Genomic DNA, 111,722 nt, shown 5'->3' with positions numbered 1-111,722 from the left:
GCAGGGACCTCCGCGGGGTCCTGGCGAGCCCGGCCAAGGGGGTGCAGAGAAGGGGGGGCTCAGAGGCCTCCAGCCACAAGGGAATCCAGACCCCCTGCCCCTGTGTCACGGCACTGTGCCCCAGCCCCCTGGCTCTCGGGAAGACCTTGGCTTGCGGCCAGCAGTGGCCCTGCAGAGCGCAGCTATGTGGGGACCGAGGGAAGGCTGTCTGCCCAAAGACTGTCCCCGGGGCCTGGCTCAGACCGAGGTCGAGCTGCGGAGCTGCCACCGGGGCCCCAAAAGGCAAAGGGCCACGAGCCGGGCGGCCACTGGGCAAAATGCAGACCAGCACCCCAGGGGTTGCACCCCTGGGGGGTGGGGGGAAGCACCTCTGCTGTCCTGGGAGAGGGGTGCCAGCGCCGCGCCTGCGAGCCCGCTCACCGGCCCAAGGAGCTTGTGCCGGGTGAAGGCACAGGAGCGGCGCGAGGGGCCGGCTAGCAGCCCCCGCTGTGGGACGCCCTCCTGCGCCCTGCGCTGGGGCAGAGCCTTGCTCGGGCTGGGGCACCCCTGAGCCCGGGGGAGCGGCGCTCCCCGCCCGGGGGTGGCCACGAGCTCCTCGGCCCTCCTGGCAGGCCCTGCCCGGTGCTGGACCACGACCCCCCGCCGGGCCCGGGCTGGAGGCAGACCCGCCTGCAGCCCCCTCCTCCAGCCCCGCCCGAGGCAGGAGCCTGCTGTCCTGGGCCTGGCCCCTCCGCCCCCAGGAGCCCTGCCCCCGCCCGCCCCGACAGCCCGGGACTCCTGCCGGCAGCCGGGCCCTCCCTCTCGGGTTGGGGGGGACGGGGACCCCCGGGCCCCTGGCGCGCTGCACCCCGCCGGCTCCGGGGGCGCTTGCCCCGGGCACAGGCAGGGCTCGCCGGGCTCGGCTCGGCGGGGGGAGCTCCCTGCCCGGCCCAGCTCGGCCCGGCCCGGCCCGCACCCCGGGGCGGCAGCACCCCGCTCCGCGCTGGGCCGAGCTGCGGCGCGGCGGGGGGGGCCGGCGGCTCCTCCCGGCCTCCCTCCCCGCACTGCCGGCGGCCCGGGCCGGCCCTGCCCCTCGCCGTCCATCACGGAGCCGGGCCGGGCTCGGGAGCACGAATCGGAGAGCGGGGCTCAAGGCTGGGCGGAGCCGGGTCCGGCTCGCTCCTGCCCTGCCCTGCCCTGCCCTGCCTGCTCCGCGCCCAGCGCCTCTCCCCGGCGGCGGCCCCGGCCGGGCCCCGTGGAGCCGGGGCTGCCCCGGTTGAAGGCTCCAGACTGTGCTGTGGCCTCCCCTGAGGGCCCGCCTTGGTTCTCCTGGTCTGAGCCTGGCCTAGCCCTGGCTCCCTGTCCCAGCACAGCACCAAGCGCTGACAGAGCCGGGCAGGATCAGGGCACACCCGTGGCACTCTGGCCTCCCTGCTGCCCTGAGCCAGTGCTGGAGGCTGTGGTGGTGCTGCTAGGCTCACCTGGCTAAGGGCAGTGGAAAGCAGAAGCTCAGCCCCGTGCAGCAGGCAGTGCCCAGCTGCCCTGGGAGTGCTCTGGGCCCCACACACCCCACACCTGAGCTGCTCAGGCACACAGCACCCCCAGCCCTTGTGCCCCATGGGTGCATTGCTGACCCAACCCCGTACAGGCACAGCCCTGGCTCAGCTCTAGGCCTCTCGCCCTCTGCCCAGGTGGTGCAGCAGCCCCGGGGGTGCTGCAGGCTGTGTTGGTGGAGGCTGCCTGGGCTATGTGAAGGGGTTTGGGTGTGGGGGGTCTGTGTGTATGGCAGTGCGAAGGGGCATGGGTGCCTGTGTATGTTGGGGTGTGCGTGTGGGACTCACCCACAAGCTCACATACACACATGCTATGTGCCTGTCCCTACAAACACACTCTCTCTCTCTCTCTCTCCCTCCCTCATTGCATGGTCAAGGATACACACACCTCCCCTCCTAGCCCTGGGGTACCTGCGTGGTCCCACGGTCCAACGATGCAGTGGTGTACAGGGAAGCAGGGAAAGCTGTGGCAGGCAGCGACTTCTGGCGGGGCAGGCCCTTGCTGCCTTCCTGTTGAGTCCTGCTGGCTTCCCCTGGGTCCTACTTCCCCTGAATCCTGTCATCTTTGACAGGTAGCCAGAAGAAGATATATATGAATTTTTTTTTAAATGTAGGGACCCCACAGGCCAGATAGAATGGCCTGGCAGGCCGGATCCAACCCACAGGCCATATTTTGCCTGCATCTGGGCTAGGGTGTGGGGCTGATCTGGTGGACTTCCCAAAGCTGAGTCCAGCCTGGCTTTTCTGTATTCCTAAGGGGCTCCTAGGGGAGGGAAGCAGGGCAGCCTGGGGTGGGGGTGAGTGGTATGTGGCTGCTGAAGGGCTGCTCAGACCACTGGATGCCTCTGCTAAGCTGGCTGCTGCAGGTCTATGATGGGAAAAGGGGCAGGCCCCTGCAGACCAGGCACCAAGTGCCTTGCTCCCAAGTAGGGCCTGGGCCCAGCCAGCAAGCAGGGCGCTCTCAGCTCCAGCGAGCGCCCAGTCCTTCCTCTGCAGCTGGCATCTCCAGTGCCACAGCAAGGGCTGTCCCAGGAAGGAGCAGGGCCAGGATAGCAGCAGGGAAAGAGGATGCCCAGAGGCAGGGCCCTGTGCCCAGATGCCCCCACCCTGCATGCCTGCAGGGGCTCGTGCCATGGCTTCGGTTTCCTCCTGCTGCATCTGGAAGCAATTCCCCGTGCCGCTGGAATGTGCAGACGTTCTGCTTTGGCAGCCTCAGCCTGCACTCGCCTCCCAGGGAACACGCCGTCCCCAGAACAGGACGTGCCTGCCCTGCTCCGTCACTGCTGCTGAGCAGAGGCCAGTGCAGCCCGGGGCCAGGCCAGAGCAGTGCTGGAGCTGCAGGACCTGCAGTGACGATGGCAGGGCACCTTCCAGCTGGGCCGGGGCTCTCCCCACATGGACAGGGCAGGGTGGCGTGCTGCCCAGTGGGCTGCGGGTGGGGGGCTGGTAGGACGGCCTTGGCCCCAGAGGAGCTGGCAAAGCCTCAGAGCGGAGCTGTGCAGTTGACCAGGGCTCAGGCCCCCTGGCCCCGTGCTGGGGCTGTGTGCACAGCGGGGGGCCCCAACCCACAACAGTGCAGCTGCTGCCATGGCCCCATGTCCCAGCACAGCAGCACCCTCAGTTGCAATGTTAGCAGCCTTGCCACGTGCCACCCACCCATGCCCCCCCCCCCCCCCCCCCCCCCCCAGCCCTGGTTGGGACAGCGTGCTCTCGCAGTAGCAGCAGGACCCAGCTCCACACCCCATCCAGCCCCTGCACCCCACGGCTCCCCTGCCCCTCAGCCCCTCCAGGAAACACATCGGACCTGGTGCATCTGCCTCGGCCCCGGGCACGGCGCTCACTTCCTCAGAGCCTGGGGCCGCAGGGCCCCAGTGTGGGCGAGGACAGGGGGAACCCAGTCTCTCGGGTGCTGCGTGCCCCCAGCCCCAACCTCCTGGCCCTGGCCCTGGCCCTGGCCCTGGCCCTGGCCCTGGCCCTGGCCCTGCAAGGGGGGGCTCCGGTCCCTGCACGGGGCGCCCTCGGGAGCTCCAGAGGGCACGGGGGACCCCACTACTCCGACGGGTGCTGCCAGGGTCGGGGGCAGAGCGGTGGGGCAGGAGAAGGCGGGTTGGGGGTGCAGCCCCGACATGGCTCGGGCCGGGGGAGGCCGTGGCTCAGGGGAGCAGAGCCCGTTGCCCGCGGATCAGCCCCCCGCCCCCCCGGCCCCGCCGCGCCCCGGCCCGTCCTTGCCTGGTGCCGGTGTCGGTCCCGCGTGGGCGCAGCGCGGCCCGGTCCGGCCCGGCCCGGCCCGAGCGCGGCGGCTGCGGGCGAGTCCCGCGGGGCGCGGGGCGCGGCGCGGGGCGCGCTGTCAACAGGTTGCACAAGCGGGGCGGCGGGGCCAGGAGATTCCTGAGCGGCCGAGTCAGCGCCGCCCCGCGCCAGGCCCCGCAACCGCCCGCCCGCCCCGCCCCGCAACCGGCCCCGCTCCCGCCGCCGCCGCCGCCGCACTCCCGGACCCGCGCAGCGGGGCGGCCACTGCCCGGGGCCCGTCGGCTGCCGGGCTGGGAGGGCGCCGCGGGGCGGAGCCGCGTGGGCGGGGGGACGGGCCCTGCCCTGCCCTGCCCTGCCCTGCCCGCCCCGCGCCTCTGCCTGCAGCCGCCCGCACCTGCCCCGGGGCCGCTGCGTGCCCGTGGCTGCTGCCAGCGGGGCTGTGTCGGGGCGCTCCCTCCTCCGGCAGCACCCCCGCTCTGCTTACACGCCGCTGGCCCCCGCGCCTCATCATGGCACCTGTCCGGGTGCCTCCGTGCTCTCCCCAAGGCAATGCCCCCGCCGCAAGGCCACGTTGGCACGAGCCGTGCAGTCCCAGGTCTCTGGCCTGCGGGTCTGTGCCTGGCCCGACTGCATGGCATCCACGGAGAGGCGGCATGGCAGCAGCTTGAAACCCAAGAGCCCTTTCCTTGGTACGCTCCTACAGCACAGCGGTCAGCCGCAGACACACGAGTGGAAGCCAAGCTGCAGCTGGGGCCAGTCCAGGCCCCGTCCCCCTCCCCCTCCCCCTCCCCATCGACTGGTGACGGTGGGATCAGGCGCACTCGGTAGCTCAAAGCAGCAGGAAAATTCTGCAGACACGTGCTTGGGTTCACGAGGAAGGTCAGAGGTTGCCCCAACCCCTGGGCACATGTCCTGCCCTGTCCCCCTGCCTTCTCCGCATCCGCTTCACTTCGGTCCGCGGGAAGATCAGGAGCACAGCCGAAGCGAAGTAGCTGCAGGCCGCAGCGTGGAGCTCCTTTGGCTTCTAAAGACATGCTTAAAAATAGCCAGGCTGCTGAGAGCTCAGACCCGACCTTCTGCAGGTCTCCCAGCATCTGGGAAATCATCCAGGTGGTTCAGGAGAGCCCACGCTAGGCAGCACGCAGGCCCGAGCCAGTGTGTCTCAGGGATGCCCATGCATCTCGTCTTGGCTAGGCCAGGCTGAGCTCAGCTTTGCACTTGCCCGTGACACCCAGCGACAGGGCTCCCTCCATGTCTTCCCTCTCTGTGCAGCAGTTTGGCTACAAGCACCTTACGGAGTCACCACAGTCTTCCCGTCTCCCTCTGGCTGCCTTCGTGGCACAGCTCAGCAGCGCTCCCCTGCCCCCGCAGCAGGTCTCGGTTCCTCGGCCCCAGGAGCTCAGGGCAATGCAAACTGATGGCAGGACACCAGGGGTTTGCTCATAGTTTCATAGTTTCCAGAGTCGGAAGGGACCTGAACAGATCAGCAAGTCCGACCCCCTGCCCTGGGAAGCAACGAGTGGTGGGATCATATCACCCCAGCCAGATCTCTACCCGGCCTCCTCCTGAAGACTCCCAAGCTAGGGGAGAGCACCACCTCCCCTGGGAGCCCATTGCAGAGCCTGGCAGCCCTAACCGTGAAGTAATGCCTCCTGTTATCAAGCCTGAACCTGCTCTCAGTCAATCTGTGGCCGTTATTCCTTGTTAGCCGAGGTGGTGCCCAGAGGAGCAGAGCCTCACCTATTTTCTGCTGGTCCCCGCTGGTGAGTTTATAGACGGCCACCAAGTCCCCTCTCAGCCTTCTCTTGTGGAGGCTGAACAGGTTCAGCCCTTTAGTCTATGTTCATAGGGCCTGACCCGCTGCCCCCTGACCATGCAAGTAGCCCCCTCTGCACCCTCTCCATGATGGCCACATCCCTCCTGAAGTGCGGCGCCCAGAACTGGACACAGTACTTCAGCCGCGGCCTGGCCAGTGCCGCATAGAGGGGGAGAATCACCTCCTTGGACCTGCTTGTGGTGCATCTTACTGACCGCTTCCTCGCACTGGCAGCTCTTGTCCATCCTGGAGTCAGCAATGACTCCAAGATCCCCTTCAGCCACTGTGCTGTTGAGAAGGGAGTTCCCCAGCCTGCAGGTGTGTTGCCGGTTCCTCCTCCCAAGGTGCAGCACCCTGCACTTGTCTGCGGTGAACTCCATCCTATTCTCATCCACCACCTCTGCAACCTGCCTGGATCTAGGGGGCTGCAGGGGGCGAGGGCAGGGCATGTGCCCAGGGCTTGGGGCAACCTCTGACCTTCCTCGTGAACCGAAGCACGTGTCTGCAGAATTTTCCTGCTGCTTTGAGCTACCGAGTGCACACGGTCCCCCAGCGTGCAGCCAAGTGTCAAGCACGCAGACCCCAGGCCAGCTGGACGGTGTGGCTTGGCTTGGGGCTTTCCACCTGCCCCAGTTCACCCTGTGCTGGGCAAGGTACGCTTGCTGCTCAAGCCCCTTCAGGAAGCAGCCACGAGCCATCCAGACCCTGCACAAACCACATGCACACGCATGCACACACTGGTGGCGGGTGGCATGTGCAGCTGGGGGAGCTTAGAGGCGGGAGCGGAGCTGCCTGGGCAGTTAGGGCGGACAGGACAGAGCAGGGGGTGCGGAGGGCTCTCCCCTCCCTGGCAGCGCAGGCGGGCGGCCCGGCCTGGCTCCCGGTGCATTCGTCTGCATGCAGCACACGCTATTGTTGCCATCTGACAGCCCTGGCGGAGTGGCCTTTGTGATTCAGCGGTGTGTTTATCCCAGTCAGTGGCCCGGCCCAGCGTGGGTTTCCATGGAAAACTTCCATCAAAAACAAGGAGGAAAGGAGCTGCAGCAAGAGTGACTCAGCCGCGACTGGAAGATTCTGCGGGCAGACGGGGGAAGGGCAGGAGCGGGGCCTGCGGGCCTGCGTCTCCGGGCCTTGCCCCGCTCAGATGGGACAGGGCACTGCTGCGATGCCCACGGCACGACCCTGTGTGCCCCCACCCTGCCCTGCACCTTCCCCAGTGGAGGACGTGCGGCCTGCTGTGTGTCAGGTGCGCACACAGTCCTGGCCTGGATGGCGTAAGGAACTGTGAAAGACACGGCCCAGCTCCTTGCATTGCAGGATGCTCCCTGGAGCCCGTGCTGCTGCTGCCTGCCGAGGGGAAGGAGAAGAGTGAGAGCCCCAAACCGCAGTGAGTGCGGCCCCAGGCCCAGCATCCGCTCAGACCCCCGAACTGCCCCTGCTCAGCCCCCAACTCCCGCAGCGACGGGGGTGACGGGGCAGCACTAGGCCAGGCCAGGTACGGCGCAGCAGGGGCAGCTGGAGATCGGGATGGAGCCATGCAGCCGGACTGTGGGCCGCAGATGCCAGGCTGGGGCTGGCAGGCGAGCAGGGCGCAGGCTGGAGAAATCAGAGGCCGGCACGCTTAGGAGATGGCTGGGCTGGCCCTCAGAGAGCCTGCCGCTGCCCTTGCAGCTGCGCCGCCTCCTGCAGCCGCTGGCAGCTCTGGCTGCTGGGGGGAGACAGCCGGAGCCCTTCGAGCAGGCTGGGCTCGGCACGGCCGTGCAGACGCAGGACAGCAGCACTTCTCCCTGCAAGCGGCCTTCCAGCCCTCCTGCCCCCTGCCCCGAGGGAAGAGCTGTCACCGCTGCCTGCTCTTCCCTGCCAGCTGGGCCAGGCGCCGTCCCTGCTGCCCCGGTCCCGGAGGTGTTGCCCAGCCCCTGTCCCCTGTGCGAGAAATGCTGACCTGAACCCAGGGCCACGGGGCAGCCGGCAGTCACAGGCCTCAGCGCTGGTGTGGGTACACGGGTGGGAGCAGCTGCCACGGCCCACTCCATCCTTCCCTTTACCACCGAGTCGGGAGAGACAGGCCGGTGGCATCCAGGAGAGCCCCCGCAGGACAGGCCTCGCTCCCCGGGGTGGTGCAGCTCCCCCTGGCCTCGGCCTTGCTCTGTGCGAGCCCCCACACGGGGCTGGAGTCCAGCAGCAAACACGAGGCATGAGTGGAAGCAGCTCAACGCCAGCGAGACCCCCCCGCCCCCAGCTCTGCAGGGAGCAGGATTGGCGCTGGGGTCCTGCACCTGGCACGGGGGGGCAGGGGGAGCCGGGCACCTGGGCCCCAGGCTTCCTATCTGAGCCCCGCTTTGGCTGTCGGACCAGGCACTTCCTTCCTCCAGGCCGCAGGGCACGACCCCAGCTTTCTGCCAAGTCCCTAGCACGGGGCACAGGGCCAGGTTTGGAAAGCAGCAGGCGCTGCTGGAGTCTGTAGAGGCTCCTAATCCCCATGGACGCAGCACCGGGAGGCCCCCAAAACCCCAGCAGGCTTGAGCCACTTTACAGACCTGGCCAGGGACTCTCCTGAGCGGAGACGGGTGCCACGAGGCCGAGACAGGTGCCAACGAAACCCGGACTCAGGCCCTGCCAGGGCTCAAGGCAGAACCGCTCTGGTGCTTTCTGCAGCACCCGCTCCGCTCTGCCCGGGCCGCGCAGGACATGGGCACGTCCTGCGGAAGGCCAGGGCTGGAGGAAGGAGACGAAGCCCCTGCGGGTGCTTGGAGAGCACAGCACGGACAGGACGGGGTTGTGATGCTGCAGCGAATCCTCCGCGATACACGGAGAGGGCGACAGCCCCCAGCCCTCGCCCCGGGAGTTCATCCACTTGCTCAGCCCTTGGGAGTCGCTGCAGACAAGCGCGGCCTCAGCGTGGGGCGAATCGTGGCTTCGAGCTAGTTTAGCGGCAGACGAATCGTCCTCGTGCTTCCGCCCCGTCTTCATTAAAAGCAGCGCAGGTGGGACGTGCAACGAGGCAGGGCCTCTGTCCTGCGGCACCCCGGGCCAGACCTCCCCTCCAGCGCAGGCGGCCGGGGCCGAGCGCGGAGCCGCTGCTTCCCCCCGTGTCTGCAGATGCCCCCTCCGATGGCGCAGGGGGCAGAGGCTGAGCCAGGACCAGCTGCAGCCGCGTCCCCCACCCCGGCCCGGCCCACCGCTGCCGCCTCCGCCCCACGGGCCGAGCCGGGCTCGCACCGCCCGGCACAGACCGGCAGGTCCTGCGGCCACAGCCCCCAGGGCTGCGCTGGATGCCGCTTGCCTTGGGGCCGGGGCCGGGCTCGCACAGGCAAGGCGCAGACCCGAGCTGGCGGCACGTCGGTTTATTGCGCGCGGTCAGGGCAGGAAGCGCTGCAGGAAGCGGCGGTAGGCTTCGCGCTGCGGCGCGGCGGCGGGGACGAAGTGTCCGCCCGGGTGCTCCAGCACGACGGGCGCCACGAAGCAGGCGGCCAGCTCGGCGCTGCGGGCGGGCGGGATGACGGCGTCGGCCTGGCCCACCACGTGCAGGCTGGGCACTGCCAGCGGCTCGGCGTAGAAGCGGGCGTGCGCGGGCGCGCGGCTGCGGAAGCCGGCCACCAGCAGGGCGAAGCGCGGCGCGAAGCGCGCGTGCCCGCGCTGCCCCAGGGCGCACAGCATGGCGCCCAGCGCCGCGCCCTGGCTGAAGCCCAGCACGCCGTCGAACGGGCCCCGCTCCGCCACGGCCGCCGCCACGGCCGCCAGCGACGCCTCCAGCCCCGCCGCGTCGCCCGCCGCCGCCGCGTCGAAGGTGCCGGCCGCCGGGTCCGACAGCCACCAGGCGCGCCCCGCCGCCGCCGCCTCCTCTGCTGCCTCCGCGGGGCCTGCGGGCGGGGGGGAGGGGGTCAGCACGGGGGGGCGGGACCCAAAACAGGGAGCCCCCCCCCCCACGTGGCCTCCCCCCGAGGGGTGCCGCACCGGGGTCGTCACCGGGCACGCTCAGGACGTGGGGCGCGCTGACGGGCACGAGCTCGGCCAGGCCGCGCAGCGCCTTGCGCAGGGCCCCGGTGCGCACGTGGAAGCTGCGCGCGTCCTGCCGGTAACCATGGAGACACAGGACCCGCAGCGGCGGCGCCGGCGGCACCGCCGCCTGCCCACCGGACATGTCCCACGCTGGCGCCGGAAGTCCTCGGCCCACCCGGAAATCCGCCCGCCCCGTCCGGAAGCCGCCGTGCCCCGAGCGCCCAACGCGGCGGCGCGCTAGGAAGGAGCCTGATTGGTCGGCACTCGGGGCCAGCCTGTCTGTCACAGCAGCCGCTGAACCAATGGGGGTGGGGGTGGGGGTGGGGCCCGGCCAGGAGCAGCGGCGCGGAGTGGCCGCCAGGGGGCGCAGGTGCACGTGGGGGTGTACAAGGTTGGTGCAGGAGGCTGGAGATGCACATGTGGGGGTGCACAAGGCTGGGGGCACACGCATGGGTGCACATGGGGATGCACAAGGTTGCTGGTGCACACGTAGGTGCACAAGGCTGGGGGCACACACGTGGGTGCACATGGGGATGCACAAGGTTGCGGGTGCACACGTGGGCGCAGAGGCAGGCGCAGCCCAGCTTTGGGCCAGGAGCTGTGGGTGGTCGCGAGGGGAGGCCCCCTGCCCCCCTGGGCACAGCTGCAGGGAGGGGGGAGCAGGCCGCGCGGGGACGTCCGGGCAGTGGAGACAAGCAGAGCGGAGGCAGCGGGTTGAGGGTTTATTTCCGGGGTGCAGCAGACAGTGGGGCGCTGCATGCCCAGAAGCAGGGCCCAGGGCAGAGCCAGGCACCTGGCCAGGCCTCCGTGCAGCCGGGATTGCAAGCCACACGCCGTGTGTCTCCACCACCCTGCAGCGCGTGGGGGCAAAGGCCAGTGACCCACGGCGCGGGTCCAGCATTTCCTCCGTCCATCCCACCACCAAAGGTGCCAGCACAACGGCCTGGGGGGCAGAGGGCAGGACCAGCCCTAGACAACACCGTCCTGCCCGGGGAAGGGCCAGGCGCCAAGGGCCGGAGCTGCCTGCCCCGCACACGCCTGCCTCCCCTGGGCACAGACCGAGGGCAGCAGTCACTCCACCGGGCTGGCAACCTGGCCCTTTTCACCAGCGCTCGCGTCAGGAGAGTTTGTCCCTGGGCACTTGGGTCCTGGCTGCTGCTCCGTGGGTGGGGGCCTGCCAGCAGCGCCTGGGGCCTCGGGACGTGGTGCTGGCGATGGCGATGTGTCTGGGCAGCGGCAGTCACGGCACGGCTCTTTCACGCCAGGCGGCCCAGCCTCCTGCTTCTGCGGCCAGAAAAGGGAGCGATCAGAGAAGTGCTGCTCTCCCTCCCATCACCCCTGCTCACGGCCACGGCCCTGCCACCACCACCCCTTGGGCCCAGCGGGGAGCTCTCCGCCCCCTCGCCCCTCACCGGGGTGTCGGGCTGGACTGATCTGTGCCGGGCCTCCCCTTTCACCCCCGGGGAGATGACCCCAATAAATGCTCGTGCGTTGCCCTCCAGCGAACCCGCCACGGGCAGCGACACGGCCCTTTGTGCGGCTGTTGCTTCTCAGCCCGCAGACAAGCGGAGCAGCTGCCACTTGGTAGCGGCGCACAGACACGAGCTCAGGGAGGCGCCGGCGCCTGCTCCGGGCCCTGCGTCTCGGTGGGCGCAGCAACAGGGATCGGAGATCGCCGCTTCTCACCGCCACTCCTGCCCTTGAACCGCCGCTGCCCAGAGCGTCCTTGAGACGCCCGCTCCTGCCACGGGGCTTGGCAGGGAGGGGGTGAGGCGACTCGGGACCACCCTGAAATGCTGCAGACAGGGATGCCCCGTCCTGTGGGCAAGAGGAGAGCAGCGCTCCCCCCACGGGACACCCTGGCTGGCCGCGGGCTCTGGGCCGGCAGCAGGGCCAGCCCGGGGCAGGGCACCCTGCTCTCCATCACGCGCACGCACTGGCGAGAGCCACTGGATGGTGCTGTCAGCACGCGGCAGCACGGCACGGCTGGGGCGACCTCCTCCCAGCAGCGACACTCAGCGCATGGAGAAGCAGAAACCAAATGCACATCGAGGTCATGACACCTGGGTCCTGGCTCTGCCACAGCCTCCTCCAGCCCCGGGGAGCTCATGGGCAGGGCCCTGCCCCAGACACCAAGCCCCTGGCAGGGAGGCTGGTGCCCCTGAGGGTCGGGGCGAGCTCTGCTCAGTGCTTGTCCCTCCGCTCTCCCAACTCCCCCCACCTCTGGGGAAGGTCCCGGAGCCGGGGGTCTACACTCCTTACCTGCGCTGGCCGGCGGGGACCCCGCTGGGGCTGGTGACTGGCGTGATTGGGAGTCCAGGCTCCCAGGGACTGGTTGGCGTAGAAATCCATGGGGTAGGTCTGCTGCCACTCGATCTCCTTCAGCGCCACGGCAGCCTGGGGGGCAACGAAACGCAGGCTCGGGTGGCGCACGGCACAGGGGCAGCCCGCCTAGCAGGAGGCCCCGCGGGCTCCGGGCAGGAAGGACACCCACCCCGCGCACGCATTCGGGGCCCCTCTACACACTACACGTCACGCTCAACTGGCTAACTGCAGGTAACTTCCACCAACTGCACGTGCAATGTAACAATGACACCATGAAAAGGTCTGCTCAGCTCGAGTCGGAGCTGGCGGACGTGCAGGAACTTTACAGCTGGTTGTTACCAGGGGCCTTAGGGACGTCACTTCAGGGGTGCAGGGAAGCACACGCCGGCGGCAGCTCCTGCTAGTGCCCCAGTGCTCCCGCAGCCCCTTCCCAAACACCGGTCGCCTGCTCGGGCCGGCACAGTGCGGGGATGCTCGGGCGCGCTGAGCTCGTTCAGCTGAACCCCTTCCACAGCCAGGACGGCGTCTGCGCCTCATTTGGCCAGGACAGCAGAGCTGTGGGGTCCCCCTTGCTTGGCAAAGCAACCAGGGCCAAGGGCAGGATAGTCGCCTTACCTCGTAGGGCGTCAGCAGCGGCTTGCTGAAGGCCTCTCCCCAGTCGATGGAGAGCCGGGGACAGGCCACCTGCACCCACCTGCAAGGGAGGCACAGGGCAGTGGGCGATCCCAGCACAGGGTCCGTCTCCCCCTCCGCCCCTGGCAGCAGCAGTGGAGCTGTGCCGTGAGCCTCCCAACCCCGGGGTTGGCTGGGATCCCTGCAAGCGCTCCCCCAATGCCCCGCGGTCTGTCCTAGGCAGGGCCCCAAGTACCCCGAGGGCCACCCAACAGGGCAGGGAGGGGTGCAGGGACGCTGGAGACTCCTCCCTGCCGGCTCCGTGTCGGTGCTGCCCTCGTGGCTGGCTCGGGAGAGCGGTGGGGGGTGCAGGTAGATGTAAGGAGCCTGGACACCACCCAGACCACGCGGCAAAGCAGGGGCCTGCCCCAGCCCTGGCGCCCGAGGCGAGGCCCTGCCTGCCCCAGCCCGGGGCCAGCAGCTAAGTGGAGGAAACGTGCGGAAGAGGCTGCCGGCAGCTGCTGCGCTCGTTCCCGTGGCCCCATCACAAGGAATCTGCTCCTCTCTCCATCATGCTTAGCCGAGCCCAGCCAAGCGCGAGCGGCCCCAGCGCTGGGCAGCATGAATATTTCAGAGGCCAGGGCCACGCAGGCGGGGCCGGGAGGAGCCGACCTCCCAAGGACAGCCCGGCGCAGCCCCGTGCCGCCCACCTCCAGCAGCAGGGAGGGGCGCAAGGCGCAGCACAGGCCTGGGGGCCTTTACTCTGCTCCGAGCATCACCCAGCAGGGAAGCCCCCGGGGCAGGGATCCTCAGAGCCGCCCCCGGGCTGATGGGTTTTGCTCAGGATCTCTGAGGGACCGGGGTGGCCCCCAGGGGCCAGTGCCCCAGTGCCAGCAGGCTGGTACTGCCAGGAGCTGCAGGCCTGTGCTGGGCCCAGGCTCCTGCACCGTGCTGTGCTCGGGCACCCTTGGGAGGCCATGCCCCACGTGCCCAGGAGACGCCAGCAGCCCCAGACTAGCTGCATGCTCCCCTGGGCCCTGGAGACACCAGGAGCAACCGAGCCGATGCCTGCATGGGGCACAAGGCACAGCCAAGGGCCCCGTCTCCCCTGCGCCCCTCCCTGCAGGCTGCTGGGCCCGGCGGCTGCGTCCAGGACGCGCGGCAGGGGGAGGGGAAGAGCACAGAAACCTTCCCTGACAGCAAGGCCGCGTGGCAGAGCTAAATTAAGCCCCTTCCCGAATCCCTGAAGGCCCCAGAGCAAGGGAGGAGGCAGGAGGCCTCTGGCAGAGGCAGCAGAGTGCCTGGCTCAGGGCTCCAGGCAGGGCGCAGGCGCTGCGGAGCTGCCCTTGGCCACGGCGGGGGGGGCGGGACCTGCCAGTGCCCGGGGACTGGGCAGAGATGCCCCCCTTGCACGAGGGAGGGCACAGCCGCCTCACCCCCTGGGGACAGCGGCCCCTCCCCGGGACCCTGCTGAAGGGCTGGGCAGAGGCTCCAGCCCCCAGAGCCAGAGCACTGCAGGGTGGTGGGGGGCGCTGCAGAGGCAGCTCGGGTGAGCTGGGCGCGGGGAGGGCAGGGCAGGGCAGCAGCCCGGGGCAGCTGTACTCACGCGTCCACGTCGGGGAAGAGCTGCAGCTTGCTGGGGAAGATCTCAGACAGCAGCACCCTGACGAAGGGCAGCCCCAGGGCCTGGAGACGCGCCTCCAAGTGCTGCAGCGTGGGGCAAAGGGACAGTCAGGGGAGCTGAAGCGGGGGGGGGACTACGACAGATGAGCTGACTCGGGACCATGTGCGATGGAGGGAACAGGCGAGAGCCCCTGAGGCAGGGCTGTGCCACGCTACAACCACCCGGGCAGGCACCGGGCCAGCCCCACTCCCTCCCCATGCCCATCTCCATAGCTCAGCGGGCACTGGCCCCTGCCCAGGTCGTCAAATGCCCCCTGCTTTGGGGAGGGGGGCACACAGCCACCTGGTCTCTAGGCTGTTTCAGGGCCCCCCAAAGCACAGGCCAGTCGCACCCCCCACAGCAGTGGGCAAAGCTGGCATTGCAGCCGCGCTCAGTGCCCCCCCCCCACCATGCAGCTCCGTGGCGCGTGCCCCCCCCACTGCGCCTAATGAAGTAATTACTGCTCAATGACAACAATCTGTTCTCATTAGCAGCAGCCTTCTCAGAGGCACGGGCAGCCGGAGGGACGGTCAGGGGCAGCGTCTGCCCAGGGAGATCCCACTCCTCCACCCTCGGAGCTGCGGCCGGGGCCCTGCCACGCCGGTCCTGACCCATCCCGCTAGGGCCGCAGCCCGGGGTCAGGACGGAGCAGAGCACCGCCGAGCCGGCACGGCCGCTGCACGGGCGCAGCAGGGCAGGCCGAACGGGAACAGGAACGGTGCCACCACGCTGCGCCCTGCGGGCCCGGCCCGAGGCCCCTGCCCACAGCTCTGCCAACGCCACCTGCATGGTAAGCATCCCCTGACCCTCCTCCCCCACCCCCAGGCCAGCACAGCTGTGCCCCCACAGCCTGCCACGGACGTGCTGTGCCCCCTCTGCCCCTAGCCCCCCCCGGCTATGCCAAGCCCCCTCCCTGGTATTCCCGCCCCCTCCCCTGGGAGCAGGCTGTGCACGGTGCCAGGCGCTGCCAAGCTGGGGGCGGTTCTGGGACTTGGACAAATGTTCTCCAGGGGCTGGAGCAACGCCCCCCTCCGCAGCCACAGCTTGGCCCGGGGGCGCGGCAGGGGGCAGAGCCCTGGGCGGGCTCCAGCACTGCAGCGGGGAAGGGGGGGTTCAGTCAGGACCAAGCGCCTCCAGGATGCAGCAGCAAAGAGGCCCGTGGAGCTGCCCGCCAGCTCCCTGCCACGGGGGGCACAGAGGGTGAGGGCCCCCATGTACCGGGGCTGCCACAGCCTTTGTCCCTGGCCCAAGCTGAGACGTGCTGCTGCAGAGCCCCAGCCCCAGCGCCAGGGCCTAGGCAGGCAGCACAGGACTGACCACGCTCGTCTCATTAAAACAAAAATAGAGAATTAATTGCAGGCGGCTGCCACGGGTCTGTGGGGCCAGCTGGCTCTCCCCAGCGAGGGGCACATTTAACGAGGCTCCGGCTCCCACTCATCTGCCGCTAATTGCCCTGCCATCGTGGCTCAGGGCCGCGCGCAGCCTGGCTGATAGCTGGGCAGGTCCTTGTTAGCGGTAGCTGAGGCCGGGGGAGCCGGCAGGGCTCACGGAGGATGCTGCGACCAGCTCTGGGGAGTGACGGGGGGCATGGCAGCAGCACAGGGTGCAGGTGAATGGGGACAGCAGCCCCCAGCCTCACATCTAATCCTGGTGGGCTCCAGCCGTGATGCCAGAGCGGGGCAGTCAGGGCAGGCGCAGCTCACTGCATCCAGGCATGGGAGGGACACCAGACTGACCTCAGAGACTGACAGGACACAGCCAAATCCGGGGCCCAGCCCGGAGCGAGGCAAGGGAGAGCACAGCAGAGGGGGCAGCCGTGGCGGGGTGGTACCTGCAGGACGTGGGTGGAGCCCTGGCGCCCGAGCGTGCCCAGGATCAGCCCCCAGGTGCGGGCCCGGGCGGCGGTGCTGATGGCCTCCTGGCGGGTGCGCTGCATGCGCTCGTGGGCGTAGTGCTCCCGGGAGAAGACCTTGCTGTAGGGGTCGTACCTGCAGGGAGACAGCGGTGGCTCAGGGGGGCTGAGCAGCAGGGCCAGCCCCCACCCCTCAGCGCAGACGTGCTCAGGGCCTGGCCCAGGCCACCGCACCTCCCTTGTTCTCCACGCTGCCCGGCGCCTGGGCTGAGGGAGGGCAGAAGCCAGGCCTGGCTCAGAGGGCGCCCGGCTGAGGGCTGTGGATGGGGACCCGTCCCGAGAGGACCTTGGCTACATCCCTCGGCAGCACCAGGCTGTCGTGTCAGGACAGTAGGGATGGGCCCGCAGGTTCGCGGCTCCTCGCATGCAGCGGGCGACACCGGCCCCACCAAGCCCACGAGGCCCCGAAGCCCAGCGCTGCTGCCAGCCAGCCCAGTAAGAGCTCCACATCCGCGCGCCTCCCGTGCCCTCGTGCCTCGCTCTGCAAGGCAGCTTGTGCAGCTGCAGCTTCTCCCTGCCTGGTCAAGGGCACCTTGCACCCCCTCCCCTTCAGCAGCCTCATTAGCACTAATTGGGGATGAGAGAGGGCTTTTCCCCAGTGCTCCCCACAGAGCAGCTGCCTGGCTTGTTGCCCCCGGGGGCAGGGGGAGGAGGTGGGGGGGGCAGCAGCAGCTGGCGAGGGCTGCGGGAGCAGGATGCAGGCGGCAGTGCCCCGGGCTCCGCCGGCAGCCAGGACCAGGGCAGGGCAGCGCAGCGTGCGGGCCGGCTCTCTTCCCGCCAACCCAGGGTGCCGGCTGGCCCCAGGCTCCCCCCGCTCCCTTCCCCCTCCCCCCCATTACGGAGGGATCTGTGATTTGTTGCTTTGTTTGACGAGGAGAATTTTAATCAAATCCCACTCGGGCTCCGCAGCTTCCCCAGCGCTATAAACCTGACGTGCGGCTCCCGCCGGTAACAAACGACCTACTAAGAAATTCAGATTTCGCCGAGCGGGCCCTGCCTCTCGCTCCTGATATTTCATCTGCTTTCAGCAGCCTCATCATCGCGTTTTATGGCCTCTGCCTGCAGCAGCCGGGAGTTTAATGGCTGCACCTCAAAGAGCTTTCACAGGTACTTGTCAAAATGTTTATATTCAGCCCGAGTAAATGGCTGGTGTTCATCTCCTCCAGCGCCTCCCCTCTGCCCCTCTCCAGGGCCTGCCCTCGCTCCCGCCTGCCGCGGCTCCGTGCTGAGAGCCCTCGAGAGCCAGCCTAGAGCGGCAGGTGGGCAGGCTGGGTCAGAGGCTCCCCGTGCACTGCCGCCCGGGCGCCGCAGAGGCTCGGGGAGCGACCTGCCCAAGGCTGCACGGGGAAGCTCCCTGCAGACGTGGCCCCCGTGTCCCGTGTAGTCTGGGCAGGGCTGGGGCAGGTGCTAGGCACAACCCCGCTCCAGGGAGGCCTCCAGATGGGCTGTCAACTGTGAGGTTTGCCACCCGCACAGCCGGCGGGCCAGGCGAGCACTGGGACCTCACCACGAGGCCCCTTCCCTCCATGCCACCCCGCCTGGCCCCGTACCTGTAGGCAGGGATCCCGGGGTTGGCGATCATGATGGACTCCAGGTGGAAGCGCCCGTCCCCCAGGTACCTGCAACAGGGAGAGAAGGAGCTCAGCAAAGAGCAGCACCTGCATGGCAAGACCCCAGAGCCGGGAGGTGCCCCTTTGGCCCCGGCGCTGCCCCCTCTGACCTATGCCACCCGCTCCGCGCCCTGCCCGGGGAGCGCTCCCTGCCGGACGAGCGGGGAGAGGGGCCCGTTCGTCATCCACGCGGGCATGCTCCTCCAGGCAGGCGCGTGGCCCCTTGGAGAGGCTCAATCGCGACGACTGGTTATAGACATTTCTGCTTCCATTTCTAATCGGATTTCAAGTCAGCAATTACATTTCAAAGCCTTTCATTCAGCTGCCCTAATGGAGTGAGGGCTCGGAAAATGAATTCAGACGTAAAACTTGACTAGATTTTTGCCTTTAATTGGAGAATGACATTTCGGGAGATCAAAGCTAATTTGTCTGCAAAAAAGTTGGCCCCAGAGATGGGGCCAAATAACAAAATAACAACTCGGGAAGGTGCGCGCGGGGTCGAGCAGGTACAGCGGCCACCCGCAGCCGCCAGGACCCGCCTGCCTGGCCCCGCGGCCCCTGGCCGCAGCGTCTCTCCAGAGCGCAGACAGGCAAGACGAGGACGGGGAAAGCTTGCGTCAAGTGTGCACAGACAGCAGCCCGAATACCCCCGCCCCACGCGCAGGAGGGCGAGAACCGCAAAGCCAACCGGCTGAAGCCCATAGAAGGAAAGTCCGCCAGCCCCATCTGGCTGGGGATCTCCCGGGGCCAGGGCCGGCGTGCTGGGGGGTCTGTCCATGCCAGCTCCGGGGCGTCCTGGTGCACGAGCAGCAGGAACGTGCCTCACCAGGAAAGCAAAGCCGACCGTGGCCCTGCTTGTCCCCCCGCCCTGGGCCAGGCAGGTGATGACCCCTCGAGCCCATGCAGCTTCCCAAGACGCGCCCACGCTGGCCCTTATTAAGGGAGACAACGCTGAAGAGCCGGGGTGAGCCCTGGCAGCACTGCCCACGCAGCTGCCAGCCTGCCGGGATGGTGGCGATTCCCTGGTCCCAGGACTCCAGGAGCTGGGGCTGCAGGAGCCCAAGACCTGCCAGGCTGCGAGGCAGCAATGGACACCTGGGGAAACCTTAGCCAGGAGCCCTGGGGGGCTTTGGGGACAGGACTGGCCACAAGGCGCACCTGACTCGTGTGAGCAGACCCCCACCGCCCCCAGGGTCACCAGTGCTGCGGCTCCAGCCCTGCTCTGGGACACGGACCTTGACCCAGGGCCACCCGCCAAGCGCAGACGTGCGGCCCCTGGGGCCCCTCCCCAAAGGCCTCAAAGGCGTCGTGAACCAGTCACCTCTTCCGCAGCCCCCCAGCTCTGCCCTGCCACCGGGGCGCCCGGAGGGTCAGGCGCCTCCCCGGAGCCGGCGCGGCTGTGGCGGCGCTGCCGGCCGATCCCCGGGGTGGGGCCGCTTTATTTATTTATTCTGCAGCGCACTGTATTCACAGTACATTAAGCATTTCCATTACCTAAAATAATTAGGTGATAGGAAGCGAAGTGCTCCCTCTAATTTGCTGTCCTTAAATAAAATTAATGTTTCTGTGATGTTGGGCCCTGGCCATCAGTCTTCTCCAATTATCTGCCCGCCCTTCCATCTATTATCTGTTCTGATATACGACTCAATTACTTCTCTTGCATGGCAAGTACCAGCCGCTCCGAGCCGTGCCCCAGCCCCCTGGCTCTGCCGGACCCCACCCACGGCCCCCCGAGCACGGGTGCCGCAGCCCCTGCCTCACAGTGCCACTCCGTGCAGCGTAACAGGAAGGAGCCTCTGCCCCAGCACCGGCCCTGAAGAGGCCTGGGCTGCACTTGGGTTGGCGAACGGCTGAGCCCGTGGCGCTCCTGCACCCCCGCCTGACTGGCAGCAGAGCTCCAGGCAGGGGCTGGGCACGAGGCCGAGTTGTGGGAAGGCCGGGAAAAGCCAAGCAAACCAGGGACACCTTCCCCAAGCGTGGGCGGGCACGTGCCCCTGGGTACTCACACGATGGCATCCATGTCCTGTGCCAGCCGGGGGGACGTGCAGCCCAGGATCTCACCCGGGGACAGCGGCTTGCACTGTGGGACGCAGACCTCGTAGTCCGGGCGCAGCTCCTGCGAGGCAGCCTGCGGGGAGACACAGCTGGGCTGAGACCAGGTGGGGGAGCGGGGGATGCAGGGAGGGAAAGGGGGAGCAGGGAAAGCCCTGGTCTGGGGCAGGGCAGACTGATGCCCGTGCCTGGAGACAAGCTCTACGGCGTGTGGCGAAGGAGCGTTATGCCCCACGGCCCTGCAACGCGGAGGTGTGGTGCCCGTCAGGCCCAAGCCTGGGCGAGAGAAGAGCAGCCTCCCGGGGCCAGGCCGCATGGGGCTGGGAGCTCTGCCCTGGCTGCGGCTGCACGCGAGCTCTCCTGCCGGCTGGCGCGGGACACCTGGTGTGAGGGAGCGCGTGCGAGCGCGATGCCGCAGCCGGCTCAGCCGACGCATCAATTAAAATACAAGAGCAAACGTTTAACGCTTCAATAACCCCGTGTTTAGACAGACATGGCTCAAGAGGCTCATTCATCTCTTCCGTCCTGCCAGGCGGCCATTCACAAGCAGCGTCTAATCCACAGGCAGCCCTGCCCGCGCCTGCCGGAGCCCTCCCCGGCCACTTCCAGCAGCACATCAAAATGCCAAGTGCTCGACTGCCTGCCCTGACATTTACCGCGCCAGCTCCCCCGGGAGCTGGGGGAGGGCAGCCACCGCGAAACACCGATCCCAGTTGTTATAAAATGCTCGAGCAGCACTGTGGCGGTGACGTGCCAGGGCGGAGGGGAGATGCCTCGTATGCCCGCGGGTGAGCCCCCGCAACTCCCCTGCCATGCACAGGCATGTGCCCCCAGCCACCCCCAAGCCCTTGCAATACACAGGGACGTGTGGCCCACAGGGACAGATGCACACACACACACACACACACACACACACACACACACAGAGGCATGGGCCTGCCCCAGCTGCTCAGACGCACACGGGGCCAAGGCAGCTGCATCCCCTGTGACCGTGCCCCCCGGCTCTGGCCCAGAGCAGCCCCCAGGCACTCCGGGAGACAGGCCAAGCTTGTGAACCAGAGGCCACTGCGCCCAGGGGATGAGGGCCAGGGTCCCCGAGGCCACATGGCCACACACCCATGCTTCAGACCCCCCCCAGGGACCGGTGCCAGCTGAGAAGCAGGAGCGCAGGCCCTATTAGATCCGCCTGAAGCCCGTCAGCGCAGGGGCTTGGCGCCGGCAGCAAGGCAGGGTCCTGGCTGGGAAGCAGGTGAAGGAGGCGCTGGGGGCTGCTTCTCCGCACCGGCAGGAGTTGGGGTGCGAGTGGCAGCTGCTGGCGGCGGGGCCTTCCCCCCCACCTCACCTGCAGGGCCGAGACGAACTGGATGGTGCTGACGAGGGCCAGGCGGGCGCCCGGGCGGAAGTTGAAGCGCACGGTCTCAAGGAAGTGAGACGTGTCGATCTTGATGTCCACGAACACGTACAGCATCTTCATCCCCTGCGTGGCATCGATGGGAACTGGGCACAGGAGAGATGGGCGTGAGGGGCTGGGCCGGGCACCTCTGCAAGGAGGGCTGCCCTGCGCCAGCTAGCGCAGCGAGCCAGCCGTGCATCTGCCCCGGGGCACAGCCAGCTCCACTTCCTGCCTCCTGATTACGTATTCATGCAGGAGCAGGCCGGGCCGGGAGCGCAGCTGGCCTGGTCACCGCTGTGGCCGCATGGGGCCGGCCAAGGCAGGAGATGGCCGCACGCGTCCTGGCCCAGCTCCCTGCTGCCCACCCGGGCCTCTGCACAGCCAGGCCAGCCGGGGGCCGCAGGCAGGGCTGGGGGCAGCGCCTGGTCATTTCTCTGCAGCTGGCGGTGGCCCAGGGAATCGATGAACACCAATCTAATTACCCCCGATGCTAAGGAGCCCGTGTCACCACGATTAAGTGAATAATTAAAGTACACGGAGTCGACATCGATCCGCAGCCTCTGCGCTCACTTCCCATCGCAGGCCGCTCACCTGATCCCAATTAAGTGTAAATTACTCGCTCCTGGCACAGGGCAGAAGCCAGTCCTGCCCGTGCAGGGCGGGAGGGGTGGGCCCTGCGGACGTCCCTGCAGCCAGGGGCACCTAGGAGGACGCAGGGGCGCGGCCACAGAGCGCCCCGTACCTGGCCGTAGGGCCCTGCCCAGGACAGTGCCTGGCACCCGCTACAGGGACAGCAGGAGAGTAGGGGGCTGCAGCCTGGGGGTGACCGGCTGCGGCCTAGAGGGGTGAAGGGAGCCTCCGGCCATGCCCGACGCCCTGCACGTCCAGGCACAAAGCCCGAGAGACCTGGGAAGCCGGCGCCTGGCAGCTGGCTCGGCCAACGGGCTGTGCGGGGCGACACTGGCCTGCCGGGTGGGACGGGGCAGCCATGTCCAGGCCAGGCCCTCGCAACCTCTGCGAGACCCGGCACAGCTGATCAGGCCAGGGCTAGTGCCCAGGCATGGCAGAGACGTGCTGTAGCGAGGGGCCGCGGACACGGGCGCCACTGCGGGGCGTTGGGTCCCAGCGCCGACCCCTGAAGCCCTGCTTTGGCTGGTAACAAATCGACAGCGGGTTTCACATCCCGGGTTTACTGAGGCCCCGTCTCCCTCTCCCTTTGGCTCCTATAAGGAGGCGACGGCGTTGCTGGCTCGGGCATTGTCACCCACCGCGCTCGTGCCACGGACCCCACAGAGCTGTGAACTTCACATGGGTGTGACGGGGGTCAGAGGCATTTCAGTGGCTGGGGTCTCCAGCCAGCGCCCAGCAGGGACAGCTCCCAGCCCGCGGGACCAGCCGACCTGCTGATGCCAGCCCGGGCTGCTGCGTGGGACGGGGAGGCAGCAACTCCCCCTGCTGCAAGGCACGCGAGGGAGGACGTGCCCGTGTCCCCGCGGGCCCCGGCCAGCTACAGCCGGCCCAGGACACGCCAGAGGGTCACGGGCCCAGGGCGATGGACAGCGGAGCTGGCCTGGGCAGTGCTCTGTGGGGAGGGGCACCGCTGGCGGCACCCGTGAGCGGAAACCCTCCCCGGTCCAGCCAGGCGCTGGGGTAGCAACTGCTCGGATCCACCTTAAAACCCAGAGCGTCTTATTGTTATTTTTGGGCTGATTCCATCCTGTGTGGACTTCAAAGTTAGCAGCATCTGGGACAGCAGTGCAGTTTCCATGGCAACTGAATCCAGAGTACCGTTCCGCCTAGGGAGCGCGGAGCCTCCTCCTCGCCCTCCCTTTCAACAAGCCGTCGCGCCCGGCAAGCAGCCGCCGGCCGAGCCCCAGCCCCAGCCCCAGCCGCGCCCCGAGGGCAGCGAGCACCCGCACCCCTGGGAGCCCTTCCGCACTCCCCGCCTCCTGGGGCAGCGGCTCGCAGACAGGGCAGCCCAGCCCAGCCTCGCCTCGCCTCGCCCCACCCCGTCCCGGGGAGTTGCAGGGGCTGAGCCTGAGGGCCCCACGGCCCCCGGCGGCGCAGCGGGGGCTGCACGCCGCGGCTCTGAGCCTACAGACCCAGGGCACGGGTGGGTGGCTGGGTGCTGAGCAGCAGCGACACCTCCCGAGCTGGTGCTGGGAACGCAGTCTGTGCGGGCCCCGGGGCTGGCACGTGCACCAGGCACCTCTGCGCGAGCAGGCCGGGGCTCGGGAGCAAGGGCAGGCTCCCCGCAGCAGCACAGAGGCCTCGGCAGCCTCGGGCGGCTGCACGGAGCGCGCGGCTCGCTCACACGAGAGCACCCGCCCCGTGCCCGGCTGCCGGCAGCGCAGCACCCCACGCCGAGTGGAGGTCCCGGCCCCCAGAGCTCGTAGGGCACGGGGCTGCACCTGAACCTGCCCGCAGGCCGTGCGGGAGCCACCTGGTACCTCCCACACCCACCTCCCCAGCTGCCCAAGCCTGCTCAGGGCAGGGGACGCTGCAGCCGCCAAGCAGCCTGGCTGCCCATGGTGACCAGGGCCTGGCTACCGCCTCTCTGTGCCTTGACCCTGACTCCAACCCCCCACGGCAGTAGCCCCTGAACAGGCTGGGGGCCAGAGCCATACGTACTCAGGCAGCTGTGTCCGTAGTGCACCAGGAAGTCTGCGCCGAGCGCCCTGGCAGTGTAGTCATCCACGCAGCACGCACCGTAGGTCACGTCGCCCATTACCATGACCTCGGCCCCCGTGAACCTGTGGGCAGGCAGAAGCAGTGAGCCAAGAGGCAGGGCTGAGGACTGGCCGGCGGGGCAGCGAGGTCTTGCTAGGGGGAGTCAAACCACGGCCAAGCAGCGGCCGGTTCCTAATCCTGCCCCAGGTCAAGGCTGGGCCCCCGGTGCCGTAGCCTTGCCCAAGCCCCTCTGCTCACTGTACGTGCACCAATTTCCTTCCTCTGCACGCTGGCACTGCCCCCATGCCCCAGAAACCATCCTGGGCCCCTGCACTTGCCTGGGGCTGTGGGGGAATTGCCACAACCCTCGGCCCCAGGCCCAGGGGCTCTGCGGGAGCAGCAGGACAGCAGCTGGGCAGCAGGCAGTGGGGAGAAGAGGGGCTCACACCACCCGCCCGGGCAGCAGCAGCGGGAAGGGCTTGGCGCTCGGGCCCAGCCAGTACACGCTGGGCACACAAGGAGACGCAGGCAGCAGGAGCGGGTCCTGGAGGCTGAGCCAGCCCCTGCATTGTCTGATGCCCAGATCCGGGCACAGGGGAAGCGGCCGCAGCACAACCGAGCTGCCTGGGCCTGTCCCTACCCCTCACAGCACAACCCACCCGCCGGGCACAACCCCACGGCCCCACTCTGGGCTCAGGCCCCTCGTCCTGGCACAGACTCCCTGCTGCCCCCGCACGGGGCAGGCCAGCCCGTGCCAGGCTCCAAGCAGAGGGCAACTCCAGGCACGCGGGGCCGCAGCTGCAGCCCCTTCCCCCCGCTCTGGAGAAGACAAGCTCTGGCTGCTCCCTGAGACGTGACCGGATCGAGCTGCAGAGGTAATCTGCCTCTTCACCCGGGCAAAGCTGTTTGCAATTCAGGGGATTAGCCGCTCCTCCAACAGTGCTGCCAGTGGGGGGGCACCAGCCCCTGCCTCCGCAAATTAAGGGCCCCCTGTGCCCCCGCCGGCACCCAGGGCTGACAGCGCGCGTGCTCGATGTCACGGCTGGGCCTAAGCCCCGGCCTCCACAGCGCACGCGGGCCCTGCGTGCCAGCCTGGCCACGAGGAGCAGCTGCTGCCTAAGTGGCATTGGGAGATAAGTGCCAGGGAACAAGCGCTGGCGCCCGCCGTGCCAGCCCCCTCCGCAAGCGCGGCTTCCTCTCGCGCTCCGGCCCCTGGCACCAAGCAGGGTGGCCGGGAGCCAGCCGCGGGTCTGCAGCTGAGTCACGCAGCACGTCGCCAGCTCCTGCAACCCGCTGCCCCACTCCACGGTCCCACGTGCCGGAGCGTGGCCAGGCCTGCCAGGGAGCAGGGCCACGGGGCTGGCCCAGCGCAGCCGGGGTGGGGCGGCCGGGCGCCGGCCGGGGCTGCTGGCAGCCGGGCAGCGGGGAGATAAGGCAGAGGCTCTTGTGTGATTTAAAGGCACCACCTTTGTAGGTGTTTTATTGCACCATTCTGGGGGATTATTAGCTTGGCCGCGTTCCCGGGGAGCTGCTGTGGTATTTTAATTATGAAAGCAGGTATTGTAATGACAAAGCCCCGCGCCTGGAGGGGCTGGTTAAACCATATGCTAATGCCTTATTTACATCAGGGCTTCACGGAGCGCTCCCCGGAGCACGCTCCCTCCATTGTCTGGGCCGTATCTCACCGTGCCACCGTGTGCTGCCGCGGCCTCCCCCGCCACGCCAGGGCTGGACACGAGATGCAGCTGGGCAGCGCTGGGGAACGGGCCCCACGCCTGCCCTAGCACCAGGGCAGCCCCCGGCAAGGCAGAACGGAGGGGCCGGGGTGCTGCTGGGGGCTCCATGAACTGCGACACCCTGACGCCCCTTCACCATGCACCAGGTGGGCGCCAGCGGCTGAGGCCAAGTGCCCGCAGCTCTCAAGCCAGGCCCCGCTGCAGCAGACGGGATGCCTGAGCCCAGCCTGCAAGGGCCCCTCCAGGCCTGGAGCAGGAACAGGAGCAGCAGCTGGCTATGGATCCTGGCCGCGCAGCCCCCCGGGCGCAGCTCCCCGGGCCCAGGCCAGAGCCTCGCAGCACCGCCCTGCGCTGCGCGCTGCGCCCAGAGCCTGGGGCAGGGACTCTTACGCGCCAGGCAAGAATAGAAGTGGTGGGTAGATCTGGGCAGATGGCAGAGGGTGGAGAAACCACGGAGCGTGCTGAATATTAACAGCTCAATCGCACCCGTCAGCGCCCAGGAGGGGAGGGCGGGACGCCGGCACTCAGCCAGAGCTTCCCCGAGCGCAGGGCAGCCCCCCGAAGCCTCCGCAGGGAACCCCCCGGGGGGCTTCAGGCTGGGGAGCAGCTCCCAGCTGGGAGGGCGACGCACCTTGCTGGTCGGGCGCGCTGTCCTCCCTGGCGCGGCCTAGGCCTACCCCGGCACGGAGCAGCATCCCCAGAAGGACGGCACCGCGAGCGGCTCGAGGCCGGGCAGCTCCCCGGGGCCAGCCCGAGCTGCTGCACAGACAGGGAGATGCTGGGGGGGCGGGGAGCCCCGAGAAGCAGAGCCCTGACCCCAGCCCCCTCCTCGGAGGAAGGCGATGGAATCGGCATGAATCAGACTCCACACATCTCGGCAAAAGTGGAAAATTATTCAGCTCCTTAAGATTCAGGACGGGGAGGTCTGACTCAGAGCAGCAGCCAGCGCCGCTTAATTTTTTATAGATTAAAATGTATGCAAATTGGCCCAAACCCCAGAGAGAGTCCCTGGGGGTGAGGAGCACGAAAGTGAAATAGCAACAGGAGGGGGGCAGCAAGCTGGGGGCGGCGCCCACCCCCTGCTCCCCGCAGGCGCCCGCGAGTGCTAACTGCGTGCAGGCCCTGGGCGGGCGGGCGGGCGCAGGGAGGGGCCAAGCCCTGGCAGCGTCACCGGGCCCCGCGCGCTGGCACCTGTGGCCCCGGGCACGTGGGACGGGAGCCCAGAGCTGCCCCGGCCCTGTGGTGCACGGTGCTGCAGAGACCGGGGCAGAGCGAGGCAGCCCCTCCAAGGCCAGGGCTGAGAGTGCCACAAAGTCTGCCACGCTGCCCCGTGCCCGGGCACTGCGCTGCTTCATGGCCCCCCCACAGCACCAAAAGCAAAGGGGGCAGCTGCCGTGGCCCCAGGGCCTGGTTTTGCTCACCCAGTCCAAGTCCTGGACCCCTGGTTCCAGCGGCCACCGGGGCCAGCGCCAGGCAGTCGGGCACCGCGCGAGACGGGGCCGCGAAGGCAGCAACTGCGTGTGCAGGGCGCTCCTTGCCATTGCCCTCGTGCTGCTGCGGCTGCCAGAGCCGTGAGCTGTGCTCCCAGGCACACGCAAGCGGAGGGAGACGGGGGTCTGTCGCCGCCGCAGCCTCACCCGGCTGCCCTGGAGGAGAGCCGGCAGCTCCGGCAGGAGGGTAGATATGGGGGGACACCAGCGTGGCCGTTCCCCTGCCCACACCCCAGGCACAGGCCCCGTGGCGCAGCAGGGAGCTTATGCATATTGAAGGCGCAGCGAGGTTATTCATCTTGCGCGTCCCGCAAACCCCGGCTCTTTCTGAAAAACAGCCCGGCCTTAGCATTTTTCTCATCTCCCCCTAATTCATTATCTCCTCCCTTAAACAGATGGCTCCCAACATCCCATTTATAAAGTGCCGCGTTCAGCACAGACAGGCCGCACGCCCGAGCGGGCACGGCCCCGGCCCTGGCCCTGGCCCTGGCCCGATGGCGGGGACGCGCCACGCTGCCAGGGGGAAGGTGGGGGAGAAGGCTGGCCCCCTCCCCCCGTGCAGGTTGTGGGGTGAGCGTGGCAGGCTCCTGCACCAGCACCCCCTACCACAGCGCAGACACGGGGCAGCACCTCCCATCACACAGCTCCCCCACTGCAGGCTGGTGCAGGGCCCAGAGCGCCAGGTCTCCTCACATCTGTGCTACGGTCCCGCTCTGCAGATCGGGTCTGGAGGCAGCCCAATGCTGCGGCCAGGGGAGGAGCGGGCGCCGCGCCGGGGCCGAGCACAACAGTGCCAACCCCAGTGCAATGCGCTGGGGTGCAGACGTGCCCTGCGCTAGGCCAGGGATCCTGCCAGGGACTAAGCAGGAGCTTGAGGCATCAGGATCCCTGTGACCTGGGATGGGACAGACAGACAAGCCAGACCCCACTGGCCTTGGCAGCACGCAGGCAGGGGCCAGCAGGGCACTGAGGACACTGTGCCCCTGCGCATCCTTGCCAGCCGCCCCAAGGCTCCCCCTCACCTCGCCACTCCCCAGGAGGTGTCTCTCTCGTCCCCTCCCCTTCCCCGGCATGTTTTCCCCCAGCCCTCCGTGGTCTCTCCCTGCAGCCGCAGCACAGGAGCTGTCCCTGGGGGCACGGGAGCCTGGAGCTGAGCTCTAATTAGCACCGCTGCCGTGCGGCACTGGTGACTGATGATGATCAGGTGGGCGCAGATCCATCCCCCGCCATCACCACCACCCCGAGGGCTCCAGAGGGCACGGGCAGTGCTCTGCGCTGGGTCCAGCATGGACCACTCCCTGGGGCTGGAAAGGGGCACCCTGGGATACCCGAGGGGCTGTTACAGAACAAAGCGGGGTCTGGACGGTGGTGTACAAGCCAGCAGCCTGACATGCAGGCCCCGGCCCAGCACCTCCCCAGGGTCAGGGACGATGAGGGGTGCAGGCAGTGCTGCAAGCGAGACGGCAGGACTCCAAGAGAGAGAACCCGAGAGCCGCGAGAGAGCGGGTCTCCAGCCCGGCGCCAGTAGAGCGGAGCCAGGCAGGAGCAGGCAGGATTGATGCCCGAGTGCAGAGGCTGCCAGCGGCTGGGCGGGTGCGCGAGGGCCACAGCCTGGTGAGCGACCCGGCAGAGACCCGAGGCCTGGAGCAGGGCCAGAGGACCCAGCGCCCCCTTCTCCCCGGTTGGCTCAGGTGGTGGGGCCGTGGAGGAGCAGCGCAGCGGCCAGGGGAGGCGGGAGCCCGGGGCACGAGGGCCCATCTCTATCCTGCTCCACCCGTGACCCAGGTCAGGGCAGGAGGACACAGGACCAGAGGCACCAGGGCTGTGATGCCCCCTCCAGGCATGTGGACCAGGTGGACGGGACGTGACCAGGTGGACGGGCCGCCGGTGCAGGCTAAGGCCAGGCTCTTGTAAGGGCAGGGATGAGCTTTCCTGTTGAGGGATATGAAAACTGCATTAAAAACAGCAGTGACAGCAGAGTGACGACGAGAGCAGACCCCACTGTAGTGTCTGCCCCTCGGCAGGCCACACGCGGGCACCCTGAGCTCTGTCTCTGGTCCTCGCCCTTCCCCGCTGCCAGCCCCCTGGCTTCACCCCGACCGCGGCGGTGGAGGGGCCTGGGCAATGCTCCCTGCGTGGTGTGGGCTGAGCGCAGCCCCAGCCAGCCCAAGCAGAGAACAATGCATTTAATTAGCGGGGGAGCCAGTCACCAAGCCACATTAACGGGCTCCCAACTTCATTAGCACAGGAAGGCTGCGCATAATTAAAATAATGAGTTTGCAATTTTACTGTGAACGGCTTTGGAGAGGCGCTGCCTTCGCTGCTGCAGCTGGGCAATTATAGCCCTCGCACGGCGCACAGCCCAGCATCTGCAAGTGGGTCACACTTGGAGAGGGGCTGCCGGGGGCCGGGCTGGCACTGCTCCCTTGCCAACACCTGGCCCAGCCAGGCCAAGCTCTGTACAGGGCCCGTACAGGGACCTGGCCCCACCCTCCCCCACCCTCTGCTCACACCCAGATGACCTGCCACACTGGCCCTGCGGGTCCTGCCTCCCCATGGCTGCTGCTCCGGACCGGATCGACAGGCCCAAGTGCTGCCTGTAGGCCAGGAGGGACCGCGGAGGCTCCCGGGGATGGGCCATGGAAGGAGGCACCGGCAGGCACGGCCCCCACCTCCGCCCCGCACTGCGCCAGTACTGCCCCGCGGGCGCGAGGCATCTCCAGCCAAGTGAGAACTTCATTCCCTGCTAACGACGCCGCTGTGCAGCTAATGACGGCGCTCCCATTCCCTGCACAGCATGTCGCACGGTGCCGGGCGTCCCGGGCTCTCCCTCCAAGGGCAGCGTCAGCAGCGAGTGCTGCCGTGGCCGGGGGCTGGCTCTGCAGGGGGGCCTCAGCTCCTAGGCCAGAGCCAGGGATGTGGCCACGGGCCCCTGCAGCTGAGCTGCCATCACCCGAGCCTGCCCCGTGCACAGCGGCAGGAGGGAGGGAAGCTGCGTCCCTGGCAGGGCAGAGGGGCCCTGGCGTCGCATGTGGCAGGGGGTGGCTGCAGCCCGTGGCGGGCTCTCGATGGGAGCCAGCCATCAGTAGCGGTTCTGATCTGCGTTATCTCCCCGCCCGGGTGCACGGGGCCTTTCAAGCGGTGCCAGGGCTGTCGGCTGCGCCCTGGCAGGATGCGTGCCCAGAAAACGCAGGCTCTGCATGCAGCCTTAACCCTTTGCTGCTCAGCCGGCACCAGCTCAGGCTCGCCCATGCATCTGGTCCCAGAGCGAGCCCCGCCAACCCGGGCTGCCCAGCACGGTCGGGGAGAACAGCCCTGCCGGGCGGCACGAAAATCTAGGGGCACCAGGGGCTTCTGCGGCTGCACGAGGGACCTCACTGAGAAGGGAGTGGCTGGGAGCTGCTGGGCTCATGCCCCTGCCTGGGCTGAGCCCCCGATTGCAGCAGCAGCCCCCAGGGCTGCCAGGCACATTGCGCAGGGCACAGGCGCAGCCCCAGGCAGCTCCGGGGAGGGCGGCAGGAAGCCCGGGGTTGGCTCCTGTCACCAGTTGCCGAGACGGCCGTGATTAGCAAGCACTGTTCACACCGTGGCGGAGCGCGGAGACAGAGGGATTAGCAGCTGCGCAGCCTGACATTCGGAGTTTATTAACAAGGAATCAAAAGCCCAGCTGAGAGCTGCTGCTCCGGAGCCCAGCTGATCTGCTGCTCCAGCCCCCGGCAGGAGGGGCTGGGCTCCCACGCGGAGCCCTCACAAGCCCCCGGGCCGCTACGTCCCCTGCTCTGTAACCCTCTGACCCTGCTGTGCACGTGGCCCTGGTCTGCGCTGCAGGCCTGGCCCAGGCTGCCAGGGGGGCTCGGGGCGCTGGCCCCCGCAGCTCCAGGGAGCAGTGACAGTGCCACTGCCACGCTGACGCACCCCTATCAAGTCACCCTCCCAGACAGCACTGCCATGCGGCTCCTTACAGCCCCAGCGCCCACACCCTCGCCCCTCCAGCCACCCGGATGCCCTGCTCGGCTGCAACCGCGGCACCCGTGGCACTGCGGGATTGGGCTCGTGGTGCCCAGCAGGGCTCCCAGCCCAGCCCAGGGCCCAGCACACGGCCAGTCCCTGGTGCTGCCCTTGACCTGACCGGGGGGGGGGCACGGCAGGCGGCTGCCACTCAGTGGCAGGACGGAGAGCAGGTTTCTTTATGGAGTGGATAAAGACAAACCGATTAGCGCTAATTAACAAGGCCTCGCGCCGATCAATGCCGTGCGCCTGCTCTCCACTGCAAAGGAGCTGTGCCAGAGGCAGCTCCCCAACTCCCTCGGCGCGGCTCCATCCAGCTGTGGGCCAGGACTGGGCCGGGACCCCACGGAGGGCAGCTGCAACCTGCTCTGAGCTGCAGGGGACAGGGAGGGCTTCACACCCCAGGCAGCCTCAGAGAGCTTTGCCTGGCCAGCCCCCAGCATCCCCGTCTCCCTGCCGGCCCCTTCCCACCGGCGGGCACCACTCCCCACACAGGCTGCCTGTGGGGGCCTGGCTGCTCCCCCAGCCTCGCCGCGCACATCAAACAGCATGGGGCTGCTTCACCTCCCGCTCGCCCAGCTCCTGGCCCCGGGGGGCTGCACTGGGCGCCCGGAGACAAGGCCCCAGAGCCCTGCCTGAGCGCAGGGGCACTGCAGGAGCCCACCCAGCGACGCCGAGGTCGTTTGGGGGAGCCTGGGGGCTGCCAGCCCTGTGACCCCGTGGCACCGGGCCCTGCCACAGCTGGGAACTCGGGGCCCTGGCCCCACCTAGATGCTGCCTCCCCGCACACGCCCGCTCCGGATCTCCCCATTCCCTTTTCACCGCCATCGCCCTTCTTATCAGCTTTCACCTCTCGTGGTGCGGTGCTGTATCAGGGAAGCCTTTGATCACACTGGTGATGGCTCCTGCTGCAGCGCTGCGACAGACCCTCGGGCCCACGTGCTCCGGGCCCCACGGCTCCTCTCCCTGACAGGCACCAAACCCAGCTCCACTGCGGCACAAGGTCCACGGGGCTGCAGCGCGGGCACCGAGTGCTGCCCTGGGCAGTGAGGGGACAGGGAAGGGGGCGAATGGGAGGGCCCAGCCATGCCCCATCTCACCACCTAGCCACGGGGTGGAGCAGGCAGTGGCCCAGGGCAGGGGATGCCAGCAACAGGAGAGCACCGGGGGGCAGAAGCTCCCCCAGGTCCCTGTAGCCTAGGTGGGGAGCTGACATGGCGCGCGGTGCCAGCCAGCCAGATGGGCAGGAGGCGGGGGTCCCCGGCGAGTCCCCGCTACTCCCGGCACTGCCGTGGCCAAGCTGCAGGGTGAATATCGTAGCAGCAGCCATCTCTGGAAGAGTGATAAATATTAAAGCGCAGGAGGGGAGCGCAGGCGGCTTGGGCAGAGAGGCCCCGGGATCCCGGCAGTGCCGCGCAGAATCACAATCACCGACTACGAGGCAGGTGCAAGCAGGGTTACAGGAGGAGCCAAGTCAGGCACGAGGCCACGGCAGCCCCAGCGCTGCCCAGCCAGCAAGTGGCACCCCCAACCCTCCCCCTCCTGCCTGGCCCCGCGCCGGGCAGTGACGCCAAGCGTGCGAGGTCCCGGCAGTGCCTGGGCAGGCCCCCACCTCCCTCTTGTCACAGCTCCGGCAGCGGCCCAGCCCCGCTCTCACCGCTGCCCACTCCACGGCTCAGCCAGACGCCTCCCACCCTGTGCTGGGGAGGGCGATTCCCCACCTCCCCGGCCACGCAGGCAGGTGCCTCGAGGGGGGCCGAGGCTGCAGCTCCGCGTGCTGGTCCCGGACACCTCCCCTGGGGCCAGGGGATGCCGAGGGCTGTTTGCCCCACACGGGACCCAGGTGCCACGTGGTGCCAGGTACCATTCCGGTCACGTCCTGAGCTGCCCGGGCTCCTCCCAGCCCTGCAGTTGTGGTGGGGGGAGGAAGGACCATCAAAGGCAGCCACCACGTGAACACCGACTATAAATATTAATGGTAGAAGAGTCAGCGCTAACGAGGCTGGGAACAGACCCTGTCGATCTAACCCCTCACCTGCGGCAATTTAATGCAGTCCCAGGGGGGCTGCAGGGCGCAAGGAGCAGGAACGGGCGAGCGCCACAGCCCATCCTGCCCTCTCACGGCAGCCCCCAGCAGGCACATGCCCGTCGGCCAACGCCCCCCTGCCCCGCTGGGGAGCTGGCCCGGGGACAAGGTGCCCAGAGCTGCAGGCCAGCCTTGCCCGGCCCCTGGAGAGGGGAGAGGCAGCCTGGAGCCTGTGGGCAGCAGACTGCGCCTCGGCAGGGCCAACCACCCCTCCACGGCTGGACGCAGCAGGCACAGGGCTCGCCCAACCCATGCAGGCGCGGGCAATGGCTGTAGCTCGCCAGGCACTTGTGCAGCCAAGGCCAGGGCCAGACACCTCCTCTGCCCTGCCCTTGTGCTACCCAACACCACCGCCCTCCTTGTGCCCAGCAGGCACACGCGCCAGCCCAAAGCGCCTCACAGCCAGTGCTGAAGCAGCGAGAGGCAGGAAAAATCAATTCAGCTCAGCCCTGCCCCCATCCCCACCAGTGCCCCTCACTGGGACGAGCATTGCCAACCCCATCCCCAGCACAGCAAAGGGCCAGCACCCACCACCCACCCAGTCCTCTTCTCCCTCACAAGCTCCTGCTTCCAGCACAGGGCCCTGGCTGCCCAGGAGTCTCAGCAACCGGAGCCGCAGCCAGGCCGGGGGGCGCTGCTGGCTGCACCCAGGGGCAGGTCTGCGCCCACGTCCCACCACCGAAAGGTGCCCGTTCCCACTGCTCATCACCCTGTCTACCTTCCACGGCCTCTGCCCCAACGACCAGAGCAGGGCGCCGGGCAGCCCCAGCGGGGTGCAGGTGTGCGCACACACCCACAGCGCCCCAGGAGAGGGGGCTGGAGGAGCCAGCTCTGCAGCAGGCAGGACTGCCGCCACCGCCACTCATGGCTCCATTCAGATAAAAGAATCCCCTTAATCTGCTGCCTTTGAAGTCTGAGACATGAAAGAGGCTCCAGCCAAGCAGGGGAACAGCAAGCTCTTAAAGGCACAGGCGGTCTGGCAATGCCAATGCCCAATGCCCACATGCGGCAGCAGGCCGATGCCAGGACCCCCTAGCAGCTGCCACCCTGGCCTCCCCCACCAGAGGCCCACAGACGCCTGACCAGGACCAAAGCCCCCACGGTGCAGGTACCAGCCCCAGGGCAGGGTTGGGTGGGAGGACAGGGGAATGGGCCTTATCCTGCTGGACCAGGAAGCTCCCTCTACCCCCCCGCAAAGCTCCTCATTGCTGCTGCCCTGACTCAGCACTGGGGGTGGCAGGTGGGAGACACCACAGTCCCCCCGCAGCCTGCCAGGACAAGGGACTTCCTTGCCCAAGGCTGCCTGGCAAGGCAGCAGCAGGGCTGGGGACAGAGCCCAGAGGCCCTGGCTCCCGGCTGGTGCTGACGCAGCAGCTGCTCAGCTCCCGGCAGCTGGGAAGGGCAGCGGGTGCCCCCAGAACCTGTTTGCACCAGGAAGACAGTATGCTAATGGGTGTTGTGACCCCGATGGCGCGCAGTGCACAGCACTATTAGTGCTAATTCGCCGTGTGAAAGCAGGAGGGGCCGAGGGCCGAGAGGAGCGAGTGCGGCGGTAAAGAGATGAGTGCAGATCCTGCCAGGGGCCTGCCCCACCTGCCCTTGGGCCCGTTCCCACCCTGCTGCAGGGCAGGGTGAACACGGGAAAGCGCTCCAGGGCTCCTGGCTCGACTGGGCTGCAGCTGCCCCGGAGACAGCGCTACAGCTGCATGCGCCGCGGCAGCACGTGCTGACCCTGGACTCCACCACGAGCACCCTCGCCACGGCCCCGGACGGGCTTGGCCTCCCCCAGAGCCTGGGCTGTGCATGGGTCGGCGATTCCCAAGCCCGGCCCCACAGCAGCGCTGGCTGCTCCCACTGATGGACGTGCAGCCGGAGGGAAGAGGCAGGCCACAAGAGCCAGCCTAGCAGAGCACAGCTGCCCACACCCATCCCCTGCGGAGGACAGGCAGCAGGGCCCTGCCTTGCCTGCGGGCTCCCACGGTCTCTGGCTTGCCACGCAGCCTCTGGCCCCAGCAGATTCCCAGGACCAACCTCCAGCCCTGACACCTCCCCCAGCGGGGACAAGGCCACTCCTGAAGGAGCCGGCTGCCCTGCGAGGCGCCGGCAAGGAGGCAGCTAGCCCCACGCACGGCTGAGCGCTGCCGGGCAGCCTCCCGCACCGGCTGTGTGCAGCACTGCAAAAGTCAGCGATGCCCCGAGGCTCTGCAGGGAGACAGCAGCGCCAGCCGTGCGCACACGGCCAGGAACGTGCAAGCTGAGGCGCAGCCCCCGGCACCGCCGCGCAACCAGCCACGCCCCAGGCCAGCAGCTGCCTGGCACTGCAGGATGGGCCACGGCAGGGGCACCAGGGCAAAGGGCTTCTCTGCCAGCAGAGCAGAGGCCCAGCGCTCCCCTCCCCACCCCAGACCCGGGGTGCAGGGGGAGCCCGGCCTGAGGGCCCAAGCACAGAAGCCAGTCCCAGATGAGCCCACCACCGAGACCGGCCCCCTCCCATGCTCTCCCACACAGCCGGGGGAGCAGTGACCAGGGCACCAAGGGGGGGAGCTGCTCCAGGAGCCACCACTAGGCCAGTCTGCCCTTGTCTCCGCAGTGCTCCCAGACGCTCCCCATGCTCTGAGCACAAACCCCAGCTCATGGATTTCCCCAGCTCCTCCTGTTCCTACGCCAGGCTCACCCATTTGCCAGCTGAAGGCAGTGCCCGCAACAGCACTGCCAGCCCCATGCACTTGCCCTGTCCTCCCGCACGTGGCGAACACAGCCGGGAGCCACGTGCCCCAGGCTGGCACAAGCAGCTGAGATTGGGCAGCCCTCGTGCCCATCCCTGGCTGAGTCCTCCACTCACGTGGCTGGAGACGCACGGCCGCTAATGAGCTCTCTGGGTGAGCAGCCCCACTAATCCCCTGGGCCAGGGTGGCAGCTGAGCGCCCAGAGCCAGGAGCAATCTCTGTGCCCATGCGGCCCCAGGTCAGGGCTAGAGCCAGCATCGGCCCCAGGCTCAGCAATGCCAGCCCGAGGGCGCAGGGCAGGGCAGAGGCCACCCGCCTGCCCACCCCTTACCTCTCAATGATGTCAGCGATGGTGCAGGCAAACATGAGGAGACCTTCCGGCATCTGCAGGGCCACTAGGAGAGAGAGGGAGCCCAGGTTGAGTGCACGAGCTGGGTTGCTGTCCCCCACAGCCAGTGCCCGGGCCCCAGCAGGGCAGAGAGCCCAGCTCCTGGAGCCAGCCAGTGCAGCCCCCAGCGCCGGGAGGTTTGGCGCCATCACTCCAAATGGCTCAGGGGTGCTGCAGGGGCCCCCCGGACCTTCCACCACAGGGCACTTCGCCGTGGGAGGGTGGTGGCGGGAGTGAGTGGCCTGAGACTGGCCAAGCGCAGATGGCGGGTGAAGCCTGGGCACAAACACCCCTCACCTCCGATGGGGCGTGAGGCCATGTGCCGGCATCTGGGCTCGCTGCACACAGCAAACCAGGGGAACCCACAGCTCAGGCCCCATTAGGGCTGGCCCTTCCTGGATGGCCCCCAGGACCCTCCCCAGCCCCTATGGTGCAACACCAGGTGCTCACAGCTGGGCATCCATGCTGGGTCCAAGCTGGTTTCAGGGTCCCAGGGCCACGTCGGCACTGCAGCCTCCAGCCCAGGCGGCAAGTCCTATCTATCCCACTGGCCTAACTCCAGACCCGCTCCCGCATCCCAGTCGCAACCGAGCTCACCCATGTGCCCCTCCCTGGCAGGGAGCCCTGGTCAAGCACTGGGCCACATTCAGGAGCTGCACGTCTGAACCGGGCAAGTCCTGTGCTGCACCCGGTGTGGAGAGCTGGGGGGTGGGGAAGGCACCGAGTGCCAGGGCAGGCAGGCAGTGGCAGCACTGAGGGTGACCCAGCTCCTGGCCAAGGGAAGGGTCCTTGCACCTGGCCAGGGGGAATCCTCACCCCGGGCTGCTCGGCAGACAAGGCAGAGCAGATCCGCGCCCTGCCGGCGAGGGCGGGTGGGGGGAGCGCCACGTAGCCGGCTTCCCCTGCTCCGGCACAGCGTGTTCCCGCAGCGCCCACCCCCAAGCAGCCGGAGGGAATCACCCGCTCGCCTCCCGCTCCCCAGCTGCTCCCAGCACAGCCTCCCCGCAGCAGGCAAGGCCCATATGCAGGCAGAGCCACCCCCGCCCCTCCCACACTATCAGGGGCCTGCCCCCAGCCCCCAGCCCCAGCCCCAGCCCCAGCCCCAGCCCGGCAGCTGCACAGGAGCCACAGGCGTGACACGGCCGCTGCACCCCTTGTCGGCACGCGCACACGCCGCTCAAATCCCGCACGAATGACAGCGCGGCTTCCAACGCTCCCCAGAAGCAGAGACCTAAATCCCAACTGTATATTTACACTTCATTACAAGGCGCCAAGAAGCACAACGCAGCGACCAGCGCGCCAGGCAGTGCCCCTGCCCCAAGCCACTGCTGCTGGGCACCGCGACCCCCAGCCCCTCCGTGGCACAGGACTACCCTGTCCAGCCCGCACCACTGCCCAGGCACGGCCCAGCTCAGGCCCATCAGCCCAGGCACCATCAACCCCAGCTCTGCCCAGCCCCTAGCACCCGTCCCTGTGCCCCCATCAGCAGGGAAGGTGACCCCCCGCCCCGTTGTTACTGATCGGGACGAGGCCCAGAGACAACGCGGCCTCCCCACGGTCCGGTGAACTGAGCCCAGACCTCGAGTCTCAGCTCAGTGCTGCGGCCACACGGCTGAGCTGGGCCTCGAGGTTACGAGAGCTTCTCCTGGGCCCAGCGACACCTTCCAGCCTGGCTCCTGCTGCCCCAGAGCGTAAGCAAAGCCAACGCTGCTGGCTGCCGCTGCCCCCAGCTGAGCAGCAGCACCGCAGCCCCGTCTGCACATGGCGCACCCTGTCCTGTGCAGGAGCCCCCAGCCGCAGGCAGGCTCTCCGGACGTCCCGCCGTCCCTCGCGCCCAGGACGTGCTGAGACCCCAGGCACAGAGGCGAGCGCCGTGCAGCCCCTAGCGCAGAGCAGCGTGCCTGGGGGCGGCTGGCCTGTGCCCCGGTCTAACCTGCAGGCCGGACCAGCTGGCCACCCGCCCACCCTGGGAGGGGGCCGCGTGTGGTGGGACATGGGGTGGGGGGCGTCTCCGTGCTTCCTGGCCTGGACGCGTCCCAGCCGCGCCGGCGGGAAGATGCATCCCTACGTCGTCCCCGCCGAGCTCGCAGCAGAGCTGGCCCCGAAGGCCGAGCCCGGCTGCGCCCCGGCTGCTGGGCCAAAGCAGCGCGGGGCGGGGGGAGGCGCAGGGCATGGTAGCCGGAGCCCTGGCCGGCGTCCCAGACCAATCTCCGGCTGCATGACAGATCTGTGCGACTCGGCCTGTCCTGTCAAATGTAATTACCATCCTGAGACGCTGAGGCATTAAATCATCTGAAGGGTTATGGAAAGCTCCCCGCCACGTCCGTTAAACGCCGGCAGGACAGCAGCTGCTTCGCGGCCTGACTGACAGCTTGGCACAGCCCGCCGCGATCGATGCGCGCCCGCGGCTCCTGGGCCCAGGGCGGGCGCGCGGGCAGGGCGCGGGGCCCCGGGGCACTCCTCACCCGTCTTGGCCCGCGCCTGCCGGATCCGCCACACCGTCTTGGGCACCTCGAAGTTGTAGTTGGCGGGGAGGGCTCGCACGGCCGCCTGCAGCTCCGCGTCCGCCAGGATCTCCTCGGGGACCTGCTGCGCCACCCGGCGCGCGGCGCCGCGGCCTGCGGGGAAGGGACCCGGGTCACGCCGGCTGCGCTGGGGCTGCAGTGGGGGTGCCCGCCCCGCACCACCCCGCCAGGGCAGCACGGCACCAGCCTCCCCCCGCCCCGGCGGCACGGCCACGGCCACTGGCACGACCGCGGAGGGGCCCGGGCCTGTCCCGGGGGCAGCCCGAGGCCCCCGGGGTGTCCCCCCCCGCTCGCACCTGCGGCCGGGCCCGGCCCGGGGGAGCGGCGGCGCGCCGGGGCCGCCATCCCGACACAGCCACGTGGAGGCCGAAAAGGCAGCGCCAGCCGAGCGCCGCGCAGGCAGCGCCAGCCGCCCGCCGAGCCATCGAGCGCACGCGGCGCCGCGCAGGGGCGCGGCCGGGGCGGCCCCCCCACCCCCCGGGGCTGCACCGGGGCAAGGCGGCCCCCTCCTCCCCCAGCCCCCCGGGGCTGCGAGCCAGGGACAGGCGGGGCCGGGGAACGGGGCTCCCTGGACACCCCGCCCGCTGCGCCCCACACCCTGGGCACGGGCACCTCGGGACAAGGGCCCAGGCCCGCGACATCCCCGCTCATCGCTCAACGGGGCCGCACGTGCCCGGGGTCGCACGCGGCACCCCAGCCCGCGAGGCCGCACGTGCCCCCAGGTCGCACGCGGCACCCCAGCACGCGAGGCCGCACGTGCCCGGGGTCGCACATGGCACCCCAGCACCGAGGCCGCACATGCCCGGGGTCGCACGCGGCACCCCAGCCCGCGAGGCCACACGTGCCCGGGGTCGCACGCGGCACCCCAGCCCGCGAGGCCGCACGTGCCCGGGGTCGCACGCGGCACCCCAGCCCGCAAGGCCGCACGTGCCCCCAGGTCGCACGCGGCACCCCAGCACGCGAGGCCACACGTGCCCGGGGTCGCACGCGGCACCCCAGCCCGCGAGGCCGCACGTGCCCGGGGTCGCACGCGGCACCCCAGCCCGCAAGGCCGCACGTGCCCCCAGGTCGCACGCGGCACCCCAGCCCGCGAGGCCACACGTGCCCCCAGGTCGCACGCGGCACCCCAGCACGCGAGGCCGCACGTGCCCCCAGGTCGCACGCGGCACCCCAGCCCGCGAGGCCGCACGTGCCCCCAGGTCGCACGCGGCACCCCAGCCCATGAGGCTGCGTCGCTGCGGGCGGCGGTTTGGCACGAGGGGACAGACTGCTTCCCACAGACCCCGGGCCCCAGCGGTGCCTGGGAGAGCGGCCTCTGCCCCATGGGGCAGGGCTGCCCGTCCCTTCCTGGCTGCGGGCCGGCGCTGTGCCACCTCGGCCATGCAGCCCCCAGCCCAGGGGCCTGGTTCAGCCGCCGCCCAGCCCCTCCAGGTCAGCCCGAGCCCCAGGGAAGCAACCCGGATTCGTGCGGCGCGGCCTGCTGCAGGCTCGGGGTCCCCTGCCCGTCTCCTCTCCGTGTGCGTCGCTGCAGCCCTGCGGGGCGCCTGAGCCCAGCTCAGCCCCGGGTCCCGGTGGTCCCCGGGGCAGGCCCTGGGCTGCGGCTCCCAGGAGCTTCTGCCGGGCCCCCGGGGTACAGCTGCCGGGACGGACGCAGCCGCGGCAGGACTGGCTCCTGGCGCTGGCCGCACACGCTGCCGTGCTCCCCGCTGCATTTGGCCGTCTCTTCTGTGACATTTTATTACAAACTAATTAAATTAGACCCTCCCTCCCCCACACAGGCTGAGCGACAGCTGCACCGCACGCTCCCGCTCCCTTGCACTCCGGCTTACTCAGCGCTTGAGTAATCGGCGCCCGCCTCACGCTGGACAAACCCCGTCCAACAGTGGGTTCGTCGCCCTCCCCCGTTTCACACCGTCCCACCCGCCTGCCCCGGCCCCCCTGCTCCCGGGTGCGGGGGGGTTCGCGTTCCAGGAGAGCCTCGTCACTCGCTCGGAGCTCTGTGCTTGGAAGCCTTCCCGGGCAGCGTGGGAACGTCAGAGCTGCAGAGACAGCGGCTTGCCCCGGCGGGCCGGCCGCAAACTCCCCTGAGTGCAAGGGCTGGCGGGGACTGCTCCCAGCTCCGCCAGGCCCGGAGGGGGGTCTCTGGCACAGGCCTGCCCCAGGCGGCAGCCCGGGTCCCGCTGCACTGGAGCAGGCCTGGGCCTGCAGCGGGCAGGAGTCCTGCAGGGAGGGGCTGGGCCATGCTCAGGCCAGGCCGGCCTGCCCGACTGAGTGCTGCAGTGCCCAGCAGGAGGGCCTGGGAGAGGGGCACCGGGCTGGCCAGGGCAGCTGCTTGGCTCATGGCTGCCCTGGGGCCTGGGCCTTGCCCTGCTGCCCAAGTGTGGCTTCTGTCCGGCACTGGCCCGGGAGGGCGGGCTGGGGCAGGGGCTGGAGAGGACAGCAGAGTAGGAGGGAGTGAGCAGGACGCAGGGCAGCAGGACTCTGCTGTTGGTCCACAAAGGGCTGCCCAACAAGGTGCCACCCTGCTACCTTCCCCTAGCAGCCCCAGCTGCCACGGCACAGGGGCAGGGGGGCCACCGGTGGCAGGGCGGAGCCCAGCCCCAGCCTTTCCCTGGAGAAAGCCAACCTGTCTCCTCACCCGCTGCAGGACCAGGGAGGCCTGTGGCCCGGGGCCCCCCAGGGAAGACAGGTGTGGGGGCTGCCCTGGCCTCTCCTTCCTCTCCGTGGCAGGGCTGGGCCTCGGCACCCGCCTGTGCGGAGCCGGGCCAGCCCTGCTCGCCTCGCCAGTGCCCGGGCAGGCGGGTCGGGGAGCGAGGGTCCGCTCGCGGGTTGTCACAGCGATCACGGAGGTCCTGCCCCGCACGCTGTCACGGCGACTGCCGCTCTGTCAGTCCCCGCTGATGGGGGGACACCCCGGGGCCCCGGGACAGGCGCCGCTCGGGGCTCCGCGCCCTGCGCACCCGGGCCAGGGCCCGCAGCGCCCGAGCGGAGCCAGGCGGGCCCGGGGACGGCGGGGCACCCCGGGGGGGGAGCGCCGAGCCCCGATGCGCGTGGGCAAGAGGAGCGGGGCCGGGGCAGGAGGAGCGGAGCGGGTCGGACCGGGCAGGAGAAGCGGAGCGGGGCGGGCGGGCGGCGATGCTGCGCTCGGCGCTCGGCACAGAAGCACTTTCATAAATTGTGCATGGGAGGCGGGCGGAGGAGGAGGGGCCGGCGGGGCGGGGATGGGGAGGGGAGGGGAGGGGGCCCGGCCGGGCTCGCCCAGCCCAGCCCAGCCCAGCCCAGCCCAGCCCGGCTCGGCTCGGCTCGGCTCGGCTGCCGCCGCCGCTGCGGGGAGAGCGGAGCGGAGCGGGACCGCGCGAGCGGCGCTTGATAGGCGCAGCCCGAGGGGGTGGAGGGAGGCGGCGGCGGCGGCCCGGCCCGGCCCGGAGGGGGCGGCTCCCCCCCTAAAAGCCGCCCCGGGCAGCGAGCGCCGAGGCACAGCGGGCAGCCGCAGCCCGAGCTGGAGCCGGAGCCGGAGCCGGAGCCGGGCACAGCGCTGCCGCTGCCGCCGAGCTGCACACCCGCACCCGCACCCGGACCCGGACCCGCTCCGCCCCGCAGCCCCGCGCGCCCCGCAGCCTTGGCCCGCGATGCTCCGGCCGGGCCGGGCCACCCGGGCTCGGAGCAGCCGTCGCCGCTCGCCGCGGGGCGCCGGGCTCTGATCGCCGCCGCCGCCGCCGAGACGTCGCACCCGCGTCCCCGGGGACCGGCTCCAAGATGCTCCGCAACGGTGAGTCCGCCGGGACCGGGACCGGGACCGGGGCCGGGGCCGGGGCCGGACCCACCGCCCGCCCCAAACTTTCGCGCTCGGCTCCTCGTCGTCGAAGTTGGGCGGCGCGGGGAGGGCGCGGGGCCGCAGCCGGGCGCCGGGCACTCCGGCGGGACGCGGGACGCGGGCGCTCGCTCCCCGGCCGCGGGGCCGCAGCAGGCAGCGGCGCTGCCAGCCCCCGGGGGTCGCGGGCCGGGCCGGACCGGGCCGGGCCGGGGGAGGCTCTCGCCGCTCGGGGAAAGTTTGTGGCGATTCGAGGGGAACATCACGGTGACATCACGACCATCGCCACGGCAACGGGCCGGGACGTCATACCCCAAGAGTTCTGACGTCAGGGCGCCTGGGGAGGCGAGGCCCCGCCCTGTGCACGTGCGGGGCGGCGGGCGAGGGCAGCCCCCGGCAGCCGCAGGGCACGGGGCACCGCTGCCCGGGAGCCCCGCGGGCGCCCGGCCCGGCCCGGCCCGGCCCGGCCCGCCCCGCCCCGCCTGCCATGCGGCCGCCGCCCGGGCTCCGAGCAGGCAGCAGCCGCCCGGCTTGCAGCTCCTCCATCGCCCGGGCACCCTGGGGACGGGGAAAGCAGTGCCCTGGTTGGCGAAGCAGAGAGGAAGGCAGAGGCAGAGGCGAGGCGGAGCTGATCCCTGCGCAGGAAGGGAGGGAAGGAGGCCTGGCACCGGGGCTTCAGGCGCCCGCACCGCCGGGTCACGATCTGCAGCGTTCATTTTCAGAGCTAGAACAACAACATGCAAATCCAGAGCCTCTGGGCTAAGACAAACCTATCCTTAAAGTTTTTGTCTTGTTAAGCAAGGAAATAGAGTGCCAAATAGGCTTTGTTAAGTGGCAGCCTAATTAATAATTTAAAATCTTGTAGCTGTCTTTCATTAGAATTTATCTGTACATCAACCACAAAATCAGTCAAACACACTCATTTATAAGTTAATGCCATCTCTGAATAATTCAGCAAGCAGCTAGATTAAGGCCTGCGCTCCTGCAAGATGCACTCCATTCTCTGGGTTTCTGCAGCCAGATGGTCCCTGCGTGGCAGCTTGTGCGGGCCCCACTCCCTGGCACGGCTCAGGCAGGCTGGTGCTCAGGTAGGGTCCCAGGTGGCTCCGCAGCGAGGCCAGGCTATTCCTTTGGGGAGGGAATGAAAACAAGCTGGAAACCACGAGCTGGGCTGGGAGGGAGGGAGGGAGGGAGGGAGCAGCCTGCTGCTCTCCACGGGGCGGCCAAATCTGTTCTTCCTGAGAACAGGAGCGGGAGAAGGGCAGACTCGCAGGCCCTCTCTCCTGGGGCCGCGGCACAGCCGGGAAGCAGAGACCTTTCCGCTGAGTGCCAGGCCCAGCGCTCTGCTCGCTGTGCTCCACCTCCGAGGAACACGGCCATCTGGAGCGCAGGGATGTGCCTCCGGTTTGGGCCCCTCGACCCTGCCTCCGGTGCAGATACCCGGCTGGGAAATGCTTCCCTGGTGCGGACGGGTCTCCAGGCCAAGGCAGCGGAAGTGCATACAGTGCCGTGCTTAAAATGGTTCCACCCTTGCTCTGCCGACAAGAGCCACGGGCAGGGAAGAGATGCACTCAGCTGAGATTTGCCAGGAGATGCACTCACAACGAGCCAGAGGGTTGCTAGAGATGACTCCAAGGACAGAGGTGGCAAAGAGGAGGCTCTCTGACTGCCTCCGTGGTGGGCAAGGGCTCTGGGGGAGCCGTGCCAGGGGAGAGAACGGTGTGGGCAGGGGCTGGCAGAGCTCCAAAACCCAGAGGGAGACTTCCCCTGGCCCTGGGGCGAGCAGCTGTGGTGCGGAAGGGGTGATGCATTAGTGCCGGTGCACGGGCAGGACGTGTGGGGCGGGGCAGTTGTGCGCAGGCCAGAGCCCAGAGAGCCCGCAGGTGGGGCGGAGGGGGACGTGGCAGGGACAGCAGAGCGTGGGGTGAGGCTGGTCCGTCCGCACCGTGTTTGCTACAGCACGGGATGCCCGAGGACGCCGTAGGGGCGCTGGGCCCGCAGAGCACCAGGTGCACCTTTGGCACTGGAGAAATTGGTATCGAGAGCCAAGCTCAGAAGGCCTTCGCGAGGACTTCAGCAGAGGCGGAGCCACGGCCAGGCTGCGCCCGTGGGGTGGCAACACACGGGTGTGCAGGCGAGGAGATGTGGGAGGAGACAGAGAGCTCCAGGCCCCCGGGCGCGAGTGGAGCAGCAGAAGCCGGCCCGTGGCTCAGTCCAGCCCAGCAACATGTCTGTCTAGCTGCTCCCCTGCTTCGCGGAGGCTTTGTGCGCCAGATCAGCAGCAAAGTGAAATCAAGCTAATTTCACTTTGTTGCTCAGCTGGTCCATGGAAGGGAGCCAGGGCGAGGCAGGCTGGCGCTGCCCGGGGCAGGGACGTGGTGGGGGCGCGGCTGCAGGGTCTCAGCTGAGCGGCCGCCTGCGTCCCTTGGCAGGAGGCTGTCTGCGCGCCCCCAGCCCCGAGCAGTCGCAGTCCGTGCTGCCTCGCGCTGCCGGGCTGCAGAAGGGAACTGACTGGACATTTTGGTCGCTTTCTCTTTCCAGCCGGTTTCACACGGAGATGGATACTGCAGGACAATAACGCTGGCCGGGTTCCCTGGCAGTGGGGGAGGGAGGTCTGGGCTCCAGCAACTTATTGAGTCACGACACTTTAACCGGGGGACCCTGCAGCCTCGGTCAGGGCTGGAGCCCTGCTGAGCTGGGCGCCACACAGACACCTACTCAGACACAGCTCCCGTGCCAGGGGCCTGCAGGAAAAGGAAAACCGTTCGAGTGATAAGAAGGGGCAGACCATGAAAGCAAAGGCCAGCCCAGAAAGAGCCCCTGCACTGTGGCTCAGCCCTGAGAACCTGGCCTCCAAACTTAAGAGCAGAGCCGCATGGAGCGCGAGGGAGAAGTTAGGCAGAGAAGTGACTCATAAGCATGTGTGTGGCTCACAGCTCCCTCTCTGCAAGGCAGCGGCAGCTCGGCCCAGGCCTCTCGAGCTGAACCTGCTGAACAGCCTCTCGGCCGCCCTTTCCTCCGACGCAGCAAGCGACACCAGCCAGCTCCATCCCTTGCTCCCCGCCCCCACCAATAGCCCAGCAGAGCCCAGGCCGCGTAGGCCAGAGGCTCTTGCTGCCCCAGCACCGCCTGCCCACATGTCGCTGCCGGGCCGCAGAGCCCCTGCCGCCAGGACTGTTTCAAGCCTTGTAAACTGCCACGTGCCCTCAATGAGCCACCACCAAAATCCAGGACCCAGCCAGCCCCGGAAACACCGCTCTCGCACAGGCCCGTGCGGTCACCTCTGCCTCTGAGCGATTGCAGTGCACTTCTCTGAAACCCCCCGGCCCAGGGGAATGAGCTCCTGCTGGGCAGGGAGCGGGCGCAGCACTGGCCCCAGCAGCACGCCCCCCTTGCCCTGCCTCCAGTCTCCGTGGCTCTTCAGCCCCCAGCGTTTCTGCAGACCTCTGACAAGCATGCTGACTTTGAGGTGGACACTTGTCCACTGTGAATTGCACAGATGCACTCTCACATGCTACAGAAAACCCCATGGATGATGACAGCTCTTGGCAGCTAAGAGCCTGAGCCACATTTGAAGCAGAAAGCTGCAGCTGAAAGGCACTGTAGCCCATTATCAATCCCCTGAGCCATCCGGCGCGTACATGATTGTTAGATATGCTCCTTAACTGCCTAACCAGCTAGAGGTGCCCACCCAGGGCATTCATTAAGCTGAGATTTGGGGAAGTGCTGCCAGCCTAAACTACACATTTGGTGTCCCGGGCTTCCTGGAACCATCCCCACGTAATCAGCCTGCGTAGGAACGGCGCAGAGGGGAAAAATCTTAAAAAGAAAAGAAGTAAATAACAATCTGAGCAAAGTAGCACCCAGAGAGAGAGGGCTGTCTAGGGGAAGGCGCACTTCGCTGGGAGCTGGGCTGCCCGAGTTCCAATTCTGCCCGTACGATGTTCAAACACATCACGTAATATCTTTGTTTGTGAAACTGGGATAATGATTCTGACCTGACTTCAGGGGACATGGCGTTATTTTCCATGCGGCGTTCATAATGTGCTAACTGCGAACGTTACTGCCCCACAGACGCACTGATTGTTTTGACTAATTCTGGTTTATCCCCATGTAAAGAGGCTCTGCAGCCTGTTGTGCTGAGCACAAGACTGGGAGCCAACAACTCCTGAATTTCGCTTCCCACTCCAGTACCGGTTCCTTGAGCATCGAACCTCCGGTTTTCCACCTCTGCAAAGTGGGAGCAGTAAAAGTTACATCACCTGCCACGGTCCATGTCTGCGCAGGGCTGGGCAGGTGCTTAGCATTAGTAACTGCAAACCGGGATGACAGAGGGTTTTTGTTCCAAGTGGATTGACCCGGCAGTGGGCGACGGGGGTGGCGAGGTGCCAGCGATGCCACTCACTGCTCGTAGTTGCTCCTGCTTTGTTTACGTGCAGTGCAGGTGCGATGCACGCGCGCAGTGACACAGCCGCCCCAAAGAGTTTGTAGTCTAATTTAAGACAGGATGCAACAAGTGCGTGGAAAGGAGTGGGAGGGAGGACGAGGGTAACAGCTGTCAGAATGGCTACAGAGGCACCCTCTGCGCACAGCCTGGTGCTCGTACTGTCTCCTGGCTCTGAGTAAGCAGAGAAGCGAAACGGAAACACCAAAGTTTGTTTTCCTGAGGAAAACAGCTGTGGAGCAAGGATTTTGGCACGGTTTGCCTGCGCATATGTATGCGCATATGCGTGCACACGTGTGTTTACTCGCACGCCATCATATCTGCGGGACAGGATTACATGTATCGGGGTGTATTGGTGCTATAGGCCCACCGTGCGCTGCATGCACGCGCAGCAGGGACATGCACGTGGAGCAGGAGCACAGGCAGGGGGACACCTCACGCGCTGACATGTCGCTGCGAGAGTTGGCAGAGAGCGCCGGTTTGGTGCCGCATCTGCCACGTCACTGGTTCTGAAAGCAGTGACCTTGCGGGGCAGGCGAGAGCAACCCCTAACTCTGCACCCAGTGCAGGCAACACCCCCAAAGCACAGCCGAGAAACACCCCGTGCTAACTACGGCTCCACGGCAGCTCGTGGCATCCTGGGCACGATGCCCCTGGAGTCAGACTGGCCGCAGGGAGGAACGCGATCACCACTGATGACAAGAGCGCGGAGCCGAGGCTCTGTCCCTGGCAAAGAAAGGCACGAGGCAGGGATCCTGGCTCTGGGCATGGCCAGTCCTACCAAGCAGCTGTTGTTTTCCTGGCCGTCATGTTCTATTCATGGGATGGCTTGCCCTGTGCCGCACGGCAGGGCCGAGGCCAGGCAGCAGAATGCTGATCTGGGCAGTCTTCAGTGCCGGCGCCCTTGGTGCTGACTGCTTAAGGCCGGGTGGTCGGCACAGGGCAGCCTTGGCAGGCAGACGGTGGAGGAGAATCTTCTTTGTGCAGATTAGGAGCGTAAAGTCCTTCAGCAGAAAATGCTCCATTTGGTGCAGAAAGCCTCTTTTTTGCGCCCTGCCTTCTTAGTGGCATGGAAGCAGACGCGGCTGTTGTCGGCTTCTTCCCCTGCCCCGCCGGCCCCGAGGATGGTCTGTGGGGGCTCGGCGAAGACTCTGAACTGGCCTCGGTCTCCCGAGCGGCGCTCGACCATTCTTCCAGCCGGGCTGCTCTGCCCCCTCCCTCCCTCCCTCCCCGGGGCTTCCCGCACCGAGCACAGGCTGCAGCCCTGCCCTGCTCTGCTCCAGCGGAGCTGGACAGCCTCCGCCGAGCCTCCTCGCTGGTGAGGAGCAGAGGGGCTGGCTGGCTCTGAGACCAGCAGACAAACTCCGGAGGCCTGCGTGGTCCGTGACGCAGAGCCGCGGAGGAGCGTGCCTCGGGTTGCAGGGTGAAGACCACGCTCGCCCCTTCTGTGTCGCAGCGCGGGTCTGAGTTGCTGAGCCCAAGTTTACCTGTGCGCAGGCGCGGGAAGGCCAGGGCTGCCAGCAGTGGCGTTGCAAAGGAAGGCCCATGCGTGGAGTGGCACCGGTCCACGCTCAGAGCAGTGATGCAGCGGTGTGTGCCTACCAGGCACGGCGCCACTGCTGTAGGGTCCACCCTGCTGAGCCAGGGAGCCCGGGCACTAAGACAGTGCTCCAGCACCTGGCTGGGGGCTCCCAAACCCTCAGTGCTGCGGAGCTCCTCTCCTCAGTGCCGTGCCTCCCCCAAGGGGCCTTACTGCGCCCCTGGGCAGCTGTGCTTGTTTCCTGGGGAAACGAACATAGGAAAGGACTGACTGGGCCCATCCGCCCCTGAATGGGACGTGACGTGCAGATGCGTGGGGCGGAGGTGCTAGGGCCAACTTTCCGTGGGGCAGCCACAGGGCCGTGGGGGTGTGGACGGCAGCAGTGCAGTCCCAGCACTGGGGCTGCGTCCGCAACAAGCAGCAGGTCAGCTTGATGGTTTGGTTTTCCTGGTCTGATTTTTACAGGCTCCAATTCGCATCATCGACCCGGTGGAAGGCGAAAGCCTGCAGCGGCACACAGACCTTGTACTCATTTCTCACTTACTAGGGAGCGGGTGCGCAGGTACCATGGTGATAAGTGTGGTCTGAAAACCCAGATAAATTGACCTGCAGGGCCCAAGGCGAAGCGAGGACTTGCACAGCTGGTTCTCGGGTGGCAAATGGACCTGGCGAGAGGCCTCCCTGGTGTGCAGAGGAGATGGAGGCCCCTCTTCCCGGTACGCTCTCAGATGGTTGGGGCCTGCAGGGCTCAGAGGCTCAGCCTCCAAACCTTGCCAAAGGCAGACTCATGCACCCAGCAAACATGCAGTTTGTGTCTCCTGCTTGATAACCATGGGCTGGATGTTGGTGCTGCTGGACGACAGCGACGGGAAGCAGCAGTGCAGGCAGGTGCTGAGCCCCACAGACACATCTGTCGGGGCCGGCAGCTCCGCTGGCTCCCAGCCCTGTTCCGCCAGTGCACCCCAGGCTTGCACTGCAGCACCGATGGCTTCACCAGTCTGGGTCTGTGCAGCTCTGTGGCTCTTCCTGAGCCCTGCAGCCATTTCCCAGGGATGCCAGTCATCCGGAGACGTGGTCCCGAGCGCGGGGTCAGGGGTGCCATTGCCTTCGCAGTGGTGACGCACGTCCAACGGTGCAAATGGCCCGTCCCTACCTGCTGGAACATTTCCAGCATGCGTGTCAGCTCCGTGCTGGCCTGCCAGGGCTCCTGGGTGCTGTCCTGCCTGTTTGGACTGCAAGCTCAAACAGGCGCTGAAGGCTCTTAATGAGTCTGCTCCTTCACTGGGCATCTCACTGGCATAAATTTGCCCGATCACAGCTGCTGACAGCAGCAACAGTGAGGAGGCAGCGAGCACGCAGGGGCCAGAACCAGACTGCCAAGGGACCCCAAGAGACTTGAGCAGCAGGGATTGCAGCAGCATGGAGAGGCTTAGTCCTGCAGCCGGGGAGTGGAAATAAACAGCCCAGACCCAGACCGGCGGCATGTAGCCAAACAGCTGCACCCAGCACAGCAGGGCGAGTTTCCTTCGATTTGTCCTGACATGATCCGTGGACCCCAGCGCTGGAGATGCCACGAGGAAACAAGACGCAGGAGGCACGCTCGGTCTACACAACTGGCTTGCTGCAGGGGAGCGCTAGCAGCCCCAGCACCCGGGCCTCAGCGCAGCTCCCTTCCAGCCGCACTGGGCGCTCACCCACATCTCTGGAGGTGGAAGGCTGTTTTGGCACCTTGGTGCTCTGCCCTTGCAGGCCGACTCGCTTCCCCATGCACAGCTGGTGAGCGTCCGTCTCTTGGTGGCATGCAGACTATCCTGTGCCGCAGCCACGCAGGCTGTGATCCTGGTAACAGCTCCTTGAAAGTCTTTGGCCGTGACTTCGCTGGAGCAGAAAACAGCTCCTGGTCTACTCGGCTCTGCACCAAGTGCTTGAGGTCCTCCTGCGCCTCTTGCCACAGCTGCTGCCTGGGGCAGCAAGAGGCAGCCCGGGAGATCACCGGGGTCACTAACAGGATGAATCGTCCCTGCAACAGCTGGAGCCGGGGACAACTGTCCTTGTGCAGGAGGGAGCCTGGAAGCGCCAGACCTTCTCTTGGCTGGATCAGCAGCGCGGGCGGGAGAAGATGCAGCTGCTGGACGGCGGATGCTGCACCCTGTCCTCGCTGAAGACCCCCACCCAGCACCTCTGGGCGCCCCGGCAAAGCCTGTCCTGGGAGGCCGCGTGAACAACGCTGGGTGGGGCTGCGGGGACGGGGCAGCCTTTTCCCTCTCATGCCGGGCTGCATCAGGTCCTGCCCCAGAGCGGGTGCCGCCCTCTCCCTCGGTGGCTGGTTTCTCTGCCCCTGCAGCTGCCGGTTCCTCACGGTGGACATGGGGCCGTGGTTTCTGCCCCCGCCCGTGTGCAGCTCGGGGAGCTGCGATTCCCCGGGCCCGGGGTTACACGCCTCCCTCCGCGCCGGCCGTCCTCCCGCAGGAGTTGGCCGAGGGGGGCTGCTAACAAGCCTGGCTTATTATAATTTCAATGGAATTTAAAAAACAAAATAGTCCTCACACAAATGACTCCGCAGTGCCTCTGCCAGGGCCTAAGATCTGCTGCTATCTATTTTTTAATAATTGAGGGTAATAAATATGTATTTCTTTCTCCTTTTTTTTCCGTGCTCCGCAGCTTGTCAGCTCCCTGCGTCTCTCCTCTGATCAGACCACGTCGTCACTGAGCACAAGAAAAAAAAATCCTTTAAGCAAAAAGGATTAAAGCCCTGAAAGTAGGTCTGCCTGAGACTGCTCCGCTCATCCCCTGCATCCCGCCATCCTCTTCCAGGGCAAGGGAGGGGCCCGCGCAGAGTCAGAAACCAGGGAGGCACTGCAGAGGAAGAAGGAGGGAGAACATGGCAGGGGGGATGAGATGTAGGGGAGGAGACGCAGCCGGGAGGGGGAGGCACGGCCCGGGCCCATCCTCCTGCAGTGCAGCCCCGTTCACAGCCGTGCAGGCCACGCTGGGCCCTGCGGCGGGGCGGGGGGCACCGGCAGGCCCAGGTGTGCAGCCTGACGAGGGCTCTTCCCCGCCCTGCCGCACCTGTTCCTAGGGCAGGAAGGGCCCGGGGCCGGTCTGGTGGCAGGAGAGGCAGGTGGCACCGCCACCGGTCACATCCCTCAGCTGTGCGCGCTTCCCAGCCTGCGGAAACTTCCTCCCACGGCTGGGAGAGCGGGCACGGTGCTGCTTGGCCCGTGCCCTCAAACCACGCGGCGTGCAGGAGCCTCCTCCGGGCACGAGGTGCCGTCGGCGAGCAGGGGCAGCAGCCGGTTCAGTGCACCAGCGCATGCCAAACGCAGCATGCACGAGGCCTGGCGTGGGCACCTCCTGGCCCGGCAGAGGGGCAGCCACGGGCCGTGTGTGCCGCAGGCGGTCGTGGGGAGACCGAGCTGCAGGTGCCTCAGGGGGGACTTTGAACAAGTCTGTTTGGAGGCAGCTCTGCTGCGGCTGCGCGTCGTCCCAGGCTTTCCTCCCGCGTCCGTGTGCGCAGGGGTGTGGGCGTGAAAGAGGGTCTCTGTCCCCGGGAGCCTCGTCTCCCACCTGTTGCGGGACGGGACGGGGGCTCGGTGACGCGGGCGCACGCTGCTCGTCGCTGTCTGAAGGCACCGGGAAGCTGTGGATAAGGCAGCGTGGTGTGATGGCCGGCCTTGAGAGGGGCTGCTGCAGCCCACGCCTGAGCCCCTGCCCCCTCCTCGGGGACGGTGGCCACTCAGGCTTCAGTGGCGGCCGCGGCAGAGCCAGGGTATTAGCGGGAGAGGAGCCGGTGTGAAGGAGGATGCTATTTATAGCTTCTTTCAGCTTTTGTTCCTTTTCCAGTAGAGCTTCTCTTTAAATAGAAACAGGGCCGGCTGCACCGCGCTCTCCCGGCGTGCCACCTGTCCGTGGGGGCACTCCCCACCCTCCCCTGCCCGGAGGCGCGCGCCTGGGAGGGGCAGCCCAGAAGCCAGCACCCCTTGGGGACGGGGCACGACCAGAGCAGCGCAGGCGCCCCTTTCTGGGGGGCTGGGAGCCCTGCGCGGGGGACCCCCTCCCTGCGCGGGGATGCTGCCGGCCCCGGCAGGGCTGCTTGCTCTGGTGCCACTGGAGACGGCCTGGATGTGCCCCTCCGCGAGCCTGGAAACGCCCTTGGAGCTGCAGCAGCCTCCGCCCCTTGCGCTGCTGCCTGGCACCTGGCTCTGCCGCCCTGGGGCTCAGCCCCACCCCGCCCCCTCCGCTCCAGCTCCCTGATCGATAGAGCAGGAAAAAAACAAAACAAAACAGAGTAAATATTTAATATGATCCAGGGAGCCAAGGAGAACACTCCCCCCGTCTGTCTCCTCTGCCAACCACTCGGAGCATCTCATCAGCGGTAATGAGGCCGAGCGCAGCAGGAATCGATAGCGGAGCCAACCTCCGCGAAGGGGTCAGAGCCTGCCACATCCTCAGCACCTGCTCTGCCGATGGATGGGGCCTCGCTCGTGCCCCTGGGGCGGTGGCACCTGAACCCTTCCCTCCCCGGGGCCAGCCTTGCCCGCCTGCTGCTGCCGCCCGCGGGGTCCGCAGCCCTAGCGGTGCCCAAGCGCGGCGGAGGGACGCCCGGGCCTGTTCCCAACCCCGTGCGTTTGGCTCCCTGCACCGCCCTGGTAGGCACCACGGTCCTTCGCTCCATCCTGGCTGTCGTCCTCTGTGCCCTCCTCCATCCTCTGGCATGTGCCCTGCTCCGGCGCACAGCCCAGGCATGACGGATGCCCTGGGGAGGCCCTGCCAGAGCACCCTGAATCCCAGTGAGCCCTCATGGGGGGAGCTGCCAGGCCAGGGGTTTGCCCATGCCGGAGGGTGGGCCCACAGGGCCTGGCAAACCCGGCTGTATTACGCGCAGCAATGGACTTGAGTCCTTGTTCTGGACCGGCTGCGGAGAAGCCATGGCAGAGCTATTGGGGCGAGCGCCTCTCTCCTCTGGGGCAACGCTTATGCCACAGGTAGAGAGAGCCACTGACTTTGCACGTCTCTGCGCAGAAGCACGTGGGACCTGCACCGGGAGCTGGGAGCTCCCCTGGCACCACGCAGGGACACCCCGGGGGCCAGGGCTCTTGCTGCTGTTTCTTGTCCGGGTGTTTGTGGGGAGCAGATGCCTTTGCAAGGCTGGTTTTTCTTGGCTTTCTCCTTGGGGATGCTCTTGACAGGCCCCGAGCAAGGCCAGACAAGCAGGGCCCACCAGCAAGGGACTGGTGCCTCTCCAGAAGGCAGGACAAGGCCAGGCGGTGACAGCTGGGTGAGCAGCCCCGTGCTACCGCCAGCCCTCAGTGGACCCCAGAGCAGCGTACAGCACGTTTAAAACAGTAACGCAGGGAACCCCTTGCCCCCCGGAGACGAGCGCCAAAGCCTCCCGGCTGCCTCCACGCTCGCGCACACTCGACCCACCCGGGAGATCTGCAGCTCCCGTTGCGTGCTCCAAAGAGCCTGAGCCAGCCCCTCCCAGGGAGTGGATCGCTTCCAAGTGGCATCTGAAAGCACCGTCTCCGGAGCCCGGAGCCATTTGGAGTCTGCATCCGCCTGGCCCCGCTCGCCGGCTAACCCTATTTCCACACCGGCTACCTGCCTGCAAACAGCATGTCCTGGCTCCTGTGCCCACGCCAGACACAAGGCACTTGCTCGCTGCTGATACAGAATCTCGCACAAACCCTTCCCCAGTGAGGGCTGCCAAGCTGCACAGCCCCCAGCACGCGCTGCTGAAAGCCACGGCTCTGTCGCCACTGGAAGTGGTTGAGGGTTGGGTCACCTACCTCCACCTTTCCCTGGTCTGGGAGCTGAGGAAAGCCTTCAGCACCGCTGCAGGCGCTACGTCCCAGCGGAGCCAAACCAGGTGTACCCTGAATGTACGCAAGGGAAAGGTGGAGGTAGCCGGGGCTTGGCTAGCACGCCTCTCAGGCTCGCCCTCACCTGCGCCCCATGCGGCTGTTCCCCTCCTGGTGCTCGGTGCTCCCCTGCCACTGACCACGACCCGTGCCCCTTCATCTCCTGCTGGACCCACAGGCTCCAGCCACAAACACTGGATCGACATGCACCTGCTCTGCTGACTGACCTGGGCAGCGTGGTTTCCATAAGAAGGCAAGCATAAAAGCACAGGAAGAGCCAGACCGGGTCAGACCAGCAGCCCATCTCGCCCTGAATCCTGTCTCCAACAGTGGCAAAGTGGATGGAGAGCACTGAGCCTCATACTTCCAAAGTGATCTCTCCCCTATTCAGTGCCCTCGCTGGCATGCACCATTATAGGTTTAGAGAGGCCAGAGGAAACATCTCCAATCGTTCTGTTCAATAGCCATTAATAGACCTATCAGACATGAATTTATCCAGTCCTTTCCTGAGCCTGGCTCTGCTCTCTGCCTCCACCGCTCCTTGTGGCAATGAATGCCACAACCTAACTGCACGTTGCATAAAGACATACTTTTATTTGTTAGTTATAAACCTGTCACCTACAAATTGCAGCGGGTGCCCTCTAGTTCTGCTATTCTGAGACTCGGTGAACAGTGGTCCCTGATCATTCGGTCCACGCCCTTCGTGCTGCCGTAATCCCATCTTACTCGGTGTGTAATTGTGTCCGCGGCTGTGTCAGTGCACGCAGAGAAGTGGGGTGCACTGTCACCACGTGAAGCTGTTCTGCAACAGTTAGGAAATATTTGCTGAACAGGTGATGTGTTGTTAGCGATAGCTCTAAATCTGGCATTGAGTCTCGGTCCGTGTGTGCGATGGTATTGCATTGCTGGCCAGAGTTTCTGCTGCAGTGGGGTTGTTGTGAGGTAAGGGATTGTGGCCGATCACCAAGGGGAGCTCCAAAGCGTGGCAATGTCAAGACACAGTTCCCAAGAGGAGCACTGATAAAGCTTTCTTCTGTTCAAGTTAGTGAGTGGCTTTCCCCCCCAAAGGATGCGTGAAGTCAGCTGTGCTTCAGTCATTATGCCAAACGCGGGGCTAAATGCAGTCATTACAGTGCGAAACAAAGGCAGTCTGGTCCTGCTTTCAGCATGACTACAAGTGGCTGCAAGCACCACCACCAGGTTGCTGGCACCGCACCCAGCAGAGTGTGAACACACAGGTACGGTTGGCGAGGCCAAGTGCGTGCCCAAGCACTCGTGCTCGTATGTGCGAGGCGCGGTTGTGCGCAGGGCTGTCTCTGGGTGAAGAGCCAGAACGCGCTTCCTCCGGTTACGGCTGCGAGGCGGAAGGGAAGGAGGAGAGCTGACGGGTGCGTGGCGTGCCGGGAAGGAGCTGCTTGCAGAGGCCACGTGCACTGGCCACCGATCTGGACGACCCTCCTTGGTGACTTCCAGAGGTGCTTTGTCTCGCCAGGGTGACACTAGCCGTCGCCTTGCACTGCCAGCGCAGCTAGGGCGGGGAAGCCGGGTGCCGGCTCCTCGGTGGGCGCTCGTTGCGGGTGCCGGCAGGGGGAGCGGGACCACGTCACATCTGTGGCTCCGTGGCAGGGCGCCGAGGAAGTTTTGCAGCAGCGTTAGAAAATGTTGACATGTTTTTTGAAACAATTTCAGATCTGATATCTGCGCCAGATTGAGTTTGTAACCAGCTTTATTGTTTAAGCCTGCTGGGATTTCATCAAAGGCGTCTGCTGTTTACCTAGAACCATTTCATTGGAGAAAACAGCAAACAGACCTGCATTTCTATCTGATTTCACTTTTTCCTTTTCCTCATGAATTTAAGTGCTTGTGAAAAGCATGGCTGATAAGGCAGAACAGCGTGGAGGAATCCTGGGGCCGGGCTCCGAAGGGACACGGGCAGCTGCTCGGGGTTTATTGCTAGACGGAGGCAAGCCGGGGTGCCTCGCCAGTCGCTCAACGTGGCACGGAGACGCCTGCCCTGGTGCAGACCCCCTCCCGCGCGGCGGCACGGTGCGGCGCGGCGCCGTCCCACGAGCTGCAGATGCACCCTGCTGGCAGGATCTAAGGGCAGGTGGGAAAATCCATTCAGCGTGTTTTGTACTGGATCCAGTACAAGTGCAGATTTCGGCTACAAAAGCCTGAACATCTGTCCCTCCACAAGCAGCAGCGGCAGCCCAGCCTAGAGATGTGCTCAGTGATACAGAAACGAGCTTCACCAAAGAACATGCCACCAAGGGAAGCAGATAAAGATGAAGGAAAAAGCCAACCGGAGAGAGGCCTAAAGTAAATAACATTAATCCTGCTCACGCCTCAGCCTGGACGGCCTGCCAGAGTTCACAGGCTCTGCAGACGCCCAGCCAGTCCGTGCCCAGCCCCGCCGGGGTCCCGCAGAGATGAAGGGACTGCTTCCACGTGCACCTTGCCAGGCTGGGGAGCAAGGGGCTCCGCGCAGCCCCCGAAGCCCTGCGAGCTGGTCGAACGGGCCCGTTTCCTCACTCAGACTCGGGGTTTCCAGCACCCGCTTCGGCGGCTTCCTGAGAGGGAAGAGAAACGTGCTCTTCCTCAGACGTTGTCTGTCCAGGCTCTGCAAGGTCCTGGCTTCACTTCCCTGCGCCTGGGGCAGCAGGCGACGGGAGCGCTGCCCTTGCAACCTGCTTGCTGTCCGGTGTGGGCTGCGGGGCCTACGTGTGTCCCCACGGGCGGGAGAGGACCAGGCAGAGCCTGGCGATGCAGCGCTCGCTCGTCCTGCCCTCTCCTACTCCCACATCAGCTCAGCTCTCCCCTGTGCCGTGACCCCGCTCCGGCGTCAGCACGGGCTACAAAAGCAGATCTGAAGATGGATCGACAATGCACCTGGAAGGCATTCCCAATGCCAGCCATCACACCAGCACCCCGGCTCAATTCCCCAGGCTCTCGCTGCCCCAAGAAGCTGTTTGCGAAAGCCAGGACAAGTGCGGAGGCAGGTGCTGGATGGACACAGGAGAGGGGGGCAGGCATCCTCGCTGTGGTCCAGCGACCCGGTCCGTGGCGCTCGCTGGTCCTGGTGCACGGCACTTGCTGTGGCGGCGGGCTCCCGCCGTGCCTGGAATCCCGCTGACGTGGCTCCCCCGGGTCGGCCGGGCGAGGCGCGGAGCAGAGCAACCCGGCGACTGAGCGACGAAATGCAAATCGCCGCGTCTCCGTGCTCCCTTTCCGGCGCGGATCCCATCTGCATCTCATTCCCGGGACCTGGGGCTCCTCCAGGTCTCATTTAGTGGATTCTGTCAGCCAGGCGCCTCCTTGGCGACCGCGCCGGCTTGTCTCTTACATCTATCACACCTGCGCTGTGACAATGTAATTTTTATCTCCGGTTGTTTATTTCTCAGATGGAACTACTTGTAAATCCTGAGAAGAATATATATCCCGCCTGTGACAGAACCAGCACAAGACGATTAATCTGCCCTTTTAAGACTGGAATGCAAAGCTGTGCAATGTCACTCCTCGAATGCGGCGTGCTGCGCGCCGGGCCCAGCCCCGCTGGCAGCGACGCCGGCGCCAGCCCCTCCGGGGTCCCGCCGCACCACCGCCGGGACGATTCCCAGCCGCTTCCTGCTGCTCCGTGAGAGGCATCCTGCAGAGCAGCACGCGGGCATCATGTGCGAGCCCGGGGAGGACCGGCCCTGCGCGTGCTCGGGGACACAGATGCAAGGCAAGAGGTCCAGGTCTTGGCTCTGCCTGGCAGTGCCCGTGTCGCCAGTGCAGGAGGGTTCCCATCCAGCGGAAATGGCTCTCCGGCACCCCGATCCTCGTCCCCGTGGCAGGAGCTGTGGAAGACCCTGGCTGGGACACCACGGCACTCCAGTACTCGGTACTCCCTTAGGCCCTAGCTCACGAGGGTTACACCGTGCTGCGGTCTGCACTGGCTGGCTTTCACCGGCGGCAGCACCCCTGCTTCCTGCTAGCCTGGCCTGGGCACAATGACACCGCGGCGCGCTCGGTGGGGCAGACGTGCGCGAGGTGGAAGAGAGACGGGCCCCGAGCCTGGAACCCTTTACACGGAGACCAGCCCGGCGTGAGGTGAGACCAGGCCAGCGACAGGAGCTCCTGGCAGGGACCTCTCCGGCCATGTAGCCCACCTCCTCACTCTCCTTCACGACTGCCAGGGCAGGACTGTTCCCTACGGCCAAGAGGCTCTCGCTGCTTCCCTTTGGAGACGACCCGAGCCCAGCGACTCCTTGCCAGGGTTTCTCCCGACGCTGCACTGAATCCCATCCCACTGCGCAGCTACTTCCCTTCCCGCACCTCCCCTCCAAAGTCCTTTCTTTCCTCTCCGTGAGCCCTTGCCTGTGTGTGGTACATGGCCTGCCCACGTGAAAGGAGTCTGGAGCCCTTTCCACACCTAACCAGTGGCCCCATTGACTTCAAAGGATGTGCGCTATGAGTAGCTCTCCAAGAAGCATACGTCTAACTCGCCCCTGGCACGGACAAGTGCAGTTTGGGCCATCGCAGCAGCGGGGCCGCTCCACGTCCCCACCAGCGCGGTCCCGTGAAAGCCTGGCAGAGGCTTTGCACCTCAGGGTGGCATCCCTGGGTGTGGAGGGCGCTGGCCAGAGAACCGCAGCGCCAGCAGCCGAGCGCTGTGGCAAGCCAGGCACGCGGTGGGCTTGCACACCTTCTGCTGGCTCTCCCCGTTGGGTTTGCAGCACGGCGAGGCTAAGGGCAGGGGCTGAATCTGCTCTGCATCCCCCTGGGCTGCAGCGGGAAGGCACCAGCTTCCCAAGGTCGTGGTGCTGACAGGAGGTGCCCTCCAGACTCACACCACCAGCAGCAGCTGGGGCTGACTTAGTGAAGGACCTTCAGGGCACTGCGGGGCCCTCCTCCTTGGGGGACTTGCTGGCGCTGGCGCTGTCCTTTCCAAGAGATGGTCTGGGAAGGGAGGAGATGATGCATCTCGCTTGCTGCGGCTGGTGCTGGGGAGCGTGGGGGCTCTCCTCGTGAGCACAGCTGAGCTGCGGCGGCCAGTCCCCGCTCTCCCGTTCAGGAGGTTTATGCAAATGAGGATTTTGACTTCCTTTCTGCTCCTGGTCTGTGGTGCCCCAGATACCAAAAGTGCTGAAGAGAGACATTTGTATGAGGTCTTGCAGTACATGAACACCAGCCATCTGCGCGGGTGCCGGGGGGGCCGGGAGACGAGGCCCGGGAGGAGGAGAGGGCGAGCGAGAGGCAAAGGGACCCGGCGTGGGGAGGCGGGGGTCACGGACACGGAGCTGCCGCCCCAGGGGGGCAAGGCAGGAAGGCTGCTCCATCTCTTCCCGCTTCCTTTCACACTTCTGATGCCTCTGAAATGTGCTAATGGGCTGGCTGCGGGAGGGACCGCGGTGGCTGCCAGGCAGAGGCAGGGGCAGGGGCAGGGCCGTCCCCAGGCTGATCCAGCGCTGGCTGCCCGCGCCAGCCTTCGAGAAGGGCCCGGGCCGCCAGCGAGGAGGCTGGAGAAGGCAGGACGAGGAGCGTTGAGTAAATCTTCATTATGCAGAAACCTGCAGCCTTATAAGCAGCTCCTCCCGTGACATAAAGCCGCTTATTTACAACCCCCTACTCCAGCGCATCTGGGAAGCGAAGCGCGTCATTTTCCAGAGAGCACAATGCTGCATATTTCAGCGTCTTCTGAATTTTTTAGGTTTCCCTGAACTGTGCTAATGGGTTGGTGGTGGGGGGAGGCAGAGGAGGGAGCAGCCCATTACCCAGCCTCCTCTGCTGTGGGCAGAAACCGCTCTCTGATGCGCAGCCCTCACTGCATTGCTGCTCTTAAAATATTCAGTGCTGTTGGCCACCGATTTCACAGCAGGTCAAAGCATGCCGAGTTAGCAAGAGGAGGCAAAGTGTGACAGTGAGATTAAACCCAGCCCAGCAGGGCCTGGCAGCATGCAGGAGCCGCACAGCCTCTGCCTCCCAGGGCGCGGGCGCGGGCGTGGGACGGAGAGATGAGTCGGACGGGGCTGAGACGGGGAGGGCAGGCGGCACAGGCTGGCACCCGGAGTCACCCACCTGGAACTGACCCCGGCACCTTGGCCGGCTCGCTCGGGCCCTTCCTGCTCCCGCCCTACGAGCTACACCTCCTGGGAGCGATCGGGCAATGCTGGCAGGGCTGTGGCCCGTGCTGCAAAGGCTGAGGGCCTCTCGGCACCCGCCTTTCCCCCCTTCGCGGCGCGGCGGTAGCACTGCTCTCCCAGGACTCCCTCCCCGAGGGCTGCCCCAGCTCCGTGGCCAGCGGCAGGGCACGAGAGCGGAGACTGCCACGTCCCTCGGCAATGGCGACGGTAATCCTCAGCTCTCCTCTACCCTGACACGCTGCCTTTCCAAAGCGTTGCACAAACACAGCTAATGCTAATGATGAAGTGGTGGATTTACGCACTGAGAGCCGCGGCTGGACTCCACACCAGAGGGGATTAGGGACTTGGATTTCGTAATTCTATCGCAGGCCCAGATTTCGTCCTGAGAGCATCAGCTTGTCTGTGGCCTTTCAGGAAACAGTCACGGCCAAAAGGAAAGGTGAAGGAAAAGGGAGGAATGTGTGTCGCCAACGACGGACAGCAAGAGGTGCAGAGAGCGTAGCACCCACGCACGGGCAAAATCCCACCGGGCCTGCTCACCCAGCACAGGCAAACCCACGGAGCCCGCACGGACGTTTCACGGCGGCCGTCTGGGTGCGTGCCTTGGGGGCAGAGCGTGTTTCCGGAGCCCTGGAGGAGCGTGGTGCGCTCTGGTTGCTGCCTTCCCGTCTGCATGGGGGCTTTGTCCTAATTACGCCGGATGCACGAACCAACGCAGGGAGCTCCTGCGCTGCCCGGCACATCCGCGAAGGCTGCACGACTCCAGTGGTCGGTGGACCAGCTCGGAGGGCACTGCAGTAATGCAGCATGGAGGAGACAGGGGCCTGGGCACGGAGCAGACCAGCGTCTAAGAGGCAGCGCCGTGCCCTTGCTAAGGGCTGGCAGAACTGGACACCAGGTGTCCGTGGAAAGGCCAAAGGCACCCGGGTTTCAATGCGGCTTCTGGACTTCCAGAACAGTGACCGTAGTCAGACAATTGCCCTCCCGCTGGTGCTGGGAACTGGAGCTGGGCACCTGCCTCAGCAAAGACGGAGCACCTCCATTCTCACTGAAACCTGCCATCTCTCACTGCCTGTACACACGGCTTCTTTACCAGCTCCCTGTTAGCATAGCGTAACAGCAGAAAGTCGACAGATGGATTTGTCATGCACAGTTTCACCAGTTCCTTTTCTTAGCATGCACGCGTTGTTAGTTTTATGAAGCGGGTTCTTTCCAAGGGAGCTGTTGCAAGCGGCTGGGGACTTTGCCCTCACCCTTAGTCTAACTAGGGTCAATTCTTGGGGCAGAATTGCCCTCTGAGGATAAGATGCTGATATTTTGTGAGATTCCTGATAGACGAGTCGCCTGCATGTCATTTGGCCGTTTCTGCTCAAGGATGGGTGTATTCAGTGTAAAATAAAACAAGTTACCCCAAGAAAACACCCAAACGCCACGTCACTGCCTTCTCCTCCCCAAAGCGTGCTTCCATTAGCAGAGGTGACCGTACACGCGAGGAAAATGCAAGTGTCAGGTCTGTAGGCAGTAAGGAAGGGAATCACAGCTATCCCTGTGCATGGGGATTTGTGCCAGAAGTGTTTGTGTGGCTCCCGGTGGCATAACTTCACCCTGGAGAGCGGGACCGGTGTCCTGTGGCTTGGGTGAACATACAGCTTTGTGTGGCACACTGTCCGGCGCACGACCCCCATAACGGCGAGGACAGATTCACCTGCTGGCAGGGGCTGCTTTCCCCTTGCTCCTGCCCGTGTGAGCGCTGGCGCATGGGCTGATAGATAAAGGTTATGGTCCCTAATGCTTTTTCATCCTGGCTAATGCAACGGCATTATCCACTTAGATGTCTAATCCTTTCAGGAGCCCCACTAATCTCTTGGCCTCCCTGCTATCTTGTGGCAGTGAGTTCCATGGGCAACTGATGCATTGCGGTTAAACAGGCGGCACAGATAGCGATTAATGAACGAGATATTTCAGGCTCCAGCTCCCGTGGATAATGTGCAAGCATCCACAGGCAGGACTGTATTGGCACAAGTCATTCACTGAATAACAAATGCACTCGTAAAACTCCTAGTCTGTTTGTGGATAATTCATGAACAGAGAAAGGGGCTACATTACTTGAATAAACTATTAGCTGTGAATAGTTCCCACAAGCCCTTCTCAAGACTCGGTTTCAGGCTGCGGTGCCGAGGGAGTCTCTGGAACCGGCACTCTTGCTCCGGAAAGCCCAGCCCTGAATTGAGTCCTATCCACATGGGCTCGGTTAAATGGCTTGCGTTTCTGGTGTTATTGTTTCTTCCCCTGGAAGTGCAGTCTATCATCTCCTACCAAAATGAGAGAATATATTTCTCACACCAAAGCTGCCTCATTCTTACCTGGAAGAGAGCGAGCGAGCGAGAGAAAGGGAGAGTGAGTGCTGGAGGAAGAAGGAGGAAAATCATATGTTATTTTTAAAAGGCATTTTGAGTGAATGTTGAATAGGGTTTGGGAAAATTGCCTTAAAGGCTTGTTCTCGGCAGGGATGTCGCTTTTCATGGAGCCCAAGTATTTTGAAACTTAATTGCACATTTGCACGGGCTAGTGTTTTTATTTCTCTCAGGTCTCTGAGGTGGTCTTTGAAGATTGCTGTCTCTCCATAATGGTTTTCTTTATCTCAAATAAATTCTGCACACCTGCGAGGAGGAGCTGCTTGAAAGAAATGATGTCGAAATTGGCTCTCGATTTAATAAATCTGCAAATGGAGCGGGAACGCAGGGAGACGATGTGACTGATGGGGCTTGTTACTCTTTTCTTCTCTCCCCCCACTCCTCTTCCATCCTCCTCTCCCTGTCAGATTAGCTCGGCTTAACCCTCTCCCCCGCCAGGCGGGAGCCCCGACGTGGGCTGACCCCTGCCGGAGTCGCGGGCGATAGCACCGGAGACTTGCGGCCCCCCGTCTCTCGGGGCCGGCTCTCAGCCTCTCCTCTCCCGAGAAGCTTTCTGTTGGAGGCTGCAGGCGATGTGATTAAATAGTCACCGGCCCTTTGACAGCCCTGGCATCGCAGGAGCTGAATGCACTCTTCCTGCAGGCGCTCTCCCCGCCGGGGCTGCCTTCTCAGCCTGGCCAAGGAGGTCTCTGAACGCTCCTACTTATCCGCATTTGCAACCGATGCTCTTCCTCCCCACAAAGACGCTGCTCAGCTTCCCCACCCCCATGTCCTCGCGCCCGAGGGCAGGCACGGGCCCATTGCACGGACGCAACGGGGCTCAGTGCAGAGCCGGGCTCCAGTCCTGGCTCACACTCGCTGTGCGTGCGAGACTGGGCGAGGCCCAGGCCGTCTCTTCCAGATACAGCCAGTTAGGTCAATGGCATGTGCCCCTGCCTGGGAAGGACCTGGAGGTCATTACAGGGCAGCACTAGGCGAGAGGGAGCCAGGCGCGGGCTCAGGGCTCCTGGGGCAGTGGGGCCCCAGGGACAGCTCGGCGCCTGCTTCACAAGAAGGGGAGAGCTGCAAACGCTCCCAGCCCGGTTACAAAGTCCCAGCCCAGCCCAGAGACCCCAGCAGCCCCTGGGAGTCACGCTCGGGCCTCCTGGCCCTATTACACAGCTGCATCCCTGCCTGCACTCTTCCCACATCTAAATTAGGAAACACCTAAACCTCTGATTTTCACTTAGTGCCATGTGAAGGCCAAAAGTAGCAAGCAGACAGCAGCAAACGGCACAGCAGGGGGACTGGGAGCTGGCAGCGGGTCTCCTTGCCCACCGCAGCGGTCACCAACTGCACTGCAAAGGGGGGAGAGCCCTCCGCCCCGCTCCCTCCCCATCATCCCGCAGCCGTCCTTTCCACTCGGGCAGGTGCAAAGCTGTGACTCCCCGTTCTTTGCACCTTGTGTCTTCATTTACAGCTGTGCTAAGTGGGTGTAATGTGCTGCCATTGGTGTGAGCCAGCAAAGAAGGCGGAGGGGGCACAGCTGCACGTTCCCTTTGCACAGGCGCAAACGCCGGCAGAAGGTACCAGACAGCGCAGAAGCAGAACCGCTGGGAGCGGACGGCTGGCTCCGTGCCAGCAGCCTCGACCGCGTGCGGAGCCAGTGCCCGCAGCTCCGGCGGGCCCTACCTGCAATCGAGAAGCCGGCCCTGATGCAGCCCCACCCCTGCCACTGCACCGGCGCTAGCCCCCGGGCCTCGGCCAGGGAGAGCAGCCCCGGGTACGGCAGGGCTAATGAGCACCTAGAAGGGTAGGGCTGGAAGAGCCCCCCAGGCAACCCAGCCCCGTGCCCTGTGCGTACAGGCAAACAGCCACCCGGAGACCCCACAAGTGTGCACACGCCTGAGACACAAGGCACCCACGAAAGGAAAGCAAAGAAACCCCCTGTATCATGCTGCAGGCCAACAGCCGGGCGGAGAGGGCACCTGCTGCGGCACGGATGTGACCGGGTGAGCCTTGGAAAAGGACCTCAGGCCAAGCCACAGAGGAGGGCACCCCCCCCCCTCCAAGTCTGCACCAATCTGACCCCCGACAAGCTCCTTTTTGACCCAAACCTGTGGGTCCTGAGCAAAAGAGCACGAGGCTCTGCAGACGGGTCCCAGAAGGTTAGGAGCGCGAGTAGGAGCATCGGTGCCTCCAGTGCAGTTCTCAGCTCTCCTGGGGCCAATGCCCAGCGCTTCAGAGGGAGCCGAAACCGCCACCGACCAGCCAACGCACCCCGGAGCTGGCAGCACCCTCCTAGCCCGTGCGGGCGACCAGCAGCTCTGCCACGAGGCTGCCAGACGCGCCAAGACAGAGTTCCCCTTCGCCCCGCCGTGGGGACAGTAAAACCTGAACGTGCGTCTCAGCGAAGCAGGTTGCGGAGCCAAGACCAGCCCTGAGCCGGCGCCTTCTCGCGCCCATCACCTTGCTGAGCTCTGCCTCCAAGCAAGGCAGGCTCGCTGCCCCGTGTCCTACACCCAGCCCTGCCTGAGAAACCTCCTAATTTCCTGTCTCAGTTTGTCCGTGACCAGGTTGTAGACATTTGATCTCGACTACTACTGTTCCTTCCCTGCCCTGATATTAACCCTGCAGATCTAGTTGTAAAATAATTACTGATACGTCCCCTCTCAGCCTACATTTTGCTAAGCAAAATGAGCCCGTTTCTTTCTTCCTGTCTCGCAAGACAGGGTCTCCTTTCCCTTAGTCGCCCTGGTTGCCCTGTTTTGGACCTGTTTGATTTTCGATTAATCTTCTCTGAATAGCAGGGACCAGAACCAGGCACGATATCCTACGTGGGTCTGATCCAGTGTATTAGTGCTGAATATATGTGCTGGCGGAGACTCGCCCACTCTCCAGCCTCTTCCTCGCTTCGGACCTCGAACTCAATTTGCGCTGGGCTAGACCTTGGCCAGGCAGCTCGAGGCAAAACGGATGTGTGCTTCACATAAACAACAGCCCTGATGCAGCTCCACCGGTGCAAATTTCTCTAATGTATGCAGGGCTGCAGACCAAGCGCCCAGACGCCTTCTGTCAGCAAAGTGTTACTCAGAGACAAATCCATGTGTTCCTCAGATACGACGCGCTCCCGGAGTGGAGAGCTGCCTTTAAAAGAGCATTTAAAGGTCTGTCATGAAATGTGAAATCCTATTTCTGCTCCGCTGTTGCAGCCGCTCGAGCCGGTGATGGAGGCTGCGCCGCGCGCTGAATTCCAGCCGCTCCGGCGCTCGCTCTTTCCAGCCCTGCTTTGGCATCTGCTCCCAAAGAAGCGTGATGTCCTTGCGATGTCATTTTCTTTCCTTGTTTTAAAGCCTGTTTGCTAGGGAAGGTTCAGGGGAGAACTGTGAGGCTCCTGAAGGAGTCTGGAGCGCGCGGAGCTGTTTCGGGCTCGGGGATGTAATGGAATGGAGTTTGCAGCACGTTGGTTGCTAATACAGTTACTCTTGAAGGCGCCTGCAGCCTGCTGCTTCTTGCTGTTTTCCAGCAGCGGCGGTTTATCCTGCTAAGCTAAGCCATGCTGTGGATATCCGGTTCACCAGGGTATATGTTTAGCTAGCTCTCCATTTGAGAAGCAGGGCAAAGTATCAGAGAAATGCCTGCAGCAGAATTCAGTCACTCTATGGTGTGCCACTGCAGCGAGAAGAAACAAATCCCTTTATGATATGGCCAAAGCAGGCTCAAGGCAGTCCCAGCTGTCAGAGGGAGAGAAATGGACAGGCACAGAAGTACATAGACAGGTTAATGGCAGCTGCAGATGCACTGTAGTGCACAATTGGATTTTGTCTTCTCTACCTGGAGGGATCGGGATCTCGTCCGTCCGCGCTCTGGAGTGCTCAGTAGGCCTTTGCAGTGACGGGGCAGGAGCGGCTGGAGAGAGCAACAACTGTATGCAATGGCCAAGCCAGGTGCGCCTTTCCAGAGAGGCTGGACGTGGAGGAGCGATCCCGCGCATTTCGAGTCGCTTGGTTTAAGGCTCTGAAACTCTGGCGGTTTTACTCCCTGCCTGGGTTTTGTCCCATTTTCTTCTGTGGCACTAGTGACTTTGTGCTGTGGAGGCATGGGCCAGCCCAGCCTAGCTCACACTTCTCTCCTCCGAGCCCCAGTGTCTCAGGGCCCGCCTGCACCACCTCCCCATGCACCTTGGAGCAGTGCCGCGCAGTGTGCCGCGTCCCGGGAATGAGAGCGCCGCTCCGGCCGCAGCAACGCCGTCTCATTCTGGGAACTGGCGCGCGTGGGGCAGGACCGAACCGGGGCACCTCCCGCGGCACCGGCCTCGGGGCGCGAGGGCTCGTGAGAGCGCGCGGTGGCCCTGAGACGTGCTGCTCTCGCTCTCCTCTCCCGGGAGCCAGCAGCAATTGGCCACTCCACCGTCTCTGTTTCTTTCTCGTTCCCACTCCATGGTCTTAACCAAAACCCTCCGCTCCCAGACTTGTAATTGTAGGGCTGCTGGCCTTGTAAACACTTTCATATGAAGCAATAGCCCTCTTTTTTCCTTTTCTGTCTCTCTGAATTGATTGTCTCCATTCATACTTATCTACCTAAGTATCTGTCAAAGTTTTTATACAATGCTCATCACCATGGTATCTGAACACCTTGCAAGAGTGAAAAAGAAAGTTGCCATTATAAAAATCCTGCCAGGATTTAGCTGCGTTCGCCAGATCATAATGTCAGTTAGCAAACAGTACTTCATGTTGTTCTTGCTTTCTTCCTCGTGCGCCTCAGATTTACGTAAAAAACACTTGGGTGCATTAAGACTCTTCTTAAAATCTTCACATTGTTTACTACAGCGCCCTTCTCTGCCTGCTCTGCATCCCGGGGCGCACCCGAGTGATTCATGCGAGCAGACGGCGTCCTTCCACCCCCTTCCCGGGCAGCCGCGACGTGCCGCGCCGTGCCGTGTGCAGGAGCCCAGGGCGCCCGCGCGTGTCCGTGGAGGCCACCTCCTGCCCGCGCCAGTCCCTTGCTCCGCAAGCCGGCCCCTCTCTCTGTTTCCCAAGGACACCGGTGGACAAAACACAGCCTTTTCCTGGTATTATTAGTAAAGTATCACTTCAGCGCTCGGCTCCATTAAATCATCTCCATTTATTATCAATAAGAGAGGCTGGAAGGAGAGAATTGATTGGGAAGGCTGCTCCACAGTCGGTGTCTACGTATCGATAATGACAGTTATTCTCACTGTCTGTGACATCATCTCTACCCTCGTGATTGAATTATGGGTTTATAATCTGCCTCCTGTCTGTCTCTTCCAATGATGCAGCTTTGGTCCACGCTGTGTGCGCGGCTCGGATGGTGAACTCGAGCTGCCTTAATTTAATAAGTAGCAGGCAGATAGCAGACTCGGATAGCCGTGGGATCTCTGGCCTCTCTCTCCAGCCAGCAACCTACTGATTTCGGGTTGGGTGCTGGGAGGATAACCTCCATCTCTGTGCTTGTGCATGCTGGTCGTGCTCTCGGGTCCGCGGTGGGGCTCCACTCCATCCCTTCTGAATGGCTTCTGCTGCGGCTTTTCAACCCCTATCAGCACCGAACATGCTCAGAGAGTGACCTGCGTGTCGGTATTCGCCGTGCCAGACCAGAACACGCATGTTTACAACAGCTACATCTGATGCAGGGCTCGTTTCCGCCGGGCGAGGGCTGGGCTTACAGCCTCGCCTCTGCCGTGGGATTTCAGCGGCCCACGGGCAGCCCTGTCTGGCCTGTCACCGGCAGTGGAAGGACATGCAACATGGCAGCAGCTGTGTTTGATCTGATGCTTTCTCGCGCCAACGTACGAGACGTTGCAATTAGCAAAGGGCTCACGCGTACGGAGGTTCAGTGGGAAGAGAGAGGCTCCAAATGAAGCCTGAAAGGTTATTCCAATAAGAGGCCGTCCACTTCGCAGCTGAGACCAGTTCCTTGGGAGTCTCGTGGACGAGACGGGGGTGCGCACACAGTTCGGCGTGTGCTGAGAGGGGCCGACTGGAAGCAGGCAGCTCAGCTGAGGAAGCTTCCTGGTTTTCAATGCATCTGACACCAGGGCTGCCGCTCCAGACTGCTTCCACGAAGGGGCTGCTCCGTGTCCTTCCAGAGACGCCGACGGCTTCAGAGCCTTCTGCAACCGCTGCTTTGTAACCGCACCAGAATCAAACACGCCTGATAAGAGCAGCTCAATATTTACTGGAGTGAAGCATATCACAGGGGAATCAAAGCAGAAGGGGGACAGGGCCCTGGCGCGCCGCAGTGTGTACCGACTCTGAGAGCACGGGAGGGTGTTTGCACAAGCACAAAAGCACCGCGCGGAGATGGGTGAACCCGTGCACTCCACCGCTTTCCCGGGAAGCAGTCACTGCTGCCTTCCCAGACTGCTAGCATGACACAGACTTTGGCAAACTCATTCTGTGGATTATAAGATGTGAAATGAGTTCTGTGGCATCCGTGAACCCCAGAGGTTCCTAGATTGTTTGCTAGATGACTTAATAAAAAAAAAAAAAGATCTTTATTCTGCAAATCAGGCAAGAGGCTTGTGCAGGGAGGCTTTACAGAAACTTCTTTTCTGAAAACAATTCTGGTTTTTCAATGGATCCTTGTAGTGTGGAGAATCTGTCGTGAGTCAGAGCAAGAAATTATAGGAGGGAGGGAACAGCTTCTCCAGTCCTGGCCTCTCCAGGTAGGAGCAGAGCTGGCATTGGCTCTGCCAGCAACAGCTTTCCCCAGCACAGGGCCCAGCAGGGACGGGGTAAGGGTCCGTGGAAAGATCCTTCATTTTCAGAGGAAGAGACCAGGCTTTGGAAAGCCGACGTGGTCGGTGGGGGTGCCCCGAAGGTCTCCCCAGGAGATGCACGTGCTCCTGTTCCCGTGCCCGAGCCATGCCAGGGTGTTGCTGTCAGCCCCCCGTGGCTCTCTGTGGGTAGCTGACAACTACCGACTGCCTTTCGAAGATTAGCGGGTAACATTTAGCGGTGGGATCTATTCACATTGATTGGGGGGAAAAGCACTTGTTACCGTCCAGGTCTGCTCAGCGTCAGAGAGATGGGAAGTCTGCTTCTCTAAGCCAGAGCCAGAGGAGGCCCCACGGACAGCCTTTGGGGGCTAATGGATCTGTGTGTTTAACAACATCCTGAGTCTGCACAGCAGCAATGAAGAGCGATTTATTTTCTCCAGGAAGGAAGGAGATTTGGCTAATTAGGAAGTAATGAAGGCCCTGTAAAAACAGCTATTGATGAAGAGCCAGTCAGAGAGCACTTGGGAAATGTGAGCAGACACAAATCAGCGGGGCGGGGGGCAGGACGCGTCCCCCCATGGCAGGGAACTGGCTGAGCCGCCGTGCGTGGCTGCCGCGCGCGCTTGGGGTCCCAGCTGCTGCACGAGGGCCTGGGCGTCCAGCGCGCAGGGCAGGATCGGGGCCCTGTGAATGATCTCTGCGGCGTCCACGTGCAGCGGGTGAAGGGCATCCTTGCCCCTCGACATAGGATAAGGCTGATCTCCAGTGCGTCCCGGCTGTGGAGAGCACTGGAGAACCCCTGCAGAAGGGCAGTAGGCGCTCCCAGCACGAGGGGCAGAAGGGAGCAGTGCAAAAGCACGGGTCGGAGGCACCTGCCAGCCACGCGACTCCCAGCCTCTCGCCTCTCTCATTTGGGCGCCATGAGAAATGGTGCAGGGACGCTAGCTGCAGAAGAGCTTGCCGCCTCTCCACTCCCAGCCCCTCTCGCCAAGGCTGTTTATAAGCAGTAGTGTTTAAATGCCTTTTATGTGGTGACTCAAATGATGAAAGGCCCAAAAATGGGACTAACAAAGACGAGTTGTACTTCAGAATAAAATACCATGAAAGCGGCAGATGCTGTCGTAAGAATAAATTGTATCAACAGTGATCAGATGGGGAGTGAAAAGTCAGAATGGAGCCGTTCCCTCTTTCCTGTTTCCAGCAGCAATGTCTGGGTCCATGAATCCAGCCAAAATCAGGTAGGAAGAAAGGCTTGTCTGACAAGGCTTTTCAAAGCTTCCCAGGAGTCTCTGGAGATGATGTGGCCACTTGGACAGGAAAACGGAGCCCCTCAGTTTTAATGAGCTTTTCAGCTCCTTTCCTTTTCCCTTTTGCCAGGATTTTTCCTTTAAATAAAACTATTTATTCTGTTTTTAACTCTGCAAAACGGGCATTTAAGCCACCGGGCGAGGAGTCCAGGGCTCAAATGCTGCTGTCACTGGGATGATTCAGATCCGTTGCGGGCTGCCATAAAGGCGTTTGGGCTGCAGCTGGTGCTAGACGGGAGCTGCTGGGCCTGAGATCTGCTCTGGACTCTGCTCCCCGAGCCTCGCGCACGCAGCCAGGCGCGCGAGTCTCGTCCAGGCGGCTGGCATTAGCGATCGGGACCGCAGCGGGAAAGGCAGTCGGTCTGGCGGGAGGGAGGAGCAGATCCGCACCTGGCTGCCTCTTGCAGACCACTCGGCAGGACCGTCCATCCGGGCGCTGGGGAGGGAAGGCTGCTGGCACAGGGAGGTAGAGCCCTGGGCTAGGCAGCGGTTTGGGAAGCAGGAGAGATGAATGTCCGTGTCAGGCACCTGCCTGCATATCCCTTGGCAGATGCATTGCTCCTGAAATGGCATGCTCCTTTTCCAGGTGGGTTTTGCATGGCTGTACGCTCTCACTTGGACTGCTTGCCTCCGTCTCTGGGGAGAAACCCTGCCACTGAAGACGAAGGTAGGCAAGGGCAGACATGAGACAGGCTGGGTCTCCTCCCGCAACTCGACTGCAGCAGGGACCTGCGCAGCGTGCAGGTGTTTCCTGATGGGATCCTTTCCCCACGCACAAGTGCATGCACACACCTTTTGTTCACTGAGTGCAGCTGGCAAGCCTTATTGCATTCCCGATTTCCTGGCGCAGGGCACATCAGTCCCGCAGTCAGGAGCTGCTGGAGAAATTGATTTGAGAGGGGCTGATGTCTGAACTCAGCATCTCTTGCTAAAGCAGTCAGACACTGGCGTGCTCGGCTTTACACCAATGCCAGGTCTCTGTGTGCCTCGTACTCTCTCCCATTACCTAGTGAAGAAGGGAACACAGCAGGATTATAATGGTGTGGTGAGAAACAGACTCAGATGAGCGTGAAGAAAAGGGACTGGAGTCACGTGAATGATCTCCGTGGCCTTGCTGGAGGGTATGCAGCATCCACCCGCAGGGCCGCGGCAGGAGTCAGGGGCCAGGAGCTGGAAGGTGGGGGCCGGGGAGCCGCCGTCGGAGGAGCGAGGAGCCGCCGCGCACCTGTTACAACTCTGTCCAGCAGAGCTTTAAATTGCAGGCACCGCGCTCCCCTCCACCCCCAGCTCCTTTCAATCTCGGCTCGGCTGTTCTCATCTAGGCCAGCGCGGCATTAATAGGAGTCATCAATCCAGGCTTCGGTGCTGACCACAAGGTCACAACCACTTCTAGCAGCGCCTTCGTTTGTGTACAGACACTTCGGTCCATTAGTACTTTTCTTAACCTTCTACTTTTGTTTCACAGCAACAGTATCTCCTGCCTCGCAAAGTGCATGGCACAGCACGTGGGCTGGGAGAAAGCTCCCGTTTCCCTCCTTTCCCACCTTTTAAAAACTGCCTACAACTCTCCAAAGAGAGTCAATACCCTTAAGCAGCTGCTGCCAGCCCCACACCAATTCTCCTGCACCGGATACAGCGGTGAGGCCACCGTTGCTCATTCCAGCCCAGTGCCATCAGCCGGTGCCCAGGGCCAAGCACATTTGCAGTTCCCTTCCCAGGTCCCCAACACTGCCCTCCATCACACCAGGTCTCCCCAATCTGCACTCAGCATGTAGCTTCACAGCGCCGTATCCCCACTGCTCGCCAGAGGAAACCCATCAGGGAAGCAGCCGAGCGCCCGTGGCCCGTGGCCCGCGGGAAGGGCTTTGGCAGGGCTCAGCACGGCACGGAGGGCTCCTTACAGCCGGGCCGCTGTTTCCCAGGCACAGCTACGAGGTGCTCTCGGCACCCAAAGTTCCCAGCCCGCCAGAAAGGGTGAGGGATTTTGAAGCCCAGGAAGAGGCAGGTTTTGTTCTGTGCAGTAGTAATGTGCGCGCATAAAATGCAGAGGACACACCATGCATCAGCGAGGGCATCCCTGTAGAAGGAGACAACGCGGTCCATCCAGCCTGTGGGTCTCCTTCGAGCCGCAGCAGGAAGCCAGGCAAGAGAGGGAGGGGAAGGTCAATGCCGAGGCCTAGAGGGAGGCTGAGCAGATTTCAGGGTAATGCTGTTTTCTTGATTCTGACAAGGGAAAGGCTAATCTGCATCATTGACATCGCACAGCCACTTCACTGCCACCTCGCGCTGCCGGAGGGACGCCAGCCACGAGGACAGCCCAGCCCGCGAGTCCGCGGGCAGCGCTCAGAGCAAGGCACCATTGCTGCCTTGCTGGACAGCGTGGAGAAACCCGGGACCAGAGCGCAACGTGGCAGTGGCGCCTGCCCGTGTCTGCAGGCAGCCTGAACCAGCAGCTCTGAGAGAGGAACGGCCACGGTCCACTCGACGAGCTGTGCACCCTGAAACCCAGCGCTGGCAGCGCACGTCCGCTCATTAGCCATTTTGCGACTGATCCTTTTGACAGAACCAGCCCTGCCTGTGCTCATCCCGCACCGCCCACCAAGACCCTCCGCACCAAAACCGCGACTGCCGACCACCGCTGCTCCCCGAGAACCTGCGGAGCCAATTCTGCATCAGCACAACAGTATAACACACTCGATTCAATATTAACACAGTGGCTTCGGCACTGATCTTATTAGTCGTGTTCATATTGAATTCACAGCAGCTTTGCAAAATCTCCTGGCACCCAGATTTCAGTGATTTCACAAAGGATTCAGGTCCGACTCACCACACAATACACAGGCCTGCGTCTACACAGACACAGGCCACCTCTCGCAGCACCAAGTAATAACCATAATGATGCTAAGTGCTTATCTAGCACATCCTATCCTCACATTAGCTAATTAAGCCTACAACAGCCTTGTGAGCTGGGGACGTATTATCCCCATTCTACAGGTCACAGAAAGAACGAGGTGATAGCTATTAACATCCCTCTGCTTGGTAACACCACACTGTTATGAGGCCTGTTTCTGCTTTGAAGGAGCTGAGCACAAGGCAGGCAGAGGCCTCTCAGCAATGCTGGCTGCTGGATCACACGGCTCCTGGGCCCTCGTGGCCATGCGCCCCTTTGGAGGGAGGAAGGCAGAGCCCAGACAGGCAAAATACCCTCTCAGGGCTGCCCGCCACCTTGCCCCTGAACACCCACTACCTGCTGGGGCTCAGAAAGCACGTCCCCCGGGGGCGGTCTGTCGGGGCGGATGCTCTGTGCAGCTTGTCCCGAGGCCCCTGCACTTGCCGTGGTCGCGGGGGTCCTGAGCCAGGCAGACGGCTGGTCCCAGTGGCAGGGCGACTCCTGTGCTCCCGGAGCCGGGCGCACGCCGCTGCGGGCATCTCCTCGCCTGCAGCGTGGCTCTCCGCACTTGCACTTGCCTCTGCTCTGAAGCACTTCTCACAGAAAGGAGGACCCCCGGGTCCCCGCCCGGGGAACGAGGCGGTGAATCTGCCTCCTCCACTTGTTAGTGTCTTCCGCACGAGACTTGCGTTCATCCCAGATGATTTGTGTCGTTTCACCCGTCACTGTTTTGTCGCCGCACCTGGGAGGCCTCAGTCGCTGGTTGCTTTGTGAAGAGAAGGATCCTTATCGCTGTTCTGCATGAACTGCTTTGCATTTCTGTGGACGGGAAGGAAAATCTCATCACCTCGGGATGGGAGGGAGTCGAAGTCGCTGATGATTTCCCGGGAGACGCAGATGGACAGACAGTCCATTACGCTGAAGTCCCAGTGCATCTCTCTCTCCTTGGGGAGCATTACAGCTCCCGTCTCTGCGCCCTGTCCTTTCCTCCCAGCCGGGGAAGCACGCTGTCCTGCCGTGGGCCGTGCGCACCCCAGCTGCAGTGCACCCGTGCTGCTCCTGCACTGGCTCCAGAGGCCACAACACCGGGCCTTTGGCGGCGCACCGGTCCCAGATCCTGAGCCCTGCGTCCCAGGGTCCTGCCCAGCTCGCGGCCAGGTGGGGTCCCAGCCCAGCGGGGCACGCGGTGCCATGGCCAGGGCAGTGATGGGAGGCGCAGGCAAGGAAGCCCTGCCTGGGGCACGCTCCTGGCCATGCTGTCCCGTCCGGGGAGAGCAGGGGACACGCTTGAGCAGTGATTGTCAACCTTTTCTCACCTGCAGACTCCTTTGGAAATTTTGAATGGAGGCGCGAGCCCCTCTGAGCTGTAGGTGTGGGCATTCGCATACTGTTGATTGATCACAGTCATCTTTCATGAACCCCTTAGGCACTGTGCGGGCCCCCGGGAGTCCATGGACCACGGGGTGAAATGGGCTAGGGGATTATTCCTGGCCTCACCAGCCTGCCTCCCCGAGCAGTTGAGGCAGGACGGAGCAATCTCCCGACGGGACCCCGGGCACTCGGCGCACAGCCACCGGACTTGTGCTCCCAAAGACGCCAGGAGCCCGCTGGCCGGGCGGCCCCCCGGCTTGCCACGCGCGGGGCGGGGAAGCACAGCGCGGCCGTGAACTCCCTGCAGCTCTTCTGGGGAAGGCATTCAAGGGAACCACTGGAGCAAGCAGAGATGAAGATCGGCTTCCAGCCGCACTCTGCACGCGAGCAGCAGGCCGGCGCCTCGCTGGGGAGCGGTCTCAGAGGACAGCCCCGGCTCCTGGCTTGCACGCCACCGCGCCGCCCTCGGGCCGTCAGCCCCGCCGCGAAGCCGGGCTGCAGAGCTGGTCCGCAGCGGCGGAGGCAGTCCTCCTCGCCTCGCCTCGCCTCACCTCGCCACCCAGACCGTTGTAGCAGAAGGTAAATTCCAAAATGGGGTTAAATGAAGACAAAAGATTAGAAGAAGAAAAAACACTCTGTGTTCTCTCCGCTCCCTGCATACATTAGCACTGAAACAAGTATTTAAATTAAACGAGTTTCCATATCTGAGTTTCCAATCCCACAGTCAGTGCTGCCACCGGGCTTCTTTTTTTCTATTTACTCTAGGTTGAAGAGAGAGGGAGAGACAAAGACAGAGAGGAGCGCTAATTAAACAGGGAGCTCCACATTAGGGTACAAATCCTTTGGACCTCCAGACACCTTGTCAAGGTCTGTAGCTATTTATTATTTTGCAGGGCGGTTTGTAGCTGCTGCCAGAGCCCCCCGCACCTGGGAGGGGCTGGGAGCAGCTCTCCGGGTGGATTAGTGTGCTGGAAGCGTTATTGCTTTCCTTCACTGTGAATTCGGGAGCGATTCCCTGATGGCTGCACTCTATATAGAAGTGAATCGGTGCTAATTTGTTTTTGAGGATCACACATCCGCCAACATGCGAAAGACAATCCTGACTTTCAATGTATGCTTCCAGCCACTGTTATGGCAAACAATAGCAAATAAACAAGCCAGCCGGTCCGGACCTCCCCTGGCTATTAGGCCAGATTTGGAGAATTGCTGCCCTGCAACGGACTTTAATTTCCATCACTCATGTAAATTTATGCCACCCACTTCCAGAGCCGCGTGTTTTGCTCTTTGTCCGCAGGTCTGTAGGCACCGGGCTCTTTATATTCGCACCTTGACGATGTCAGGCGGAATTACAACTCTGCGCTCTCTCCCAGCAGTGGCCTGCCACTGCCCAGATGGGCTCACGCCGCGCAAACGCTGCCGCAGCAGTGCCGCGTGCCCACAGAGCTCCCGCAGCACACGCTTGCACTGCAACGTGCTTCTCGGCCTGGAGCCGAGTCCTGGGGCCCTCTGGTCTCCCGGGACGAAGCTCCACGCAGCTGCGGGGCGCCGGCGGGAACCGGCTTGCGGCTCCCCGCGGGCCTGTCCTGTCCACCTGTTGCTTCTCGCTTCACTTTCAGTCGTAAGCAATGAGGGGCGAGGGGCAGCCTTTGCTTCTATGGCTCGTTTGTACAGGGCGAGCGCGGGGCAGCCCAGGTCTCCCGACGCTAGCGCCGCGCAGGAGGCCGTGGTCAGTCCCTTTGCCCTGGAAATGACCTGCTTCGCAGGCAGGGACTTTGAGCCGGGAAAGCAAGATGGCATTTTCACAGGCCTCCCCGGCAGCTCCCTCCTCGGTGATGCTCAGAGGAGCTGCCGAAACACAACTCGTGCTTTCTCCCAGCGGCGGGCTGCTCAGGGAGCGTGCGAGTGGAGTGACAGCAGCGGTGCTTCCTGACGCCCCTCTCGCCGGCACGGAAAGCCACAGGGATTGAGTATTTGGACTGAGTGTCACAGAGGAGAGCGAGCACGAAGGCTCCCGTCGCAGCTCCCTATTCCAGGTTGCCCTTGAGCTTCCCTGCCGCTGAGACTGGGAGTGAATACATGAGCGAGCCCATCGCCCTGGGGAGACCACACACCTGGTGCACGGCCAGCTGCCTGCCCAGCCACCTCCCCTCATCCATCTGTGTGGTTCGGAGGGACAGAGCCTGTAGGGAGGGCAGAGGGCCCTGCTGAAATGAAAGACAAAGCTACAGTTTCAAGCCGAGCTATTGATTTTTGCATTATTACACTAAGAAATTTATGGTCTGGTTTAGAAAGGCAATAAGAGACAGCGAGCAAGTTCCGAAAACTTCCAGGTGACCTTGGCCTTGACCTTGAGAGAGGGGGAGGAGCAGAGGAAGGCTGAACGTCCCCACGCAGGGCGAGCAAAGCCAACGCAGACCCCTAAGCCACTTGTCCTGAAGACGCTGTCCTCATCCAGGCTGGCAGAGGAGAAGGTTTTACCTCCAAGCAGGCTCGTGCCTGGCGTGGGAGTGCTGCCCGACAGCACCGAGGCTACCTAGCACCCAAGCAAAGCAATCGCCCTCCTGCTGGCCGGCAGCACGCCCCTCCTGTTGGAAGCACCGATAATGTCCTCGGAGCTCCTGGTTCTTTGTCATTTACTGCCTGCCTGCAGCACCGCTAATGCACTGCAGAAGGCTCGACTTCCGTCGCTCCCAGCAGGAGCAGCCTTCTTGGCACCGGGCTCAGGGCCGTAGCTGGTACCAAGGCGGCTGCTGCTGCGTGGCAGGGAGCCTGGACGGAGGCGGTACAGCTTGGTGCAAGAGAAGCTCAGGGGCGAAGGCAAAGGGCAGGAAGGATGCCAAGGGGCAGAGTGATCCGGGGCACCGGTCACTCTGCACGCTTCGATTTGACCCCCAGGTGTTTGGTGCGGTGGCGGGGCTGCCCTCAGCATGGCCAGAGCAGACTTACGGCAGGCGCTACGGGTTCCTAGAGGGGTCCTGGTTGCTAAACCTCGTGTCACGATCTCAGGTTTCCTCCTGACTTTTTAGGGGGTGCTTTCCAAGTGCGTCGTTTTGCACATGTTCCTTCCAAAAGCCTTGTACAGCGTCCTTCCTGCTGCGTTCCCTTGTGATCCACTGCATCTGGGAAGGGAATTCCCATTTTTAGAGGGGGGACAGGGGCATAAATTAGGCCAATAGCCAGATATGCGCAGTTCTGAGTAGCAGGTAAAAAGCATCCTCCTGTTCCTCCGCCCCCGCACCCCAAAATAACCCTGACATCATGCTCCATGCCAGAGCTGCGTGGAGCAAGTGGCCTCCAAGCTCGTCTTCTACCTTTGAGGTCACAATTGCCATTAAATCACAGCTTGCCTAACCAAATTATACAACAACGAAATTATCTCCAATGATTTTTATGTTGCTGAAATGTTCCAGAACCGCCAGGGTGATTACGGGGGGATTGGAAGCAGCTGTCACTCCATCAGAAACCATAATTCTAAGCAGCTGGAATCTGTCAGTTATTTATGACACCGTTTGCAGAAAATGATGAAGGTGGATGGGTGGCTGGCACCGCTCGTCTGCATCGCGCCGCGCGCAGGAAGGGCACCCCAGCGCCGGGTCCTGGCTCCTGGCTCCAGGAGCGACGTGCAGATGCTGCAGCGAGGGAGCGCGCTGAGCCCGGCCCCCCTGCAGCAGCCGCGGGGCTCGCACGGCACCCAGACGACACGGGTGGCACGGCGCCGCGTGGCGTACCCCACTGCCCTCGCTCCGCCGGCCAAAGGCAAAGCGGTGGCCTGTGGGGAATGTCACTGTGGTGGTGGCAGGCTAGGCCAGAGTTGTTTGCGCTGCAAAGAGGTATCTGCCGAGCACAGCGCCAAGGCGCCGGTGTGCTAACACACCCCGATGCCCAGTGCTTTGCTAGGCGCGGGCCACCTCTGCCGCTCGCTTGCTGCCTCTCAGATGGCGTGTGGAACAGGCACTTCTGGAGCTGGCGTGTCCATCGGCCGCTGCGCAACCGTCCCTTTCTGGGTCACTCTCCACGTTTCAAAGCAAACGCTCCTGCAGGCTTGAAACCCGGTCTTTGTCTCTATTCCAGAAAGTTTGGTCTGACAGAAACAATGTTGGGGAGATGGGAAATGTCTCTGCAGCATGTCCATAGCCAGGCAGTGAAGTTACACCAGGTGTGAATTTGGCCTCAGGCCTGATGACTAAGCTCCTGCCTCCTTGATAGCCCCGACTGCGAACAAAGGCCCGGTGCTTTCCCCCACTTGCAGCCTGTTCTAGTTAAGTATTATTATTTATACCACGGAGTAGCTATAGATGGTGTTTTATAGCAGTAAAATACATAAATCGACAACCAGACGACTAGGTCCTTGCCCTAAAGAGCTCATAAATCTAACAGCACGATCAAGACCAGTAGCACACAGCAAGCAGTCCACGGCACGGCGTGTGGATGCAGCCAGCCTAGACAGGTCTTGCAGAGCAGAAGTTTTAGGAGGAATTTGAAGGGAAAGCTTGCCAAAGGTAGAGGCAGAACCTGGCCTCGGAGACCAGGGTTGTGCCCTGGAAGCCCCCCACGTCGGCTGCCTGTGAGAAGCATAAATGTAGGCGAGGCAGCCTGATGCAGCGAGGAGTCTGTAACGGCGCTCGGCCGGGCTGCATTCGCGGAGGTTGGACGGCCTGCGCATCCCAGCCGCCGCGGCTCTCCGCCAGGTTAGAGCCTGCTCTGCACGGCACGAGCCTGAACGGGGCCGTGCCTGGGGCTGAGGGACAAACAGGGGAGCACAAAGCCGAACACCCCCGCAGACACCCCGCCGGAGGATTTTCCCCTAGCGTGCTCCTTTGGGCTACGGGCAAGTGAGACTCGGGGGCGTCTGAGCTCCAAGGCCTCCAGGTGCGGGGCTTGCACACTGGAAGCCTGCCAGGGGTTTGGGAGTACCTGAAGCCCCAGGCTGACGTCTGGGACGGAGGATGCTGGGCGGCGGTAGCGCCGCGCGGACTTGAATGACTGTGTTCTGCCCAGTTGGTGGCATTCGGAACGGATTTGGCTAATTCGGCCCGAGACACTAAATTAAAAAAAAAGAAAGAAAGATGTAGACAGAGCAGAGACGCGGCCAAAGCAGAGCAGAGACAGCGCAGTGTCTCTTGGGGACCGCTGGCTCTGCTCACCAGCCTCCCAGCCCTTCTGACCCCTTCAGCTCCAGCACAAGTTCAGGCTTACCGCGAGATGCATAATGGGGTATAACAACTCATCCAGTGCTGCATATAGCAAGTCCTTATTCATTAATAATGCATTCAGGAGGAGTGATTTCCACTTCCAATAATAAGGCTGATACGATAGAAACTAGCAGGTAATGAAGAACATTTATAATGATGGTAGTCTAATAATGAGTGTAATACCGTTAAAAGTAAGACTGCAAGCTGGACACATCCAAAGATAAATTATTTCAAGCATCCATTAACTAATGCCTAATTAATGCCCAATTATAAGAAGCTATATGGGAAATAATCTGGACAGCCCAATGAATTCACTCCAGTCAGGAAGATCACAGTAAAAACCCAAGCGAGTGCAGAACGAGACCATGAATGGAAACGTGGGGTGGAAACAATGCGGTGGCTGCGTGTAATAATAACAGTGAGACGCCAGCCAGGTCGCTGGCATCTTTACCAGTGTCAGCAGTGCTGCATTTTCTTAAAACGCTTAATTAAAAGGTTTCCACAGCGTTTTTCCGTTCAGCTTTTCAAACTCTCCCTACCCGTCTACTTTTGACACGCATGCCAGTGACACTCCATCTGCCTCACAGCTTTTGCTGGAGGAAGTTGAAAGGTCTGCACTCAAGATAATAGAAGGTTTTTCAGCAAGTTAATCACATTCTGGCTTTCTGCAGAGGAAAGAAGGTCCCGGCAGGGGACTCGGGCTCCTAAAGAGCAGTTGTTCTGAGCCGTGGTCAGCGGTGGCCCTCCCAAATGAAGGAAGGGCTGTGACACGCAGGCTACTACGCAGCAGTGGAGCCACGCGACAGGTCACAACAGCCTAGCAGGATTTATGAGATAAAGGGCTTAATAGTTCCCACTACACACTTCACTGGTCCCGGGCTGCCCACCTCTGGATTCAAGTCTGGGGCCCGCTGATGCGACCAGGCTCTCACCTATCGCACGGTGACGGCGGATAATCACAAGACGCAACGAGCAGAAGTTACTGCCATCTTCAATTGTTGCTGTCAAGGTGTAGTTAGAGGAAAGGTGCCCGCTTTCCTCTGTACAAACCCTATCTGTGCTGCTAGGCTCCTGTTCTGCGCCTGTTTCCTCAGCACCATTCATACAGCATCAGTGCACATTAGCCCGACACACACCTCCTCCGCCAAAACGAGCTTTGGACCACGCTGACTCGCATCTATCTGGTCGTTACGGGACAAGCCTGACTCTTGGGCAGTTTCTCAGCCCTGTGCAGGTGTTTTCAACGCTGCCACACGGGCTGACACCGCTGCACCCATCCACGTGGCAGGGGAGAAGGGGCCGGCCCCGGCGCAGCGCTAAGTGACCTGTGCCGTCATCACCAGACACGTTATCCCCCACGCCGCCAGGCTAGCACGCTGCACAAATGCACCAGCAGTCTTGTTAGCACGGAGGCAAACGTGTCACGGGGCCGTGTGCTGAACTCTCGCTTTTAGGCACCGAGCAATCCTCCGACCCGCTGCTTGCACCGGGGAGGTGGTTTCCCGAGCCAGCCCCTTTGGCACCAACCGGCGTCGCGGGGGGAGCACGCCCCAGCGATCGGTGCCCGGGAGGACGCTGCTAACAAACACGGAGTCCGAGCACGTCTCCGCGGTTCAGCGTCACCGCTGCTACAAACGGAGACAAGGGAACGGACCCATCCCTGCTGCGCTGCCGAGTGTCTTTGTGCCCAGATGCAAAGCGCAGCTTTTCTGACAAGTTTGCAGCTGGGCCTGGGAAACGTTTGGTGACTGGTCCGAGCACGGCTGCCGCTGCGGGCTGCAGAGACGGTTCTTTAGGCAGAGAACGAGGGAAGGTCGGGGACAGACACAACCTCTAGGGATGAGTACTTGTACGGCACCAGAGCCTTACAATCAAAAACGTATAATGGCGAAGCCACACTAACATGCGAGTGGCTTGCAGAGCGCGCCCACCACACAACGGGAATAGTAACCGTTCCAGTTATTACACACTTCTGACTGACGGCCCCTCTTTGTCAATGGCACAGGCACGAGAAATCGTTCACACCAGCAAACGCAAACCTGCAACTTTTGAAGGGCACGATCCAGAGGAGTCCACTGCTCTCACCAAAGGGTCCTACTAAACGTTTGGGCAAAGGCTGTTAGCTCAGCCAGATTTTATTACCAGCACATGCAGAGATGCCTGCTTTTTGCTGGCCCTTGTTGAGAGTTTGGGTAGTCCAGTCACTCTAAAATATGATAACTTTGCATTCAAAGAGTGGAGCCAGATGGACAGATCAATTAACAATCAACGCTGCAGCAGTATCTCACAGTACACGACTGCCATAGAAGTATACTTTTCAATAGAAAGTGTCAGGGAAGAGCAGATTTTCTATTCTCTTCTCAACATTTGGTCTGACTGTTAAATCCCCCTTCGCAGCTTGAGCTGCAGGAAAAGGGGCTTATAAAAGCTCTGGGAGTTGCAGCACTTCCAGCCATGGCCTGGAGCTGGTGAAGGCTCCTTCCAGCCCAGCTTGTAGGAAAATGATGCTTCAGCAGATGGTCAGGGGTTTCCAAGACAGGATGGCACTTGTGCACAGTACTCAGAGGTCCCGCTCTGCTCCTGTAATGTCCAGGTACAGGCTGCATTAGTGAGCGCGCGCGAGTGGAAGAAGTTGGTCTTCGATGTGGCTGTGAATGAGAAATGACGGCCCCTTGCAAATGTCTGAAAGTCCTTCCGTGCAGAAGGGCAGCCCCAAAAAGAGCAGCGAGGGGAGTGGGGTCGGGAGGGGCATGGGGGGTGACCCCCACCGTCCGGAGGCTGAATAAGGGCAGGACGGCTACAGCCATTTGTACCTTTTGTTCTCTGCTGTAATAAAGCCATGCGCACAGGCACTTCCCGTGGCAACAGAAGCTGTAGCGTGCCATGTCACGGGAGAGCCACGGAAATGCTCGAGCACCCGCTTCCCGTGCTGCTTGCTCTTGCCATCTCCGTGTTGCTGCTCCAGAGACTGGGGAACGCGGGGAGGGGGGGCCGCAGCCACGAGAGGGCCCGTCCCCTCGGGGCCTGGTTTCCTACGTCTGCGCCGTTCGGTGGCTCTGCAGTCGTGGTGCTCCTGCGTGCGAAGCAGCAGCCTGCGCCTGGCAAACACCTTCTAGCAGGCGGGGCGGGTGCCACCGGAGAGCTGGAGGTGGGGGGGGAGACGGTATTCACAGACCCTTTTGACATATTTGCTTCTCCACAACGTGAGGAGTGCTTTTATTGGCGTACATCTGCTAGGCATCCTACCGTAGTGCAGAGCGCCAACACGTGACCCAGGTGAGCGCTTACCCATCACTAGCAAACAGGGACGGTCTGATCAAACACTCCTTCCTCCGGAGCGTGTTTGAGCAGAGTGGCTACCTGCCCCCGCAACCTAAGGCTGCCTCTGGATAATTCATGAACAGAAGAAAGGATTGCGTTAATTGGATGAATTTTTCACTAAGAACAATCCCAGCAGCTGTGACTGCGAGGCAGGTGGTTGTGAATGATGTGCAAGATGTCTTAATTCGACTGACCCTGTTTTCTCCCTTTCCGAACAGGGGGTTTTGTGGAGCTGCTCCTGATGCTGTTTGGACTGGAGCTTCCCTTCACCGCGTGCTGCCCCACGGACTGCGTCTGCTACCCGGCCCCGATGACCGTCAGCTGCCAGGCCCACAACTTCGTGACGATTCCCGAGGGGATTCCAGAAAACAGCGAGAGGATTTTCCTGCAAAACAACCAGATCACCTTGCTTCTGCGCGGTCACTTCAGCCCTTCCATGGTCACCTTGTGGATCTACTCCAACAACATCACCTTCATCGACCCAGACACCTTCGACGGGTTTGTCCACCTGGAGGAGCTGGATTTGGGAGATAACCGCTATTTGAGGGCTTTGGCAGCGGAGACCTTCCAAGGGCTGGCGAAACTCCACGCCTTGTATCTGTACAAATGTGGGCTGAGCTCCTTGCCCAGTGGGATATTTGGTGGCCTCCACAATCTACAGTACCTTTATCTACAAGACAACCACATAGAGTTCCTGCAGGATGACATCTTTGTTGACCTAGTCAACCTCAGCCATCTCTTCCTCCACGGGAACAAGCTCTGGAGCCTGCATCAGAACACGTTCAGGGGGCTAGTAAACCTGGATAGGTTGCTCATCCATCAAAACCAGCTGCAGTGGGTCCACAGACGGGCTTTCCACGACCTCCGAAGACTGACCACGCTTTTCCTGTTCAATAACAGCCTCTCCGAGCTGCACGGGGAATGCCTCGCCCACCTGGCGGCCCTGGAGTTTCTCCGGCTGAACGGCAACCCTTGGAGCTGCGACTGCAAAGCCCGGTCGCTCTGGGAATGGCTGCGCAGGTTCAGAGGATCCAGCTCCAGCGTGATCTGCGAATCTCCTGAGCAGATGCACGGCAAGGACCTGAAGATGCTAAAAGTAGAGGACTTTAGGAACTGTTCTGGGTCTGAGTCCCTCCATCAGATCAAAACACACACGCTGTCCACCGCCGACAGAGGAGTGCCCAAAGACCACCACCCCCACCACTCCTCCCAGGAGAAGGGCAAGGAGAGAGGGATGGAGCACGGTTTGCACAGCAGCCAGCCTGCACCGCCTCCTGGCTCACGGCCAGGGTACAGAAAGCCCAGCAAGAACTGCACCAGCCACAAAAGCCGCAACCGAACCTCTAAACCGGTGTCCCTGGGGCCACGGAAAAGCATTCACGAGGTTCAGGACTACGTGCCTGACTACCAGCACAAATTCAGCTTTGGCATGATGCCCACAGCACCGCCAAAGCGGAAGGGTAAGTGTACCCGGCGGACACCCATTCGACCCCCCAGCGGAGTCCAGCAGGCAGCTGGGAGCTCGCGGGTCAGGGCCTCCCTTCTGCTTTGTATAATGGTGTTAGTGGTCATAATACGCTGAGCCGGGCTGTGACGGACAGAATCTGTACTGCCACCAATCTACAAAGGACCAGAGTTTCTTTTCTTCTTCTTTTTTTGTACATGGAGAATTTGGCCTTGTGAAGGAAAGACCGTTGCTTAGGCTTTGGATGGTCTCCATACACGGACGGGAGGATTATAAACATGGACTGTACAGGACGTGCACGGCAGGATCGGATTAAAGGCATTATCACATGCTTGTCACAAACAGCCCCAACTGAGCACCTACAAAAAAGCCAACCTTACAAAAACAGATCAAAGGGACAGGAGCTAATCCTCCATTAATAACAACTGGACAAACGTGGACAGTAGCTGTGCTCTAGGTGAAATCCTGTTAATTTGCGAGAGCTCTGAAAGACCCTGCGATTACCGACGGGAACGTAACTGCTGTAAAAACGATCACCAATTAAGCCTACACTGTTTACCTGGAACTGTGCGCAGACACTTACCAACGTGGCACAAGGACATCCCGCCCCTCTCGGCTCCGACCCCGCAGGCCGACGCTGGCTGGAAATCTCTTGGAAGACAATCTCAAATCCCTGAATATCTCAGGCACACAGCAGAACAGGGCTTGCCTGCTGGGCTAGGAGTAGCCAACTACCAAAGGAAAGACTGATTAGAGGTGGAAAGTAAAAACTGAAAAGGATTGAGGTACCTACAGCAGGTGCGTTTTTTGTAACCGTGTTCACATATACAAAACCAACAAATGCACAGGTCCCTTCCCCTCAATTAACCGTATGTATGTCTTACAATGTTTATAAACTATATGGAAACTGTATCTGCAGAACTAAGGATTGTATTGTTGGATTTATAGCAAAACAGTATCTGGTTTTCTCTAGTAAGCGATTGGCAGCAGTGCCTACAGATGCTGGCCAGCCACCGTCGGGCTCGCACGCGCGGGGCAGCCGCAGCGGACCAATGTTCTTAGCGAGTTAGAGCACTAGCCTTTCGGAGGTTTTTTGTATGCAGTGCAACAGAGTCCATATCTGAAGAGCCAAATCTCCCTCTTATGCCCTAACTTGTAACCCGTCACATGGGAAAGGGATGAATTAGAAATGTCCAGTCCAAACAACAGCCATAGAGCTCCGGCTCCTAGAAAGCGCCCCCAGGCCTGGGGCAGCAGAGCGGCCTTTCTAGCGGGAGTCCGCGGCGGTTCCCAACAGTGTTAGTGGTGTGAGGACCTTTATAGCTGGTCTAAGGTTTTCACCCCAGCGGAGGGAGAGGAGTCGGGGCTGGCTGCACAGTCCCGGCAGAGCGGGGAGGGTTTTGTTCTGTAAAAAGAACAGATTTTGCTGCGGAGAACGGAGAATGAGGTGGAAAGCGATTGACTGGGAATCTTGTCGGTGACCCGTAAGAAACGTAGAGCCCACGGCTTCTGTCCACGAGAGAAAAACCACGCACGGGGCAGCAAAGCGAGAGGAGGGGTGCGGAGAGGGGGAGGAGGAGGAGGAGGAGGAGGAGCAGGTCCGCCGGCACCCTTAGCCGCGGGCCGGGGCTGGCGTCGCGGTCCGGCGCGGGCTGGCTGTGGCAGAGCTGGCAGCGTTGCTGGTCGCAGCCTGCGGGCTATCAGAGACCGTGTCCCCAGTTTTGCACAAACAGTCGATGTGAATTCCCTGTCAGAGCGGATATGTGAGAAGAAACAAAACAGTGACGTTAATGAAAGAGGGAAATAAAAGCGATGTTGGACAAGCCAGGCCTGGTTTTCATTTCCTAACCCCGCTCCAGCTGCGGTGACACATCTCGAGGCTGTAGGTCACGTTGGGAGCCAGACACCACCCTCACGAAGCGGCTCGTGCTCTCGCTCGTGTACACGGCGGCCGAGCAAGGCTGCGCTGGCTCGCTGCGGCCGCAGGAAAACGCCCGCTCCCCAAACCGCGGCCGCAGGGCGAGCAGCGTTTCCCAGCCCCATCGTTCAGGGAGCCTTTCGCCGCCGGGCACCGTGTGAACGGCCCGCGAGCTCTGCCCCGCACCTGGGGCGCGGCGGAGGAGCGGGCGGCGGGCTCGGGGCGGGTGGCAGTGGCGAGAGCCATCGCAGGCTCCTGCCGGGGGCAGATCTTCATCGAGGGTCTCGGAGCTGAGCCGGGAAAGCCCCGTTTGCACCTGCTCTGGGGACGGGCGATGCCGGCGTCGTGTCACGCGTCCTAGGGACACCGCGTGGTCCGAGAAGCAGGCGGCTAAACGTTTAGCTGGAAGCCAGCGCAGCGTGTCCTGCCAGCCTAGCGTGGAGCGGGACAAGCGGGGAGACGGCGTGGGGGCTGCGCAGCAGGTCCAGAGCCTGGCAGGAGCAGCGCCGGGAAGAGCGAGGAATCGCTTCTCTCGTCTTGTCCGCTCTGTTCCAGCTCCTCGCCAAACCTCGCTATCTGCAGGGCTCTAAACCTCCACTAAAGGGATGTCCAATGCAGCCAGAACAAATAATCCGCGATCTGAAATAGCTCCCTCACGTCCTACACACGATAACCAAGAGCAGCTGAATGTTTCTGGCACTGTCCTTTAGAACTGGAGGATGTTGTTATGTTGGTTATTTCACTTCATACTCTGGAAATCAAAGCTCTCAGTGGGAGAATGAAGAAGAGAAGCACTTTATTAATTTTTTTAAAGTCTCCGTGTAACTCCTGTAATATAGAAGTGAGATGTCAGCACAGGGGATGCTAATGTTTTAGAAATGATTTGGGTGCAGCAGGCAATGCAGGTACTCTTTGAGATGAATTATATTAGAACAGACTATGCCTGGCCCTAAACCATAATTGTATTTTTAGTATCTTTTCCTCCAAGATGTAGAAAAAATAAAGGCAACTCCGTCATGTATTACATCCCTTGTCAATCAAACGCTCCGACTCCTAGCAATAAAGGATGCTGTTGAACAACCCAAAGTGAGACGTAATGAACTGCTAAGCAGGGGAAACCACCCGGCCCATCACAGCGTTGAGTCTCCACCACCTTCCTCTTACGGCCTTCTTGCTGCAGGCCTCTGCACCCACTCCTCCCCTGCGGCCGCGTCCGTCGGGTCCCAGGTCGTTCGCACGGCTTGCTCCGACTTCCGCCCCTTGGCGCTGGAGTCGCTGAGGTGGGGAGGGGGACCATTTGAAACCTAGACGGGACGTCCCTTCCTAAAAGACCTGCCTACCACGGGGTGGGATGGAGGAACCACGGGGGATTGCCCACGGCCTACCCGACAAGGTCGGTCGAAGTAGATGATCGCAATGGTTTGTTCTGGCCTTGAGATGTGTGAACGCTTCCCCGTCAGCCCAAACCTGGCCCCAGACCCACAAGCCCTACGCGAGCGCGTGGGCAGGGAGGAGGAGAGTGCCAGTTGCCAGCGCAGTTAGTGCCATTAGCAGGGAGAGAAGCGTGCCAGCCCCCGGGAGAAGAGCCAGCCACTGCTCCAAGCTGTGCTGCTTACACCCAGGGCAGCCCAGCTTTATCGCAGCATACAACCCTCACGCGGCTGGTCTCTTGCCTGGACCAGCCCGTCGCCCCTCCGGAAAGAGGAGGGGAGCCGGGCGCTGGGTACAGCGGCAAGCTCGCCTCTGCAGCTGCGCTCCTTCCGCTTGCTGCTCAGGAGGCAGCTTGCCCGTTGCCCGTTGCCCGTGGCCAGGCCCAGGCTAAGCACTGCCCAGCCCTGCTACACCACTGGGCAACGTGCCTGGCCACCGTCTATTCCTCCCGCTGGCTTGCCACCTTCACGCAGCTCCACGCCGAGCGGCACTCCCCCGTCAGAGTCACGTTCCCACAGGCAATGCCAGTCCTTCCCCGTCTGACCACCTCGCTCCTCTTTATTTCACTGCCTCCGTGGGCTTTCATGTCCCAGCCCTGGTTCCCTCGTACCAGTCACTGGCGCAGCGTACCAGCGAGAGAGAGAGAACCCCAAACAGGCTCCGGATTCTGTCTCTGGAAATTCACTCGCAGCGACAGAATCCCATTTCCAGCCACATGCTGTTTTCTGAGCCTGAGCCAATTTTCTACCCATTTTACCTCTCTCCCATGATTCTGCGCTTCAGCCACAATTGCTAGCAAGGAGCCTTATCATATGCACTTTGAAAACCCAGGCATGTGATGCCCTCTCCTTTCCACTCGTCTGCCCAGGCAGGAAAGCATTCAAAGAACCAAAGGAAGTTAGTCAAAAGAAAGCTCCCTTCGTCAGCCCAAGCAGACATCAAATTAAACAGTTTCAAGCATCTTCCCCGGGGCTTACATGCAGCTTCTTGACCAGTACTTGCTTCACACAGTGTGTGGCCTTTCTTCCCCCTTTTTAAGATAAAAACCATCCTGTCCACCTTCATCCTCTTCAGAAGTCAAGCCTGCTTTCAGAGGAGCGCTCTCCCCCACCGCAGGCCAGCTCAAGGCAAGGGCACCACTTTTATATACTGGCAGACGGACTTCGACAGCTGCCCGAGTCCGTCCGCCCCAGGCTCACCACCGCTGGGTTCGTGGCATGCTTTCTGCCACCGGTGCTGTGCCACGTGCAACAGGATTTCCAAATATGACATTTTCTTTTCTGCTCCTTGCTGATTCCCCACGACCTTGTACCTTGACAGACTTTATCTCCCTTCTATCAGCCAGCGTCTCTTGCTCATCTTAGTCGACACCACCCTGTCCTGCGCGCACCCCGCTGTCCCCCACCTCGGGGACTCAGCCTCAAAGCAGAGGGGCCCGTCTCAGCTCCCACCGGCCTCTTCACGAGACTATGCGAGGGACCGAGGAGTGCCCAGCGGGTGTCACGTAAGCAAATGGATCTGGACCGAGACTCTCCAGGCTCTTTGGAGTCCCTGGACGCAGTCGGCTGTGACCGTCTTCGCCGTCCACAGCCATTTCCACCTTCCCCTGCAGTCTCTCGAGCCCTTCCCCGACCTAATCAGGAAATCTGATCCCCGTCTTCTGCAGCTTTCCATCCTCTTCCTCCTCTGTAAAAACAGAATCAAAATAACTGTTTAACAAATCAACCATTACCTTCTCCCATGTCACCAATTCCCTGCTATCATTCTGTAATGGACCAATTTTCTCTTTTACCTTCTGTCTGCTCTGAATATATCTCAAGAAGCTTTGATTGTGTGTTAAAATATCTGCTGCAATTCTCTGCTCAATATCTCTTTCTGCTCCTCTAATTGCCCTTTAACTTGCTTCTAAATTTTCATATAAATCCACTGATCCTCCTCTTCTGCCAGGTGTTTACATGCCATTTAGGACATATATTTATTAGCACATCTTGTTGTTTAAACACCATGCAGCACATAACTGCTTAATATTAGCTGGGACTACACGCCGCTCCCCTGGAAATGAGCCCCACTTCCAGCCCCTATTGAGCACTGTGCCTGCCTCCTCTCACTGCACATCACTAGCATTTTGTACTTCGCTGTGGAACATTAACATGATTAATGCCAGCTTTGTCAGATATATCTATCTCCTCGAGAAAACTAGAGGGATGAATGGGGTTGAAGAGTTATGTTCCAGCCTGGGTTTTTCCTGGCCACGTGTAGAGGGAACAAAGCAGAAGAAGTGGAGCCCAGACAGACGGGGCCTAGCCCAGAGCGCCGGCCGCGAGCAACCTGCCCTGCTCTCCGCCCTCGCCCAGGCAGGCCCCACGGCCCGTGCATCGCTGACCGGCCCGGCGACGCGCACATGCGAGGATCAGAGCTGCTCTCTTTCTTCTCCCAACTTCGGTATTGTGGGCTCGCATCTCCCTGGCCTCGGGGAGCGCTCTACCCAAGTGCTGCAGCAAGTTTCCCATGTTTCGAGTTCTGCCGTTTCCCAAGTCAAGTATGAAACAGGACAGTTAGATTATTATGCAGACGATGCAGAGCACCATGTCACTGCTTAACAGATAAGAAATAGTAATTAACAGTAATGGCACAGTGTCTCTCTCCACCACGGCCGCCAATTTAAAATTACCCTACTCGCTGGAACGGAGTCAGGGCATGGCTCCCAGCACCCACGAGTCAAGAGCCAGCCAAAAACACCGCAATCAAACCTTCAAAGGATGCAGCTGCCGGCCACACCCCGCAGAGCCTTGCTGAGCCTCATCAGCTTATAGCTCTCCATCTCCTTCGGTACAGAAACCAATACATCTGCCTGCAGCTGGTGCACACGCACCCTCCCAGGGGACAAGCATTAGAGAGAAGATAAAATTAGGAGAAAAAACTGTAGAGAGACAGAGCAATTAGGTAAAGACATCCAAAGCCCTTCAGGAACTTCACTACCCCACAAGAGGTGAAAAAAAAGGCACCAGGATCCCATTCAAGAGCAAACTGTCCTTAAAGCACAGACTGGAGGTCTCTGAGGCCTCTGCGCAGAGATAAAATGTGCATCTGTCATCCTCTGCCTTGCTTGGAACGGGACTGTAATTTCTTCCCCGGCTTCGTCCCTTCTGCCTTCCCAGTGCTTTTCCATCCCCGCAGATCGCTAGGTTTGTTCAGGCCTAAACAGGATGAGCTTCCACTACGGCTCACGTCCCTGCAGCCGGACGTCATCACAAATGTTGCATTCCTGCAAAACCATGTCTCTTCCCGCGCGGCGTCGTGTGGCTTCCCCTCATGCTTATCCCGAGGATTTTGCACCAGCGCTTCAGGCCGAACCACGTCACCGCATGACACGTGGAGCGTATCTGGAGCAAGGTAAGATACCTTGCTATCGGTATCTCACCTTCCACGAGTGCATCGCGCGTATCTGGAGCGTATCTCGAGCTCCACGGCCCATCCAGTCTGACATCTAAGAATCACCCGACTACCTTCGCTGTTCCCAGCTTCCACCTACACTGCTGCTCTACAGAGGAGGGGGAGCAGAACGGCGTTACTACACTGCAAACACGGCTTTCTGGTTCAGGCCGTGCCACTGCTGCGCGTGCAAACGTGCCACCGTAAGGAGGCACAACCGGGAAGGACCAAACCATCCGACACACCATCAACTTGCAGCCATCAATCCAGCATCCTCCATCCCTCCTGTCTGAGAAACTGCTATCAAACTTGCATCAGGTTTCTGCTACGAAAAGACCCCACGCCCCACCATTTCCTGGCTTGTACATAGATGCATTTTTTTAAAAGCGCAGCTCAGGAAACAGACTCCACAGAGGAGCGGAGAACGGAGAACAGCGACCACCCGACCACCAGCAAGTCAGCGGCAGTGAGAGGATGCCTCGGCCCCTGATTGCACCTGCTTAGCGTGCGGGGATGAGGGAATACATCTGTGCCGGGCCTCCCTGGAGAGGACAGACAAATGGAAAGCCAAGGGCTGAGGGCTTGGGTTGACTCCTTGGCTTTTCTGGTCGGTGGAGCAGAGACGATATGTCCAAGTTCACCGAGTGGCTGAAATGGGCTCTGTGGAGAGCAGGGATAGGATCGGAAATCCCCTCCTTGCGAGCGCTGCCGCTATCTGTTAAGCGCTACGAGCTCGCTCAGTGGCACGTGAGACAGAAGATGCGCTGCCTGGCCTGAGGAGCGCTGCTCGCAGTGGCCAGGCAGCAAACACACGTGGGAGACCCTGAGGAGCGTGAACTTCCCTAGAACAGCTTGGGTTTTATTCAGTCTGTCTGCCTGGTACTCGCAGAGCTGCTATCATTGTGGAGTCTGAACATCACGGGACAGGCAGCACGTTCACTGGCACAACAGCGGTGTGAGAAGAGCTGCACGGTCGAAGGGAGCCTGCAGCAGGCAGGAAAAATGAAGGCAGGAGGGCAGGGAAGGAAGGGAGATGGAAGTGCAGGCTCCAGCACTAAAGAACCAGACAGGGCGTGCATATGCACATACTAAGTCAATTTAAAATAAGTTGACTTAACTAAGTCGACTTAAGTTAAGCCATGTCACAGCGTACACATGTACAGCGCCTCGACCCGGTGGCAGCTATCCTGTGAGCTAAGTCAACTTCATTAATTCAACTCAAGATGATACAGCTTGGAGGTATTATCTTGTGCCACGTTTAAGTCAACTCTGCTCCACACACGTGTGTACGCTTTGATAGTTAAGTCAACTGAAAAAGTTAAGGCAGCTTAACTGTCAGAAAGTTAGTATGTGCGCACGCACCCATGGTGAGGCGTGCAGGGGATCAAGGCATAGGTGCGAAATGACAGCGGACACATAGAGGTGGCAGGGTCTTGAAGAGGGAGGAAGGAAGGAAGGGAGGGAGGGTGACACTGGAGTGCGAGGGCGAGGGAAAACGGGGGCAGGGCTCTTGCAAAGAGAGATCAGGCCTGGAACATAACCTCGTGCTGACGGGACCAGGGAAGACAGGCATGGGGCTCAAGGAGCCTGGGAGCAGGCGGGTTCACAAGAACTCACCTGGCGGTAGAGTCATTTCTGTCTCTGCTCAGATGGAGCATCAAAGGGACCGGTCTGGGCCTCTCCCGTAGTGGCGCACGCGACCCACAGCCGGGCCAAGGCAAGCACATCACGCGCGTGTGTGTAGTGAACGGTGTTTGGGAACCAGCTCTGCCTTAACAATCTGCACAAATTCAAGTGCAAGCATTAGTACAATTATTCCCAAGATGAAGTGTTGCTCTCTTGCCAGCGTTGCAGCGGAGCCGCGCTTTCTCGAAAGACACACTACACCATCCCCTGCTGCGAGTGCTCGTGACCCACACCAGTCAGTTTATTTTCTACTTGCCTTCTCTCTTTTATTTTTTAAAACTTTGGAAATAAAGGCGATTCCACTGTCGGTGCTGGTTTTCATCCTTTCATGTCAGGTGCTGGAAACAAGATCCCTTTACAAGAGTTTTTCCAGGTACGCAACGTTGTTCAAATTAACTGCACATCGCAAGCCGTCAAGGCAGCTGCCAGCGCCGGAGACATGAGAAGCAGAAGGGATGCGCGAGGCAAGCCAGAGCGGAGCGAGCCCCTCCGGTCAGGCCGAGCGCAGGCGGGCCACGGAAAGGCAGAGCTCCCAGATGAATCTCCGCAGCCGTCTCCTCCACCCCTGCGGCCATCACAAGCTTTGTGGGAGTTGCAGGCTCTGAAGAGACTCGGGACCAGGCTCTACAAAGCCTGCAATTCCCACCTTTCTCTTGTTGGCTCAGACTTCATCTTCTTGTTTCTAGAGGGCCCACAACCGCTCTCAAAGGCTTCAGCTGAACAGGTGCAAGCCCGCAGTGCCGACATCAACCCGGTCTGCGAGGACCAGGATCGCCGGGGATGTCGGCAGCGGACCAGGATCGAAATAACCAGGACCTGAGCGGAGACCCTATGACTGCAGCTTTAAAAAAGCATTCGGCGAGGGGAAAGACGACTGCGTTTCTAGAGGACGCGCTCCGTAAGACTACGACAGCTGATGAAGGAGTGCCAGATTTTGGATATAAACTATGTCACACAATCGTCTCAATTAAAAATGAATAAAGCAAGTGTTTGGAAATGCCAAGACATCGTTATTATAACCTCACACAACTGAACGCAATGATAGAGGCTTGTTCCAAAGTGAGATGGCAAGTCGTGCCCAAGAACCGAGCGGCGCTCACCAGACAGCTCTCTCTGGGGATTTCCAGCAAGCCGAGGCCACCCCTGAAAGCGGCTCCATGATCGTGCTGCAGAGGCCGAGTAACAACTGAAATGTGCCAAATGCTCTCCCCTGCCCGTCAGAGCCGCAACAGCACTCGGTCTGCTCGTGTCTTCGCACGGCCCGAGTCACAAGTGCGCACGAGCACAGCCGAGGAGCAGCAGTCTCCAGATGCCCATGTAGACGGGATCTGAGGTCTATAGAGAGAAGCCTATTATGATTATCGCATTAAAAAAGAAAGGAGAAAAAAACCCTGCAATTTGATGTCCCTGCAAGTGTCTCTCTCCTGTTATAGCTCTGACCACTGCAAAGTGATTGTCCATACTTGACTCCTTGTGGGCAAAACAGCAGCAAGAGCCGGTTTCTTCAAAGTTAAAAAAAATACAAAACCATTCCTGCTGTGTTTATAAAGAGATGTTTTCTTCCTGAGCTATACAGCATGGCGGGTTTAATCTGAAATTTCTTTTTAATCATAGCAGGAGTCCCAATTAACGTGTTGGGTAATCTTTCAAGTAGAACTGGAGCTTCATGGTCATAGCGAGCAAAGGAATACGCAGCCACAGACTGGCAGGGAAGGGAAGGGAAGGGAAGGGAAGGGAAGGGAAGGGAGCGGGACAGCGTGCGCACATGCACACCGGTGCCAGGCTCCCAGAAACACTGCTGCACAGGCTCCCCTGGAACTAGGGCAGCTTCCCTCTGCAATATTTACATTGCAACCTGTCTCCTAACTTCCCGGCATCACGTGCCCGAGAGCGCCAGTAAAAACATGTGGGGTGGCAGCGAGCACGATGGCGCACCTCGACAGAGAGCTGCGCTGCAGAGCCTCACCTTCCTGGGGGAAATGCGCTGCAGACAGCCCTGCTCCCGACACACAGGCGTGTGGTTCAACACGCGTGCTTCTGCGCGGCGGCAGAGTGCAAAAGGGAAGGGGAGGGGGACCTGGCACTGACCTACTTTCTTTTGTTGTTGGGAGTGCTGATCTCTATGCAGAATTCAGCACGCCGGCAGAGACGCCGAGAAGGGGAACAATCCTCGAGTCATTGATGCCACCGTTTACACCAGTGCAGCTACTGAGACGAGCAGGTCCTCCCGGTGCGTGCCGTTCTGGGAGGCGCAGAATTGCAGTCTCTGCCTCAGAACAAATTTTGGTCGGGTGTTGCCAAGAGGTTCCTTTGCAATGCTACCCTCTGCATACTGCGCTGGGGTCTGAGGACGCGCCGACACGGCTGCGGTCAGCGTGCCGCCGTGGTGTAGGGCAAAGGAAACATTCGAGAAGGCCATACAACACATTCGTATTTTCATTCACCGGGAGATGAGCCAGGTCCACCTTAGTCACTGCACTGCCCTAAAAAGCGAGGTTGTTTAACATTGAAACGCACGGACGCGGGGCAGGAGGCACACGCACATGTTGTTTAAACAACACACCGGCCTCTGGAAACACTCCTCCTTCTTCGGGGACACGGGTACGGCGGTGCGCAGTCAAACCCCTGCAGCTATCCTCGCCGTCCCAGCGGGATCTCGTGTTCGAGTGCTGAGCTGCAGCCCTGAGGTTTGGGAGTTAAAGGCTCGTTGCAGTCGCTGGGCTGGTATAAATTGGTCTTCAGAGAAAAGGAAGTCAGCTGCCTTATGCATAAACACTTCTTGGTAACCCGCTATAGCGCTTCCCCAGAATTGCTCCTCCTGTGTTCCCAGGTACCATGGCAAAAGAGATTGTCTGGATTTGCAGATCTGGGGATAGCATCCTTTTATCTTTAACTTACATCCTTCATGCTACATAACACAGTTATTCTAAACATGACTTTCCTTTTGCAATGGTTTAAGAACAGACCATTTTAATTGATTGGTTTTCCTATTACGGATTATAAGCGGAATAACATTTTTGGAACTGAACGTAGGTCCTTGAAACGTGGGAAGAAATCAGCCTGCCGTGCATTTGTAAACCTCGCAGGCTAATTTCTGCCCTTTCTGCTGTTTCACACTCTCACCATGGGATTTACCTAAGCACACAGGATGCATCTGTGCACGGCTGCTGGGCAGAATTGCTTTTCATTGACATTCAGTCAACAGATTCGAATGATAAAACAATTTCAAATCCACACTTTCATTAAAATCAAAGCCACGGAAAATCACACTAAGGTTCATCTAATGAATTTCCCCTTCCAGGATTTTAGCAGAAGCCTGCCAGGGCACTGAATCCATCGGGGTAAAGCAGAGTTTGATAGCCTTCCTGTTCACCCTGATTGTGAAAGCAGGCTTAAGAGTACAAACAAATCTGGCATGGCCACCAAGAAAATAATCCCATCTAGTTAGCAGCGACATCAGTCTAATGGGGAGCGGATAAGAGGCATCTGCAGAACAAAACAACAATCGCAAATTCAAATCTCGCAGAAATTAAAGGCTTTGTGTAATTAATTGTCCATTAAGACAATGCAATCTACACTGCAATGAGGCCGTAAGATCCAGAGGTGAGGGGGGAAAAAGCACATGAGATTTCCCAGTCCCATTCCCGGCTAGCGCACATTTGCCAGCATTTTGTCCAGGGTCGTTTTACAAGTCAAGGAATAAACTTTTTCGGTATTCGGCCCGGTGCCAGGCAGCAGCTTTGGCATTTGCTGACGATGAATACAAATCAACAAGCGCGCTGCAGTCTGGGAGACCCTCCAGGAGCATCAGGAGACTGGGGCCTGGGATGCCGGCTTCAGAGACCTCTAGCCAGGGCACGGCTGAAACTGGAAACCAGTTCCTGCGTGGCCTGGCGCGTCCCCCGTGCCTGCTCTGGATGGGCCTTTGCCAGCTGTTTTCCTGGTCGGGGGCAACATTTTCTCTTCCCCTTGGGCTTGTACCCTCAGGCCTGCTGAAGCCGCCACCACGTTTGCACAGACAGACCGCTGCTCGCTCCTCTGCAGACACAAGCTGCAGTACGTGAAAAACGTCCTCTTCAGGCGCGGTTTACAGCGAGCGATGCAGGGCGCCTTCCCGACTCAGACGCGGGGGAATTTATCATGCCCTCCCCGCCTGGGACGGGAGCAGAGAGGGGGTCGAGCAATGACTATTTCAGACTCGGGGAACACAGATTATCCCCACTTCACAGATAGGGAAACCGAGCGACTTGCACAAGGCCGTGCGGCGAGCAGGTAGCAGAGGTGTGAGCAGCACCCAGGCTCTTGCGTGGCAGCCCTGCGCTCGGTGCACTAAGCAAACACCCGTCTGCTCCTCTGGTGCCGACACCGCTCGGGGCTCGTCGCGCCTCTGCTTTGGAGAGAGCCCTTTTGTCACGGGAGCCGAGACGAAGACAGCCCGACGAAGTGCTGAGCCCCTCCGTGCACGCCGAGCGCCCAGGCGCTGTCTTACGGATCTGAGGCTGTTGCATGAGCTCCGGGGCCACGTGCTCCACTCTCACCTGACAATGCAGGAGCATCTTCCCCCGCTCAGGTCCAGAGCGCTTTCCACCCAACTGTGCCCCCGCCGCCCCCTTTTCCAGGGCCGGGGGAGGCAGAGAGAGGCAGTCTGGCCCATCCAGTTTTCCGGAGAGTCGTTTTGAACACTCCTGGGGCAAAAACGCCTCCTTTTGTAAACGGGACCGGAAGGTCTAAGTGCTGTGTGGCAGAGCTGCACCGGCAGGAGTCCTACGCGCCCCTCCCGGGAGGCTGCTCTGCCTTTTACTCCAGCCTTTCCTAAATGCCAAGAGGGCTCTTTGAGAAAACCTATCACTCTGAGCGGCTCTCGCCTCATTGTTCATAACCTTCTGTTTAACATCACAATCTGGTGCAGAAAACTCGCCTAGCCGAGCATAAACAAAGGGTTACGGCAGCCCGGTAGGCAGAGGAAGAAATGGCCTATTCTTTAAAGTCAAATGCCTCCAGTGATTAGAAATAATGAGACCAAAGCACACATGAAAAGGGAAGTGGTGTGTTATTTAAAGGGTACCCCCCCTTTTAAAGGCCCTCATTACCATACAGGTATGTAGATGTAGCATGTAATTAGGCAGGAAAGGCAGAGCGCCACCTGCCGTGGGACGGGGCCCTGTGCTCCCTTTCATGGCTGCCAGTCCTGGGCGTAGCATTTGATACTACTCTGCTTTTCATTTTTGACAACGCCCTTCAATTTGGTAACGAGCGGCATTAGCTGCTTTTGCATCAAAAGCCCTGAAAGGTTCTTATTAGTTCTAATGCCGCACGCAAGACTTGAGAGGTAACGCCACATACGCTCTTGCTCTGCCTGGAAGAGCATATAATAGAAGGGTATTAGCTGTACTGCAGTAATACAACTAAGCTAATACGCCTCGGTTATACTGTAGTCAGACAGCTGTTGATAAATTGAACACATCTATCCACAAAGCACTTTCTGTTCAAAGAATGGCTTCTACATTATTGGTCTGAAAGGAAGAAGTTAGGAGTCCCATAAAGAGTAATGTGTGCATTTCTTTTGGAGCTGTCAGTGCAATGATGTAGAGGAGACAGTCTCCTTGTGAAAGGCAGAGTGGGGCTCTGCTCTATCCCAGCTCCCAGATGGAAGGTGCCGAGCGCGAGCGAGAAAGGCAAGATCAGCACTAACGCCACACCTGGGAGCCCCGCAGTCACCGCGCGGCGTAAAAATGCACAGGGTGCATATCTCCCACTACAGCGTTTTGACATTGCACGCACGATCTTCCTCAAGAGCCTTTTGGGGAAAAGCCCTGAGACTTGTTTGCTGAGGGACTCGTTCGCACCAGGATACCGAGCAGGGAGCCAACTCCTTCAAAGCATCTTTCATTTGGGAATTGACTTGCCAAGGAGAAAAGGCACTCTGCGGCTCCAGCAGAGTTTAAAGATGGAAATCAGTAAGGTTATGGTTTATATACACACACCAATAGGAAAAACCATTGAATGCCACTTTAAAAAGTGATTTCCCACAGCGGCCAGGCTGCCACTAATTTAGCCTTCTACGCAGAGGAGCAGCCAGCGGCATTACTCACAGCCGCTGCTACCTGGAAAAGGAGGGAGCTGCTGCCAGGGCATCTTCCTCTGACAGCCTTCACTAAGGGGGTCTCCCCCCTGCACCCTGACCCGAAAGGTGCTGAGCTTCGAGTCGTGGCCCCGCACCCTCCTCCGTCGCCTGGCTGCGGGTGAGGAAAACCGGGAAGGAAGGGGCTCGCTTTTCACGTAGGACTGCCCAGCGAAGCGACTCGCCCTGCCACTGGGGCTGACGTTTTTGCAGGACGGGCCGGCGCAGCACGTATTTGGTTAACAGACTGTGTAATAGAGGAAGTACTAAGATGCTTAGACTTTTGGAGAGATTATCCCAAGAAATATAATATGAAGCTGGTCAGCATTAGCACCTGATGACGAAGGGTCTAGGCACCAACACACGTGCCTGGCAAACAGGGGCAGGCCTCCTCGTGGCATCGCAGCGTGGCAGTAACTGGCTCTGGAGACGATGACTAGCAGCAGAGGAGGAGGAAAGGTGTCCAGCAACACAGACAAGTAGGTACCCGATTTACGCTGGGGCGCCAAACGGTGTGGTCCTGTCACGCCACTGCTCGGTGCGCGGACACAGCACACGACTACTGCGTGTCTGCAGCCCCTTCCACCTGAGGCTCTCCTGGGACTCTCCAGCCGCTCCTGACATGGCATTTGACTGCAAGGTTGTGAGAGACGTACAGAAAAGACAGGACGTTCCCATTCGCCTGCTGCTGCACTGTACCAAATACCAGGTCCTGCAATACCTCCAGTGTAGAGCGACTGTCTAGGGCAAGAAGTGAGGATGGATCAAACGGTTTTTCATAAAGCAGAGCTGCTTTCATAATGTGGGCCTTTGTTCCGTTGAAGGAATTCAACTGCAATAATTCATTTTCCTGGTAAATGCCACAGTTATCACACATTTTACCACGAGCTTCTTGGTCTCCTAGTGAAGTTAAATGCAGTGCCATTATAGCAGCACTTTAACGTGTAAATATTACATTCCTGGTCCTTTAGAAGACATTCATTTAGTGAAATAAAATCCTGCTAGTAAAACACCTGATCAAACCCTTCAGCTGAACTGGCCCAGTAATTGCTCTAGGACTGGAGGGAGTCCAGTGACTGGTTGCAATTTATGACCACTTTGGAATAAAAACCCATCCTGAAGCATCTACTAAGGACTGAGCTGTGGATGAGATCACCGAGTGCATTTACATTGCAGCTTTCTATAGCACTAAGTGGCCACTAATTCATGCTGAATTCTGTTGTAATTCTGATGGAATCGCATCTGACGTGCGTATAAATAACAACATTCCCCAGGAATAATATTACTACGATCGGGAGCAAAGGGGGGAAGAATGATTCATCGTTCACGGCGAGACGTGCCCTTTTCTATCATCTCCGTTCACCCAGAGTAATTTGCCCAGCCCAAATCTCGTCGCCGGAGGCTGACAGACACCAAGTGGTTCGGTGGTCACTTCCCCGGGACTCGCAGCAAGACGCGGTGGAAGTTGACCACAGCAACATCCTTATGATTCGGAGCTGGGAAAAGGCATAAAGGCAATTAAGCACTGAGATAAGTAAGCTGCCTGAGGAGGGGCTACGGGGAAACCTTGATGAAGAGCCTGCTGCAAGCAAGGGGCTGGATTAGATGACCCTCATCTTTGCTTCCATTAACCGAATCCGGAGATCACGGCTGGAGCCGGTCTCAGGAAGGAAATACGATCATTTTAACCTCTTCCACTCAGCATAAAAAGTCAAAGAAAGGCGAAAAATCACACGGGAAGGAAATAGCGAAGAGTTGGACATTTCTCTTCAGGAAGGAGCTTGTTCATGGAGGCCCAGCACAGACCCGCGAAGAAGTGCAGCTGCAAAGAGCAGGGCGTCGGGACTCTTTGCCCCTGCCAGCAGCTCTCCTTCCCTACCGCGCAGGGGAAGCGGGGAGCCAGGACCTGCACGTCGCACCGGGAGACCGCATCCCGTGCAAGGCTGGCTGCTCCCCGCGGCACGGGCGGCTTTTGCCCCCGCACCGCAGGCATCACGCCGCTCACGCAGGCTGACACAACACGATCTTAACCGCTCGCACGGTGCTCGAGCCGAGCCCGTGCTCTGGCTCCCTGGAAATCGCTTTAAGCCTCTGGTTCGCCTGTGGTCAAAACCGAGACAGGTACACGTGTGGTCCTGGGAGGTCAGCATCTAATGAATCTAAGGTAACAGACACATTATGAAGGAAATGGCAGGAGCTTTACTCTGCTGTTTGTTCTCCCAGACAAACACTTCAGGGACAGCTCTGCTCATTAGTCAGAGACCAACAGGAGTGCTGCAAGGACAACCGGCCGAAGCCCCAGCTCTTTGGGAGAGCAAATAGGTCCTTCCTCCGTTCGGAAAGGCCAGCTGGCATTTGCTTGATGCAAAACAGCAGGATATCCAAAGTGAAGCTGCATTTTTTAGATGCCCATTGGGTCGAATAATTACAGGTACACAGCTACGGCAGCATCTCCTCTTACGGCAGCTAATAAAGTTCACCTTTGCCAGCTAAGCCTGTTCCTCCTTCCCGGAGCTGGGAAGAGCTCCTATAGCAGATTCATCACCTCCACACTTTAATGCTATTTTTGGAGTCTATTGAACTTTTGCATATGTTGAAATAAAGAGTCTATATTAGCACAGCCACTTTTTCGCTACAGTAATGAGGGCCTTGAAAACCACCACAAAGAGAAACATGCCTTTTAGCAGCTGAAACAAATTATTACAGCAACCCAGTCTTAAAAGGAATTCTCAAGTAAAAATATAGTATTGCAAGAAGTTGTTATGGTAACTGTTGCAAAGTAACTGCACTGGGGCAAGTTTCCTCCCTTCATCTTGTTCAGCAAAGTCTGGGAGAAACTTTACAATAAAATTATGCCTTAATTAGTCAACTAAGCCATAAACATAGCTTACCCCCAAATCCTTACCATTCCAGCCTTATGCCATCTGTGTGCGGTTAGTCTACTAATGAGAAAATATATCTACTAAAACCCCACTTACTATTAAAAAAAATCCCATCCAATATTTTCCTAATGCAATTTATCAATTTAAACACATTGCGTAATGTAATATTCTGCAGCGGTCCATTAAAATGATAAATAACTGTAGAAAAACAAGAGATTAAATATATTGCAGTGTAATGTAACAGTGTTTAAATTTAAATAAACTTAAACTTGGAAGGGAGAAGTATACGGTATTTGAGAGCAGGAAGAGTGCAAATTCAGCTGCAGATCTCCAAATCAGAGAGTATTAATAGGACAGAGGAAGAGGGGCAATAAGAAATGACAGTCAACTTCAGAGGAAATAAAATTTCCATTAGGCTTTGTTATAAGATTACATCAAAGCAGTTCATATGTTTTAATCTGGGGAAAGAGAAAGCAGCTACTTGGGGTTTGTGCCTGGGGGCTGCCTCTGTGTACTGAACCAGACAGTTTGCATAATGAACAATTTTTATTCAATCAGGATTTCAGCACAGATAGCTCCCACTCAACGGTCTGCAGCACCAAGGGGCTCGGGAGCCGAGTCCATCCTTAAAGCTCCACCTGCTGGCTCCAGAGAAACTCCCAGCAAGTCGGAGAAGGCTTGCGTTAGCGTTAGCCCTCTGTTATTGTCCTAACTTATTACATTAACATCCTGACTGCTTAGAGTTAATACTGTGATAGTATTAGCCAGAAGAGGCAGAAAATCCAAAAGTTGGGCTTGGCCTTTCTGTTCTAGTAATAAAGCGCTAAATGGAAACATGAATTTTTAACACAGATGTACACCAACATTTTGTTTGATTTAGGCTTGTTTAACTACTTGGGCAGCCCCTCGATTGTGATGCTCTTCTGAAAGCAGAAAGGTGTACGTTTACCTTGCTTGCTTATTTAAACCCACCTGATTGCAGGTGGGCCAAACCTAGATACGCTGGGCGTGCACGGAGCAGCCGGGACAGCGGGGTAGGGCAGGCGGGGGATCCTTGTATCTCCTGAAGAGAACCGGCCTTTTGCACATAAACCACTTATTTAATTTTTGCTCTGCTGCTGCTTGAGCCATAAGAACATGCATCATAAACCAAAGGGATTGCGTGGAGACGCAGTAGCTGAGCCAGGCATATTTTAAAACTGGTACAAAATTACTATAACCTCCCAGGACAGGCAGCTCATATCAGACAGCTAAAACAGGAAAGGTTTATGGCCTAAACCCCATTTCCGGAGGTTATTCCAGTGGCTGCACTTCTGGATCACCTTCAGCAACAGCTGAAGCCTCGGGCTGATGTGTCCTACTCATCCAGCCTAGAGACACGAGCTGCTTGATGGAAAAAATCAAACCAAGCTGCACGGTACTGTTTACTAAATCCTAGGTTGATCATTTAAATGTTTAAAATATGCACACGGTAATTCAGAGCTAATTACCCTGAGCACATTTGAAACATTTATGCCATCTTCTCTGGATCTTGTCTATTGATTGTGCGCTGCTGCTACACTCTAGTGTTTATAAAAACGGCTTCAGTGAATTCACCTTCCTGTCGAAGTCAGGTGGGCTCTGCCTCCTGCTGCCGGCTGCCACAGAGGACCTCTTCCCCGCTCCCCGACGTAGCGCGCCCGTGCTTCGATCCAGCTCTTCACAGAGCTGCTGTCACGAGCAGGTAGCACTGGATGCAGTTTTTTTCGGTTTTTTACTCGTCCCGCCAGTTTAAAATCTAGATTGGCATAGCCCTCTGAATTAAGGTCCTGGCGGTAGGATCCCACCCGCCCCTTTTCCTCAATCCCTGCAAATGTTCATTACAGAAGACGCTTGAAAATCCAGATTTTGTAGACTAACTTTTCCAAGTGCATCGCTCCTCCAAAGAAACCAATAGAAATAAAAAGGCGAGGCTCCCACAGCAACCTGAGCGAGTAAGTGAGAACTGGGTAGATATGTAAACTGTCAGAGATTGAGACTCCTGAGCTTATGGGTTGGGACAAGGGTATGTGACACACGCTCCCACTCTCCACTCAAATCAATTACCTCCAACCTGCCTCCGACTCGCGGGTCAGGCACTGGCTCTCTGGACGGACCTACAGCCGGGAAGTCTGCAAGTGGCTGAAGCAAAGGAGGACTGACATTACTTCTCCAAATTATAAATTCGACTTCCCAATCTATCTGAATGGATTAACCTCAGACGCGAGATCCGGAATTTACAGATTCAGAATTCAGAAGCTATTATGAGTCAAGAGGAGGAATTAGCATTTGAGTTATAAATATGCTCCAGCAAGCTGACAGAGGTTGGCTTGCTACTCCTTTGCTTTTTGAAGACGGTGGCAATAGGCTCCCGGCACCGAGAGATACAAACCCGGGAAGGATTTCCACAGCCCCGCTGAAGTTTGATAGCAATATTAGCCGAAAGAACATTCCTCGTCCTCCTCCTCCCAAAGATAACTTACATAAGCCATCTGCCAAGGGAGAGTTTTCACTCTAATAATGCAAGAGATGGTCTTTGTCCAAATCAGATGACTATTCAGGGCCTTCTGAGGCGCCGCGTGTCGGTTATTCCAATATTATCCCCCGCAGGATCCCTGCATCCAGTTGGATGAAAGCAGACAGGACCACCAGAAAACAGACACGCTATCTATGCACGGCTCAGTGGGGTAAACAGACGCCAAACGCTCAAGCCAGTAAGTAATGAAGGTACTAAATAATGGTACCAGCTATTCAGATTTTCTGCCAAGCAGTCACTGATTTAACTGGTAACAAGAGGGCTCTTACAATGAGAGACTTTCTTTGAGTGCTGACTTGAAAGCTCAAGTTTGGCAGGAGGCTGTGCACAAAGGATGGGAAGAGGGAAAAGCCAATTTTACCTGGTAATCTGCTATACTATTCCCGTCCTGTCTGGACCATGTTTCACGCATTAGGAGTATGTTGCACTCTTCCTGCTCACTCCAGCTCTTTGATAACATGGGAGCTAATGGGGTCCATTATAGGCATGTGCAGAAGGTGGCTGTGGCGTGCACATCAGTCTGTGAAAGATGTCAGCTTTCTAAACCGCCTAAACACCTTAATTCTTGAGCAAATTGGAACGGCTGCATAGCTTTCCAGCCCCCTCCTGATGTGACAGCCGTGAGTGACAGGGCCCCGTGCTAAAAGCCGGCACGTGCTCTTGCTGTAAACAGTGCTGCTTTAGAAAAGCCAGCCTAGCAGGCTTGCACAAAGTGAGGCTGCGAGAATTTCTCTAATGAGGATTTCCAAGCACAAAAAATCTATACAAATATTCTTACTATAGAAAAACTGCAAAAATAAACAGCTGCAGAAGTGAAATACGAGGTTACAACCCTCTCCGATGCAAGAGAAGATTATTAAAAGAGCTATAAAGATGGTGTTGGCATCTCTTGAAATGAGTTTGTTAGATTCAGAAGAGGCAGTTACACATGACAAACCATTTTCTGTTTAATTAGAGGGCTCTGTGTGGAGCTCTTCCAGGCGGAGGAGGGGAGCAGATTGTGATACAGCATCGCCATTATGGGACGGCACCTTAATAGTCAACTCGGTACGTTCTCAATTGACCACGAACAGCAAGAGAAGGTGGGCCTGTTTAACAGGCTCTGGGGCTAAAAGCGCTCTTCAGAAGCCGTGCGAACAGGAAACAAGCAAGCGCCAGGCTTTGTGCGAGCGGCAGGACCGCGGGCGCTCATTCTCTCCAAAAAGCCTGGCCTTCACGACCGTCCGACAACACGAGCAAACCTCTCCACGGGGCGATGCCGGGGCCAGCTCTGCCCTTGCTTGGGAGCCTGCGGCTCTAACGAGGGGCGAGGGCGCTCGGTTCGCAGTCAGACAAGGACCTTGCTATTCACACCGAGACTCGGAAATAAGGGACCACTGAAAGGAAACTAGCTAATACAAGTTAAATATAGGTTATGTGAGCTGCATTTTCAAGCACTAGGCACGTTATTGGAGAAAGCTGTCATTTTTAATGACAGCACAAGCTCCAATTACCAGATCGCTGATACACTTGGGAGTTGGAAGAATTTTTTTTAAATTGCTTGAAATCTAAAAAAAAAACCCCTTCGTTATCTGCTTCTGAATTGGATGTAAATAACTTTACCTGGTCTTAAGAAGTTTAGCATTTACACGGCGCACGAACAGCTTAAATCCATTTATAAAACGGAGCTTCAATTTCCTGGCAAATTATAGGCGGGTTATGATAATTTAACAAAAGGGAAACAGGGAGCGGGGCTGAGGGTGGGCACCTGGATCGGGGAGAGAGACCCGAGAGTGGCCTGGCGGTTTCTGGGTTAGAGTATTATCTGGATCAAGCTCAGCGGACCACCCTCGAAGGACGAGGCGCTTGGGCGAGTGTTAGATCGCATGGACAGTGTCACGGCGCCCAGGGCGCAGCAGGCGGGTGCGCCGGCGGCAAGACGGCGTTGCTCTCCAGTGGCCCTCCGCCTTCTTCCCTGGAAGAAGAAAAGGCCACAGTGGCTTGGCCCAAAGCCGCGCCACACTTCAAACCCACGTCAGACTGTTTGCAATACAAGCGTGGCCTCCGCGCCCCGGCCTGCTGTAAAAATGGCAGAAGCGGTTATGCTGATGCAAGTCTCTTCATAGTCATTTCCTTTCAGGGCTATCAAGAAGTCTTTTGGAGTTCCCTTGTTTTCTTCTCTGACTGACATCACCAAGGAGTAACAGTTCATGTAAAGCATAGCTCTGTCTGCAAATCTCTTTACAACAAATGGAAAGCTGTCTGGAGAGCTCTGATCTCTCAACGAAAACATTTGAAGAGACCCAGACGCTAACAGGAGCAGCTTTGTGCTAAAAGCTTGTACAATAGGTGGAAGAGACAAATGCTGAAAATGTTAGTCCCCCCCAGATAAATGAATGCCTGCGAGTCAGTCAGAGGAATAGGAGCTTCCTAGTTTGTTGCAAAGTGGGATTCGATCATTACCTGAAGAGGAACCTGTTTCATTTGCTATAAATACAACTTCCAAGGCACATCGCCAAACGGCACAAAGTCAATATAGCTTTTCTATATGTGCTGCCAAACTTCACTTTTAGACGGTATATTAATTACATAGTCGATAATTGTGGGTTTCATTAGTGTATTAAATACCTCGATCGATAATATTTATACTTTGCAGAGACGGTCCTCAAAAGAAGGGCCCATTTTTGAACCTGCAGTTCAAAAAGTCAGTGCAACGCACCAGAGACTAGCCGGGCTTTGAACAGAGAGCAGAAAACGTTGGAAAGAGACAGAAATCACATTATCGTCTTATTTTTTTGCCTTTTGCATGAAGAGACATGAGGGAATTCAAGAACTATTTAAATTGAAGGGGAAACAATTAGGTTTTTTCTTAATTGCTTAACCATGATGTCACAGTGGACGTGCCAGAAACATTAATCTCGTTCACTTATAGATCAGCTCAGATAGAAGAGACGAGTAAAAAGGCAGATTGTGCTACTTCAAAGAGGAAGATGAGATCTGAGGGTCAGAGTCTAGTTAGCATACCCCTGGGAACACCCTCGCGCTTGCTCCCCGTTCGGCAGTCTACGGACGTGCAGCTTTGGAGCTGGCTTCTCTGCAACACGGCTGGTGTGCAAGAGCGATCGGCCTCTTCCTCCTTCAACCCGAGGCTTGGGATATTCTACAAAGCCTTAGTGATCAACTTTGCTGGTCCTTCCCCACAAGCACAGGGCAATCTCTCGTGTGTGTCCTGGAAGTGCCTCTGTCCCTCGAGGCAACTTCTGTTGCCAGGTGCAGCTGCAGCCAAGACAAGGACAGACCTAGGCATAGCATGAAACCTGCTTGGGAAAGAAGTGCAACTTCCTCAGCCTCTGAGAACTGGGATAAAGCATATACACGACGAGCGAATCCACAGCTGGGGCCCGAAAGGCACAGGTGACACGGCTGCATGAGAAGAAGCTGTTCTGGGCTGCTTCCCGGAGCTACCGCTACCGCGCCAGCCTGGATGGTGCACGTCACCCCTTGCAAGCAGCAATGAATGCCTTCCTGGCCCTCAGAGACCCTAGTCTAACCCAACCCAGAGCTGCCAAGACAAAACGCAGTAATGACAGGAGAGCTCAGGCACACACCCGTACTAGCTTGGGAAAAAAAAAAAAAAGATAATAGTTGTTCAAGAGACTCAAATGTTGTTCCCCCTCTACAAACAGCAGCATGGAAGCAGCAGCAGAATTGCCTTTTGAAGAGATTGCTTTATAATGCTTTCTCTTTTGCCTATGACTGCCAATGTATGTTATTAAAATAAATCAATCTAGAAAGTGTCCCAAACGTACATTTTTGGCAGGACTAGCAAACAGAGTTTCTAGCAACAAATCAATGCATTGCAAACAGAAAAAGAAACAGATACCCAAGCATTCGAATGAAATACATAAACAATTTCAAATAATCTTTGCAAACAATCCAGTCACGGTCATTCACGCTAAATGCCTTTTACGAACAGTTTAAACTAAACGTGGAAACATTAAGAACAAAGCGTCTGGGCTTTGTTCAGTCCGCGTCCAAAACACATTTTCTGGGCTGCTGGCACCCGTCCCCCGCCTCGCCGTCACCCAGGGACAACATCAGCTAGCAGCCAGCATCTCCGTGACCTGCAGTGCTTAGCAATATTTACTGCATCATCCCTACACTTCTTGCCCTGTGCCTGACACCCCGCTCCCGCTCTCAGTCACAGGCTTTGAAGTGACCCAATATATTCACCACGTTGGGAGCTGCTGAACTGTCACGAAGCAAATCTTGTCCACTTCATATATTTATACATCTATTGATGGGGAAATGTAAGGAAGTTGTCACTTATCTTTCCTGTCTGAGAACCACTTAAGCCAACACCATCCATCTGGCCGTCTACAGCGGCCTTGGTAGGGCTACCCTCACGCCCCCTCCGTACCTGCTGAAAAGCTGACCTTGATCAGGAGTGGGGAAAAAACTCTTCTCAGGCCTGCTGAATGGAGGGAAAGCCAGCTGGAGCAAAGCAGGAGGCTAAAAGGTGCACAAGGAGGAGCATCAAGATGCTCTGCACCTCCCGAGACAGCAACTGCTTCAAATCCTTTTGATGCTCAACCCCAGAGCACAGTCGCCGTCGCGCTGCACGGGCAATTCTCTCCGTACGACCTGGACCCCGGCAGGGCACTGGGCACAGCACAGCGTCCCGTCCCCTTGACTCGGGCATCCAACACGGAGTTACAAGTACATATGTGGGCCTGAGATCCAGGCAGACGCGCTCAGCACATTTATTCTGTTTTTCTAGGTATGGTTTTAAATGTTTTAGAAGGTCCCGGTTTTATAGCTGTTCAACATTTTATTTCTGTGCAAACCACGACAGACTCTGTCATGACAAAAATCTGGTTTCCCCTCCCACCCACCCCTGCCAAAATCTCCAGATTCATACGTGTTGATGATTTATTTAACATCCATGGACAGGCGCGCACAGCTCAGTCACAGTCACAGCTTGTAGCGCGCAGCGGCCCACTGGAGCACGCCGTCACAATGTGTTCTGAGGCTTCCCTTCGCCTCGACCTCTACTTGTGCATTTTTCTCGTGTCCAGTCGCTTGGCACTTCCTCCGCTTCCCCCTTTGCTTTACAGTTGCGCAAAGCAAAACACCAACAGTAGGAATTAGCGAGATCAGCCTAGTCATGAATGTCCTTCCAGTCCACAAAATGCATATCCAGTCATCCCACTCTTGGTCAGACAAGTTAAATCTTTCCACCCCGCTGTTCAGGTTACAGCTGTACAGCCAGGAAAGCGAAGGATAAAGCTGGGTCTCTGAGAATGACAACTGGCACTGCATCCCCACAACTGTGAGTGTGCCAGCCCAGGAAAAATGGCCATCCTGCAGCTTTCTGATAAGTCCCATTTCCCCTAACGATGCAAGCATCATTTATCTGCTTTTGCTACCCTATATTAATGATGAGTGAGCTATCTATGGCGATCTGCCAAGACCTGCATTGCCATGGAAGAGAACCTCTTTATGTCCGTGCACTCAGGAGTAAGGAGAGAGACAGATCAGGGAAATGGATCCCTGGCACAAAGGTGCAAAGGGCTGGAAGGGACCTTCTGGCTCGGGGAACCCGATCCCTCAAAGACTAACACATAACATACGCCTGCTCGCACAGGGATCCAGCTCCATCTTAGAAGTCATTAGGTTTCTCTGTCCTCATTACTCTTATTTGGAAGCTGTTCCAGGAACTTCACTGCTGTGCTAATTAGAAAGCATCTATTCCCAGACTACACATATTTATGGCCAGTTTATAACCCATTCAATTCTTGTGCCAAAGTTGTATTTAAATGGCTTGTACATCAACTCTACATTTAGCCTCCAGCGCATTTGCACGCAAAAGTCATACCCCCTCTCAGCCTTGTCTGGCTAAGCTAAGCATTCTTCTTCTGACTTGTCTCCTAACCCGTTTCGGCTCTCATTCACATTAAGAAAGATGAATTCCAAGTTGTGTGACCAGATTGGTGCTCCGGGATTGTCCTGAGCGTGGCATTAACACACCCTGGTCTGTCCTGGAAACACCTTTGCTGAGATAGGTTATGATCACGTTCACTTTTTCACAGCCACACCAGACCGGTGGGCTTATGGTCACCTCTGATCAACAAGCACATCCAGTTGCTTCTCCTCCTCACTGGCTCCCCACGGAGGAGCTCCCAACTTAGAGCAGTAATTGTTTAGTCCCTAAATGTATCACCCTGCACAGGGCACTAGCACATTTCTATTTCTCCACTCCTCAATATCACTCCAGTTCTCCTCGTCTCGCAGTCTTCTGCTGTGTTCATCCTTTCCCACTGCACACTAAGTTGCTAAATCCCTCTTTCTGCACACTGCCCAGAGACGACTCCTGGCAGTAAAACACACTACATTGCTCCAGGCACCTGAATGACAATCACCCCTCTGCAGACTTTCCAGCACCAAACTGACTGCCCACTGAC

At 61.0% G+C, this 111,722-nt stretch overlaps 3 protein-coding genes across 7 annotated transcripts; 1 reads left to right on the top strand and 2 right to left on the bottom strand.

Annotated features, from left to right (window-relative positions):
• Positions 1 to 8,927: 8,927 nt before the first annotated feature.
• Positions 8,928 to 10,498, bottom strand: OVCA2 (OVCA2 serine hydrolase domain containing). The gene is made up of 2 exons (XM_059716992.1): positions 9,553 to 10,498; positions 8,928 to 9,458 (listed from the first exon to the last, which is right to left on the bottom strand). The coding sequence occupies exons 1-2, from the start codon at positions 10,496 to 10,498 to the stop codon at positions 8,956 to 8,958; spliced, it is 1,449 nt and encodes a 482-aa protein (XP_059572975.1). The 3' UTR covers positions 8,928 to 8,955.
• DPH1 (diphthamide biosynthesis 1) lies at positions 10,307 to 40,542 on the bottom strand. 5 transcript variants are annotated; one of them, XM_059716987.1, is made up of 12 exons: positions 40,251 to 40,542; positions 38,734 to 38,886; positions 36,212 to 36,275; positions 23,796 to 23,917; positions 21,114 to 21,268; positions 19,726 to 19,847; positions 17,660 to 17,728; positions 16,029 to 16,185; positions 14,141 to 14,241; positions 12,538 to 12,616; positions 11,860 to 11,994; positions 10,307 to 10,881 (listed from the first exon to the last, which is right to left on the bottom strand). In XM_059716987.1, exons 1-12 carry the CDS (start codon positions 40,525 to 40,527, stop codon positions 10,669 to 10,671), a joined length of 1,647 nt encoding a protein of 548 aa, XP_059572970.1. In that variant the 5' UTR covers positions 40,528 to 40,542; the 3' UTR covers positions 10,307 to 10,668. The 5 variants fall into 5 exon arrangements, with proteins under 5 accessions (XP_059572970.1, XP_059572971.1, XP_059572974.1 ...); XM_059716988.1 differs by lacking the exon at positions 40,251 to 40,542 and adding an exon at positions 39,090 to 39,165; XM_059716991.1 differs by lacking the exons at positions 38,734 to 38,886; positions 40,251 to 40,542 and adding an exon at positions 38,532 to 38,692.
• Positions 40,543 to 42,088: 1,546 nt separating this feature from the next.
• RTN4RL1 (reticulon 4 receptor like 1) lies at positions 42,089 to 88,197 on the top strand. The gene is made up of 2 exons (XM_059717013.1): positions 42,089 to 42,562; positions 84,009 to 88,197. The coding sequence occupies exons 1-2, from the start codon at positions 42,550 to 42,552 to the stop codon at positions 85,370 to 85,372; spliced, it is 1,377 nt and encodes a 458-aa protein (XP_059572996.1). The 5' UTR covers positions 42,089 to 42,549; the 3' UTR covers positions 85,373 to 88,197.
• The last annotated feature ends 23,525 nt before the right edge of the window (positions 88,198 to 111,722 follow it).

This window comes from Alligator mississippiensis, chromosome 14, assembly GCF_030867095.1.
Source record: "Alligator mississippiensis isolate rAllMis1 chromosome 14, rAllMis1, whole genome shotgun sequence".
Taxonomy (NCBI): Eukaryota; Metazoa; Chordata; order Crocodylia; family Alligatoridae; genus Alligator; species Alligator mississippiensis.
Note: the sequence above shows the minus strand (reverse complement) of the source record. Positions and strands in the feature narration are given on the sequence as shown.

Bases quoted from the DNA above. Each gene is read 5' to 3' on its own strand.
- DPH1 (XM_059716987.1), bottom strand. From the start codon at position 40,527: ATGTCACAGAAGAGACGGCCAAATGCAGCGGGGAGCACGGCAGCGTGT. The intron at 21,269-23,795 runs GTACGTATGGCT...TCCTGTGCCCAG, and splicing joins CTACGGACACAGCTGCCTGA to TTCCCATCGATGCCACGCAG. The intron at 16,186-17,659 runs GTACGGGGCCAG...GTCTCCCTGCAG, and splicing joins CCCGGGATCCCTGCCTACAG to GTACGACCCCTACAGCAAGG.
- OVCA2 (XM_059716992.1), bottom strand. From the start codon at position 10,498: ATGCTGGACCCGCGCCGTGGGTCACTGGCCTTTGCCCCCACGCGCTGC. The intron at 9,459-9,552 runs GTGCGGCACCCC...CCCCGCCCGCAG, and splicing joins CGTGCCCGGTGACGACCCCG to GCCCCGCGGAGGCAGCAGAG.